Here is a 144,179-nt window from a genome sequence, read left to right as displayed (position 1 = left end):
CAATCCCAATCTCCCAGTTCATCTCACCACCACCCCCAGCCCCCCACCGCTTTGCCCCCTTGGTGTCCATATGTTTGTTCTCTACATCTGTGTCTCTAGTTCTGCCTTGCAAACTGGCTCATCTGTACCATTTTTCTAGGTTCCACATATATGCGTTAATATACGATATTTGTTTTTCTCTTTCTGACTTAACTTCACTCTGTATGACAGTCTCTAGGTCCATCCACATATCTACAAATGACCCAATTTCGTGCCTTTTTATGGCTGAGTAATATTCCATTGTATATATGTACCACATCTTCTTTATCCATTCATCTGTCGATGGGCATTTAGGTTGCTTCCATGACCTGGCTATTGTAAATAGTGCTGCAATGAACATTGGGGTGCATGTGTCTTTTTGAATTATGGTTTTCTCTGGGTATATGCCCAGTAGTGGGACACCAAGAGGGGAAAGTGGGGTGTAGGTGGCGGTGGTAGGATGAATTGGGAGATTGGGACTGACATATATACACTAATATGTATAAAATAGATAACTAATAAAAACTTGCTGTATAAAAAAATAAATAGATAAAATTAGCCTTATCTTGCCCTGCCCCCCCCCAAAAAAAACATAACATGGATGTAATAAACACTGCTGTTGTGGGCTTCCCTGGTGGCGCAGTGGTTGAGAGTCCGCCTACCGATGCAGGGTACACGGGTTCGTGCCCCGGTCAGGGAAGATCCCACATGCCGCGGAGTGGCTGGGCCCGTGGGCCATGGCCACTGAGCCTGCGCGTCCGGAGCCTGTGCTCTGCGGTGGGAGATGCCACAACAGTGAGAAACCCGCGTACCGCAAAAAAAAAAAAATCTGTGGAACTGAAAAGAAAATCAGCTGTTGGCTCAGCCCCAAGGTGGCTGCACAATGAATATAACAGACAGACGTCACCATGAGGCTGCTAGGGCACTGTGACACATGTTAACGTGACATGTTGAACTCTCTGACTCAGGTCAGTCAAGATGTGCATGTGTTTTCTGTGAATATTTTTACTCATTCACATCCATATTTTCTTCCCGCTCTCTTACGTGGTAGGAATTGCACCTTTAGATTGGGTCATATGGTAGACACCTCTTATCCAACTGCTGCCTCCAGATCACATTTCGTTCCTCATTTATTTTCCCCACTGGCTTCTGAGGCTGGAGAAAATTTTACTTGCTGCAATTGCAGTAAAATCTTTTGACATGAGGCCTCTTTTTCTGAACATTTGGATGAATTAGTTTCTGTGTACCTAAAGGAAAATATCTCGCTCAGTAAAATCCTATTACCTTTAATGTAGTTCTTCCCAGAGCTTATCATTGGGTTGGACTGGAGCTGTATTTTCAAATTTTAGCAACTATAACAAGCACTGCTGAGTACTTCAGCTCAGATTACCCAACTAATACTCTAGTGGCAAAAGCTTTATGTGGGGTTCTAACCGTCAGACACTGGTCCGTTCTATCTACGTCTCCAAGGTAGACCAAGGAACCTGACCCATTGTGTGTGTCGGGGAGTGAGAAGGGCAGTCAGTTGCCCTCAGCTGGAAAGACCTGGGCATTTAACATTTATATTCAACCCTGCATTCTGAGAGAAGAGTCAAAGAACAAAACAATATGAGTTGGGGTAAGAGGTTGATAAAATACTCACAATAAAGCAGAAATAAGGTCATTCCAACAATTTTAAGCACAACTACGATAAGCCCAGAGATTATCATGTGCCAGTTCATGATGCAGGAGATGAGGAGGTTGTGGGCATGAGAGCACCATATCAGCATTGGAATCTGGGACAAGCCTTCTTTCCACCAGGGCACATGCCAGACTCTTTCTTAGAGCACCCTTGAAGGGCTTGGAAGCCAGGCATGACACTGATAGGTTCAAGGAGGAGACTCAGCACATGCCCAGAAGACAGGTAGGATCTTGTGCTCATTGGTAGCCTCTGAACTTGGCATACTGCCTCTCTTTCACCATCCCTAGCTCTAGGCCTCAGCCCTGTTCCCACTTGTGGACTCCTAAACTCTGTCTGATGAAATAAATCCTCTCCTGGACTTTGAGAACCTTTAACCTTGAAATGACCCTTGCTCCCTGGAACTTTAATTTGTAGTCTTGGCCATACTGACTTCAGCTGTCAAAAGTCTTTGTCTTCAAAAGAGTATGCCGGGGGCAGAGTCAAGATGGCGGTGTGGGAAGACGCCAAGTTAGTGTCTCCCCACAACTAGGGCACCTGCTGGCCGCTGGTGGGGGACCCTGACACCCAAGGAGACGGGAGGAGCCCCCAAGTGAACTGGTAGGACATGGGGAGATCAAGGAGGGAAGATAAGTGGAAACCAGACAGGATCGGCACCCCTGAGGCCGGGGAGATCAGGAGAGGCAGGCGGGAGAGGCCCTCCGGGACCAGGTGAGCAGGAGAGGAGAGGAGGGTGATTGCCCTGCCCACTTGAGCCCAGGAAGCCTGCTGGGCTCCCAGGTGAGGTCCCCCGCCCTCTGAGCCCAAGGGTGGGAGGCATGCCTGGAACCCTTCTGTTCCTTGAGCCTAAGCCCCACTCCCCACAGCCTCCAGGGCCTTTTCCAGCCCTGTGGGTCCTGAGCATTGGCCCCGCCCACTGTCCAAACCTCACCCTTGCTTAGGCCCCACCCTCCACAGCTAAGGCCTCCCTCCCGGCATTTTTTTTCTTTTTCCTCCTCCTCTTTTTTACTATTGTGGTACTGATGTACTTTCTGCTTGTTGATTCATCTATATTTTTATTTTTAGATTCTTTCTAACATACCTGTTAGTTTTGTAGTCTAATTTTATTTTTTACTTTGTTATTGTTCTCTTTTTTTTTTTATGCCACCTATGCGGCTTGTGGGATCTTGGTTCATGAGCTGGGGGTTGGGCTGAAGCTCCTGCAGTGGGAGCTCCAAGTCCGAACCACTGGACCAACAGAAAACCTCAGACCCCAGGGAATATTCATCAGAGTGAGGTCGCATGGAGGTCCTCATCTCAGCACCAAGACCCAGCTCTACCCAACAACCTACAGACTCCACTGTTGGAAGCCTCAGACGAAACAACCATTAAGACAGGAACACAATCCCACTCATTAAAAAAAAAAAAGAGAGATGGCAAAAACATATGTCACAGATGAAGGAGCAAGGTGAAAACCTACAAGACCAAATAAATGTAGAGGAGATAGGCAATCTACCTGAAAAACTATGCAGAGTAATGATAGTAAAGATGATCCAGAATCTCAGAAATAGAATGGAGGCACAGATTGAGAAAATACAAGAAATGTTTAACAAAGATCTAGAAGAACTAAAGAACAAACAAACAGAGATAAACAATACAATAACTGAAATGAAAAATACACTAGAAGGAATCAATAATAGAATAACTGAGACAGAAGAACGAATAAGGGAGCTGGAACACAAAATGGTGGAAATAACAGCCAAGGAACAGAATAAAGAAAAAAGAATGAAAAGAATTGAAATCTCAGAGACCTCTGGGACAACACTAAACACACCAACATTCGAATTATAGAGGTCCCAGAAGAAGAAGAGAAAAAGAAATGGTTTGAGAAAATATTTGAAGAAATTATAGTCAAAAACTTCCCTAACATGGGAAAGGAAATAGTCACCCAAGTCCAGGAAGCAGAGAGAGTCCCATACAGGATAAACCCTAGGAAAAACACACCAAGACACATATTAATCAAACTAACAAAAATTAAATTCAAAGAAAAACTGTTAAAAGCAGCAAGGGAAAACCAAAAAAACATACAAAGGAATCCCCCCCATAAGGTTATAAACTGATTTTTCAGCACAAACTCTGCAGGCCAGAAGGGAGTGGCAGGATATACTTAAAGTGATGAAAGAAAAACCTACAACCAAGATTACTCTACCCAGCAAGGATCTCATTCAGAGTCGATGGAGAAAACAAAAGCTTTTCAGATAAGCAAAAGCTAAGAAAATTCAGCACCACCAAACCAGCTCTACAACAAATGCTGAAGAAATTTCTCTAGGCGGAAACACAAGTGAAGAAAAAGACCCACAAAAACAAACACAAAACAATTAAGAAAATGGTAGTAGGAACATACATATCACTAATAACCTTCAACATAAATGGATAAATGCCTTAACCAAAAGATACAGACTGGCTGAATGGATACAAAAACAAGACCCATATCTATGCTGTCTACAAGAGACCCACTTCAGACCTAGGGACACATACAGACTGAAAGTGAGGGGATGGAAAAAGATATTCCATGCAAATGGAAATCAAAAGAAAGTTGGAGTAGTAATACTCGTATCAGATAAAATAGACTTTAAAATAAAGACTGTTGCAAGAGATAAGGAGGGACACTACATAATGATCAAATGATCAATCCAAGAAGAAGACATAACAATTATAAATGTTTATGCATCCAACATAGGAGCACCTCAATATATAAGGCAAATGCTAACAACCATGAAAGGAGAAATCAACAGTAACACAATAATAGTAGGGGACTTTAACACCCCCCTTACACCAATGGACAGATCATCCAAACAGAACATAAATAAGGAAACAGAAGCTTTAAATGACACAATAGACCAGATATATTTAATTGATATTTATAGAACATTCCACCCCAAAGTGGCAGAATACACTTTCTTCTCAAGTGCACACGGAACATTCTCCAGGATAGATCACATCTTGGGTCATAAATCAAGCCTTGGAAAATTTAAGAAAATTGAAATCATATCAAGCATCTTTTCTGACCACAACACTATGAAATTGGAAATCAATTACAGGAAAAAAAACCTGTAAAAAACACAAATATATGGAGGCTAAACAGTGCGCTACTAAATAACCAAGAGGTCACTGAAGAAATCAAAGAAGAAATTAAAAAATACATAGAAACAAATGACAATGAAAACATGATGATCCAAAACCTATGGGATGCAGCAAAAGCAGTGCTAAGAGGGAAATTTATAGCAATTCAATCTCACCTCAAGAAACAAGAAAAATCTCAAACAATCTAACCCTACACTTAAAACAACTAGACAAAGAACAAAGAAAACCCAAAGTCAGTAGAAGGAAAGAAATCATAAAGATCAGGGCAGAAATAAATGAAATAGAAATGAAGAAAACAGTAACAAAGATCAATAAAACTAAGAGTTGGTTCTTTGAGAAGATAAACAGAATTGAGAACCCTTAGCCAGACTCATCAAGAAAAAAAGGGAGAGGACGCAAATCAATAAAATTAGAAATGAAAAAGGAGAAATCACAACTGACACTGCAGACATACAAAGGATTATAAGAGACTACTACGAATAACTATATGCCAATAAAAAGGACAACCACGAAGAAATGGACAAATTCTTAGAAAGGTACAATTTTCCAAGACCGAACCAGGAAGAATTAGAAAAGATAAACAGATCTATCACAAGTAATGAAATTTAAACCGTAATTAAACATCTTCTAACAAAGAAAAGTCCAGGACCAGATGGCTTCATAGGCGAATTCTAGCAAATATTTAGAGAAGAGCTAACACTGATCCTTCTCAAGTTCTTCCAAAAAATTGCAGAGGGAGAAACACTCCCAAATTCCTTCTACAAAGCCACCATTACCCTGATACCAAAACCAGAAAGAGATATCACAAAAAAAGAAAATTATTGACCAATATCACTGATGAACACAGATGAAAAAATCCTGAACAAAATACTAGCAAACAGAATTCAACAACACATTAAAAGGATCATACATCATGATCAGGTGGGATTTATCCCAGGGATGCAAGGATTCTTCAATATATGCAAATCAATCAATGTGATATACCATATTAACAAATTGAAGAATAAAAGCCATATGATCATCTCAATAGATGCAGAAAAAGCTTTTGACAAAATTCAGCACCCATTTATGATAAAAGTTTCGTAGGGAAACACAAAAGACCCCAAATAGCCAAAGCAATCTTGAGAAAGAAAAACGGAGCTGGAGGAATGAGGCTCCCCGACTTCAAACTATACCACAAAGCTACGGTAATCAAGACAGTATGGTACTGGCACAAAAACAGAAATATAGATCCATGGTACAGGATAGAAAGCCCAGAGATTAACCCACGCACATATGGGCACCTAATTTATGACAAAGGAGGCAAGAATATACAATGGAGAAAAAACAGCCTCTTCAATAAGTGGTGCTGGGAAAACTGGACAGCTACATGTGAAAGAATGGAATTAGAACACTCCCTAACACCATACACAAAAATAAACTCAAAATGGATTAAAGAGTTAAATGTAAGGCCAGACACTATAAAACTCTTAGAGGAAAACATAGGAAAAACACTCTTTGACATAAACCATAGCAAGATCTTTTTTGACCCACCTCCTAGAGTAATGGAAATAAAAACAAAAATAAACAATGGGACTTAATTAAACTTAAAAGCCTCTGCACAGCAAAGGAAACCATAAACAAGACAAAAAGACAACCCTCAGAATGGGAGAAAACATTTGCAAATGAAACAACAGACAAAGGATTAATCTCCAAAACATACAAACAGCTCGTGGAGTTCAATATCAAAAAATCAAACAATCCAGTTAAAAAATGGGCAGAAGACCTAAATAGACATTTCACCAAGGAAGACATACAGGTGGCCCAGAGGCACATGAAAAGATGCTCAATATCACTAATTATTAGAGAAATGCAAATCAAAACTACAATGAGGTATCACCTCACACCAGTCAGAATGACCATTATCAAAAAATCTAGAAACGATAAATGCTGGAAAGGGTGTGGTAAAAAGGGAACCCTCCTGCACTGTTGGTGGGAATGTAAATTGATATAGCCACTATGGAAAACAGTATGGAGGTTCCTTAAAAAACTGAAAATAGACCTACCATATGACCCAGCAATCCCATTACTGGGCATATACCCTGAGAAAACCATAATTCAAAAAGAGACATGTACCACAATGTTCACTGCATCATTATTTACAATATCCAGGACATGGAACCAACCCAAATGTCCATCGACAGATGAATGGATAAAGAAGATGTGGCACATATATACAGTGGAGTTTTACTGAGCCATAAAAAGAAACAAAATTATTTGTAGTGAGGTGGATGGACCTGTAGTTTGTCATACAGAGTGAAGTAAGTCAGAAAGAAAAACAAATACTATGTGTTAATGCATATATATGGAATCTAAAAAAAAAAATGGTACTGAGGAACCTAGTTGTAGGGCAGGAATAAAGATGTAGACATAGAGAATGGACTTGAGGACACAGGGTGGGAGGGGGAAGCTGGGGCGAAGTGAGAGTAGCATTGACATATATACACTAATGAACGTAAAATAGTTAGTGGGAATCAGCAGGATAGCACAGGGAGGTCAACTTGGTGCTTTGCGATGACCTAGAGGGATGGGTTAGGGAGGATGGGAGGGAGGCTCAAGAGGGAGGGGATATGGGAACATATGTATGCATATGGCTGATTCACTTTGTTGTACAACAGAAACTAATACACTAACACAGTATTGTGAAGCAATTATACTCCAGTAAAGATCTATTAAAAAATAAAATAAAATAAGCTACAAGGATATATTGTACAACATGGGGAATATAACCAATATTTTATAATAACTAAATGAAGTATGACCTTTAAAAATTGTGAATCACTGTATTGTACATGTGTAATTTATATATAAAATTATACATCAACTACATGGCAATAAGAAACTGGAAAAAATAAAATAAAAAATAGCAAAAAAAAAAGACTATGACAGGAGTCAGACAGACAGGACAAGTGTCCCTGAAGTCCTTGGCACGGGGGCAGAGCCAGCAATCTGTACAGAGGGGATGGACACAGACTCACCTGCTCTCTCCCTGGAAGACTCGGCTGGTCTGCAGGTGGCGATCTTCCCAGTGGCCTTAGCTTGCTGTGGTGGTGGAGGCTCTTCCAATGAGAATACGCTCCTTCTGTTCAGGCAGTATCCTTCCTTCCTTCCTCTAACAGTCTCTGTCTTGTCAGCGTCCCTGAGCAAACACTTCTTCCTGATAAGTGTTCTTGGCAAAGGGGGCGGGTTGGGCAAGGAGGGGAAAGGAGTCTGTAGCCTCTGAAAGAGGAAGGTTCCCCCTAGAGGGATTCTAATACAGGGGAACGATTTCAGAAGAATTTAGAAAACAGAATACCTTAACACAGACTTACCCTTTCTCTGTGTCTGAATCTTCTTGAAATAGAGTGGAAAGAAAATATAGTAAAATGTTAACAAATAAGAGTCTGAGTGAAGAGTATCTGTAAATTATTTATTTGTACTTTCCTTACAACATTTCTGCAAGTCTTAAATTGTCAAAATAAAAATTTTAAGGAAAGAAATTCATCTGAAGTCACTACTATTAGTGAGCAGGTCCTCGTGTGTCCCATTGGCCCCGTCACTGTCACACACTCTGCTCAGTCCCCTTTAGGAAAGACTCCTCCTCTCTGGCCCCAACCGCTCACCTTCCAGACCATATGCTATGTGAAGGTGGTGACTATTCAGTATTTCTTGAGCATGGCACTCCACTGGATACAGGGAGTGGGGTGAGGGTGAACAATACTGAAGTCTTACTATCAAGGAATCTTTATTGCATATTACATTTAAAGTTTTCCTTTTATTATACTTTCCTTACTGTGAAGGCTACATGTGCTCATTACAAAAAATGGTTAGAAAACACTGGCAAGGAAAACTGAGAAAATAAAAACATTCGTATTACTTTACACATTTAGCTATAGTTATTGTTAACTTTTCTGGATGTGTACGCTTTCTAGATGAGTAAGTATGTAAGAAGATAGGTAGGTAGGTAGATAGATAGATAGATACTGGGTCATTTAGAAAATTGGAATGATATTGTATATATTGTAATATAGATACTATAGGTTAAGCTAACACTATATTATAGATATCCCTTCAAGTCAAAATATAGATTTTGATGATATATTATTATTACATATACATATATATGATTTATTCAACATTTGGACAATTGTGATTCTTCTAGTAAAGAGTAGTGGGTAAGAACAAAGGTTTTAAGTTAGTCTTGGGTTTGATTCCTGGCTCTGCCATTTACTAGCTGGATGTCTTTGACTAAGTTACTTCATCTCTTTAAGCTTCCATTTCTTCGTCTCTAAATAGGAGTAATTATAGTAAAATTTCATAAAGGTTTGTTATGGAAATTAGCAAGAAAATGCTTACAAGTTTATTAGCATGCTACCTGGTACCTTGACTATAAATTCTTAGTATTCTAGCTCTTTTTCTGGCACAGCAAATGTACACTGAACACCCAAGCACAAGCATCTTTGTACACACCCTAAATAATTTTCTTAAGCTAAGTGCTCAGAAATGTAAGTGTTGGATCATGGACGTGCCTATTTTGAGGGCTTTGATATTAATGCTGCCTTTTATTTTACTTGGATAATCCTCCAAGTTTGTTTGTTTTTTTTAAATCGTATCAAACTTCATTTCCTCTGGTCACAGTTTAATTACTTGCAGACCCTGGGTTGCTGTCCAGAAGGACTCCACATATTTATTGGATACCAGTTACGCTCACTCCATCACTCTGTTGGACACAATAGGGTTCAGAGACTTGGTTGTTATTATTGAGGAGCTTTTCGAATAGTAGAGGAGAGACTTTCTGATTAAACCTTACCAATAAAATAAATACACTTGAATAGCAGGTGAATTTTCTACTTCAACAAAAAAGTAAAACAAATCCTTCAAATACGATCAAAAAGGGAGAAATGTAATAGTACAAAGGGATGATTATAGAGGATCTGGGGAGGTGTTGTGACTAATGCACTGTGGGAAACTTCTGCCTCTTATAAGCAAGTCTAAAGAAAGATTCAAACTCTTATTCAAGGCTTTTGGAGTCCAGTGATTTCTTTAAACTTGATAATATCAGAAAACTTGCTACAAAAAGTCAGCAGTGGCAATCAGAAATGCCACTGTGGGATTTCTGGAGCTGAAGTCAATGGCATTAAGAGTCCATCTCTGTTGCTTTGGAAAAATCATCAGAAAGGACATTCTAGTCACACAATTGTAAAGAAAATACCCCTAATTTTTTCTGGGAAAAGAGACAAGAGCACTGTGATTCTCAGCCAGGTGTTGTAGACTGAGATATAAGATTCTCTGCTTATAGAGTCAACTTAGACATCTTTTTCTCTAGACTAAGCCCTAAAAATAAAGGAGAACATCTTTCTCAAAGAGAAAAACTGAGTTCAATGGGTATAGAGTTTCGGTTTTACGAAGTGGATAGAGCCAAGGAGGTGGACGGTAGTGATGATTGTGCAACACGAATGTAGTTAATACTGCTGAATTGTACATTTAAAGATGGTTAAGATGGTAAATTTTATGTTATGTGTATTTACCACAATTCTAAAAAGTGAAAAACATAGCAAAACTGAGAATGACTTTGATAGTCTTCAAGTAATATTAAGATGAAAATGCTAAGTTTTTAGGAAGTGTATTATGTAATGTTATAATTGTCTTACTGAGACAGTGGAGTCTGCTGTAAACTGTAATTACCAGAGAGTTCAGGGAGATGAAGATCATGCCCACAGTTGTTCTTGGAAAAAATTTGTAGGGGACACCTAGTATATGGTTAAACAAGGCTTCTAGGTGTACTGCGGGTGTGTTGTGGGGAAAACAGCTTGTGTGTGTGTGTGTGTGTGTGTGTGTGTGTGAATTGAAATGGATAGTCAAGAACTCTTCTAAGGAAGAGCAAAAATAGGGACAATGTAGTTTTCCTTATGCCATCTTCCAGCATCCACTGTTGAAACTGACAGAGTCCGGCACCAAACAGATGGACTGCCTATTTTCAGAGTCACCTCCCTATGGTGACAATGGCAGCAACAACACCAGCTCGGTGGGCTGGTGAGACTTTGTGGTAGTAGGAACTGTGATTGACCTGTTTGGTTGATTAGCCGCCATGTGTATACTTGCAGGGAGATGTCTGAGAATGGAAACCTGGAAGAAGAACGGACATCCTGTGATTCATTGATCGGAGTTTTGGAGTGATGTGAATATGAATATTTACAAAAAAGTTGTTATTTTGTACCTCAAGCACAAGATGACTAATGCTGTCTCTTGAGCTTTATTATTAGGCATATATACATTTAAATGTATATATTACAGGAATTCTTTCAAGACATTTCATGAGAAAACTAGAAATTGAAAGAGACCTGATGTTTCCTTTTATCCCCAAAGTCAGAATTCCTGAAAGGATGGTCAGTTTTCACTGCCTCCTCTGTCTTCCACTTACTCCTTACTCCCTCCAGTCTGAATTCCACCACAACCACATCCCCAAGTAATGACTCCTACTCAGTAGATTAAATGAACGCCATTTGGTCTTTATATTGCCTGATCTTGCAACAGGGGCCCATATCATGCTATGTTATATACTCTTTTTCTTGGCCTCCATGATTCTGCATTCTCCTGGTTTTCCTTCTTTCTCTCTGCCCTCTCCTTTATTTACTTCTCCTCTGCCTCTTCCTCAAATTCTATACTTTTCCCTCTTCTCCTAGTCTCATGATTTCAATCACCAAGTTCATGAAGATGATTCCCAAGTCTTTACCTGAGCCCCAGTCTCTACTGAGCTTCAGATCGGTGTATCTTCTGACTAGTTTCACTTTTCACTGAGATGCTCCACAGACCCGTGCAGTGTCGACATGCCCCCGAGTGTATTAATTACCATCCTCTGCTAAAAACATGTTCATCCTCTTAAGTTCCACTATCTCTGAATGGGAAGACCATCTATTTAGTTGCCCAAATCATGAAATGAGGGTATTATCGTTGGCCTCTCTCTCTCTCCTCCTTCCCATTCAATCACACTCCAAGTCATGATGATTCTGTCTCCTCAGAGCTTATCAAACCTGTCTTCTCCTCCACTTTCTCACTGCTACCCTGTATCCAGTCACCATCTGCTCTCTCCTGGACCTCCTCAACAGTCTCTAAAGAAACCTCTCTGCCATAATCTGGCTTTAACAGTTTTCCACTCTTCAGTCAGAATGATCTTTCTAAAATGCAGACTTGATCATATCATTCCCTTGATGAAATATTTTAGTAGCTTTCCATTGCTCTTAGGATAAGTTTTGGGCTCCTTAACATGGTCTATGGGTCTTTGCACGTTCAGTTTTTCAGCAGATGTTGTTGAGTGCTTACCATGTGCCAGAGACTCTGCTAGGCACTTCGGATATAGGTTCTGGTTTTTCAGTACATCTTATGACACTACATCTGCTAGCCCCCTAGCACTGTCTGCTGGCAACATTAAACTTTTGGTTCTTCATACACTCTCTTTTGGATTCAAGTCTTCACTTATTCACCTGACACATATTTATTGAGCATGTAGTATGTACAAAGCACTAATAGAACCACCTCCCCTTTCCCAAGCACATATATATTCCTGTATACTCTCTCTTTTTTTTTTTTTTTGATGGGGACCATTTTTTTAAAGTCTTTATTGAATTTGTTACAATATTGCTTCTGTTTTATGTTTTGGTTTTTTGGCCGTGACGCATGTGGGATCCTATCTCCCTGACCAGGGATCGAACCTGCACCCCCTGCATTGGAAGGTGAAGTCTCCACCACCAGACTGCCAGGCAAATCCTATATTCCTGTATACTCTCTTTAACTAGATAATTCTGACTCATCCTTTGGGTCTCAGGTTAAATGTTAACTTTTTTCAGGAAAATTTTCCTGCCAGTTCTCCTTCCCTGCCCCAGTTGGCTCTAGGCGCCCCTTATCTACGGTCTCATGATATGGTCTCATATTTTATCCTTGAGGGGAAAGGGCACTTGTTTGCTTTCCCTCCTAGATTCTATGAAATCATGGAAGCAGGGCTGAGTCTTTCATCACTGCTGCAACTGCAGCTCATCCATAGTGCTTAGAACACTGCAGCATGACCTTAGGCTTCTAGGTTTGTTGGATTTTTGCAATTTATGTATTTGTAGGGTCCACAAAATATTGCTAATCAGTTAAAGATTTGTGTTGTATTCTTCATGTTAATGAACACATTTGCTATTGTAGTTTTCAGTGAGGAAACTTTAAGTGCTAGACCATTTCTGAAGATATTAATTCCCGATTAGAAAGCTTCATATCTTAAATAACCACCCTGGAATATGAATTATGACTCTAGTACTTCAGATGGTAGCTAACCGCCCCCTTTGTGATAGAGTTAATTTATATTCACATACATATCACCACTACTGTGTTATTTTAATGTACATTCCCACTCAGACAAGGTGACAATCCAGAATGCACAGAATAAGCCTGCTTTGGGAGTAACTAGAAGGACCCCCTAGGAGAGCTCTATGATATATACCCTAATCTGAAGAGTTAGGGCCTGGAGGTGAGGTGTGGCTGTGGAGCTTGGAGAGGGGATGCTTTAGAGCCTGTGGGAAGGCTGTCAGGTTCTAGCGCAGAGATCCTAAGGAGATGCTCACACTTGGCTTTCACGTTGTGCAGTGGCTCGTTGAATAAATTAGAAGTCCTCCTGCTGAGGACAGTCATTCAGTTGGGTAGGGAGGACATGACTTCATTTCTGTCAAGCTGCCACAGCACCAGGCAGAAGAAGCACTATGTTCAGTGATCAGACTTTCTGCTCAGCTTGTCTGTAGCCTGGCAAAACAGAACCAGAGAAAATAAAATACTTCCCCCATCTTCCTTCATCAAATCTTACAATATTTAATGCTTCCAACATCTATCAGGTCCCATCACAACTTCAAATGTGGGGTAAAAGACTCTCTAACCTCATACTTCAAAGTTTAATATATAGGAAAAAAATCAATGGATGTGTGAGAACATAATAACTTAAAATAAGATGAGCATTATGAAAAAAAAAGATCCAATGCCTGTCTCTGAAATAAAGTCATTATAAGTCATAGGAAATGTTAGAAAACATCTCACTTATGTTTTCATTCAGAGTTTAGAGAACGCTGATTTTATAAAAAGAATATTACCTAATATAATGAAATTAAAAAACAAATGCTTCAAGATTTAATTATTGATTAAAAAAAAATCAGTGGAGGGAAGAGGTCTGAATAGCAGATTAGATGCTCCAGAAAAAAATGAGAATATTTGAAGATATTACTAAAATATTAATTCAGAATTCATAGAAAAAAGGAAAAAAGAAATGTGATTAGAGGAGAGAGAAAGAGAGATGTGATGTCAGATCTAGCAGGTCATTTGCATATGCTGTGGTTTGCAGAAGAGAAAACACGAAAACTTAATAAGCAGCAGTAATAACCAAAGAAATTGTGGAAGAAAATGTAATTGAAAAGGCTGAAAGTCAGGCAAAATCAATGAAATTAGATTCAAACCTGCATAATTCTGGTGATTTGTTTTAATTTTAAAAAGTAGGTAAAATATATTCCAGAGGCTTCTAGGTGGAAAAACCTAAGAAGGAGGTAAAACACTATTCTTCAGATTTTTGTTTAAAAATTCTAAATCCCAGAAGACCATAAATTGATATCTAAAGTTCTGATGGCGAAACATTGTGATCTAGGAACTAATAAGTCAAGTGCAATACAGAGTTTGACTTGTAATTGCTCATGGGCTGTGGCTGTTCGACCTCCACCCAGCGCCCACTCTCTCCATACTGGGAGCTCTCAGAGCCTCTTTGTGGTCTCCAGACTATAGGCCTAACAGATAGGAAGCTTAGTAAGATGAAAGAGTCTACCCTTCTCTCTAGTTTGGAAACTCAGCAGCTTTCAGGAGGATTCTGCAGGGCTATGTGCACCAGTAGATAATAGTCCCACATTACGTTCTGAGTTATTCAGCCTAAATAGCACCTTCTTAGGAGTTTATCTCATGGTTCTTTGTCTCAGTTCCTCATTTCTTTTCTGCTCAAACAGAAAAATACTCTCTCATATCCCATTAGGGAGAGGCTACAAATTGGTAGCAGAGGTTACAAACCGGTGGCCCACAGATTGCAGCTATATTCTGTTTGATCTGTTAAACAGAAAGAAATTTGAATTAACATTTTGAAGCTTTGGAGATTTCAGTAGCCATCCAGGTATCTAGAAGATCTGACACTGCTGAAAACACATTCCTTCCGGGCAGTAGTTTGTTGGAGCAGGGGCCAGGGCTCGCTCGGTCTGCCTCCTATCTCACCATCTCACTGGAAGGAATCCAGCTACTGTACAAGCTATTATCATGTTTCCATAGCTATTTTTTTTTCCTGGAGTAGACCAAGAGTTGTTTAAAGTCTATTGAAAGAGGGAAAACAAAAAGTAGAATGAAGAGTCTATATGCTTTCAGAAAAATGGGAGAGAACATCTTTCTTTGCAAAAAGTAAACAGTATTTTATGTATTGAAAATGCAAAATGTGTCTTCACCAAAAAATAAAACTTAAATACAGTTATGAAACAAATTAAAGAACAGCTGCTCTATAGAAAAGACATATGATGAAAACTCAATTAACTGAAAGAAAGAACTAGATTTTCCACGATTAATTTCTGAATGAAAATAGAACGTTTCCCAAATGCTTTTGTGGAAAAGAGGCCATAAAATCCTTTACAGCCAATGAATTTCTCAAAGATTGTCTACGAAGTGAAGGAGAAATTATATGACTTCAACAGAATCAAACATTCATGAATATATTACAGCCAGAAGTACTGTCGCTTAGAATATTGCCTGAGCACTTGCTGGAGAGGAATTAATCTGTGGTGTTTTATAATTGCAGCAGATGAAAGCAAGGGTATAAATAATCATTACAAGTAGCTAGCTATATTTACTTGTGGTATTGATTGAAAAGGTTATGCAACCAATGCATTTATTAAAATGGTACCCATGATATCTACAACTTCAAGAGATGATCTATATCTGTGTACTAAGAAAAGCTTTGATATTTTACTATAGAAAGTTCAAATTAGTAAGTGTGACTAGGGGGAAATTCTGTGATGGTAGGTGTTAAAGTCAGACTTATTACTGAATTTAAACCACTGTGGCAACATTTCGTAATGGCAAAGAGCTGAAACCTGCTCATTGCATCATTTGTCAAGAAACCCACTGTGCTAAAATATTCATGGATGTGGTAATTAAAGCTGTGTACCAGACACGCTTGAAAGGTCTGGAACTACAGAAAAAACAGGGCTTTGTGTGAATAGGATTCACCACACGATACTCTGTTGTACTCCATGCATCTACTAAGCAACATTAGAAATTAACAAAGGAACATATACACTGAGATTTAAAATATACCATGTTTCACTGACTCTGAGAAACACATTTTTTTTCTCATTATGACATCTCTGGATTTAGGATACATCATAGTTACTGATAAGAAAGCGTTATTTAATTGACAGCTTTGAATTTTTCTTCTTTAGTAGTGTGTAAAATAAGGATGTATCTTACAATTGATGCTATTTTAGATTCTGTGAAATATGATGGTAAGAAAGTACTGTAAATTTAAGCCATTAAAGTTTTAAGCTTTGATAAACTAGATAAATCACTACACAAATATAACTTATCAAAATGGACTCATGAGAAGAAAACTTGAAGTGTCTTTGCTAACAGATGGCCTTAAGATTTTGGAAATTGTAAAGCAAAACTGAAAGAAAATGTTTTTTAAACGTGGCAATTTCTGTGTTAATGATTTCTGTGAAATCATTTTTGAGAAACACTATTCCTTGGCTTCTTGAATTGGCCAGGTACACAATTATAAAGGTAAGATCTACAGATTTTGTGGTGATGGCTGGTGTAAACAGCGAATTAACTGCAGTGGAGGCACATTAAGCCACAAATGTCATCGTTTTGTTTGGTGATGGATATTGTGTGTAATTCTGCCAAAGTTAAACCTCAGAGATCTTTCCCCCTCCTTCTGAGTGAAGAAATACACCTTTCCTTTATACGTTTTTATAGTAATGTGGCTTATAAACCAGTGGTTTACAAACTCAAATGCCTATAGGTACTTGACAATGAATATACTGAATGAAGTTAACCAAGCATAAGACAAACGCTTCCCAGAACTATATGAAACTTTTTATTTTTACTCAACTGAACACATAACACAAATGTATGATATTGGAGACAATATTTTAAATTCATTGAAAAAATACAAATTGAAAGTTAGAAACGTTTAATTGTTACATGTCTTTGATTTGGAACTGAAAACTTATTTTCTTTTGTGGGTTGCCATTTCAGGTTAATATTGTGCACTGAGATGTAAAGTACAGAATTTATCCTTGAATCCTGTTAACTAGGAGCCATATTTAACTGCATTCTGCTTCATAAATGGAAAATAGTTCTTTTTTAAGTATAGGTTCTTCTAAATATGAATAGAACATTTGCCCAATAATTTTGAAATTGGAGAACATATATTGAAAATTAATTTTTTATAGGCTCAGAAATTTATTTCATGTCATCTGTTTCATTTCTGAAAACTAATTTTGGCACAGAAAGTGAACTAGATTATTTAGTGCTAAGTAAATTTTCCCAGATCAGACTTTTTGTAGGACAGAGTGAATCTAATTATACAGTGGTGTGCCTCCATGTAAATGCCCCAGCAACAACATATTCAAAGTACTTAGATGACGTGTAATGTCAAGTCTCTGATGCAGTATTTTAAAAACTATATCATGTAATATTTCAGGTGTACAAAAAAGGATAAAGAATAATATAATAAACACCCATCTCCTAATCCAAGAAATGAAACATTACAGTATAACTGAAACTCTTTGTCCTACACATCCCCCTCTTCCATTCATGGGTTATGTATTATCATTGTATCATGAATCTTTTGGTTGCAAGTGAAAAATTCAGTTCAAACTAATTTAGGCAAAAGTGGTATGTGTTGGCTCATGGCATATAATAAAGGGTTGTACAATGAGACCAAAGCAGGCAAAGGATATAGCTGAACCTCTGGAACATCAAGAACCAAATAAAACTAGGTCTTGCCATATCTACCTCTTGTCTCTGCTCGTTTCCTCTTGTGATAGGAAATATGGCAGGAAGCATAGCCAGGAGAAGCTGCTGTATTTCATGTCTTACAAATTTTTCTTGGATAGAGTTAGAAAAATCCCAAAGGTAAACATTGGTGGGACTAGAAAAGACTCAGCAAATATAGTCAGGGGCAGGATCATGGTAAACATCCTAACTAGGGCATGAGGAGCAGTTACCCCTAGGTGGATGTGGTTGTTCTCAGAAGAAAAAAGGTGCTGGGAAGGCACACACACACACACACACACACACACACACACACACACACACACATCTGGCCTATTCCAACGATTCTCATTACTCCTTGCCCACTTACTGCTGCCAGAAATTTATGGCCTCCAACCTTGCCAACATTTTCCCTCTACCTTTATAACCCAATTAAAAATTTATATTTTCCAGACTAGCTGCTCTTCTGATGACCATATGTCTATTTCTAGTTCTGTCCTCGAATCTGAATTTTAGTCCTTCATTTCCAAGGCTCTACTGGTGTTTTCCAACTAGGTGACATGATGTCAGTCCAGTTGCAATAAGTTCCAAACCACATTTACCATTTTCCACAAACTCAATCCAACTTCCTTTTTCAACTTCTTTATTTCTGTTAGTCATTATATTATATTACAACACGCTCACACACTGAAAGCCTCCTTGATTCTTCCTTCTCTGTCAAACTCCATATCAAGACACTAGTTGATGATGTTTTTCGAAAGCTCTGTTATATCTATTTCAGTTTCTCCATTCCTACTACCCCCATCCTACTCTCAAATCTGTCACTGCAGTTGGAGTGCAAATAGCCCAAAGCCTTCACCTCCTCCCCTTCAAATCAATATTAGAAAACACTATCAGACAAAACTTTGTAAAATCACTGCTATGATCATGTCTCTTCCCTATTTAAGGTTTTGTTATGACTGTTAACATGAAGAAGACTCAGCTCTTGAGCTTGGCTTTACAATCTGACCTTGACCTACCTGTACAGAATATACTATGCTTATTCTCACTTCTACCCCTTTGTTTATGTCATTTCGCTTAAATTGTGATCTGAACTCTGGTCACACATTTTGTTTATGCCAAAAATTGTGACACTGAATTACATACAGCCTCTTGTCACCACTTAAATGTTCCCTATATGATGGTGTGTATTCCCCCAAGTAAATGGAAGATTCTACACTAAACAGAATATGTTTTATTATTCTTTGCATCACCCTTAGATCTTAACGCTGAAATTTCTAAGTTTATTCAACTGCAGCTCCCCTGCTATTCTGCATCTCTCCTTCTCTACCTTTTGCAAGGTATTTCTTGCAAAATGCGTGAGGATAATAAAGTTCAAGGGAGAAACACATTGATAAATTTTTTATTAAGAACACTTTAAGTATGGAGAGTATGCCCTGCTGGTCCTTTTTCCTAGGAGAAGAGAGTAGCTCATTTCTGGACATGGTGCTTAGTGGTGGTCTAGGATCATAGGGGTGTGTGAGACTACTTTTGGGAAAGGTCTGACACTCCACTTATTAAATTAGGAGTTTGAGATTAACATATACACACTACTATATATAAAATAGATAACCAGCAAGCATCTACTGTATAGCACAGGGAACCATACTTAATATTCTGTAATAACCTATAAGGGAAAATAATCTGAAAAAGAATATATATATATAATTGAATATAATATATATATTCAATTATATATATATCACTTTGAATCACTTTGCTGTACACTGAAACTAACACAACATTGTAAATCAGCTATATTTAATTAAAAAATTTTAAAAAGAGAAAAAAAATTTTGTTTGAGAGAGCAAAGAAAAAAAAGAGTTTCTTGAGGGCACTATCCAGAGGAGTCGTATGGAGAAATATGGCTCATAATTTCTCTAATGAAAAATATCAACTCATAGACTGAACAGAATCAGCAAACTCCAGACAGATTTTATAAAAAGAAACTCACACCTAGGCACGTAATGTCAGATTTCTGTAAACTAAATTAAGCATCTTAAAAACAGCTATAGGAAACTAGCACGTGTCTATTAATTCACTGCTCTGAGCCCTCAGCCATTCTCATAGTACCTGAATCAAAAAAAGAAAGCTACCAAGAGATCAAGTGGAATAAAAGCATCAGAAAAGACCTTCAGGGGGGCAAATTACAGCTTTACACTCAGCATCAACAGAGCAGTGTATCCTATATAAAAAAGGAATATTGAAAAGCTTCTACACAGCAAAGGAAACAATCAACACAATGAAAAGGCAACCTACCAACCGGGAGAAAATATTTGCAAACTGTATAGCTCATAAGGGGTTACTATCCTAAACGTTTAAGGAACACACACAACTCAATAGCAAAAAAACAGTTCAGTTAAAAAATGGGGAACGGACTTGAATAGACATTGTTCCAAAGAAGACACACAAGTGTCCAAAAAGTATATGAACAGGTGCTCAAGATCACTAATCATTAGGGAAATTCAAGTCAAAACCACAATGAGATATCACAGCACACCTGTTAGAATGGCTATTATCAAAACAAGAGATAACAAATGCTAATGAAGATGTGGGGAAAAAGATCCTTTGCACACTGTTGATGGGAATGCAAATTGGTGTAGCCACTATGGAAAACAGTATGGAGGTTCCTTGAAAAGTTAAAAATAGGACTACCATATGATCCAGCAATCCTGCTTCTGGGTATATATTCCGAAGGAAATGAAATCAGTATCTCAGAGAGAGGTGGTCGTTTCTATGGTCATTGCAGCATTATTCACAACAACCAAGATGTGGAAACAACCTAAGATGAATGCATAAGGAAGATGGATGTGTGTATACACACACACACACACACACACACACACACATATAATATGGAATATTATTCAGCTGTGAGAAGGAAGGCAAATCTTGCCATTTGCCATTTGCAGCAACATAGATGAACCTAAGGGACATTATATTACTAAATAAAATAAGCCAGACAGAGAAAAACAAGTACTGTATGATCTCACTTATTTTGAAATCTAAAATCATCAAATTCATAGAAACAGAGAGTAGAATGGAGGTTGCCAGGGGATGGGGCATGGGGGAAATGAGGATATGTTGGTCAAAAGGTACAGATTCTCAGTTATAAGCTGAATAAGCTCTTGGGATCTAATGTACAGCATGGTGACTCTATTTAGCAATACTATATTGTATACTTTAAAGTTGTTATGAGAATAAAGATTTAGTATTCTCACTGTAACTATAACAACAACAGCAGCAAAACGGGAATTATGTGAGTAAAGAATGTGTTAACTAATCTTATTGTAGTAAACATTTTGCAATATATATGTGAAATCAAATCATTACATTGTACACTGTAAACTTACAGACATTATACATTAATTATATCTCAATAAAGCTGGGGGGAAATGCAATGTATTGAAATATGTGGGGATGTGGCAAAATGTGTTTAGCAGGAAACTTAAAGCTTTAAATGTTTATATTAGAAAAAAAGACTTAAAATCAATGATCTAATTCTCTAACTTAAGAAGCTAAATCAGGAAGAGAAATTAAATCTAAAAAGTAGAGGAAGGAAATAATAAATAATAAAAAAAATAGGTAGAAGAAAATAAAAGAAATAGAGGAAATAAATGAAACCAAAAGGTGATTTCTTGGAATTATCAATAAATTGATAAATCTCTACCTAGAGTGATGAATTAAAAAGAGATAACAAAAGTTATCTAAATTGGGAATGAAAGAGGGAATAGCAAAGCAGATACTATAGACATTAAGATGATAATAAAGGGATATGATCAAATTTATGGCAATACATTTACAAACTTAGATGAAAGAGACAAATTCCTTTAAAAGCACAACTTACAAAAATAGGCACAAGAAGAAATAGACAATCTTAATAATACTGTATCTATTAAATAAATTGTAATTATTATAATTAAAAAACTTTCTGAATAGGAAATTTCAGGCCCAAATGACTTCTCTAGTGAATGCTATCAAATATTTAAGGAAGGAATAATAGCAATTTTACAAAATCTTAAAGAAAATAAAGACAGAGGAAACATTTCTCAATTTATGTTATGAGGCCAGAATAACCTTGATACCAAACTTAACAAAGATATTTAAAAGAAAAAAAGAAAACTAGAAGTTAGTATTTCTCATGAAAATAGATGCAAAGATTCTTTTTTTTTTTAATTTACAAAAGCAGAGAAAATTTTTATTTATGGTTGAGGTCTGTAGTGCTTTTGGTATTGAATATTAAGAGCAGTAGCAGTTAAAACAGTAACAATGAAGCAAAGCCAAGCAGGAAAATGGAGACTTCAATACCCTTCTCCATGCCTCTCTAAGAGATATGGAACTTTTGCCGAATAGAAACCAGAAAGCCATTTCTGGGTTAAAAAGAAATTACTGCAAAGCTTTATGAGGTGCAGGGTTAGGACAATATTCTAGGTCTCTAGTTAGTACTGTATTTTTCACATTTCAGACCTATACACAAAGAATATAGAATTTTCAGAGACAGAAGTGAATATAATTTGGACCGTTATACCCTCAGTGAAGTGTAGAACCTCTAGACCAACAGGTGCATTTCATTTCAAAAATAGTATTATGGTTTTTCTCTAGGAAAAAAAGAGACTATTACTCAGTTGAAATATAATAATCAATTTCAACTTTTCCAGGAATATACTTCCCCACACAAAGAGAAATGACCCAACAGAAAAGCAGGAAAATTTAGGAAAAATAATGTGATAAATGACAACTAAATACTAGAAATTTAACTAAATGTTTAACACAGCAACCAGCTCTTCAGACCAAAGTCTGAGTGAAATAGTAAGGTCAGAGAAATATTCTTCCAGTCATCATTTGAAGATAAAACTAGATCTAGGGAAATCCACTCATACAAATTCTAATACCAGACTTAAGTAGACCTCGCTTTTAAAAGAATGAGGAAGTGGAAAACAAAACAAAGGAATACAAAATAAATAAAAAGTACCCCATAGGAACTATTAAAATATTCTTTAACATAAAGCAAGCAAACAGCTACTGAGGCACTCATACTTCTCTTCAGAAGTCACTGATGTAATATATCATGTCAACACAACAGAGGGTACAGTAATATTTAACTCAGTCGTTGCTGAAAGGATGTTAAAAATAATTCTTATTCTTTACAAAATATTTTAGAAAACTAGAAATATCAGTGATTCTTTTTAAGTTCAAGGTGGCACATGAGAAATTTGATAAAATATCTCCCTTCTACACAAAACCCATTAAAATGATATATGCATATTTTTTAAATGAACAAATTCTTAGCCACACTCAAGTAAGAGAAAGTTTCATGAACCAGAATTGGAGAAGCATTTCTTTTTTTTTTTTTTTTTAAAGTTTTTATTTTGCCCTTACTCTTTTTTTTTTGTTTAATGTAAATTAATTTATTTACTTATTTTATTTTTGTCCGTGTTGGGTCCTCGTTGCTGTGCACGGGCTTTCTTTTAGTTGCGGTGAGCGGGGGCTACTCTTCGCTGCCGTGCGCGGGCTTCTCTTGGCAGTGGCTTCTCTTTATTGCGGAGCACAGGTTCTAGAGCACAGGGTCAGTAGTTGTGGTGCACGGGCTTAGTTGCTCCGCGGCATGTGGGATCTTCCCGGACCGGGGCACGAACCCGTGTCCCCCGCATCGGCAGGCGGACTCTCAACCACTGCGCCACCAGGGAAGCCCCGGAGAAGCATTTCTTAAAGAGTAAAACAAACTCAAAACCACCACAGAGTCTGCTGCTTTACTATCGTGAAGCGGGAACTAGGGCTGTGTTTCTTGGAAACAAATTCTGATATGTCTCTGCCCAGCAGACAAATCTAAAGCTAAGTCATCTTCAAGGTTAGTATCTGCACAATTGTGAAGCCACTACACTAGGAGAAATTCCTGCCACAGAGTGTGGAAAGAATTCCTGTACAAACAGCTAAGAATGACAAAACTGCTAAGTAACACCAATGTCTTTACGGAAACACAGATAAACTCAACCTCCAAAAGAACATATAACCTAGGAATTAAAGGTCATAATGCAGCCTAGAAAGGATTTTAAAGTAATATTTAATGTTCTCAAAGAGCCAAAGGAGGTAACTTCTTCCAAAAACTAGCTTCAAAGAGTTAGAACCAAACATGATAAAGAACAGGTGCTTATGAAGAAGAACAAAATAAAAATTCTATTAATTAAAAAGTATTTTAATTAAAAAAAAACAAAGGGATTAAAAAATGTGCTAGAAAACAGAGCTGAGAAACTTCCCTGAACATGTCCCAAAATACTGAAAATATTAAAGAAAAGTCAAAGACAAGAATAGGTCCAGAACCTAAATATTCAGCTAAAAGAAGTTTCAGAAGGAAAAAAGAGAGAGAATAGAGGTGAGATAATATTAAAGAAATATGACCAAGAATTTTCCAAAAGTGAAGAAAACATGACTCCTAAGATTAAAGGTTTTTCTGGCTACCAAGCAAGATTGAAAAACAAACAGAAGAACCCCATAACTAGAAACAATAAAATGAAACTTAAGAAAATAATGGAAAGAAATTCACTTCTGAGGAGAAACTTTACATAGAAAAAAATAAACTACAAAGGGATGAGAAATAGAATAACATTAGTAATACTGTTGTTGAGAAGACAAAGTAGCAATATCTTCATATAATTAAGATAAACTTGAATGTAGAATTCTATACTCAGCTAACCTATTTTAGCTAGGCAAACAATTTTAGACATAGAGGACTCATAAAGTTTATAACCGACAGATTCTCTTTGAAAGGGCAAGTAACAAATATAGTCTACCAAGAATAAAAGTTGTTAATAGTACATACTAAGATAGATGCAAAGATTCTTAACAATATGTTAGCAAGTCAAATAGAGCAACATATAAAAATAATACATTATGACTAATTGGGACTTATCCCAGGAATGCAAGACTGATTTAACATGCAAAAGTTTTTCAATATAAATCACTGTGTTAACAAAATAGAGGAGAGAAACCATTCCCTCGTTTCAATGAATTCAACCTCCATTGATAAAAATTCTTAGCATACTAGCAATAAAAATGGCCTTTCTTAATCTGATAAAGGAGATCTATAAGAGATCTACAGCTGATATTATACTCAATGATGAAATAATGTTTTCTTTGTAAGATCAGGAAAGAGACAGAATGTATACTCACATTACTTCTAATCAAGATTGTACTGATGGTTCTAGCCAGTGAAATAAGTTAAATAAAGGCCATAAAGATTGAGAAGGGAGATATAAGTTCTCTTATTTTCTGATGCCATGATTGTTTCAGTATGAAATTTCAAAGAACCTACAATAAACTATTGGCACTATTAAATTCATTTAGGAAAGTGACAGGATACATGGTTAATGTACAAAAATCTTATAAACTAGCAGCAAATAATTAAAATATGAAAATTTAAATACCCCATTTAACATTACTGTATGTAACATTATAAAATATTAAATATCTAGGGATAATTTTATCAAAAGACATGCAAGACCTCCACACTAAAAACTATAAAATATTGCTGAGAGAAATTATAGACAAATAAATGAAGAGCTATATCCTGTTCATAGATTGTTAGACTAAATATTTTTTTCCATTGTAGTTTATTACAAGATATTGAATATAGTTCCCTGTGCTATACTATAGTAGGGCCTTGTTGTTTATCTATTTTATACGTAGTAGTTTGTATTTGCTAATCCCAGACTCCTAATTTATCCCTCCCTGCCCCCTTTCCCCTTTGGTAACCATAAGTTTGTTTTCTATGTCTGTGAGTCTGTTCTGCTTTGTAAATAAGTCATTTGTATCATTTTTTAAGATTCTACATATAAGTGATATCATATGATATTTGTCTTTGTCTGACTTACTTCACTTAGTATGATAATCTCTAGGTCAGTCCATGTTGCTGGAAGTGGATTCTTTCTTATGGCTGAGTAATATTCCATTGTATTTATATATATAACACATCTTATTTGTCCATTCGTCTGTCAGTGGACATTTAGGTTGCTTCCATGTCTTGGCTATTGTAAATAGTGCTGCTATGAACATTGGGGTTCGTGTATCTTTTTGAATTAGAGTTTTCATCTTTTCTGGATATATGTCTGGGAGTGGGATTGCTGGATCATATGGTAACTCTATTTTTAGTTTTTTACAGGCTGAATATTTTATATATATATATATATATATATATTTTAAGAACATACAGACACACAAATGCTGCAGATCAATAAAATTCTACAAAGAAATAATAAAAAGACAACTGAATATTAAAAAAGGGGCAAACAAGTCAAATAGTAGCTTTATAATAGAAGATGTTCAGATGGCCATGGACCATATGAAAAGGTGCTCCATATTACTAGTTGTCAGGGAAATGCAAATTAAAACCACAACGAGATCGAGATACCATTCACCTCCACTAGAATGGCCCAAATTAAAAAAGACTGACAATACCAAATGTGGTGAAAATGTAGAACAACTCTCCTACATTGTTGATGGGAGCATGAAATGCTAGAATCGCTCTGGAAAACTCTAGCAGTTTCTTGTAAAGCTAAATGTACATCAACTTTATGACACAGTAATTCCACTCCTAATGGCCTGGGCATTGAGGTTTTAAAAGCTCCCCGGGCAATTTTAATGTGCAGCCAAGAGTGGGGAGACCACTGTCTTTGAGGAAAACCTAGGACAACTTTGGTGTCCACCAAGGAAAGGAAACCAGAGGAAGGCACAAATTTTGCAGCCATTGGAGGTGGCAAAAAGGGTAACTTGGGAGAACTGAGAGGAGGGAGTGGAGTTATCAAGAACAGGTCCTGGGAGGAGGAAGCAGCACTCAGCAGCACCCACAGCCGGCAGAACCAGGCTGGGCTGGTTTGAAGCCCATAAAGATCTATGTCTGGTATACCTTTCTCTCTGCTGAGCCATTTAGGATGTGATTTGAGGAAAGCCTTCCCGGCTAGATTCCTGTGCAGGCAGGCAGAGAATGCCGGTCTCCACAAATGGGCCTTTTAGCGAGGCTATTTTGGTAGGTTCCCCAACTAGACTGACCGGTGCTTGGTACCAGGCAAAGCACTGTCCTCGTGAGCAAGTGGAGTAGAGCCAGGAGACACACACAGGCTTTGACATCCAGGGCACCCACTGAGCAAGTATCTACCTGTCTTTTTCTCCCACTCTAAAGCAGGTGAATGTACATTTCTGAATCAGTGCATTTTCAGGCAAAATGACCCATCCTCCGGTTCCTGTAGGCGTTTTAATGTAGTACCTCTTGAAGCTGAAGTGATGACATCATTGTTCTTCCAAGTTTGTCTTTTCATATCTATGTTTCCATGAATATTGTGGAGCTTGAGGAGGATAATATAATTGCCATAGTAGTGAATATGTTTAAATATTATATGCTAGCACCTATTCTTTTAAAAAAATATTTATTTATTTGGCTGTGCCAGATCTTAGTTGCGGCTTGCGGGATCTAGTTCCCTGACCAGGGATCGAATCCAGGGCCCCTGCATTGGGAGCACGGAGTCTTAACCACTGGACCACCGGGGAAGTCCCACTAGCACTCATGTTAAGAAATAGCAGTCATGTGAAAAACCAACCCTGCTATCTTGGGATTTAGATACCATTTCATAAGAGGTGATTTCTCATGGTTTGGCTCATACCAAGCACTAGTAAGCTATCGTATACAAAGAATTTACACTGAGTACTTCACTTCTCTATTTTGTTCATTTTATCAAGACACACCTAGACAACCAGTGCCATTCTACTTGCCTAGGCCATGTGTAGAGCTTTAATTATTTTATTCTACTGTGGGTGGGATCATGGATGTAAAGTAGAGAGACTTGGAGTTATACTTTAGAAAAGAAATTGGAATCGGTTTCTGAAGGCTTTGTGAACAATCAGAGGCATAGTTATGAAGAGCCCGTTTCGTGTCCACTCTCAACATAGATCTGGCATCCTGGGATCTGCCTTGCGGTCCGCCCTTACCTTTAGGCTGCTCTGAGCCCGGAGCAGAATGGTCTCCACAGCTCTCTTCAGCTTGGCATTGCCTGAGATCAGGATGACTGTTTGCCCGAGGGGCAGGCTGCCAGTATCCCTGCACAGACCATGACCCCGCTCTTGTTGTGCCACAGCATCAGCAAAGGCACCGAGATGAAGCCAGCGCAGAAGGACACCACATACAGGCAGAAGAAAGAGACGAGACCCGAGTGCTTTGATGTGGGCCTCCAGGCTGGGGTCCCGAGGGTCTCTGGTTTTAGCCCTCCTTGTCCTCATGTGACTCCCCAGGGAGACAATCAGCACCACAGAAGAAACCAGAAAAAGCAAGAAAGAAGGGATGGACCCCAGGCTGCAGAAGAGGAAGGAATGAAAGAAATTGAGTTTTCTCAGTTTCTGAATTGAGTATTGTTATTCATGAGTAGCATGGTTGCAACTGAGAAGTGAGATCTATTGAAAAAGTCCCACAAATAGAGAACAATGCAGACACAGGAGGAAAAAATTGCACCCAGGAGCATCTGGGGGATCTTCCTGGAGATCCAGCTTGCCAAGCGGAGGAGGAAGGTGTGAAAGAAATGGACAGTCTTGGAGCAGTAGAGGAGACTAAGGCAAGTGGTGAGCCAGAGGCCAGCTTGATTTACGAGCATCCAGAGCATGAGGATGGTCTGGTAGCAGAGGCCCAGTGGGTCTTTTATCGACTGGAAGTGAGTAAGCTGGATGGCATCCAGAAAGAGCAGCCCGTGCAGGAAAAGCCAGGTGAGGCTGAGATTCAGTAGGACAAGATCACAGTTGCTCAGTGGCCACCTCCTCACCACGACCCAAAAATCCATCAAGAAAATGAAGGCATTGACCAGGATCCCTACTGCAAACTCCAGGACTGAAAAGAACAGAAATGCATTCCTGACTTTATAGGGCACAGCTACAGTGGCAGTCAGAGTCACCATGGTGTCTCTTCTTACTTGGCTAATCTAAGACTCAAATACCGCCCAGCAGAGAAGGGTAAGTGTACATTCTGAGCCACGACCTTTCCTTCGCAAGACATCCGGCTCTTGCTCTAGAGCTATCCCAGAGTGAGTGCATAAAAAGTTCTGACAGTAAACTTAGAGGGATATTGTTGCTTTAGAATATCTCTTGGATACACACAAAGGCTCATCATAAGAGTAGAAGAGTGATGGTTCTATCTCTTGGGTGATGCAGAAGCTTTGAATAAACCCAGGTGTTTCTGTAACAACAGCCTTCCCAGAGGACCATGGCCTGGCATGAGGGATGCAAATAAGACAAGGTCTTGATTTCCCAAACCCAGTTTCGCATGCCCATCTGGACCCACATGAGTGGAGAGGAGAGCAGGATTTGCTCATGGGTTTTAAGGAGACTGGCAGCAGACAAAGCATATATTCTCTGTGAACTAGGGTTTGAGATGGTGCCTCTTTCCATTTGCATGCCTTCTATCACCCCTGAGGGTGACTGATCATAGACTATGTTTTTAATATGGACAAGTGCATGGTTCCTCCCCTGTATGACTAGTGTGACCGCCATTGCCAAAGATTTCATTCAACCATCATTATTATGCCAGGTACTGTGCTTGGCAAGAGGAGTATTAACATGAACAAGGCCAGCATCTTGCTATGAAGGGGTAGGGGGTGGGTATCTGGCCTGGATCATTGCCGAAGCCTTACAACTGCTCTGTCTGCTTCCCATCCCACCACCCACACCCCACTTACTACAAAGCGGCAATAGTGATCCTGTTAACATATAACTAAGATCATGTCATTGCTCTGTTCAAACCTTTCAGGGCCCCCCATCTCCTTCACCGTATCAGCCAAGTTTTCACAGTGGCCTAGAGGGTCCTGCGTACATAATCAGGGCCTCTGTTCTTTCTCAGATGTCCTCCTCTGAAGGGCGCTCTGGGTTCAGAGTGTGGGCTCTAGAGCCAGGCTCTTTCAGGTCAAGGCCTGGCTCTGCTGCTTCCTCTCTGTGAGAACTTGGCAAGTGATTGAACCCTCTTCGCTCATCTCATATGAGGTAGAGATGACGAACAAAATAATACCTACCTCAGAGGGTTGGGAGGATGACCTGAATTGACACATGTAACATGACTGGGATTGTGCTTGGCACATGATGTCCAACCAATAAATGCTAGTTATAGAACTATCATATGAGCCAGCAGTTCCTCTTCTGGGTATATATCCAAAGGGAATGCAAAAGGATCTCAAAGATGTGTCCTCATTCCCATGTTCATTGCAGCATTATTCACAATAGCCAAGATATGGCAACAACCCAAGGGTCCATTAATGGATGAATGGATACGGTGGAATATTATTCAGGCATGAGAAAAAGGGAGCCCTGTGATTTGCGACAACATGGATGGACCATGAGGACATTGTGCGAAGTGAAATAAGCCGGACAGAGAAAGACAAATAGTGTGTGGTATCACTTCTACTGTACGTGGAATACGAGAAAAAGAGTCGAACATAGAAACAAAGAGTAAAACAGTGATTGCCAGTGGTTGGGAGGTGGGAGAAATAAGGAAAGGTTGGTAAAAGGGTACAAATAAAGTCTGAGGATCCAGTGTATAACATACAATGTATAACACTGAATTGTATAAATAACATTTGCTTAGAGAGTAAAACTTAAATGTTCTCACCAAATATATATAGGTTTCACATGTAAGTGAAAACATACAATATTGGTTGCTCTCTGACTTATTTCGCTAAGCAGAATACTCTCCAGGTCCATCTATGTTGTTGCAAATGGCAAAATTTCACTCTTTTTTATGGCTGAGTAGTATTTCACACACTCTCTCTCCCTCTCTCTCTCTCTCTCTCTCTCTCTCTCTATATATATATATATATATGTATATATATACACACACACACACACACACATCACATCTTCTTTATCCATTCATGTGTTGATGGGCACTTAGGTTGCTTTCATATCTTGGCTATTGTAAGAAAGTATGTACATTTCTGAGAACAAAGTGAGCTTCCTGTTTGAACATCACTGAGCTGAGATTCCTCAGTCCCTGCAACCTCACTCTCCCTCACCTACTTAATTATCTAGATGCAAAGCAAAGGCGTGGAGGGGGAGAGACAGCAGGGAAGTCCCATGAGGCCTTGAGAAAGGAATTGTGAAGAAATGGCAGTTTATATGTGAAAGAGTGTATTCCTCAGGGAGAGAGATCATTTTAATTTAGATGGGAAAGTACGGCTAAACGACTTGAGATAAGAGAGGTAACTGAAAGAAACAATTTAATGTTAACGGGACAGACAGCTGACAGGAAACGGATGACTGGGATGGTGTTGTTCTGAAGTAGGGCCATGGTGACGATGGAGGATATTGCCCCCAGGAAGGTGCCAGGGTAGGAAGGAGCCCTGTGCTCTGACGGGTGAGACGAGGCCAGTGCTGCCTTGTAGCAGGTGAGACTGGAGGGGCTGGGCTCCTGACCAAGACTGTTTCTTTCACTTCTGTGAGAATTATAATATAAAGTGATCCATGATTGGCTTCTTCTCGTCTGGCACCTGCCCCCATTCCTACCTAGGGACTGGCTTCAGTTCTTACCCTGTGGTTAGACAGTTATGGAGGTGATCTTGGGTGGCCTCGGCCTGCAGTGGCTTGAAGCAAGGTCTCAGTTCCCTGACCAGAGATTGAAGTCAGGCCACAGCAGTGAGAGCGCTGAATCCTAGCCACTAGACCATGAGGGCCAGTGGCCAGTGAGAAGTCCCTGGCTTGTCTGCTTTGTAGAAATAAATTTCAGCAAAGAAATGGAAAGTAGTGAAACAAGTAAAGTGTTTATTAGGAGGAAAAAAGTACCTGTGAATAGGCGCACACGGGCTGGCTCAGAGAGAGAGTCGCACCTCCGTGGTGGTTTGAATCACTTATGTGGGCATTTCTTCTGGGTTTCCTCTGGCCAATCATCTCGCTTTGCCTGGCTCTGAGTCCGTATTTGGTTTAACTCCGGGTCCTCCCCTGTGTGCCTGTGCATCTCTTAGCCAAGATGGATTCCAGCACAGAGGCCTATGGGAAGGTTGACACCACCTATTATGGGGTGGCGCCCCCTCCCTTTTTGGCCCCCGAGGAGCCTTTCTGCTCCTGTGTAGTTGGGTAAGTCTCCTTGACCTCAAGAATGGAAATATGTAGTCTCTTTATCTTTTATCTGGGCGGCACTCAGGTCCTCCCTGCCCCTGCCATAATCTTTATCTTGGAGTATCTGTCCACAGGGGACAGACTCCAGCTGCTCAGCCTGGGGCCTGTCTATCTCCTGCCTCAGAGGGTTGTCTGAGACCAGTGGGAAAGAACAGCAACAGAAAGTTGCTCTTAGGAAGCATGGCACCTGCGGATGAGTCTTGTGTCTCCGAACTCCCCAGATAATCGAACTGAAGAGTCATGTAATCCCTCCCATTTTCCCAAGTCAAAGCCAGCTTGGGATCCAGAATCTTCCTGTCATTACTCAACAGCTGCCACGAGGTGGCGCCAGACCACTGTGAGACCTGGAATTCCTGGCCTGCTCTCCGTGCAGGCTCACCCCAGTCATTGATTTACTCTTGCAATAATGTGACGCGTATGTCACAGAAGTGAAATTTTAGACACCATTTATCATGCTATGGCAGGCTGAATGTCCTTTAATCTCAGAGTTGCTGTGTGAAGAGTGTAGTGATACTTCCATTTTACTGATGACAAAGTGGAGTTTCAGGAGGGTTAGTTAGATATCTTGGCCAAGGTTACTAAGTGAGGAGTTAGAATGTTGATGCTTTTAGATGGCATGTAGCCAAGAGTCCCGGGAATTCACAAATCCAGCTCTGCCAATCACTCCGATTACATGAGAGGAGCAGCAGGGAAATGGGGTGTAGGGCGTGTGTTACTTTATTGAAAGCTAGACCAGCGTCTGAAAGCTCCCAAGGTGGAACTCTGGTACAACTTGGTTTGGAGCATGCAGCAGACCTAGGCAGAATCCACGCATCCAACTTGCCATTCTGTTCATGGTAGTTATTGCTAATTGCCTGCAGACTATTAGTTCTCTCCTTTTCATTGCCAACAGAACCCCTGTGTTATTGGGTATGTCAATATTAACTAAAAATAAACTGCATTTCCCATCTTTCTTTCAGATAAGAGTAGCCAGTGAGACACAAGAAGAAGACATTGGATGGGATTTTTTAGAAAGCCCTTGCCTCCTTTTCTTCTTTCTGTGCCTGAACTAAGATGTTATGGTTGGAGCTCCAACCATGAGCGAAAAGCCAAGAGAATCTCAATCCTAAGTTTTTGAGTTTGTGAAACCACACCAGTGACTACTGTGCTCCAGAGAGAGCAGAGAAAGTGAGAAAGGTAATATCTTTCTGTCTTTAAGTCACAATGCTTGGGCCACTGTGACTGGAAGCTGAACGCAATGACTAACTGATAACTTGCCTGTGAGAAGGGCTCTGAGTCCATTTGCCCATCTGGGGATGTGAAGCGAGGAAGTGGACCATTGAGGGAAAGGCAGCCTGCCCTGTGTCTAGGTTCGTTTGTCACGAAGAGGCAGAAAACAGGAAGCGCAAGAGAGGAAACAAAAGGAAGGACGTCTCTGCTTCCTGCATTTAAAGCATATCCTGTCCATTTTGAACTGTCAGAGGGAGGAGGGCAGAGAGGTCACGCCAGGGGAGATGAGGGTAAAGATGGTCTCACACAGCTTATTTCTGTTGCTCTACCTTTCAGTTTTGCTCTTGCTACTAACCGATCCTGCTGCAGATTCTCTGCGTTCCATTCAGAAGGAGAATCTGGGTTGTCTGGTGCTCACACGGCGGGCGGTGTCTGGAGATGCCAGTCAGTTGAAGGACTGGCTGTCTTGGGTTAGTGCCCGGCCCAGGTCCAGTCAGCACAGGTGCCAGCATGGAGTCTTGTGATTAGGGACATACTTGGGTCACTTTCCCCAGCAGGGACCTGTGGGTAGGGATTGCTTTAGAAGGTGCTCAGGCCCCTTTCTGAGCTTTATTTTGTCCACTAATATGAATTATGGAAGAGGAGGTTTTAAGTAAAAGCTGATAGAGCTGTGAGACGCTGGATGACATCAGCCCTGTTCTGTTTCTCTGTAATGGCGAAAGGAAGAGAGCACGGAGCAGCAGTGACACTTCGAGGGTCACTGTCTAGCAGAGACAAGGGAGATGGTGTGACACGGAGATTCCCAGAGAGCAGATGGTGAGGGAGTGTGTGGGGGAGAGAGGGCAAGCCAGAGAAGAGGGCAACAACAACAGCCAGAGCCTGTGTGTGGCTGTGAGACATTATTGGCGCCCTTAAGACATTCCCTATGGCTTTCTTTTCACAGTTTCCCCTGGGGTGGGGACCTGCGGGAAGCAGGCTCACAGGAAAATTTCTGTAAATTCAGTGTTTTATGTTGAAAAAAATTATGCATGCCATTACTTTATACTGCCATATTTTTCATAATTCCAAATATTGATTCAAATTGCCTATTCCTCTCCAAGGACTTTGACTAAAGTTGATTTTCCAAGAAGATGTGTTATGTACCTCTCAGTGTGTCACCACATACCCCTAGATTACATGTATTCCTGAACTAAAAGGCACAATTCTATAGGGAGGCCATATAATTCAGAGGGACTTGGTGGGGATTTGAAGGTCCTACAATTGCAAGTGGTTGTAGAAGTCAGCAAAGTGTTGACAATATGTTGCTTGTAGGTTGGACTGGAGTAGTTAGAAATTTCTGTTGAAAGCATTTACACTGGACAGAGGGAGACAATGAGAGCCTGCCATAGCAGGGCCATCAGAGACTATTTGGTTGCCAGGTATAGAAACTCACAGTACATGGCTGCAGGAAGGGATGCTGGTGATGGTGATGCTGGTGATGGTGATGCTGGTGGTGGTGGTGGTGGTGATGGTGATGGTGGTGATGGTGATGGTGGTGGTGATGATGGTGGTAGTGATGGTGGCGGTGGTAATGGTGGTGATGGTGGTGATGGTGGCGGTGGTGATGGTGATGGTGGTGGTGATAATGGTGGTGGTGGTGGTGATAATGGTGGTGGTGGTGGTGGTGATGGTGGTGATGGTGGTATTGATGGTGATAATGGTGATGGTGATGGTGGTGATGATGGTGGTGGTGGTGGTGGTAATGGTGGTGATGGTGGTGGTGGTGGTTATGGTGGTGGTGGTGGTGATGGTGATGGTGGTGGTGATGATGGTGGTAGTGATGGTGGCGGTGGTAATGGTGGTGATGATGGTGGTGATGGTGATGGTGGTGGTGGTGGTGGTGGTGGTGGTGATGGTGGTGGTGGTGGTGATGGTGGTGGTGGTGGTGATGGTGGTGATGGTGGTGGTGATGATGGTGGTAGTGATGGTGGCGGTGGTAATGGTGGTGATGATGGTGGTGATGGTGATGGTGGTGGTGGTGGTGGTGGTGGTGGTGGTGATGGTGGTGATGGTGGTGGTGGTGATGGTGATAATGGTGGTATTGATGGTGATAATGGTGATGGTGATGGTGGTGATGATGGTGGTGGTGGTGGTGGTAATGGTGGTGGTGGTGATGGTGGTGATGGTGATAATGGTGGTATTGATGGTGATAATGGTGATGGTGATGGTGGTGATGGTGGTGATGATGGTGGTGGTGGTGGTAATGGTGGTGATGGTGGTGGTGATGGTGATAATGGTGATGGTGGTGGTGGTGATGATGGTGGTGGTGGTGGTAATGGTGGTGATGGTGGTGGTGGTGGTGATGGTGGTGATGGTGGTGGTGGTGGTGATGGTGGTGATGATGGTGGTAGTGATGGTGGCGGTGGTAATGGTGGTGATGATGGTGGTGATGGTGGCGGTGGTGATGGTGATAATGGTGGTGGTGGTGGTGATAATGGTGGTGGTGGTGGTGATGGTGGTGGTGATGGTGGTGATGGTGGTGGTGGTGATGGTGATAATGGTGGTGGTGGTGATAATGGTGGTGGTGGTGGTGGTGATGGTGGTGATGGTGGTGGTGATGGTGGTGGTGGTGGTGATGGTGATAATGGTGGTATTGATGGTGATAATGGTGATGGTGATGGCGGTGATGGTGGTGGTGGTGATGATGGTGGTGATGATGGTGGTTAGTAGTAGAAGCAGTGGTGGTAGTAATTGTAGAAGTAGTATTTTGGTGAAGAAGCAGGAGAATCACCTGAAATTCTGTTGTGTATTGGTCTTAACAGAAATAGGAAAAATACTGGTAGCTAGTTTCTTTACTTTTTCTTCTTTGGGTTTGAATAATCTCTTACTCCTGCTTCTTTCCATATGTCTATCCTGTTCTCCTTTGGGGAAACAGGTATTTTCAGTAAAACCTTAATTTCTGCCTCTCAGTAACATGACATGATCCCACAGCCTGAATATGATTCAGACTCTGTGTCTCAAATCCTAATTTCCGGGAGAGAGAATCCAATTGGACCAGGTTGGATCAGCTGTACAGTGCTGGTCCAGTCAGCTGTAACTGGTGAGTTAGGACTGTATTGGGGTCCCTTACAGGATTGGGCCGGTTCCCTGGACGTGGGGTAGGGGAGCCATGGAGGAAATGGTAGAAATCTCTAGGACAAGCTTTGGACTTAAGAGAAGTATCCATCTGTGAGGGGAGGATGGTAGAATTTGATAACGGATGGGATCTGAGCTTTCCTCTTTGGGATACGTGGTGGAGAGTGAACTTTGAATCTGTTGAATGAATGAACAAGTACTTAGTCTGAAAAAGCAATTTCTGGATTTACCGACTTCAGACTCTGTGAACGCTGGGTTACTAGATTGAAACTAAGTTAGCACTAGTTCGACTTGGCCAGTATTTGAGTGACCTTTAGCAAATCATTTTTCTTAGTTTGTTTCCTCATTATACATGGGGATTAAAAATTCCTGCTCTATTTCTTTGTGTGATCAGAGAGATAATACAGATTAAAGTGCTCTGAAAACTGCAATGTATTATACAGATATAAAGTTTTATTACTAACAGGTGAATACTAAGTAATATATTATTCCTAATAACTCTCTCCTTGGACTCACACCGGTGTCTGCACGTATTCCTGTCTGTGGGGGTGAGGTAGGAAAGGGTGAAAGGTCGTGTAAAACTGCTGAATAATAGGTATTTCATAAGAGAAGGAAATGTTGTAATGCCCAGTATAAGTCTCTTTTATTTTCACCTTTCTTTGAACATTTCTGGGCAGGGAAATTACTCTCTAAGCAACTTCTCCGTTGCCAGATAGCGTCTGATGTGAAGAGCTTATTTTGGGAATGAAAGAAGGAACTCGGTTGCGATAAAAAGAAAGAGGTACAATTTATACAATTTTGTAGGCTGTGGAGGCTGTGAAAGATGCTTTGTGACAAGAAGGTGTGGAGATGGCATGTGCTTGGGAGTGGTGGGGTGGGGAGAGATGGGGGAAGAAGGAATGTTAAGGAGCCATGGAGAACAAAGTCATGGGCTGGGCTGCTTTTCCCCCTCAGCCTGTGGTTCCCCGTGGGAGGCACTGATGCTCAGCACTTGTCTGTCGGTGGTCCATGGATGCAAGAGAACACCTCCTCCGGCCCAGGCTAGTGAGGCTCTTCCTGGGGGTGGATGAACTGAAGGAGGAGTTGTTAACAGAATTTAAGCTAATGCGACCGCTTGCTGGGTTTTATTTGACTTTATTTTCAGAAAAGACAAGTTAGGGAGGGACTGGGAAAACGACACTGGATATCAGGGACTTATTATCTCAGCTTAGGCACAAACTAATATATGTCACACATATTCTCACCCCTAATGTACAGAGAGGGCAATTGAGCTTCAGAGCATTGAAATGACTGCCCAAGGTCTGTGGAAAGTAAGCAGAGAATCCAATATTCAGACCCCAGCTAGTTTGTTTCCAAACCCCATGCTCTTTCTATGACACCATGCAGGGGACTACTAAATCACCAGCTGAAGACTTAACATGGAAACAGTGTCCAAGAGATGATTTAACTTGACTTCAGTGTTACATCTACCTGTTTCAGATTTTAATAAGCTTATTTAGGAATACTTTCAGGATTATCTAACCCACCCACAGTCCATTGCTGGTAAAATCCAGACCGATGAATATCTTTTCATAAGGATTTTATTCCAAGAAGGGAGAATCCATTGCCATGTTCAATGCTAGGAGGATGGAGAACACACACTGGGGCCCAGCTGTCCCTTCTCCACTCAGGAGGTCAGAATAGGCTCCTCACGTGGGTCTGACTTTGGGGAGACTCTGAGGGAACTCAGCCAGCAGGGACTTGATGAGAGGCTAGCTTTCCCCTGAGCACTTTGGGGTATGTTCACCCATAAGACAGAACACTATTCTTGAATGTACTATTAACTTCAGTAGTTCAGAAAAGAGGAAACGTCAATGTGAATTGAGTGTTTGGAGAAAATTTCATGACCAAGTGGATTTTAAACTTGGCTTTGCAATAGGAGAGGGGTTTTCACAGAAAACAGAGGACAAGAGGATGTAGACACAGCCCTGGTGGAGGGCTGCCCTCAGGCAAAAATGCAGAAACAGCCATGAGCCAAGTTGACTGGTGCATAGTGAAAAACACTGGAGTAGTGGAGTCAAAATGACAGTGAGGGCCTTAAAGAGAGAAAAGTGCGATTTATCGTGAGAACTAGACCATGGCTATTTTAGGTTTTAGAAGAGAAGCCTGAATAAAGTTTTGTTTTGGGAAAGTTGCACAGGGAGAGACGGGTGTTCTTGCCCAGGATTGACTGTGATCCACTGACTCTTTGGTCTTCAGGGAATGCCCATGGAGGATCTCAGGGTGGCAGAGTTCCATACTTTTGGGCCACTCCAGTGGACATGCAGCTTGTACAGCTCTCAGTGTTCCCTATGGATATGTCTTGTTCTGTTTGGAGGTGTGGGAAGAAGTAATATTCTGAGTAAAGACTCACAGAGACAGATAATCCTGCACGTTGAGTCCTAGGCAGAGAAATCCTAGGCTCAGAAATCTATTTCATGTTTATGACAGCCTGTGATGGGTCCCTGTTGCTGGTGGAAGTCTTCTTGTTAACAGAATCTCGGTGATGCGGCGACTCTAGGGTACTTTTCCAATAATGTTCCTGACTTTCCCACAACTGTCTTCCCTCGTCTTTCTGCTGCAGTTTCTGAAGCAGGTCCCATTCTTTCTTACTTCTGTGCCTTGCTTATGCTGATCCCTTAGCCCCCAAAATCTTAACGTCTCTCCTCCTTTCCCACTCCCATCTATCTTGGCCTTTAATTTCTTTCTTTCCTGTCCCTCCCCAATGGGAGTGTTCTTTTTCCAATGACATTTGTCAGTGCTGCCTTGTCTTTTGTAGCGTAGCCGTTTGACTTCTTACATGCTCTTGGCTGTGAGGTTATGGAGGCAGCACTCACGTTTGTGTTCCAGCGTAGGCTCGACCAGACTGCCTGCGCTTGCGTTCTGGTTTCACCTCTTGTTAGTTACACAGCCTTTGGGAAGTCGCTCTTTGTGCCTCAGGGTTCTCAGCTGTAAAACTGGGGTGATAACAGTCACTGCCTCGTAGTGTAATTATGAGGAGAAATTGAAATCATGCCTGTGACTTATTTAACATAATGCATGGGCCATATCAGTGTTCCATAAATATTGCTGTCATTGCTATTCTGATAGCTGCTTGTTTATAGCACACGTATAATAACTAAACATTGAATTGACTTGTGTTTAGGAAGTGGTTATCGTATTTTCAGGGGTTGGAAGGAGGGAGGAGGCCCCCGAACTCCTGCATGATCCAGACATGGGGCCACGGGGTCTGGGGAAGGGGCTTGGCTGGAGAGTTCTGAGGAGGAGGGTTTGTCCTCACATTACTGGCTCTCATAGTTGCATGGCCCCCATGGCTCCCGGACAGACATGTTTTCCTGACCTCCTCAGGCTCAAGTAAGGCTGTGTCACCAGGGTCACAAACCACTCTCAGCATCACAGTTCTGTACATTGGTCTGTCCTGAATCATCTCTTTTTTAAATCCAGTGGCTACACTTTTCAAAAGCTCTAGTCAGGCAACATCATAGAGTCAGTGAGTAGTACAGGGCCTTGGGCAAAGTATATAGCTGCCAAAAATTTTTCCCTTTTAAATGTTAACACGCACGTACTACATTCCATTATTAGACTAATGCAAACCTCACAAAATTGCTAGGTCCGAGGCTCCCCCTCTGTAAAATGAGGGGGCTGTATGTGGTGGTCTTTGAAATTTGTTCGGGCTTATACTAAACGGTCTGCGTGGGCTCTGATGCAGAGTGGACAAGTATCCGCATGGCAGTTCAGACCCTTGCAGCTGTCAGGCCGTTGTGAATACTGATGAGATAATGTGGGCAAAAGGCGTCAGTACCCAACAGGCCTCCGTACACCTTAGTTTTCCTTTGCTTCCTCTTTTAGTTCAAAATTCTTTGTCATTGTGATGCCAAACAAACGCAGTAGATCAGACCTGGTCTGCAGGTCTTACTGGTTCCCAACATTTCTTTTTTTTCTTTTTCGTTTTATATTGGAGTACAGTTGGTTAACAATGTTGTGTTAGTTTCAGGTGTACAGCAAAGTGATTCAGTTATGTATATACATGTACCTATTCTTTTTCAAATTCTTTCCCCAATTAGGTTGTTACAGAATATTGAGTAGGGTTCCCTGTGCTATACAGTAGGTCCTTGTTGGTTATCCATTTTAAATATAGCAGTGTGTCCATGTCAATCGCGAACTCCCTTTTTATTTATTTGTTTAATTTTTTTATTGGAGTATAATTGCTTTGCAATGTTGTGTTAGTTTCTGCTGTACAATGAAGTGAATCAGCTCTATGTATACCTATGTCTCCTCCCTCTTGGACCTCCCTCCCACTGCACCCCCCCCAGTCCCACCCATTTAGGTCATCACAGAGCACTGAGATGAGCTTCCTTCTCTGTTGGTCGATGAAATGAGAAAAATAAGGACAAGAAAGTGAACTTTTCAAAAAGATAAATTCATTCCATTTTAATAGTCTGTGTCCACAATGAAATAATGATAATAGATCATTATTTATTTAGTTATTTGTTTAGTTTTTCTCAGTGATACACAGGTTATAAATTTAGGTCCCTTGGCCTAAGTTTTTCTTGAATTTTCACTGATCCATAAAAGCAAATGACCAGGAATAACAGTAGTTGAGCAGAGCTTTTAAAATGATCCGTGGTAAAAAATCAGGTTTTTGTAAAAACAAAAATTTCCATTATGTCACAGACTGAGACTTTTGTAAATTTAACATAAAAATAAATTACTAGAAAGAGAAAATTTTAAAACATATATATACACAAACACAAACTCCAGTTTTTAATTATTAGGGTCAGTGGACATAAGTTACCATGACAAGTGGCAATAGAAGCTTCTAAATATTTATCCTCAATTTTGGTACTTATTTCCTTGGGACTGGCAATAATGGGTTCATGGATTACTGGCATCACTTGGAGTGGCACCCAGGCAAGGACACTGCCCTACTTTGAGGGAGGGTCTGCCTAGCAATAGACTGGAGTTCTTAACCTGGGGTTTGTGCATTTAATTCAGAGAGCAGGTGAACTTGGAAGGGGAAAGTGTTTATGTTCTTTTCTTTGCTGAAATACTGACATTTAATATGTCTTTCAAAATATAAGTTAGGCCACAAATCACAGTAGTGTGAGCAGTACCTAAGACTGATTCCAAGAGAGGTCACGGGTACTTTTATATGTTGAAGATAATCTCTAAGTACTGTTTACACTATTTTGAAACTGCAGTAGCTATTAGACCAGCTGCTAGATTTGCTAGTTAATACAACATACATTACTACAATTTAAAAAGTATTCTAGTAACTGTAATTCAACGAAATTGGTTTCTCTTGTATGCTTATTTTGTATTTTGTCTCATGCATTTAAAAATGTAATTCTAAGGGCTTCCCTGGTGGCGCAGTGGTTGAGAGTCCGCCTGCCGATGCAGGGGACCCGGGTTCGTGCCCCGGTCCGGGAAGATCCCACATTCCGTGGAGCGGCTGCGCCCGTGAGCCATGGCCGCTGAGCCTGCGCGTCCGGAGCCTGTGCTCCGCAACGGGAGAGGCCACAACAGTGAGAGGCCTGCGTACGGCAAAAAAATAACAAAAACAAAAACATATATATATATATATATATATATATAATTCTAAAAAAATGTAATTCCAAGAGAGGTACCCTAGGAGGTACCGGATGGCCAAAGGGTCTCTTTAACACAAAAAAGCTTAAGGGTACCCCTCCTAGAGGCAGGAAAAGAAGAAACTATTTTGAAAACATTTTCAGAATTATTTCCTTCAAACACAGATCAATGGATGAGATTAGAGGTCATTGGGAGAGATGGGACTCTTCTGGGGTACCAGGATCATTTTTTTTTTGCTCTTTATCATCTACACTTTGTGTCAGTCTTGTTCTGCTACCAGGCACAGGGAGCGTCCTCACTGCGGCAGAGACATTCAGTGCCCCAGGGGTCAGGGTGGTTACTTCTTGCCCTAAGGTCTTAGGGATGACTGCCTCAGGGAGACCTTGATTACTAATTAACTAGCAAATCTGATCCTGAAAAAGAGCTGGGCCGTCATTTGCTTTTGAACTCTATTAACACCAGTACAGTAACCAGTTACCAGGGCTGTGGCTGCTTTCTGTGGACTGTGCTCTGCCTTGATTGCCAGCCCATCCTTCAGAGAAAGGGAGCAGCAGCGGGGGTGATGAGGTATGTACCTAAACTGTGTGCTCTCTTACGGCTACAGATGTATATGTGCAAGTGTGCCTGGACTTGTGCTCATCTCTTTCAGTCAAATGCCCTTGTGAATTGCTTAAACGCAGACAAAAAAAACCATCAATAACAAACCACAAAATTACACAAACACATAGTAAATAAAATTCAGCTCTTTTTTTCTTGGGATGTATGTGTGTGTGCATGTCTGTGTGGTGATGAATGATTTAATATTCAGGGTGAGGTAACTGGTAGAAATTCTTTCTGATTCTTGAGATGAGGTGGGGGAAGCGAGGGGAAGGAATTGGGAAGTTAGAGTAGGGCATTTGGGGATGTTCCTCTAAAAGGATGTGGAGCTGTGACTGAGAAGTGGTATTTAGAGAACCCATCACGGTCAGGAAATTGAGAAATCTATATATTTCTATCCCTGTGAGTTTGGTGCCTTTATTTATTTATTTTTTTTTATTTACTTATTTTTGCGGTACGCGGGCCTCTCACTCTTGTGGCCTCTCCCGTTGCGGAGCACAGGCTCCAGACGTGCAGGCTCAGCGGCCATGGCTCACGGGCCTAGCCGCTCCGTGGCCCGTGGGATCTTCCCGGACCGGGGCACGAACCCATGTCCCCTGCATCGGCAGGCGGACTCTCAACCACTGCGCCATCAGGGAAGCCCTTGGTGCCTTTATTGATCAAGTAAAGAATTATTATGGGGAAGAGTCTAAAAGTGTGTGTGTGTGTGTGTGTGTGTTTGAAGCATTGGGGTGTGTGCACGCTTTGGTGTGTAGTGATTTCCTGTGGGGTCTGGAAGGAGGTTCTGAAGGGAAAGACTCGGCTCTGAATTGTCTCCTGTCAAAATGGAATGAAAGTGCCTAGGGGAAGGGGGAAGGTGATGATTGTTGCAGGCTCCTCTCTGGTAAAACAAAGTAAGAGAGGCTGGTATCCTCACTAGTTGTTGAGAGTCTAGCTAAACACACGTGGGCATTCCTTTTCTGATGGTCCGTGGAGGTGAGAAGGGAGAGTTACAATTGGAGAAACAGGAGACCATGATCAGTCCCACAGGTCTCACTACAAAAAGCTTCCATGGGTTCCTGATGGAGGGTCTGAATGGCAGCTTTCAGGTGCTAAAGAGACCTCCAGATCTCCAAACTGTCTATTGCTCTTTGTCACGGTGTGGAGCAGTGTGTATGTGTGGTGGGCAGGTAGGAGGAAGAGGGAGGGGTCTTTGGTTTGCTGTGCTGAGAAGGATCAAATGATATGGAGGACCTTCTGTCCTGTACCCCCAACTGAAGATAGCTCATCGCTGTTTCACTCACGCTTCCGCAGATGCCAACGATTTTCATTATCCGGCATCCCTCACAAATGAGAGTTTTGATGGGCTATTAATGTTACTCTATGAACTGCTCCCTGAGCATGGAATACTAAGGACTAGATGGCCCTAGAAGAAGAAATTTTCCATCTAAAAATTTCCAAAACTGCAGAATGTGCTGGAGCAGATAAGCCTTTGCACTCCCTGCTGCTAGGGTCACCGTAGGTCATAGCTGTCTTCTAGACACAACCCCTTTGGGTTCAGATGGGGAAAATGAGGCCCAAGTTTTTCCAAGGCCACGCAGCTAAGTCGGGTCAAGCTGGCTTTTAGATCTTTGCACTTTGGATGTGCCCAGACTAGGGAGAAAAAGATCGTTAGCTCCTTTCTTCCTTCCCATTCTCTAAATATCCAGATGACAATGTACAAAGCCAGTAAATTTTGCCCAGGAGTTTTGAGGAATAGCCGTGACTTGCTGGGGTCCTCTTTGCAAGTTATTCTCAGCCTCTGTAAAACTAACCCTCTCTTTTCCACGAGAGCTCTTGCCTGGTGTTATCAAAGGATTTTTGAAAGAAAGGCTTAGAATGCCATATGTAAATCAGCTAATGGCTATAATTCAGAAAAAAATGAAAATTGATTATCCAGTTTTTCCTAATGAATTCAGATAGCCATCTCAGTAGTTTGGGCCCCACCTGCTTTACCCATCTACTTTGCCTAAATGATTATAACAGTACGAGGAAAATGAACTTTGGCAATTATTCGTATAACCATTTTAATTCAAGGAAAAAATTACCGTTGGAGTCTGCACGACTTATGTACAGTAATAATTTGCAGCTTTTCTGTGAGATTTTCTCTAAGCAGCCTAATTAAAATTGCAACCCTCATTCACGTTCCTCGTCCTCCCCCCACCCAAGCTTTATTTTTCTCCACAGCATATTCATTTATTTTTTTGTCGCTTTTTTTCTACCCATAGGAATATAAGTCCCATGAGGGCAAGAATTTTTACGTTTTTGTTTGTTGTTGCATAACCAGCTCCTGGAAGAGTGCTTGGCACATTGTAGGAGCTTAATAAATAATTGATGAGTGAATAAATAAACTGCCAAAAGACAAAGGATTGATAAACATGGGGAACTCAGTTCTCCTGGCTCTCACAGAAAATTTAAAACAGTCCTGTGGGTTGTAAACTTCAAGTGAATTGACTACTACAACAGATGCTTAGAAAACCGCTTTGAAACCCCCCAGGGGCTGTGGAGACTGAAATGTTGCAGAATTCTTTCCTTTTTTTTCTGTAAGCTTCCTAACAGGAGGTTGTCTTTGGAAGGACACAGGCATCTCCCATGCATCCTCCATCCTCTTAAATTAAAAACTTTTATCATCACAAATGTGTAAGTTTTCTGTACTTGCATCATATGTGGAAGTGGGCTTTGGATTCAGACTGCCTGGACCTCAGGCAATCTGGAGTCTCTGAGGCTCAGTTAGCTCATTTGTCAAATGGGGATAATACAGTCTCAGCTTAGAGGGTGGTTGTGGGGACGAAATGAAATAATGCACCTCAGTGCTTCGCCCAGTGCCACACACGTTCTACGTACTTGGTTAATGACCCAGGTACTATTTGACGAAAGCACAATCTCACCAAAAGCCTAAGCTGGAGTACACTGTGGGCATTATTACATGGAATACAGAGTAGTGCTTACAAGTTCTGGCTGTGAGGTCCAAAGGGCGGGTATTCAAATTGTGGCTTTACTCATTATCAGCTGTGTGACATTTGGCCTTGCTAAAGCTTAACTTCCTCATCTGAAACCGAAGATGGTAGCAATAACTCACTGGGGGTTATAACAAAGATTACATGCAATGGATTATGTAAACCTCTTAGAACGTTACTCAATTACGGGTAGCGATTATTATTAAAATTGCACAGTTTATGTTTGTCATATGAAATAGAATACCAAAGATTGATGACAGACTGCCGAGTAACAGTTTTTTTAAATATTTTTTCTTTGATCTTTTTCTAAATTGCATTTCAAATTGAGATTATAGGTTTCACCACTGAGATCCATATAACTTGGGAAGTAAGGTGAATGAGATGATGCTGATGAGGGTTTTTTTTTTTCTTTAAGGTTTAACGAAATGTCTCTCTTCTATAGCTAGAAAGTAATTATCGTTGTTCCATAGAGCCAGTAGCCATATTTGAATATGATGCAAAAGGACTTTTGATAGGAGGCAAACAGATTTTTTAAAATGCAAGTGATATTTTTTCAAAAGTTATATTTACCCATGTATATTAATCATTTATTGCTGCATAACAAATTACCCCAAAATTTCACAGCTTGAAGCAATGAACATTTATTATCTTACAATTGCTGTAGGTTAGGAATACTTAGGTAGGTGGTTCTGGTTCAAGGTCTCTCATGAGGTTGCAGGCAGGATGCTGCCCAGGGCTGCTGTCATGTGAAGGCTTCACTGGGGCTGGAGAATCTGCTTCTGAGATGCCTCACTCACATGGCTGTTGACAGGAGGTCTCAGTTCCTTGCTGGCTGTTGGCCCTTTCTGTAGGTCTGCTTGAGCGTCATTATGGCATGGCAGCTGGCTTCTCCAAGAAGTGATCCAAGAGAAGGAGGAAGGAGGAAGATGTAATGCCTTTTGTATCCCAGGCTTGGGAATCACACACCATCCGCTCTGCTGTATTCTATTTGTTAGAAGTGAGTCACTAAGTCCAGCCCACTCTCATGGGGTGAGGGATGGGGGGCTTGGCTCCACCTCTTGAAGGGAAGAGTATAGAAGAATTTGTGTATCTTTATTTAAAAAACCACCATATCATGATTTTGAATAATATTAAGTTTTATTTTATTTCATAATTTACTCCATCCTCTCTCTATAGATATCTACACTATTCGCAATCTTTTGCTGTTATATATCATGTTACAGTGAAGATCATATATCTGTACATACATTGCTTTCCACACATGCAAGTGTATTTTTTTAACATTTTTATTGGCGTATAGTTGCTTTACAGTGGTGCGTTAGTTTCTGCTGTATAACAAAGTGAATCAGCTATAAGTATATATATATCCCCATATATGTATAGGGATATATGTATCCCCATACATATATCCCTCTTGCGTCTCCCTCCCACCCCTCTAGGTGGACACAAAGCACCGAGCTGATCTCCCTGTGCTATGCAGCTGCTTCTCACTAGCTATCTATTTTACATCTTGTAGTGTATATATATCCATGCCACTCTCTCACTTCATCACAGCTTACCCTTCACCCTCCCCGTGTGCTCAAGTCCATTCTCTACATCTGCGTCTTTATTCCTGTCCTGCCCCCAGGTTCTTCAGAAGCTTTTTCTTTCTTTTTTTAGATTCTATATATATGTGTTAGCACATGGTATTTGTTTTTCTCTTTCTGACTTACTTCACTCTGTATGGCAGACTCTAGGTCCATCCACCTCACTACAATAACTCAATTTCGTTTCTTTTTATGGATGAGTAATATTCCATTGTTTATATGTGCCACATCTTTATCCATTCATCTGTCGATGGACACTTAGGTGGCTTCCATGTCCTGGCTATTGTAAATAGAACTGCAATGAACATTGTGGTACATGACTCTTTTTGAATTATGGTTTTCTCAGGGTATATGCCCAGTAGTGGGATTGCTGGGTCGTATGGTAGTTCTAGTTTTAGTTTTTTAAAGAACCTCCATACTGTTCTCTATAGTGGCTGTATCAATTTACATTCCCACCAACAGTACAAGAGGGTTCCCTTTTCTCCACACCCTCTCCAGCATTTATTGTTTGTAGATTTTTTCATGATGGCCATTCTGACCGGTGTGAGGTGATATCTCATTGTAGCTTTGATTTGCATTTCTCTAATGATAAGTGATGTTGCGCATCCTTTCATGTGTTTGTTGGCAATCTGTATATCTTCTTTGGAGAAATGTCAATTTAGGTCTTCTGCCCGTTTCTGGATTGGGTTGTTTGTTTTCTTGATATTGAGCTGCATGAGCTGCTTGTAAATTGTGGAGATTAATCCTTTGTCAGTTGCTTCATGTGCAAATATTTCTCCCATTCTGAGGGTTGTCTTTTCATCTTGTTTATGGTTTCCTTTGCTCTGCAAAAGCTTTTAAGTTTCATTAGGTCCCATTTGTTTATTTTTGTTTTTATTTCCATTTCTCTAGGAGGTGGGTCAAAAAGGATCTTGCTGTGATTTATGTCATAGAGTGTTCTGCCTATGTTTTCCTCTAAGAGTTTGATAGTGTCTGGCCTTACATTTAGGTCTTTAATCCATTGTGAGTTTATTTTTGTGTATGGTGTTAGGGAGTGCTCTAATTTCATTCTTTTACATGTAGCTGTCCAGTTTTCCCAGCACCACTTATTGAAGAGGCTGTCTTTTCTCCATTGTATATTCTTGCCTCCTTTATCAAAAATAAGGTGACCAGGGGCTTTCCTGGTGGTGCAGTGGTTGAGAGTCTGCCTGCCGATGCAGGGGACGCGGGTTCGTGCCCCGGCCCAGGAAGATCCCACATGCCGCTGAGTGGCTGGGCCCGTGAGCCATGGCCGCTGAGCCTGCGCGTCCGGAGCCTGTGCTCCGCAACGGGAGAGGCCACAGCAGTGAGAGGCCCGCGTACTGCAAAAAAAAAAAAGTGACCATATGTGCATGGGTTTATCTCTGGGCTTTCTGTCCTGTTCCATTGATCTCTATTTCTGTTTTTGTGCCAGTACCATAATGTCTTGCTTACTGTAGCTTTGTAGTATAGTCTGAAGTCCGGGAGCCTGATTCCTCCAGCTCTGTTTTTCTCTCTCAAGCTTGCTTTGGCTATACGGGGTCTTTTGTGTTTCCATACAAATTGTAAAATTTTTTGTTCTAGTTCTGTGAAAAACGCCATTGGTAGTTTGATAGGGATTGCATTGAATCTGTAGATTGCTTTGGGTAGTATAGTCATTTTCACAATGTTGATTCTTCCAATCCAAGAACATGGTATATCTCTCCATCTGTTTGTATCATATTTAATTTCTTTCATCAGTGTCTTATAGTTTTCTACATACAGGTCTTTTGTCTCCATAGGTAGGTTTATTCCTAGGTATTTTATTCTTTTTGCTGCAGTGGTAAATGGGAATGATCTTTTATTGATCTTTGCTATTGTTTCCTTAATTTCTCTTTCAGATTTTTTGTTGTTAGTATATAGGAATGCAAGAGATTTTTGTGCAGTAATTTTGTATCCTGCTACTTTACCAAATTCATTGATTAGTCCTAGTAGTTTTCTGGTAGCATCTTTAGGATTCTGTATATATAGTATCATGTCATCTGCAAACAGTGACAGTTTTACTTCTGCTTTTCCAATTTGGATTCCTTTTATTTCTTTTTCTTCTCTGATTGCTCTGGCTAAAACTTCCAAAACTATGTTGAATAATAGTGGTGAGAGTGGGCAACCTTGTCTTGTTCCTGATCTTAGTGGAAATGGTTTCAGTTTTTCAGCATTGAGGATGATGTTTTTATCATAAATGGGTGTGGAATTTTGTTGAAAGCTTTTTGTGCATCTACTGAGATGATTATATGGTCTTTTTGCATTCCTGGGATAAACCCCACTTGATCATAGTATATGATCCTTTTAATGTGCTGTTGGATTCTGTTTGCTAGTTGTTGAGGGTTTTTGCATTTATCTTCCTCAGTGATATTGGCTTGTAGTTTTCTTATTTGTGACATCTTTTTCGTGACATCTTTTTCAGGTTTTGGTATCAGGGTGATTGTGGCCTTGTAGATTGAGTTTGGGAGTGTTCCTCCCTCTGCTATATTTTGGAAGAGTTTGAGAAGGGTAAGCATTAACTCTTTTCTAAATGTTTGATAGAATTTACCTGTGAAGCCATCTGGTCCTGAGCTTTTGTATGTTGGAAGATTTTTAATCACAGTTTCAATTTCATTACTTGTGATTGGTTTGTTTATATTTTCTATTTCTTCCTGGTTCAGTCTCGGAAGGTTGTGCTTTTTTAAGAATTTGTCCATTTCTTCCAGGTTGTCATTTTATTGGCATATAGTTGCTTGTACTAATCTCTCATGATCCTTTGTATTTCTGTACTGTCAGTTGTTACTTCTCCTTTTTCATTTCTAATTCTATTTATTTGAGTCTTCTCCCTTTTTTTCTTGATGAGTCTGGCTAATGGTTTATTCATTTTGTTTATCTTCTCAAAGAACCAGCTTTTAGTTTCATTGATCTTTGCTATTGTTTCCTTCATTTCTTTTTCATTTACTTCTGATCTGATCTTTATGATTTCTTTCCTTCTGCTAACTTTGGGGTTTTTTTGGTTCTTCTTTCTCTAATTGCTTTAGGTGTAAGGTTTGGTTGTTTATTTGAGATGTTTCTTGTTTCTTGAGGTAGGATTGTATGGCTATAAACTTCCCTCTTAGAACTGCTTTTGCTGCATCCCATAGGTTTTGGGTCATCGTGTTTTCATTGTCATTTGTTTCTAGGTATTTCTTGATTTCCTCTTTGATTTCTTCAATGATCTCTTGGTTATTTAGTACTGTATTGTTTAGCCTCCATGTGTTTGTATTTTTTACGGATTTTTTCCTGTAATTGGTATCTAGTCTTATAGTGATGTGGTCAGAGAAGATACTTGACACGATTTCGATTTTCCTAAATTTTCTAAGGCTTGATTTGTGACCCAGATATGATCTATCCTAGAGAATGTTCCATGAGCACTTGAGAAGAAAGTGTATTCTGTTGTTTTTGGATGGAGTGTCCTATAAATATCAATTAAGTTCATCTTGTTTAATGTATCATTTAAAGCTTGTGTTTCCTTATTTATTCTCATTTTGGATGATCTGTGCATTGGTGAAAGTGGGGTGTTTAAGTCCCGTACTATTATTGTGTTACTGTCGATTTTCCCTCTTAGGGCTGTTAGCATTTACCTTATGTATTGAGGTGCTCCTATGTTGGGTGCATAAATATTTACAATTGTTATATCTTCTTCTTGGATTGATCTCTTGATCATTATGTAGTGTCCTACTTTGTCTCTTGTAATAGTCTTTATTTTAAAGTCTATTTTGTCTGATACGCGAATTGCTACTCCAGCTTTCTTTTGATTTCCATTTGCATGGAATATTTTTTTCCATCCCCTCACTTTCAGTCTGCATGTGTCCCTCGGTCTGAAGTGGGTCTCTTGTAGACAGTATATATAGGGTCTTGTTTTTGTATCCTTTCAGCCAGTCTATGTCTTTTGGTTGGAGCATTTAATCCATTTACATTTAAGGTAGTTATTGATATGTATGTTCCTATTACCATTTTCTTAATTGCTTTGGGTTTGTTATTGTAGGTCTTTTCCTTCTCTTGTGTTTCCTGCCTAGAGAAGTTCGTTTAGCGTTTGTTGTAAAGCTGGTTTGGTGGTGCTGAATTCTCTTAGCTTTTGCTTGTCTGTAAAGTTTTTAATTTGTGCATCAAATCTGAATGAGATTCTTGCTGGATAGAATAATCTTGGTTGCAGTTTTTTCCCTTTCATCGCTTTAAATATGTCCTGCCCCACCCTTCTGGCTTGTGGAGTTTCTGCTGAAAGATCAGCTGTTAACCTTATGGGAATTCCCTTATATGTTATTTGTTGCTTTTTCCTTGCTGCTTTTAATATTTTTTCTTTGTATTTAATTTTTGGTAGTTTGATTAATATTTGTCTTCACGTGTTTCTTCTTGGATTTATCCTGTATGGGACTTTTTGCACTTCCTGGACTTAATTGACTATTTCCTTTCCCATATTAGGGAAGTTTTCAACTATAATCTCTTAAAAAATTTTCTCAGTCCCTTTCTTTTTCTCTTCTTCTTCTGGGACCCCTATAATTCAAATGTTAGTGCGTTTAATGTTGTCCCAGAGGTCTCTGAGACTGTTCTCAATTCTTTTCATTCTGTTTTCTTTATTCTGCTCTGTGGTATTTCCACTATTTTATCTTCCAGGTGATTTATCCGTTCTTCTGCCTCAGTTATTCTGCTATTGATTCCTTCTAGAGTATTTTTCATTTCATTTATTGTGTTGTTCATCATTGTTTGCTTGCTCTTTAGTTCTTCTAGGTCCTTGTTAAACTTTTCTTTTATTTTCTCCATTCTGTTCTCAAGATTTTGGATCATGTTTACTCTCATTACTCTGAATTCTTTTTCAGGTAGACTGCCTATTTCCTCTTCATTTGTTTGGTCTAATGGGTTTTTACCTTGCTCCTTCATCTGCTGTGTGTATCTCTGTCTTCTCATTTTGCTTAACATACTGTGTTTGGGGTCTCCTTTTTGCAGGCTGCAGGTTTGTAGTTCCCGTGGTTTTTGGTGTCTGCCCCCAGTGGGTAAGGTTGGTTCCGTGAGTTGTGTAGGCTTCCTGGTGGAGGGGACTGGTCCCTGTGTTCTGGTGGATGAGGCTGGATGTTGTCTTTCTGGTGGGCAGAACCATGTCCAGTGGTGTGTTTTGGGGTGTTTGTGAACTTATTATGATTTAGGCAGCCTCTCTGCTAATGGGTGGTGTTTTGTTCCTCTGTTGCTAGGTTTTTGGCATGGGGTGTCCAGCACTGGAGCTTACTAGTTGTTGAGTGGATCTGGGTCATAGTGTTGAGACGGAGATCTCTGGGAGAGCTCTCGCTGATTGATATTACATGGGTCCGGGAGGTCTGTGGTGGAACAATGTCTTGAACTTGGTTCTCTCACCTAAGAGGCTCAGGCCTGACACCCGACCGGAGCACCAAGACCTTGTCAGCCACATGGCTCAGAAGAAAAGGGAGAAAAAAAAACCAGAAAGAAAGAAAAATTAAATAAATAAAATAAAGTTATTAAAATAAAAAGGTATATTATAAAAATATAAAAAAGTAATTAAAAAAAAAGAAAGAAGAGAGCAACCAAACCAATAAACAAATCCACCGATGATAAGAAGTGCTAAATCCTATTTAAAAAAAAAGCAAAAACGGACAGACAGAACCCTAGGACAAGCGGTAAAAGCAAAGCTATTCAGACAAAATCACACAAAGAAGCATACACATACACAGTCACAGAAAGAGAAAAAGGAAAAATATATTAAAAAAAAAGGAAGAGAGCAACCAAATTAATAGACAAATCTACCAATGATAATAAGCTCTAAATACTAAACTAAGATAGACGTAAAACCAGAAACAAATTGCATGCAGAAAGCAAACCCCAAGTCTACAGTTGCTCCCAAAGTCCATCACCTCGATTTTGGGATGTTTCATTGTCTATTCAGGTATTCCACAGATGCAGGTACATCAAGTTGACTGTGGAGATTTAATCCGCTGCTGCTGAGGCTGCTGGGAGAGATTTCCCTTTCTCTTCTTTGTTCGCACAGCTCCCGGGGTTCAGCTTTGGATTTGGCCCCGCCTCTGCGTGTAGGTTGCCTGAGGGCGACTGTTCTTCGCCCAGACAGGACGGGGATAAAGGAGCAGCTGATTCGGGGGCTCTGGCTCACTCAGGCCGGGGGGAGGGAGGGGTACGGAACGCCAAACGAGCTTGCGGCGGCGGAGGCCGGTGTGACGTTGCACCAGCCTGAGGCACACCGTGTGTTCTCCCGGGGACATTGTCCCTGGATCACAGGACTCTGGCAGTGGTGGGCTGCACAGGCTCTTGGGAGGGGAGGTGTGGATAGTGACCTGTGCTTGCACACAGGCTTCTTGGTGGCTGCAGCAGTAGCGTTAGCGTCTCATGCCCATCTCTGGTGCCCCCGCTGATAGCCACGGCTCGTGCCCGCCTCTGGAGCTCGTTAAGGTGGTGCTCTGAATCCCCTCTCCTCGCGCACCCCGAAACAATGGTCTCTTGCCTCTTCGGCAGGTCCAGACTTTTTCCTGGACTCCCTCCCGGCTAACTGTGGTGCACTAGCCCCCTTCAGGCTGTGTTCATGCAGCCAACCGCAGTCCTCTCCCTGGGATCTGACCTCCGAAGCTGCAAGTGTATTTATGGGCTAAATTTCTATAAATGGACATCCAGATTACGGGTGTAAATAACTTGAGTAGCTTTTGCCAAATCTTTATTGAGCATATAGCGTTTACAGTTTGACTAGTAAATGGTGGGTGACTTTTTCTTCATAGCGTGTAACCAAGTATGTTAATAACCATTTGGGAAAAATTTAAATATTAGTATGAAGAACAGTCTCCTATTTCACAGCTGTCAGCAACCACCAAAGAGAAGGAGACATGGTCACTTCCATAGGCATTCTGATAACTCTGCTCCTTGCCAGTGAACATGAGATCGCTCTTGATCTCATTAGTTAATTTAATTATATCAGGCATGGAAGGCTATTAATATTTATGGAGTTTTACATGCAAGATTAGTATTATGGAATCTCTTATAAAGCCTTTGGGAATGTGATGTACTGGGGACAGGACAGGTATGAAAGATTAGAGCTGGGTCATTTACTTTGGAAAAACCAAGGCAATCCTTGTTGTAGAGAAGGGTACAGCCCGATTTCCTTTTGCATGTTAAGAGGGTATTACGGTGACAAATAGAAATTTCTCATCAGTGTATGAAAAAGGTTTCTTCTGCCTGAGGACCATCTGGAGGTTGTGTGAGGACACATTGATTGGGGGGACAGTGAGGCGGCAAGAAAATATCAAACAACTAAATTGAGCTGAGGATTTAAGATTCGCAAGCTGGGGATCTTTGAATGAAGACTTCAGGGAAGAAGAGAAGGGATGTGCTTTCTGAGTAAAAATAGTGTGATTTACAAGGCAGCCTGGGAGAGGAGCCGTGAGTGGGCTGGTGGAGAATCGGACTTTGAATGGGCAAGATTGCTGCTCATAGCTCCTGCTACTGCTTCCTAGATTTCTGCACCTGTGTCTCAGGTACCACGTGAGTCACCTGACACATGGGGCCGTAAAGCACTTAGCAGATAGGAGTTCATATCAGAACAAGTTCATAAGGACAGCTGCCAGGAACGTGCATCTTCCACTTTACAAAGCACTGAGTAAGGTGGGGTGCCACCCTCACGGAGAGAGGGATTGACACGGTTCTTAGGAACATGCTGTTTCGTACCCAAGAGTATTTTCTCTATGGTAAGTAATAAATAAGGATATGTAATGCTTTATTATTTAAGATGTTTTTATTTGATTCTCACAATAAGAAGATGATGATGGATAGTAGTAGATATTCTTAGTTCCATTTTTACACATCAGAAAACTGAGATTCAAGAGTGTTAAATAAATTCCTTGGCGACCACAGCAAGAAATAGTAGGGCTAAAAAGCAAGCTCAGGTCTTCTCAAGCTGTGCTTAGCATGCTTTCACACTGAGAAAGAGAACTTGGGCATATAATGAAGAAGGAAAATGCCAATGATGTGTTTAGCACAGGGATCTTCTGTGGAAGAGAAGAGTGAAGTAGCAAGCAATTTGGGTGACTCACTCAAACATGACATATAAAAGCTGTGGTGAATTTTGTAGATCTTCTCGTTCAACCTCTTTAATTTGTAAGTGAGAAAACAGAGAACCAGAAAGCTTAAGTAAATTTCTTAAGGTCATCTGCTTAGTTATTTTCAGAATGAGGAATAAAATTAAGGTCTTCTGATTTTCAAGAAAGAGCACATCCCTTCTCTTCTTCTTTCTACCGTACATTGCCTTTACTGGGTGGAAGGAAATAGTGGTATTGGAATTTAAGTCCACTTAAGGCAGGTGCCATCATTATATCCTCTAAAGTGCCTTCATGGTGTACTATAATTAGGAAGTATTCAGGTTATTTTGTAAATATTCAGTCAAGGAATAAAATGTTATTGGTCAGTAAGTATTGATTATGTAGATTCTGCTTGTAGGTATTTAGGAAGAAGCAGGCATAATTCTCACACCCTAAGAGCTTACAATTTGAAAAAGAAAAGGGGTGTTGTAAACCTAAGAAAGTAGACATACCTTTGGGGGAAAAGCCTTAGGAAAACTTATCCTTGGTCACAAATGAGCTGAGGTTAGAGAGGGCGCATTGATATACTGGAGAGACTGGAAGAGTTGGGAGGGGTGCTTTAATGGGGTTGAAAACTTTCAAGGAGCCACCCATCCCCCACTACTCCCTCCAAATGCATTTCATTTTTCTTTATTACTGTCTCCTACTTCATTTTTGTCCCTTATTGCACTGTCCTTAATTTACATCTGCTGTTCCCCCTCCCCCTCATAGGATAATGTCATTCAATGTTATTAAATCCACTGAACTCAAGGTTTCCCAAGTGATTCTCAAACAGGAGTGGAGGGGAAGTGAATATCAAAGTGATCTAGGGAACTTTTAAAACCTACATAGAAGGGTTCCAGATGGTAGACTGATCACAGGATTTTACCTTTTTTCCTTTCCAGACTTCCCTTGACATTCTAATAAAGATGTACTGAATGAAGTGCGTCTTCATGTACTAAATGAAGTGAGTCTTCATATAGATGAAGAAAAGCAGACAGAACCATTGTGCTGGGGATTCAGAGCAGAGAACAGCTCAGCTCATAATCAGCCTGGGAAAGGGGGTCTGCAGTGGAGTTGGGGGCAGTTCTGAGCTGGGAGTAGGGGGGTACAGAGAGCAGGACAGGGATGTGGGGCTGTGTTCAGCTGTGGCTGGGCTTAAGAAGGGGCTGTGAAGAGTGTTGTTTTCCAGAAAGTGCATTTACTAGGATATATTCTGGTGAAGAATATAAACTATTCATTTATAAAGAGATGGTTTTCAGCTATTTCTTTGTATGTTACAACTCACATGAAGGCCATTACTGGTTATGAGCAATCGTTACACAGGTCAGATGGAGAGGGAAGTAGCTGTATATTCTTAAAAAAAATCTCCCTGGAGATATTGATGTACCACTCCTTCACACTTCAGAGATTGATTTAAAGAAAGCTTGACTTGGATCCTTTTGTAAAATGAATAACTGCCCTCTAGCTTATATTATTTTTAAATCCAGATTTTATTTTTTCTTTCCTTTTCCCTAGTGCCCCTATGATTACTGGTGAGGTTCCTGGGATGAAGGCACACTGTTCCCCATTCCTTCCCCACCTTTCCTCTTGGGAAACAGGAACGAGGACCCTGCAGTACACGCATGGCCAAAGGATCCTCTGGTGGTGTTTCCACTCAGTCTTGCTCCCCAGTCAGCAAATACTCACTTAGAGCACCTGCCAGGTAGCGTGCACTGAGGCATGGTGGAGTTCTTGCCAGCACTGTCCACATCACAGAACACAAGGAAAAGGAAAAAAAAACAACTATTAAGAAAAAGATACAGTGATAACAGACTTAGAGAATGAACTTATGGTTACTGGGGCGGGGGTGGTGGTGGGATAGATTGGGAGATTGGGATGGACATAAACACACTGCTCTGTTTAAAATAGATAAGCCATAAGGACATACTCTATAGCACAGGTTTGTAATAACCTAAATGGGAAAAGAACTTGAAAAAAGAAAAGATATGTGTCTATGTATAACTGAATCACTATGCTGTACCCCTGAAACTAACACAACATTGGCAATCAGCTATACTCCAATATAAAATAAAAATTTAAAAAATGATACAGTGATTTTAAAAAAAGGAAGGTGGCATCACTAGGCTAATTGAAAGGGATCTGGATTTCCCGGGGCGGCAACTGCCGGCAGAAGAATGTCCCTGGACTCCGCCCTGGCTCCACTCAGCTGCCCCAGAGCCAAGGGGATCGGCATCTGAGGCTCTCAGGCCGAGAGATGACTTGGGGAGGGGTAAGAAACTCGTACTCACTTTCCTTTCGTAGCTTCAAAGTTAGTAGGGAAGACAGATTCTCCTCAGGGTTATAAATCTAGATAGAGTGCTTGGGAGCGAGAGAGGGAGGGTTATTAATCTGAAGTCCTGGAGGAGATGTTGTTTGATGTTTACTTCTTCTTTTGACAAGATATTTCTCCCTCCCTCTGGTTTGTGTATTGATTGTGACTAGCTGTAGGTTTCACTCCCTATTGAGCAATGCATTTCTGCATTAAAGTATGGCTCTACGTAGTTTCTCATGCTTTTGGAGAAGTGCTATATCTGTGTCCACATTCTTGTACAAAACATGAAAGACGGTGTGCCCTCCCCTAAGAGACAGTGAAGTCCTTCTAAAGAAGGACAGTAGTGGGGTCAGAGGAAGGAGGTACATGCAGTCATATCTGGGCCATCCAGGGGAAGGATGTGAAGGGAGTGATGGGGGGTTTATTTACTTGCTGCCCATGGAGGGTAGAGCCACAGCTCAGTCCAGAATCAGAAAGGACCAAGTCCAAGGATGGAAGCACTGGGGAAGATTTCTAGAAAGGACTTCATGTGAGGCATAACCCCCATTTGAGTTTGTGCATGGTGGTCTTTGCCTTCCTGGTCGAAGACTAAGGGAGTCTGCACAGAGGCCCGGGTGACACTGATGGTCCCAGTGGTCCCGGCTTTAATAGCTGTCCGGTTTTTCTGTCCTCAAGTCCTGTTTCTGTGTCGATCACAATACTCACCCTTAGGAACGTGGTATTTTATTTCTTCGTTCAGACACGTGCTATGTTGCTATGCTCCGTATCTGGACAAATGATATCAATATTCATCCCTCTGAGCAGTTGAGTTGATCTCTGGGCTCTCTGGGTTTCCCTGTAACCTCCCATAGCCTGGAAAGAGTAAATGTGGATGACTTTGCCAAATCCTTCCTCATGAATAAGAAGATACTTCAAAGCCCAATTTATGGTGGATCTTTGAATATAAAGGATAATGTTTTTAGGTTTTGAACTTCATGAATCTTTACTTCAAAGCCAAATTTTGGCTTAAAGTACTCTAAATTTAGTATCCCAACAAGAGGAGCTTCATGTGTTCGATCTCAGTGTTCTATATACTTGAAGAGCACGCAGGATTCCTAGTGCATTACAGGGATACTACAGTTTGTTCAGCAGGGAGTCAACAGCGAACCTATAATAGATGGGGTTCACTGCTTTTGAAACATGATTGCATATCAGAATCATCTGTGGAGGTTTTTAAAAAAATCAGATACCCAGGCCTTAACTCCAGAGATTCTGATTCAGTAGGAGTGGGGCAGGGGCAAGTGCCGAGTGTTTGATTTAAACTTCTTGACAAAATATTCTAATCCCTAGCTAGTGTTCATAATGAGTCTAACATAGATAAATGTGTAATTTCTGTATTTTTTTTGAAATTAAAAATCCTCAAGGACCCCTTGGGGCTCCAAAGGCAGCACTGGTCAAGATGATCCATAAGGTCCCTTCAATTCTGGAATTCTAGGTTAAATTTCACAGACTCTATCCAGATTATAGTTTCTAAATACTGTTGCCACTAAAAGGAGCCAGAACTCCTTAGAAATGTTTGATTTGAGACGAGGGGCAGGAAATGTACAAAAGGAGCCTAGGTTATCATGTTAAACCAGCAAGCAGGGAAAGTACCAAAGTGTACCAAGAACCACCTTGAAGAGACTGTCAATGGGTAGAGATGGGACAATATGAGCGTTAATAATAATAACATCAATGGATTAATACAGATGAAATGTATTTAAATCTATGAGTTCATAAAGATATTGGACCAAAAAATCTCATTGATCCCCTTTGGAAGATGCTAGGGAAACTACTCCTTATTACTCCTTATTTTAAAAACCAGTAAATAAAGAGTCAAACATTTATCCTGCCTTTCCTATACAAACTGCACCTTTATGAAACAAATGATAGATGAGGGGAAATTTCTTTCTATAGGAATATTTCATTTAATAAGTGAACAAAGAATGATAAAATTACAGTGTCACTGCATCACAACTCCTAATGAAATAATGGATTGAAGAAATGCTCGCCAATGGCTGTGAACATTTTTTTAAAAAAAGGAGACTGCTAGATTTTATGTGTCTCTTGCTGGAAGATGTTGTACCATCTATGCACCATTCTTGCTAAAAAGAAACCAACCTGTATCTGTCAAAACTGTAGATCTAATAATTTATAGGAAATACAAGGATAGAGAAACGTTGACATGCATGGAGATGCAATCAACAAAATCCAGATTGTGGGAAGATCTACAGAACAAACCTTACTGGTTAAAAAAGACTTAACAGACACAAATCAATTAGTCATATATAGATCTTACTTGTATCCTTATGAGAGTAGAACAAACAAACTATAAAATGCTTATCAGACAGGGAAATTTTTTTAAAATAATTCTTTAATTTGATGATTAAAGAATTATTTTAAAAATATTTTAAGTGTGATAACAGTATTTTGCTTGGCTTTTGTGAAATTTCTTATTTTTTAAAAAACATGCTTAAATATTTTCAGAATAAAAGATATGAAATCTGAGATTTGCTTCAAAATAACCCAAGGTTAAGGAGAGACATGAATAAGAATAGACATAAGAAAAATAAAAGTTTTTATATTACCTTTAAAAAAAAAAGACAAAATGAGATTGGCCACTTGATAATTTTTTAATCTAGTTGATGGGTACCTGCGTGTTTATTATGTTATTCATTTCTCTTATGTATACATTTGAGCTTTTCTCAAGTTAAAAAAGTTTGCTACCACATGTTAAATAAAACTCAAATCTAAAATTGTTTTCTCTTTCTTTGTAGATGGCAAGAAAGAAGTTGAAAAAGTTCACTACTTTGGAGCTTATGCTCAGTGTTCTTCTGCTTGTGGTGTTTATCATCACTATTCCTCTCTTTGTGCTTTCAGCCAGAGACTCTTTGGAATCAGAAGGTAACAAGGAACTCTGGTGTTGCCCCCTCCATATATTGCTCTTATCAGAGCAAACACCTCAGAAATGGCAGGGAAGTGATGCTTTCGTATTCACTGGTGTGAACGTGTGTTTGTGTGTGTGTGTGTATTATAAGTGTGTGTTGGGGACCACCTGACTCAAACTGTGACAGCACAATAGGTATTCACTGTAGGCCTAACTGACACTTTCGTTTCCCAATTTGGCACAGCGCAGGATTCCGCAACTGGCACTTGAAATATATTTGCTGAATTTCATTGAATAATTGTAATTTTGTTAACAATAGTAATCAACAATACCCTTATATGAAATGTAGTCAAATAAGTATATAATCAATTAACGTACCTTCAGCCCAGGTTTGGTTCTTTAAAAAAATAACAGCTACCAGAGTTTTTTTATTAAAAGTTTATTGAACTGTTTTATTTTAACAGAAGGGCTGGATTGTGCTGAGTTATCCATAATTTCTTATCTGGGCTTCAGCTAGGAACAGCTTCCTAGGTGGGGCACGTGATGAGGGGCTAGTGTGTTGCCAGAGGAAAACCTTTGCCCCCTCCCCCTACCTCATTTTCAGTCACACCACTTCTACTTCTGTGGGAAGTTAGATTAAATAATCTCAAAGGTTGTTCAGTTCTTAAAATTCTATGATCCTGAAGATGAAACTAAAACCCTTATGCGGAAACTGGCACAAATATAAAGTTCTAGTACTCCACCACATTTGAATTGGAAACCTTAGTGAAAAGAAAACTTATTAGAAGCCTCATTGTTTTGTCTTAATATTGTTATTAGCTTATTGTAGAGTGCCCTAAAGAAATCTAACATCCTTATGTTAGAATGCAATAAATGTGCCTTCTTTATTTTACTGACTTTAAAAAAAAATAATTTATTTATTATTTTTGGCTGTGTTGGGTCTTCGTTGCTGTGCGTGGGCTTTCTCTAGTTGTGGCAAGTGGGGGCTACTCTTCGTTGTGGTGCGTGGCCTTCTCATTGCGATGGCTTCTCTTGTTGTGGAGCATGGGCTCTAGGTGTGTGGGCTTCAGTAGTTGTGGCACACGAGCTCATTAGTTGTGGCTCGTGGGCTCTAGAGCACAGGCTCAATAGTTGTGGTGCACGGGCTTAGTTGTTCCACGGCATATGGGATCTTCCCAGACCAGGGCTCGAACCTGTGTCCCTGCATTGGCAGGCAGATTCTTAATCACTGCACCACCAGGGAAGCCCTATCTAACTGATTTTTAAGTCTGAATCCATCAATCAACTGGCATAGATTCTAGCTGCCAGTTTCTAGTTTGGTGGCCTCCCTTTACATTTTTTGTCCTATGAGATTTTACATTTGTATCAGAATACCATCACTCAGAAGTGTTCCTTGTCAAGGGATTGCCTATTGACTGAGCAAGGAGAATTGAGGTTACTATGATTAGGGTAACATTCAAGAGAACAACATATACTGCACGTGATCTGTGTGCAAACATTTCGTGAACCAGCTGCCTGGGTGGAAGTACAGGACCAAAGCAGAATGTACGGACATCTCTGTAAAGGGCCATATACTTAGTACTTCAGATTTCGTGGCCCATACGGTCTCTGTCCTAACTACCTAATTCTGCCTATAGTAACAAAAGCAGCTATAGACAATACATAAAAAATCTGGGTGTGGCTGTGTGACAGCAATATTTTATTTACAAATCAGGCTGTGACCTGATTTGGTCCACAGGACATAGTTTACCAACCCCTGGAGTAGAGAAGGTAGATTTGGTTCCCACTTTGGTGAGCTTCCAATCTAATGTTGGAGTCCAACTCCTTGCTCTTGTATGCACTGTCTCATAGGGGAGGGCCTTGCTGGTAGAAGGAGATGGTGCAGGTATATGTAGAGTTAAATACAGTCAACAAGAACAAAATGAGGCTTTATAAAGTGAATGTGCACATTTCAGGGTCATAGAGCGAAGCCCAATCAGTAGTGGAGTCCATATAATTGGAGGTGTTGAGAACTATGGGGGTATCGAATGCCTGTGATATTAATTCTGTCATCTTATGTTTGCTTTTGGGATTATCCCAGGTCCTGGGACAACAGTTACCTCAGGTCCTGGGATGACAGTTACTCCAGATCCTGGGAAAAGTACCACTCCTGGTTCTGCCGAGTGCCCAGTGGTAAATGAATTGGAACGGATAAACTGCATCCCTGACCAGTCACCAACAAAGGTTTGACTTACAGACCTTGTTTTCATTTAAGAGTTTATGCCATTGGATAAGGGTTTGTTTTCTTTTTTCTGTTTTCTGTTTGTAGCCCCCAGAGTTGTTTATTGTTTGCATTGCAATTATTGGTGGCTCAGGAAAAGAAATCCTGTATTCATGCTTATATGACAGCTCAGCCTTGGGAGAGGAAGAACTAGAAAATTTCCTTGTGTTGACAGATTCAGCAAATAAAAGTACATGCTGTCCATTTAGGTTTGAATTTCAGATAAACAATGAATAAATTTTTAGTATAATTATGTCCCGTGTAAGACTTGGGACTTACTTATACTAAAAGTATATTTGTCTTTTATCTGGTAACACTACTTGGTTACTAGTTCTCTCTGACTCTGTTTCTTGGCCTCTCTCTGTCTCTCTTTTTTCCTTACACAATTCTAAAAGGTTATCTAGGATCTACAATAAAAAGTCATCCATAGGCATAAAACAGTATTTCAAATAAGGATAAAGCTTCAAGAGCCAAGTTTTGAAGGAAGAGGTAATAAATACCAGATTAAAGATAGTGCAGGGGCTTCCCTGGTGGCGCAGTGGTTGAGAGTCCGCCTGCCGATGCAGGGGACATGGGTTCGCGCCCCGGTCCGGGAGGATCCCACACGCGGTGGAGCGGCTGGGCCTGTGAGCCATGGCCGCTGAGCCTGCGCATCCGGAGCCTGTGCTCCGCAACGGGAGAGGCCACAACAGTGAGAGGCCTGTGTACAGCAAAAAAAAAAAAAAAAAAAATAGTGCAGGCATCTGGGCGTTTACTTTTGGGCAGTGTTTCCTGACCATCACCTGAAGTCCAGCTGAATATATGATTACAAAATGCATTGCACACACCATATCAGTCATGTTTCGTGTTGAGAGTGAATAAAAACAAAATGCAGCCTTCTGAGTGAAGTCCACTGACCTGAAATGGCAGATTTGTATCAGACACAGAAAGGATGCTTGCTGCATGCGATTCTTGGGCATGTGGCACTCTCACATTTATCTCTGTAGCCATCCTATTGTTCACGGGCTGGAATAATCTGTGATGTTCTTGAGAGTTACTATTTTGGTTTGTCTAAAGGTCCTAATACCAAAAGACATTTTATTTCTGCATTTTGTTTTCTTTCATACTTCTGGAGGCTAGAAGTCCAAAATCAAGGTGTCATTAGGGTTGGTTCCTTTTGAGGGCTCTGAGGAAGAATCTGTTCCATGCCTTTGTCCTAGCTTCTGGTGACGGCCACAATCCTTGGCGTTTCTCGGCTTGTAGCTACATTACTCCATTCTCTGCTTACATCTTCACAAAGCATTCTCTGTGTGTGTCTGTGTTCAAATTTCCCATTTTTATAAAGACACAGATCACGTTGGATTAAGGGCCCACCCAACTCCAGTATGATCACACCTTAACTAATCACATCTGCAACAATCCTATTTCCAAATAAGATCAAGTTCTGAGGTACTGAGTATTAGGACTTCAACATATCTTTTCTGGGGACACAATTCAGCCCATAACTTGGACAGAGTCACAGAATGTGAACTGTGGAAAGTGAGAATGGTTACACAATTTGAGCCTTTGGTATTGATTGAAATAGCATAGATGCTGAGTCAGAGAGAACCAAGACGGCAAAGAAATAACAGATGAGAAATCAACCGTAGTGATAGACTGGGGCTTTGGGGAAGCTGGAAGTTAAGGCAGAAAAAAAGAACCAGAGCCAGATAAATAGCTTGGAGTAGAGAAAATGCCTGGGAACTGTAGTTAGGAGCAGAGTGATTGGACAAAACTAGTCAGGAAGCTCAGAGGCTATGTTGAAGGCAAGAGAGAGCACCAATATGGTAAATAGTCAAGGATCAGGAAATCCCCAGGACAGGACAAAGCAGTGAGAGCACAGAAGGGCATCAGCCTGGACAGCAAGGCTGCCAACGTGGGAAGGACTCCCAGTTAGAGCAGTTCATCTAACCAAGACTATTGCAGCATTCAGTCCCCTTCATCTGGCATCTTACCCTGACTGGATGAATGTAACTTTCTCTTGGATTAATGAAGAGACATGCCTGCTTGGAGTAGGAAGAAATGTGTCTGAACAGAAAAGGTGGATTCAGATTTTGGAAGACCTTGGATTTCAGATAGAGGAGGTTGGCTTTTTATGTGATACATAGCAGCTAGGAGCAGCCACTTAGGGCTGAACGAAATCACGAAATGGGAAACCAAGAAGAGAGAGAATAAAAGATAGAAATAAAGGAAAAAAAAGATAGAAGAGAAAAAGAAAAAAAAGAGCTTCAGTATGGGGCCAAATGTCATAAAGTTTGGTATTTTAGATGATAGGTTCAATAGGTAGAGGAGATAAGCTAAGTAAATACATAACTAGAATATAAAACAAAAATGTATAAGATATAAACGAAATACTATGTGGATCACAAAGCAGAAGAGATTATTATCAAGGACAAGGTGACAGTCTGGAATTAATGATAAGCAGGATTTTGACAGAGGTGAGAGGAATGGAAAGTGAATTCAGGATAGAGGAGACAATGCACACAAAGTGACAGAAGAGGAAGTTGTGGGGCACATACATGACATATTGAATGGTCCCATATGGCCAAGATACAGGATGGGTGCCAGAGAGCATATAATGTTTAAGACTATAAGGTAGTTTGGAGCTTGATGATAGAGGACCATTCATCAATGTGCTGCTTTGCCAATAGGAATGGGATGTCGTGGTCTAGATATTGCTGTACCTAAACAGGACGTTTCCAGAAAGTTGATCCGCACCCATTTACTTGCCCCTGTCATAGTGTGCTAGGAAACTACTTGCTCAGAAGCCCACCTGGAAGACTAATGCATCCTCAGTCTGTCCACTTTCCTGCAACAGCCCATCTTGTTATTGGCTACGTGAACTTCAGATGTCATTATTGCCTCAGTAATGCTTCTTTGGTTTTATAATAAGGCCGTTTAATACTGTGGTATCAAGATTGTAGTTCAGTAAACAACCTTTGCCTTTTTTCTAAATGTTATACCCAAGTGAATTAATCTATGACCTTCGCATGCATTCACTGGCCTGCTCCCCTTTAGTTCAGCCGGAGAGAAATACTCTGGGAGCACCTTCAGTGACCTGGTTTTTCATAGAAGGTATTTCTTAGGTATTTTGTTGTGTGTTCTAAGTATCCTGGGTGCCATATGCTAATCTAAAGTGTTGTTGAGAGGCTGATTCAATGGATAATGTTGTGTATATGTATATAATGTGTTTGTTGAAGGAAAGTATATGGCTGTGTGGAGGAGGGGAGTGGGAAGAAATTATGAATATGACACTAGGCTAGGCAGAATGTTTTACTGCTGAGGCCATTGCTATATCATTTTATCATTCCTCTCCTCTGGGATTAAAGAACTAAGAGTATAAATTTCCCTTCAGATGATTCTTTGTTGTAAATTCCATTGTTTCTTATCCCAGTAAAAGGAGGGAATTCTGTGTCTAAAACAGGACACATAAAGGCTGTGGAGAGACACTGGACAGTACAGAAAGAACAGGATGGAGGGATACAGGGTTAGAGGAGCCAGCACCTAGGACAGGATGGTTGGCAGGGCTGAATGAGCAAGGTCCACTGTGGTCCCATTCCCTCCAGTGGCAGGAGATGGCTAATTCTGATTTACTCAGGCCGGCTCTCACTGCACCTGGGACACTTCCTTTTCATGTGTTTGCATTTGTCCTTGCAACTTTGCTTTCTGTCTTTTAAAAATGCTGCAGTTGCTGAGGTCCTGAATTTTTTTTAAATCTTAGATATGCTGCTTCCTAATGACCTAATGATGCACATATTCCAAGGCATATGTAGTCTTATCAGTAAATTATTTTCAACTCACTGATTTGTACACATTTCTTGTTTGTGTTATTCTAGATTCTACTTCTTATTTTTATTATACATGCTGCAAGTATCTTCTGCTGTTATGAGGCTGTGTTCACCTATTTTATGCTGTCTTGATGAACAGATATTTTATATTTTAATGGAGTCAAGCTTATATATTCTTATATTACATCATATCTCAAGGAACAATACCAGGAAGATTAAAGGCAAAAAAGAAAAAGTTACGACTTTAAGAAGAAAATAGAAGATCTAATATAATAATAATAATTAACTTATTTAGTTTAAATTTATTTCTATAAATTTTCTTGGATTTCTACTTACATAATATTATGTCAGAAAATAATGATAACTTGGTTTCATCCTTTTTAGTTTTACAAATTTTCTTTATTTTCTTGTCTTATTAGTCTTGTAGTGTTAGGATCTCCAATATATATTTAATTATAAAACAACATAGACATGGTCACCTACTCTTTTTTTCTGATTTTAAAAGGAATGTTTCTAACATTTCAGAGTTAGTGAGATGGATATTATAGGCTTTAGGTATCTACCCATTATCCAACTAAGGAACTTACTTTATATTCCCAGTTTGCTAAGAATTTTATCATGAATAGGTGATTAATTTAAATGATTGTATTGTGTACTTCCTTTAATAAGTTATGAAAAATTATACAGTGGATTTTTTAATAGTAAAGAATCCCTGTGTTTCTGGAAGAAACACCACTCACTTATTATTTATTTAATATGCTGCTGATTTCCATTGTTAAAATTGTGTGCTCTTTTCTTTTAGGTTTTTGCATTTGTATTCGTGAATAAAACTGGATTCTAGTTTTCTTTTTTCTCTCATGTCTGATTTTGATATAAAATACTTCCTTTTTTGTTTCTTCTCCTCTCTCTCTAAATGTTAAGAAGCATTAGGGGTTGGAGGAGAAAAGGACTCCAGTGGAGCAGAGCTTGACTAGGTCATAAGCAGTGTCTTCAGTATCTGATTCCTCACAATCTCTGAGTTCAATCCAGTCCTTCTCTTTGTGTTGGTGCAGGAGCCTGTATGTATCTATTATGTAAAAAGCAAAATATCTTTACTTTTTTGTCTACTTTATCTATCAATTACTGAGGGAGTTCTTTAAAAATATTGCATTATGTACTTACTATCTTTTTCAATTTTATCTTGTGATTCTTTAAGGTTTTTCCTGTAAATATTTTGAGTCTTTATTATCAGGTGTGTATCAGTTTTGAGATGTCATATCTTCCTGGTGAACTGAAGCTTTTGTCATCATGTAGTGACTCTATGTCTCTCTAATAATTAATATTTACTTAAAGTCTATTTGTCAGCTATCACTATAGCTGTACTAACCCTTGGTAAGAATTCTTCTCACATAGCTGTTTTCCCCTGTTTTAGTGCTTTTGTGAGCTTAAATTTTGGGTGTGCTGTCTGTAAACAGCTTCAGTTGAATTTATTTATGTAAATGTAACTGATTAGCCTTGTTTTTTAAATTAAGTATTTAAGCCATATGATAATTGACATGAAAAACTTTTTTCTGTGGTCTCATTTTGTGTTTTCCATTTGGTCTGTTTTTTATGTACTGCTCCCCATTCATGCCTACCCTCGTATACATGTTTTCTTTCCTTATTTTTTGCATTGAGAATTTTTCCCCTTAGTTTTCCCCTCAATACTGTATTGGAAGTTATACACTCTATATTATTTTGGCAGTTTCTCTTAAATTTTATTTCTCATGTTCAACTTAAAAGGACATTTTGTGTCTCAAGTTTGGGTTGAATTATTTTTGGGTGCCTTCAGTCCTATTCATGTTGTCATTTTTTTATAGCTTCTTTCTACAACTCTTTTCTGAGGTTTCACCTACTTTTTACTCCCTTGTCTATTTGCCCCGCTCTCTGCTTCTCCCCACATTGCTCCCCATAACTGCTTAGCTCTGCTGCAGGGCCTGGGATTTCCAGGTGGCCAAGAGGCTGTTCACTTTTCATGCTGCTTTGGCCACTCTTTGATCTTTGCCCTTTCCAGTTCAGTGAAGAAGTTATTAAGCTCTGGGGAGCATGCAGAAACCGTTCTGCTTAACACTCTTTTCAACACCTTTCCCTTTTCAGGTTATACTGAAGTTTCATCTGAGTGGGTTTTGAAAAGAAAAAACAAAAACTGCTGACTAGTTGAGTTCACAGTGAAGCTTGATTCCATAGCAATGGAAACCACAGATGGACACTGTTTTTCGATCCTTAATATTGGTTATTAACAAAAAAATTAGCATTTGATTAAATCTAATTGTTCATATATCTAAGCAATTTTTTTTATCTTACATTTGTAAAGCATTGCCATATCCTTCTGAAAATATGCTCAGCAGATACTCAACCCAGACTATAGAAAAAAAAGAAATAGATAACAGGAGAACTAAGTTTTGGTCCTTGTCTTCTCAATAGCTAAGTGACCTTTGGCAGATCACTTCACCACTGTGAACTTTTACCTCTGTGGCCTGAGGTTCTTCATCTGTAAAATAATATAGCAGGGTATGTTAGTTATCTATTGCTGTGTAACAAATTATCCCAAAACTTAATGGCTTAACACAACAAACATTATTTTCTCACAGTTTCTATGGTCAGAAATCTGGCCTTGGTGTATCTGGGTGCTTTTGGCTCATAGGCTTCCAGAAGACTGCAATCAAGGTGTCTTCTGAGACTCAGGGATGATCCTTCTTTTCAAGCTTGTGTATTGTGATTATTAGCAGAATTCAGCTGCTCAAGGATTGTTGGGCTGAGGACCTCAGTTCCTTGCTGGAGACCTCCCTCAGTTCCTCACCATGTGGGTCATTCTGCAGTGCAGCACCTCACTTCTTGCAGAGTGAGAGCTCCAACAGAGCAAGTGAAAGGGAGGGAGCAAGCTAGACAGGAGACACTCTGTAATCTAATCCTGGAAGCCACAACCCATAATTTTTGCTATAGTATTTTATTAGTTACACTAAAGAGGAATGGTTTCCTTGTACTTTTTAAATATTTAACCTGATTGCTTCTTCCAAATTAGTTATATGAGAAAGAGATTGTATCCATTTTAGTCTCCATGTGATTCAGTCATTAATTGTAAAAGGCAGGTACCTTTCTTAAATAAGAATCAGAATCTATTTGGGTTTCAAGGAACAATTACTTAGTGCCTTGGGAGGAGTTAAGAGACTATATATACACACATATATATACACACACACACATACATGTATATACTGTGTATATATGTATAATATATATGTATATATGTCACATATACTAAATATACCCATTTGTAATATACACATTTAAAATTCAAAGCAAAATTGCCTTGATTTCAAAGCTTCTGAATAAAGTTAATTGCAAAGTTTTTTTTAGAGCCCAAAGCCAATATCAGTGAAGCTCCATTTGTCATTTTGGGTTACTGGTGATATAACTATTATAGTAGTTTAGAATATTTAAATAAATTTACCAGGTTTATTGTGGTGACAGGTAGAGAATGCATTGTGATCATATATTGTTATATGATAACAACAACGAGGAAGGATATTGGCCAGAAAAGTGAGTTTTGAGTGCAAGCACCGCATTGACTGGGATACAGCACAATTTCTTTAAGTATCAGGTCCCTTATTTGTAAAACAAGGCTCATGAGACTGCAAGCTCAAAGTATATTTATCAATGATAGTGTTCTACACATAGTGGAGTTACTCTAACTAATCTCTTATTTCAGGCCATGTGTGACCAGCGTGGGTGCTGCTGGAAACCTCAGGGACCCATAAGTGTGCCCTGGTGCTACTATTCTAAGAGTCATGGCTATCAAGTGGAGGGCAACCTTGTGAACACAAATGCAGGTAAGCCAGACTCAGCCTTGAGGAAGGAGCTCCAGATCCTCTGGGGAGGGAGGTTTGCAAGCATTTATTGTAGGCCAGGCACTGGGCTGTGTCCTCTGCAGGTTGGCTCTGTACGCTGCAGAAGGGAGCTGTAGCAGCAGGTGGGGTGTTACTCTGTGCAGCTACCACAGCGTGTGACAGGAGGTGGGCACTGCCCTTGAGCAAGGACTAGAGTCTATTTTGGCATCAAGGAAAAATATCACTCTCTGTCTTGGGAGTTAGGAGACATGTTCTGTTCCTGACTCTGTCTTTATGTACCTTTGTAACCTTGTCCAAACATTGTAACTTCTTCGTTCCGCAAGTTTCTAACTTTTAAAGAGAGGGATTTGAACTCAGTAACCTCTGAGACTACTAACAACTCTAATATAATGTAATTTTAATGATATGGAAACAATTCCAATTTTATCAATGTTTTATGAAAGTTAGCTAGCCAGTGTCAGTGTTCATGGACTAAACATCCCCCCTTCTTTCTCCCACCTCAAAATGCAGACATAATAATGAACATGCTGGGGATTCTTGGGGAGGCTCTTAGCATAAAGGAAGAGGCATGCTCCTCTTCCAGGGCCTCTTGGCCTGATGGGCTTTTCTAATAAGGCCTCGACTCTCACCTGGCTTGTCACATAACTGGGGAGATGGCATCAATGCATACGATCACCTGTGGCATAACATGAAGATAACTGAGAAGGAATAATGGATGTGAACACCTCGAGGGCTCAGAATATAAAGGCTATATGAGTGATGGATGGGCTGGTGTAACGACAGTTTGGCCTTTGAGGGATGTTTCCAGTCAGATTTTGGAGAAGAGAGGCATGGTTTTTGAATAAGGTAATGACAATACCTAGCTTCAGAATCTGGCCCAAGACAGTATGTGTGTATGATGAGGTACACATCCGTGTCTCCTCTTCTTATGGGAAGTAAAGGCTTTTCGCCACCCCCTTTGACATAAAGCTTAATTGTATGTGGCTCTTTGTGAATTTACACAGCCAGCTATGAAAACTCTTTACCCCCTTCACATTAGGGTTCACAGCCCAGTTGAAAAGGTTGCCTTCTCCATCTCTTTTTGGAAATGATGTCAACAACGTCCTTCTCACAGCGGAATACCAGACGTCTAACCGTTTCCACTTTAAGGTTGTAGTTTGTTTCTTTTTTTCATATTCTTTTCCATTATAGTTTATTACAAGATACTGAATATAATTTCCTATGCTCTACAGTAGGCCCTTGTTGTTTATCTATTTTATATATGGTAGTTTTTATCTGCTAATCCCAAACTCCCAATTCATCCCTCCCTACCCCCCTTTCCCCTTTGGTAACCCTAAGTTTGTTTTCTGTGTCTGTGTGTCTTTCAGTTTTGTGAATAAGTTCATTTGTATCATATTTTAGATTCCACATGTAAGTGATAGCATATGATATTTGTTTATTTAAAATTCTTTTGGAGAAGTTCTTGTTCCCTACCTGATGACTGCAGTTACTACAAAAGAGAAAAATTTGCTAATGGAGGTATTTTTCTCTACTGTCATTATTCTTACTTAGCATGTGTATGTTGAAAGCATTTATAGCCTTCCTTCAGTGTGATAACTTCCTAAATGTATATTATAGAGTTCACAGGTGAGCTTTGGCTTTCATTTATTTTCCCTTTATACCATGTGAAATGATATAGGGAAGGAAAAAAAGAATGATCACAACTTTGAAAATTCTAGAGATAGTTTATGTCTGCAGACTTGTAGTATATATTTCTACCTAAAGACTAACTTATGTCCAAGTGTTAAACATCTGAATTTGGTGACATAATTTCAGACATAACGTCATTTGCACAGGTTCCTGTACCAGGAGCACAGGTGTTGGGAAGCACTGGTGTTGGTAGGCATGCTTCTATTTTAGAAAAACAGAGACATTTTCATTTTGACTGTCTTTCCCTAATCTCTCTGGACAGTTCACTGACCAAAACCAGGACAGGTACGAAGTGCCCCATGAACATGTGCAACCCTTCAAAGGAAATGCTGCTGCTTCCTTGACCTATAAACTTGAGGTCTCCAAACAGCCATTTAGCATCAAAGTGATCAGAACGAGCAACAATCACGTTCTGTAAGTTTTGCAAACCTATCTGGAGATTTAGTATGAAGGTTATGGGGGAGGGAGGTTTGAAGCCTGAAAAAGGATGCATTTCTACAATATTCCTGAAGGTTGTGAGCCCACTGTTGGTGACCAGACTCTCTACCTCCAAATGTATACTTTTTCTGCCTTCCTTCCTCTTCCTTCCTTCCTCCTCTTCCTCATCCTCCCCCTCTTCTATTACTAAGCATTTATTGTAGGCCAGGCACTGGGCTGTGTCCTTTTTCTCTTTCTTCCTTCCATTTGGTCATTTTTCCTCCTTATTTTCCCTTTTTTTCCCTCCGTCCATCTAACACCTATTCAGCAGTAACTCTCTATGGAGCATCTACTATAATGTACGACTAATATTCTGGTCATGTGATAGAGAGTCAAGGGGACAAATCTAAGAAATGTGCCAAATGGTACCTGCCCTCAGGAAATCCTGATCTCTTGATGTCCATGGAAAAATGTCACAGGGGGGCAAACGGGGCCGATGAAACAGGGAGTATTGAGTCTCTGAGATACAAGAACAATTTTCTAAGCAGTTGCATTCCCTCCACTCCACTTGCCCACCCGTCCCTGTGTTTTCCACCCATGTCTAGGTTTGACTCCAGCATCGGGCCCCTGCTGTTTGCTGATCAGTTCCTGCAGCTCTCCATCCGACTGCCTAGTGCTAACGTGTATGGTCTGGGAGAACACGTGCACCAGCAGTACCGGCATGATATGAATTGGAAGACCTGGCCCATATTTGCCAGGGACACAATCCCCAAAGGGGTAACCTTTCAGTATGGGACCCTTTCCACTGAATATCATAGCTTCTTTCATGAAGGTCACTCCTAGCAGTGCAGTATAACAGTTAAGAGTCAGGTGCTCGGGTGAGGCTATCTGGGTCTGAATTCTGACACTGCTACTCACCAGTTTTGTGGTTCTGGGCAGGTCTCCTCTCTGTGTCTTTAGTTCCCATCTATGAAATGGGGGTAATATACTTACTTCATAGGGTTGTGATGGGAATTAAATGACTTGATACATGTAGAGTCTCTAGAAGAGTGTCTGCCACATAGAAAATTCTCAATAAATGCCAAGTATTTTTCATCACATTTTCATTTTGAACTAACTAGTTGTGGAGAAAACTAATATTGATTTGGCACAATATGCTGGTTATGGTTACCCTATTTTAGGTTGACCTTTACAAATCACCAACTTACCAGGTTTGTCAGCAAAATAGGATAAAATAACAACTAAAATTCTGTGTTAATCATTCTTTGTGTGAAGAATGTTTGGGGCAGTGAAAGAATAGAAGGAGTAGAGTTTCGTTGTTATTATTTTATTTTGTTTTTTCTCTCTTGGTTTTGTTTTGACTGCTAAAACTCAAAGCAGAGGTATTTTCTAGACTCAGCAATACTACATTCAGGTCTTGTTCAGCAACTGTCCCAATTAAGCAGAACTAGTGGCTGGATGAAAGGAAATTAGAGGAATAATTTATTAAGTGAATTTTTAAATACATTATCTCTATTTACCAAAAGGACTCTGAGAAAAATAAGTCTAATTTACTCCATTTAACAGACAAGGAAACTGAGGTTTATGAAAGCCAAATGAATAGACCAAAGTAAAAAAAAAAAATAGTTCGTAAGGAGCAGAGATAGGATCTAACCCCTGGCCATGCTCCTCGCCATACCATAGGCCTATCAGAAAAACAGGAAAGGTGTTGGGTCTGAGCAGCTCATCTGGGATATGGCTGGTGATGCTTGTTTAATAAGGAGCCTTAGATCCTCGCTGCTTGAAGCGTGCAGTATGGGCACCACTGCGTGACAAATTTGGGCTCTCAGCTCCCTCTTCCATCTACTAAATTAGACCCCACACTGAAATGAGGTTCCTTTGTAATTTGTATGCACACCAAATTTTGAGATATGCTGTCCCAGAGCAGTGATTCTCAAACATGATTACACATTGGAATCACCCGGGGAAATTGAACAAACTATCAATGTCTGCTTCTATTCCCAGAGATTCTGTTTTAATTGGGGTGGGATGCGGCCCAGGTTGAGAACTACCGTTCTAAAGTCCAGAAGACCAGCTCAAATTCTAATGTATGCTGTTGTAAAGACTAGAAGACCAGATATCTTAAGTAGAGCTCCATCTAGTTGCAAATTAGAAAGGTGCCTGATTTATATTAGGGCTCGATGGAGTTTTTGCAGATGAGGTTAGGTCAAGACTCTGAGTCAAGGTCAAGCCTCTTTGAGAGAAGAGCTCTTTTTTTTAAAAAAAAAATTTTATTGGAGTATAGTTGCTTTACACTGTTGCATTAGTTTCAGATGTACGGCAAAGTGATTCAGTTATACATATACATATATTCATTCTTTTCTCATGTAGATTATCACAGAATATTGAGTAGAGTTCTCTGTGCTATACAGTAGGTCCTTTTTAGTTATCTATCTTATATAGTTCACCCCAAGCTCCTGATTTATCCCTACCCCCAACGTGTCCCCTTTGGTAACCGTAAGTTTGTTTTTGATATCTGTAGAGAAGAGCTTTTTTGAACTACAGTTTCAAACCTCCTGTTCTCCCACATCCTAACATATCACAAGTTCTCACATTTCTATTAGATAAATGGTCATAGCTGGCTCATTCTATATGAAAATGCTAATTCACTTGATTAACATCAACCAAGTATAGACCTTATATTAAAAATTTGTGTCTTCTTTGACATGAATTCCTTGTCAATTACTCACATGATTAACATCGATTTCCTAAGCTCTTTCTGGCCATGTGGGGTTTATTTGCAAATTTTTGGTTTTAAATTATCTTTCTGCAGGATGGAACTAACTTGTATGGTGCACAGACATTCTTCCTATGCCTTGAAGATGCTAGTGGATTGTCCTTTGGAGTGTTTCTGATGAACAGCAATGCCATGGGTAAAAGACTAAAGGAATATTCACACACAAGGATGATTTTCAGTCCCTTTCTTACAGCATTATGATAAAGGAATGGCGCCCTTTAGGAATGGCTGAGCCGTAGCTTGGGACCTTGTATGTTCTCTGCTTGTGCCATTCATACTTCATTACCTGTTGACCCATGGAAGCCATGAGTAGAGTCTTCTCTCTTAGCTTACGATTTTCTTGAATCTGGTTGCCTCTGTTGGAGTATTTACTATTATAGTGTTAAAACAGCTAACCCTTTCCTATAATCTGTTCTAAGGCAGTTTCTACCAATTTGTTCTTCTCCTTCCTCAGACTTTCATCCAGTACAGGGGTTAATAAAAGCTCTGGTAAGAAACGGGTAATGGCTCTAATAGCAGGGTGTAACCAAGGAACCACAACTGAGCTGTGAATGTTACATCGAGACATACAGGGGTAGCAAGGCAAAGTGGAGTGTGAGGGTCAGGCAGAGTACAATCAGATTGTTTAAGACCAAATGGTATAATATCATAGGATTCCAGGAAGTAGCTTGCTTCCTTATCTTTGAAGGTTTTAGATCAGATCAATGATTCTCAACTGTTTTTCTGCTTCCACCAGTAACAACCAATCCCAGGGCAATGAATCAATCCCTACAGGGAAAGAGGAGTTCTGTCAGAATCTCCCAGGGTTGATGGTCAGCACAGGATATTGATCCCCACCCTCTTCTCAACTGGGACTTGATGGACTAGATCAGTACTCCTTAAAGCGTGACCCATGGAGTGTTCAAAGACTGTTTCAGGTCTACAGTAAGATGAGTATAAAATTAAGAGTAAACATTGCTGTAGCGTCCAAGTGCATGTATGAAACTTTTTCTAATAATTCATTTTCATGTTATTTTGCAAAAGTATCAGTTTGCAAAGAACTGGAAATTTAAAAAATAAAGATCTGATCCTTTACCACAGATTGTTTGAGAATCACTCTAAGTGATCTAAGATGATTCTAAGATACCTGATAGTCAAAGAATAGACTGAGATAATACAAGGATTGTACAGTTTCAGGTGGCTGAAAGGAACCAGAAAATAATCTGTGTCAGGCTTAGAGGGAAAAGTCACAGAATCCTAGATACTCCGTGCGAGTTGTTCTTATGCCTGAAGAGTACATTTTAGTCGATCTTGAGACCTTTTGTCCCTAATGCAAATCAAAGCTATGGGGAGACTTCATCTCTGAAAATTGCATGTGGGGCTTAGAGGGATTTTGAATGTGTAGTAACATCTCTGACATCTTTTTAGTTCGGCTCTTGCTTGATGTGAGATCTGCTGAGGCTAGTACCTCCATGTGTCTAGCCAGGTTATGTTCCTGCAATAATGATGGGATGTGGGGTGGGAACAGCATATTCTGTAGTTGTGAATGTCAGAGAAGAAAATTTTTTTCTCTGTCCTCTTAGGTTTGGTATTTGGGGGCCTGTGAATCAGTCTAACTAAAGACAGGTTAGCAAGAGAAAAAACTAGGTTTATTTACGTGTGCAACCTGCATATACACAAGAGTGCTCAGTGAGTAACTCAAAGGGGCGGTTAGAATTTGGGACTTAGAAACCATCCTAATAGGGGAAGAAATGTACTTAGGATGAAACAAATGGCTTCTTAGAAGAGGTGAGAGGGATAAAGGGCATTTAATGGAACAACAAATGACGTTTTGGAAAGATCAGCGAGCCCTTAGGAGAATAGTGGGGGCTGGGTGTTCTTGTGTGCTGCCAAGTTATTGTCTCAGAGGAGATTAGTTTTGCTCCAGGGCAGGGGGTTTATGACAGCTGAGTTTTTGGGAGGCTCTGCTTTCAGGTGGATAAGGGACTTCAGAAACTCAAACTCATTCAGCTTACAATCATTTTTATGCCCCAGTGGCTTATTCTGGACCCCTTCCTGAAACTGGTTGCTTTTTCATGAAATCCTGACACAGCAGTTAAGACACTGCAGTCACCAGTTATGGAAATCTGTCACAGAACAAATGCTTTGGCCTCTCTTGTGCTGTGAGGGTGGACTTTGATTGTCAGAGTTTGTCCCTTTTTATACAAAAACTGAGGCATTAGGATCACTTAATTAGTGTTCAGATGACTGGTGATCCTCTGGTCTAAAGCTTTGTAATTACTACTCTAGAATAAATTCTAATGTTTATTTGCTTCATTTTTAATCTTTCAAGAGGTTTCCCTCCAGCCCACCCCAGCCGTCACTTACCGCACCACTGGGGGCATTCTCGACTTCTACGTGTTCTTGGGAAACACTCCAGAGCAAGTGGTTCAAGAGTATCAAGAGGTAAACTTATAATGTTATGGTTATGACTGAGGAAATTGTAAATAAGAGCAAAGAAATGTAAATTTAATATGCAAGTGTGACTCACAAACATATGCTATTATAAGTAGCTATTATAAATGTGCTATTACAAATTGATCCGAGCCTCAATGATTTATTAAAGGGCCTAGCATTCTAATATTAAGGAAATAGTGTGTTGGAAAGTGGGGTATGTTTTGTGCCCCCAAACTAATGCGTAGAAAAAGTTTTGTTAAAAATAGAGTATTTGCTAACTTCCATTTCACATCATTCTTTCAGCTCATTGGACGGCCAGCCCTACCCTCATACTGGGCACTTGGGTTTCATCTCAGTCGTTATGACTATGGAACCCTGGGTAACATGAAAGAAGTCATGGAGAGAAACCGTGCCGCACAGCTGCCTTACGTAAGTAAGGCAGCAAAAAATCCTCCAAAAATAAAAGAATTTCCTTGGGGAATAAGAACAACTCTTTATACTGTCTCCTCCTGAGTTTTTTTAAAAAATATACGACAAAAATATTTTTATATATTCACAATGCTGGACTTTATTGTTGGGCCAACCATTCCTTGAAGGAACTGGTTTTCTTATACTTACTGTATTAATGACATTCTACACAATGCCTTCTTATTTGTATTCTCAAGGCATTTCTTTCCCTAGTTTAAGGGAACAAAAGAATACAGTTTATACATGTAATAAAATATTTTTATGATTTAAGTGGCTAAATTTGAATGTGTCTAGTATATAATGAGTAGCGAGGTCTTACAAGAGATGCAAAGAGAAACACCCAGTAGTCTCTGGAAGAATCCTCTTCTCTCCCTTACCGCATTCCCTTGGAGGCAGACGCTTAGGTCTTGGAGCAAGAGTCAGTTTCATTCTGGGCTCCACTATTTTCATACAAGTAAAATTAGGAAAGAGCAAATGCCAAAGAAGGCTTGAAGTGGAAGAGAAGCAACAATACAAAATGTGGTGTAGTCAAATGCGGGAGAAGTGGGAGAGACAGTCCCTTCTCTCCTTTATCTTGTGGATGACATAGCATTTAGGTAATGGATGTGTTTTGATAGCCTTAGTGATATTTTTTGTAACTGTTGTGGTTTGTTTGTTAGATTGGTTTTCAATGCCGGAGCGCCAGGCAACAAGGTAGGGTGATGCAGCTCATCTGATTCCAGGGGTGGGCTCATAAATTGTGGACGTTGTGTATTCTTTCAGGACGTTCAGCATGCTGATATCGATTATATGCATGAGAGGAAGGACTTCACTTATGATCCAGTAAATTTTAAGGGCTTCCCTGAGTTTGTTAAAGAGTTACACAATAACGGACAAAAATTGGTCATCATTGTGGTATGTGCTGTCCTCTTATTCCCCCACATCAGGTCCTTGCTCTTCCTTGTCATTATGCCTCCTCCCCCTCCCTCATCCCTCAATCCCCAGTTCCCTTTCAGTGCTTCTAGCTCAAAGCTAGGTCCCTCATTGTATTTTTCCCCTTCTTAGGATCCAGCCATCTCCAACAACTCTTCCCCCAGTAATCCCTATGGCCCGTATGACAGGGGTTCAGATATGAAGATATGGGTGAATGCTTCAGATGGAGTGACTCCACTCATTGGGGAGGTATCTTAATGGGGAAGTGGGGGCTGGTGGAGGGGCTGTGGCAGTGTGTGTGTGTGTGTGTGTGTGTGTGTGTGTGTGTGTGTCTGTAATTGTTTTGTTTTACATTTTCAGTTGCTTATATATGCTGGGGATCAACTTGCCCTTGTCCTTTCGTCCTCAAATACCTACCAGTCATCCCAGTTCTTACATTCCCTTCACAGAAAAGTCCCTTTAAACAATAGACTTAGATACTGAATGTCCACCTCCTCACCTCACCCCCCATTCACTTTTTTTTTTAATTTATTCATTTTATTTATTTATGTTTGGCTGCGTTGGGTCTTCGTTGCTATGTGCGGGCTTTCTCTAGTTGCGGCGAGCAGGGGCTACTCTTTGTTGCGGTGCGTGGGCTTCTCGTTGCGGTGGCTTCTCTTGTCGCAGAGCATGGGCTCTAGGCGCACGGGCTTCAGTAGTTGTGGCACGCAGGCTCAGTAGTTGTGGTGCACAGGCTTAGTTGCTCCGCGGCATGTGGGATCTTCCCAGACCAGGGCTCGAACCCATGTCCCCTGCATTGGCAGGAGGATTCTTAACCACTGCACCACAAGGGAAGTACCCCCCATTCACTCTTCAGCTGACTACGGTCTACTTTCCTCCCCCGTCACTCCACTGATGCTGCTTTGGCACCAGTTACCTCCTAACTGGCAAATCCAATGAAACTATTTCATTCCTCTTCTTACTCAGTTTTTCTGTTATTTGGCAAGTTTGACTAGTTCTTTCTCAAACTTATTTGTCCTTGTTTTCCATGAAGGTGTTATCTGCTGGTTCACTTCTAACACCTCTGCTGACCCGAGTGCCTAGTGTCTGAGAAGAAGTGGATAGGAAGAGAATAGAGAAGAGTAATTGATGGTTAGAACCCATAACTTGTCATGGGTCAGTTGAAATTATACAGTACTCTCCCTCATTTACCATTCCTAGGATTAGGAGTAGAGAAAGTGTGAGGAAAGGGTGAGGCATAGTTGAAGATTAGCAAAGACTTAACCATTTTTTTGAAATAAGTTTTTTCTCAAGTGACTATTTGACTCCTCCTATTTAGTCTAAATATTTAAAGCACTTTACATTCCTAGTTGAAAAGGACCTGTGCCTGGGCACCTCTGTTGCCATGATCGTATTAGGAATTTCTTTGTACTCTCTTTTACTCTGCATTCATTTAACTTCCTTTGATCAATGTTTTTCTTTTCCTCCTGCAGGTCTGGCCGGGAAAAACTGTGTTTCCTGATTACACCAACCCCAAGTGTACTGCTTGGTGGGCAAATGAATGTGAGCTTTTCCACAATCAAGTAGAATTTGATGGAATCTGGATTGTGAGTTCTTAACATTTTGATTACTAGGCAGCTAACATTCAGACTTTGTATCTCTATATCATCGAGTCATGGAGCACAGGGGGAAGAAGAGGAGAGGAAAGCAAGTATGGCAATAATTCTAGGTATTCTCTCTCTTACTATTCAAATAATCTTACCAAAACATGTAGCTTAGACTTCAAAATCAGATTGTTAGAAGTGGAAGAAAGTAAACCGAGATATCTGTTTTTTCCGAGTCTAGCTCTCCTTTTACAAATGAATGAGCTGAAGTAAAAATAGGTCATGCACTCCTTACATTGTCACAAAGTACACAAATTGTTCAATTGCCCCTTCAGGGCTCTTTCACTCAGACGTGTTGGATAAACTGATCAAAGCCAAAGTACTCAAGTGAGCGACAGAACTGTGGCTGCAGAAAGGACAAATGTCTCACATGATGTCAAATGAAAACAAATGCAAAGCAGCAGGTGTCTGGCACAATTTACAGAGCTCTAGAGTTGAACTTTTTTCTATTTATAAGAGAAAGGTAGAAAATGCAAATACAAAGAGCTAAACAGATGAGGAGAGCTAAAGTGATATCAACCAAAGACATCTACCATCAATATTTCAGTATGCATGTTTCCAGAGCCCTCACTTGCACAGCTGTGGGTACATGCTTGTTCTCTCACTCTCTCTGCATATGTTTGTATTATATATGTATATGCATTTATATGTGTGTGTATTCATCGCTATATTTGAATATTTAGAGAATGTATGAGTTGATATACATGGGACCATATAAATTGAAATATTTTTCACCTAATATTTTTGGAAATTTTTCATTTTCAATGATTATATACATATATCATTTTGAAGGGATTTTAAGAACCTTCTCCACAAAGCCTTCAATGGGTAGAGAAGGCAGGACAGGAACATCTATTTCTCTCCTTAACATAAGAACCTCGTTAAAAAAAGAAATATCTAGAATCATTTCTCTGAGTCCTAAAAAAAAAGAAAGACACCATCAGTACAACATACGAGGATATGTTACTTTTTCTTAATAGTCTTTGTTCTTTGTCTTCTAGGATATGAATGAAGTCTCCAACTTCGTGGATGGTTCAGTTTCAGGATGTTCCACAAACAATCTAAATTATCCCCCATTCACTCCCAGTAAGTGCTGATTAGTTTGATTAAAATGGCAATGAATATCTGGTATTTTAAATTCATAAGGATATATATGAATAACCTGGCAAGGGATTTTTTACATAAATTGCATAGGAGAAGGAAAATGTGGGTACTATATAAAGAAAACTAGGAAAGAAAATCAAAACACTCTATGCTTTCCTAAATGAGGCGTAAATTCAAAAGGGGCAATCAATCTAGTCCTTCTACCTACATCTGAGCTGTTTCTGTTCCAGAGAAGATATGGTGCAGAAGCCAGAGGTTAGTGGTTAGTTCATTTTCCTCTCAAGTGTGTACCCAAATAGGTTAGGGCTAACCAGAGAGAGACTAGGTAACCAGGTTAGGTCTTCATATGAAGGTCAAGACTGGTAATGTCAAGAAGAACAGATGTCAGTGAAGAACAGATTTGGACCATAAAATGAAAGGAAGCCAGAACCCATTGGTGGGGTGGGAGGGAAGAGGGGGGCAGGTCAACATCAGAGTCAGTGAGTATGATGCTAGTGAGTTCTGAGTGAACTTTGAACAACAGTGTATCCCAGGGTGTGGCCCTGGAATCACAGCATTTATTGTAGTTTGAAGAAATCTAGAGGCTCACAGATAAATTGTATCTTGATTAAGAAAGGAATGAGCTGCTAGAATTATAGCATCTTATGAAAACTTCCAGCCTGATGGAAAAATAGGAAATTAGGGCAGTTGGGTCAGGATCAAATGCTGAGAGACTCAGATGGGAGGCTTCATTCTTTTGGTGATAGAAACTATTTAAGTTTTAGAGGGAAACATAACAGTCAAATGGTTTTAGAAATATTGGTCTGGCATTAATGTGTGCTTCTAATATGAATTAGAAGATCAGTAGATCAGAGTTAAATAAGCCATTAAGAAAACAATTGCAATGGTCAAGACAAAGGTAATTTGGATCTGAACCATAGTGGTGCAAGGGGAGCAGAAAAGATTGGATGAATGAAAGAGAGATTGGTCAATCATCCCTTATGACAGCTTAGAGAAAGGGTGAGAAATTAATTTACACTTTCATCTAATATTTTTATTCTTGGACCACTTAATTTAGCTCAGTTTGAAGACTTCAGATCTAACTTCAAGTCTAACTAGATCCACTTACTTCCAAATACTTGCCTCTGGTCACCTGTGCACCTAGGTGGGAGAATGTGTATGGGTCAGCACAATTTTTTTATATATCAGAGAAACTACTGAAAGTATATATCCTTCTGATAGTGAGGAAGCTGTATGATCATTTCCAGGATGGCCACAAAAAATGCCTGCCTAGGGAGCCACAATTTCAGGAGATAGTCGAGAAACAGGGAATATGCATCTCAGGTTCTCATTGACTGATCCCTCTTTTGTCGTAGGAATCCTGGATGGGTACCTGTTCTGCAAGAGTCTCTGCATGGATGCAGTACAGCACTGGGGCAAGCAATATGATGTCCACAATCTGTATGGCTACTCCATGGCAATTGCCACAGCAGAGTAAGGCCATTATTGCTATGGACTTAATATATGATCAGATTTACTTAATACATGATCAAATTCTTAGTCTCACTAGATGCCAGTTGCCAGTGTGTTATTTTTAAGAACTCAGCAAGGGAGATTGGTTCAAGATGGCAGAGTAGAAGGACGTGTGCTCACTTCCTCTTGCAAGGGCATCAGAATCACAACTAACTGCTGAACAATCATTGACAGGAAGACACTGGAACTCACCAAAAAAGATACCCCACATCCAAAGACAAAGAAGAAGCCTCAATGAGACAGTAGGAGGGACGCAATCACAATAAAATCAAATCCCATAACCACTGGGTGGGTGACTCACAAACTGGAGAGCATTTATACCACAGAAGTACACCCACTGGAGTGAAGGTTCTGAGCCCCACATCAAGCTTCCGAAGCTGGGGGTCTGGCAATGGGAGGACGAATTCCCAGAGAATCAGACTTTGCAGGCTAGTGGGATTTGATTGCAGGACTTTGACAGGACTGGGGGGAACAGAGACTCCAGTCTTGCAGGGCACACGCAAAGTAGTGTGCGTATCAGGACCCAGGGGCAAGGAGCAGTGACCCCATAGGAGACTGAACCAGACTTACCTGCTAGTGTTGGAGGGTTTCCTGCAGAGGTGGGTGGCAGCTGTGGCTCACCACAGGGACTAGGACACTGACAGCAGAAGTTCTGGGAAGTACTCATTGGCTTGAGCCCTCCCGGAGTCCACCATTAGCCCCACCAAAAAGCCTGTAGCCTCCAGTGCAGGGTCACCTCAGGTCAAACAACCAAAAAGGAGGGAACTCAGCCCCACCCATCAGCAGACAAGCAGATTAAAGTTTTACTGAGCTCTGTCCACCAGAGCAAAACCCAGCTCAGCCCACCACCAGTCCCTCCCATCAGGAAGCTTGCACAAGCCTCTTAAGATAGCCTCATCCACCAGAGGGCATACAGCAGAAGCAAGAAGAACTACAATCCTGCAGCCTGTGGAATGAAAACCACATTCACAGAAAGACAGACAAAATGAAAAGGCAGAGGACCATGTACCAGATGAAGGAACAAGATAAAAACCCAGAAAAACAACTAAATGAAGTGGAGATAGGGAACCTTCCAGAAAAAGAATTCAGAATAATGATAACAAAGATGATCCAGGACCTTGGAAAAAGAATGGAGGCAAAGATCGAGAAGATGCAAGAAATGTTAAAAAAAGACCTAGAAGAATTAAAGAACAAATAAACAGAGATGAACAATACAATAACTGAAATGAAAAATACACTAGAAGGAATGAATAGCAGAATAACTGAGGCAGAAGAACGGATAAGTGACCTGGAAGGCAGAATGGTGGAAATCACTGCTGCAGAACAGATTAAAGAAAAAAGAATGAAAAGAAATGAAGACAGCCTAAGAGACCTCTGGGACAACATTAAACGCACCAACATTCGCATTATAGGGGTCCCAGAAGGAGAAGAGCAAGAGAAAGGACCCAAGAAAATATTTGAAGAGATTGTAGTCGAAAACTTCCCTAACATGGGAAAGGAAATAGCCACCCAAGTCCAGGAAGTGCAGAGAGTCCCAGGCAGGATAAACCCAAGGAGAAACACACTGAGACACATAGTAATCAAACTGACAAAAATTAAAGACAGAGAAAAATTATTAAAAGCAACAGGGGAAAAACAACATACAAGGGAACTCCCATTAAGGTTAACAGCTGATTTCTCAGCAGAAACTCTACAAGGCAGAAGGGAGTGGCACCGTATATTTAATGTGATGAAAGAGAAGAAACTACAACCAGGATTACTCTACCTGGCAAGGATCTCATTCAGATTCGATGGAGAAATCAAAAGCTTTACAGACAAGCAAAAGCTAAGATAATTCAGCACCACCAAACCAGGTCTACAACAAATGCAAAACGAACTTCTCTAAGTGGGAAACAGAAGAGAAGGAAAGGACCTACAAAAACAAACTCAAAACAATTAAGAAAATGGTAATAGGAAAATACATATCGATAATTACCTTAAATGTAAGTGGATTAAGTGCTCCAACCAAAAGACACAGGCTCCCTGAATGGATACAAAAACAAGACCCATATATATGCTGTCTACAAGAGACCCACTTCAGACCTAGGGACACATACAGACTGAAAGTGAAGGGATAGAAAAAGATATTCCATGCAAATGGAAATCAAAAGAAAACTGGAGTAGTAATACTCATATCAGATAAAATAGACTTTAAAATAAGAATGTTACAAGAGACAAGGAAGGACACTACATAATGATCAAGGGATCAGTCCAAGAAGAAGATATAACAATTGTAAAAATATATACACCCAACATAGGAGCACCTCAATACAAAAGGCAAATGCTAACAGCTATAAAAGAGGAAATTGACAGTAACACAATAATAGTGGGGGACTTTGACACCTCACTTATAACAATGGACAGATCATCCAGATAGAAAATTAATAAGGAAACACAAGCTTTAAATGATACAACAGACCAGATAGGTTTAATTCATATTTATAGGACAGTCCATCCCAAAACAGCAGATTACCCTTTCTTCTCAAGTGCACATGGAACATTCTCCAGGACAGATCATGTCTGGGGTCATAAATCAAGCCTCAGTAAATTTAAGAAAAATTGAAATCATATCAAGCATCTTTTCCGACCACAATGCTATAAGATTAGAATTAAATTACAGGGGGAAAATGTAAAAAACACAAACACAGGGAGGCTAAACAATACGTTGCTAAATAACCAAGAGATCACTGAAGAAGTCAAAGAGGAAACCAAAAAATGCCTAGAGACAAATGACAATGAAAACACGACAAACCAAAACCTATGGGATGCAGCAAAAGCAGTTCTAAGAGGGAAGTTTATAACAATACAGTCCTACCTCAAGAAACAAGAAAAATCTCAAATAAACAATCTAACCCTACACATAAAGGAACTAGAAAAAGAAGAGCAAACAAAACCCAAAGTTAGTAGAAGGAAAGAAATCATACATATCAGAGCAGAAACAAATGAAATAGAAACAAAGAAAACAATAGCAAAGATCAATAAAACTAAAAGCTGGTTCTTTGAGAAGATAAACAAAATTGATAAACCATTAGCCAGACTCAACAAGAAAAAGAGGGAGGACTCAAATCAATAAAATTAGAAATGAAAAAGGAGAAGTTACAACAGACACTGCAGAAATACAAAGCATCCTAAGAGACTACTACAAGCAACTCTATGCCAATAAAATGGACAACCTGGAAGAAATGGACAAATTCTTAGAAAGGTATAACCTTCCAAGACTGAACCAGGAAGAAATAGAAAATATGAACAGACAAATCACAAGTAATGAAATTGAAACTGTGATTAAAAATTTTCCAACAAACAAAAGTCCAGGACCAGGTGGCTTCACAGGTGAATTCTATCAAACATTTAGAGAAGAGCTAACACCCATCCTTCTCAGATTCTTGCAAAAAATTGCAGAGGAATGAACACTCCCAAACTCATTCTATGAGGCCACCATAATCCTGATACCAAAACCAGACAAAGATACTACAAAAAAAGAAAATTACAGACCAATATCACTGATGAATATAGATGCAAAAATCCTCAACAAAATACTAGCAAACAGAATCCAACAACACATTAAAAAGATCATACACCATGATCAAGTAGGATTTATCCCAGGAATGCAAGGATTCTTCCGTATATGCAAATCAATCAATGTGATACACCATATTAACAGATTGAAGGATGAAAACCATATGATCATCTCAATAGATGCAGAAAAAGGTTTTGACAAAATTCAGCACCCATTTATGATAAAAGCTCTCCAGAAAATGGGCCTAGAGGGAACCTACTTCAACATAATAAAGGCCATATATGACAAACCCACAGCCAACATCATTCTCAGTGGTGAAAAACTGAAACCATTTTCTCTACGATTATGAACAAGACAAGGTTGCCCACTCTCACCACTATTATTCAACAGTTTTGGAAGTTTTAGCCACAGCAATCAGAGAAGAAAAAGAAATAAAAGGAATACAAATTGGAGAAGAAGAAGTAAAATTGTCATTGTTTGCAGATGACAAGATACTATACATACAGTATCCTAAAGATGCTTCCAGAAAACTACTAGAGCTAATCAATGAATTTGATAAAGTAGCAGGATACAAAATTAATGCACAGAAATCTCTTGCATTCCTATACACTAACAACAAAAAATCTGAAAGAGAAATTAAGGAAATGTTTACCATTTACCACTGCAACAAAAAGAATAAAATATCTAGGAATAAACCTACCTATGGAGACAAAAGACCTGTATGCAGAAAGCTATAAGACACTGATGAAAGAAATTAAAGACAATACAAACAGATGGAAAGATATACCATGTATTTGGATCGGAAGACTCAACATTGTGAAAATGACTATACTATCCAAAGCAATCTGCAGATTCAGTGCAATCCCTATCAAACTACCAATGGCATTCTTCACAAAACTAGAACAAAAAATTGCATAATTTGTATGGAAACACAAAAGACCTTGAGTAGTCAAAGCAGTATTGAGAAAGAAAAACGGAGCTGGAGGAATTAGGCTCCCTGCCTTCAGACTATACTACAAAGCTACAGTGATGAAGACAGTATGGTACTGGCACAAAAACAGAAATAGAGATCAATGGAACAGGATAGAAAGCCCAGAGATAAATCCACACACCTATGGTCAACTAATTTATGACAAAGGAGGCAAGGATATACAATGGAGAAAAGACAGCCTCTTCAATAAGTGGTGCTGGGAAAACTGGACAGGTACATGTGAAAGAATGAAATTAGAACACTCCCTAACACCATACACAAAAATAAACTCACAATGGATTAAAGACCTAAATGTAAGACAAGACACTGTAAAAATCTTAGAGGGAAACATAGGAAGAACACTCTTTGACATAAATCACCGCAAATTATTTTTCACCCATCTCCCAGAGTAATGGAAATAAAAACAAAAATAAACAAATAGGACCTAATGAAACGTAAAAGCTTTTGCACATCAAAGGAAACTATAAACAAGACGATAAGACAGCCCTCAGAATGGGAGAAAATATTTGCAAACGAATCAACAGACAAAGGATTAATCTCCAAAATACATAAACAGCTCATGCAGCTCAATATTAAAAAAAGAAACAACCCAATCCAAAATGGGCAGAAGACCTAAATAGACATTTCTCCAAAGAAGACATACAGATGGCCAAGAGGCACATGAAAAGCTGCTCAAAATCTCTAATTATTAGAGAAATGCAAATCAAAACTACAATGAGGTATCACCTCACACCATTTAGAATGGGCATCATCAGAAAATTTACAAACAAATGCTGGAGAGGGTGTGGAGAAAAGGGAACCCTCTTGCACTGTTGGTGGGAATGTAAATTGATACAGCCACTATGGAGAACAGCATGGAGGTTCCTTAAAAAACTAAAAATAGAATTACCATATGACCCAGCAATCCCACTAGTGAGCCTTTACCCAGAGAAAACCATAATTCAGAAAGACACATGCACCCCAATGTTCTTTGCAGCACTATTTATGATAGCCAGGTCATGGAAGCAACCTAAATGCCCATCAACAGACGAATGGATAGAGAAGATGTGGTGCATATATACAATGGAATATTACTCAGCCATAAAAAAGAACGAAATTGGGTCATTTGTTGAGACGTGGATGGACCTAGAGACTATCATACAGAGTGAAGTAAGTCAGAAAGAGAAAAATATCATATATTAACGCATATATGTTGAATCTAGAAAAATGGTACAGATGAAGACACATATAGAGAACAAATGTATGGACACCAAGGGGGGAAGGCAGGGTGGTGGTGGTGGGATGAATTGGGAAGTTGGGATGGACATGTATACACTGATGTGTATAAAATAGATAACTAATAAGAACTTGCTATATTAAAAAAAAATAAACCAGCAATACAGAAAAAAGAATGTAAAAACAAAATTCGGCAAGATAAGTATGGTTGTTATTATTGAATGAATGAAGAAAATCCTGGTCACATTGGGAGGAAGGAATCTAATAAGTATTTGTGTACTGTGTATAATGAAAGAAAGAATGAATAAATGAATGAATGAAAGGTTGGAAGAAAGGGAAGTAATTTGACCAAGGTGAAACAGCTAATAAAATGTAAGAGCAAAATTTGGATTCATTTCTGCATGAGTCCAAGGCCCATGTATTTTCCTCTCTGCCATACTGTTATAGACTGGTGTATGGAGGGTTAAGTAACTTATAGACTTCATGTGCTTTGGGGTTTTAGGTACTGGCTCAGTATCCTTCTACTGAACTTTGAAATTATGGAGTTAATAATGTACATAATTGTACATAATGCCTAAAACAAAACAAAATATAAACATACTCAATGGTACAGTCTGCTCCCAACAGCAACTGTAACTCTACAGGAGAGAACTAGAAGAGAAGAGTGCGGTATTAACTTGAGATCCTCGATATTATCACTCTATCCTCTGGGCTAAGGCACGCTAAGGTCACACATTGACTCCCTAAGTCTCTCTCCCTCTCTAGAGCTGTCAAGACTGTGTTCCCTAACAAGAGAAGCTTCATTTTAACCCGTTCTACCTTTGCGGGGTCTGGCAAGTTTGCAGCCCACTGGTTAGGAGACAACGCAGCCACCTGGAATGACCTTCGATGGTCCATCCCTGGCATGCTCGAGTTCAGCCTTTTTGGTATCCCAATGGTGAGTCCACATCCCAGTCCCCAGAATGCCTCATGCTAGAAGTTTTTCAAATGATAAAGCTCCCCTCTACTGCCCTCCATGGCCCAGGGATTTAAAGTCTGGAGGGTTATGTGCTTCATCCACATCAGTATGACACTGATACCACGACATTCTTTCCTGTACTGCCTTATAAGGATAGAAGGTGCAAGCTTGAAGTGATAGTGTTGGAATATTTTTTTTTTAAGTGCAACATACACACAAAAAAGTGCACATGTCCTTAAGGTTACAGTTGGCATCTTTTAGTTAAATTCAGCATATCTGTTTATTGAGCTCTTACTTCGAGCAAGGCATTGAGCTAGGTATGCATGGTGAGGGTGGAGAGAAACATAAATACAGTAACAGAAACACCTTCCGCACATCCCCAAAGTCTCTCTCTCTCTCTCTCTCTCTCTCTCTCTCTCTCTCTCTCCACACACACACACACACACACACACACACACACACACACATAATTATGACAAGCTAGGGTAAAAGTGCAAACAGGAACATATCATTTAAATGTTAAAAGAAATCCTGAGAAAAGTACTTAACAACTGTAACAAGATTACAAGGAAAAATGGGAGTCCTGGGAGGGAGTAAATAGTAACTTCATGCAAAAGATGGCACTTGAGTTTAACCTTGAAAGTGGGTATGTTTTATCAGACTGATGGGGGGGAGGTCATTTTAAGACTGAGAAATTTTAAGACTGAGACCAGCAAGGGGCAGAATTTGAGTGTCCCTAAGGATTGGAGTGTAGGACTGAAATGAGAAATGATGCTGGAAAGGTGGGTTGGAACCAGGTTTTGAGGTGCTAGTAGGGCAGGCAACAGGAGACCCTGGGGATTTTTGAATAGATGAATGACCTGATCAGAATTAGGCTTTGGAAAATTAATTCTCCTAGTGCTGTGGTCAAAGTAATAATATCAATGGTATTTCTAGTTGCTATTCACCAAAAAACTATTGTGCATCAAGTGTTTTACTTCCATTATCTCATTTACTAAAACCCTAGAGTGCCCACTTTAACAAAATGAGGAAACTGAGGCACAGAAGGGTTAAGTAATTCATTTGCATTCACCTGGCAGTACAGAGTGGACATAGGATTTAGCCCAGTTCCATCACACAGAAGTAGCCTTCTCAGGAAGAGGTTAGTACAGCCAAGTACAGCTGGTAGGTCCCTGGTAGAAAGCAAAGCCCAGGAGCAGGGGGTGGTAATGGAAGTGAGGTACACATGCCGTCGCTGTCTGTGTGTCCTTCCAGGTGGGTTCTGACATATGTGGCTTTACATTGGATGCTCCCGAAGAGCTCTGCAGGAGGTGGATGCAGCTGGGAGCATTCTATCCATTTTCCAGGAATCACAATGGCCAAGGCTACAAGGTAAGTCTCCCAGGAAATATGATCAAAATAGACTTGGCATACATTAGGACTGGATCTACCTGCATCCTGTCCGAGAAATCTGTTGAGCCAACTTCCTACCTGGTGCTTCACTTAGGCTAATTGGGACCACCGTTTGCAATTAACCAGGACTCATGATGCACCATTAAAATGCCCTCTGCTGACACAACCCCTGCTATCTCTACCGCGGCAGTCAAGGAAATGGCGAGTGTGTGAAGGTTTTTAATCAAACCTTTATACACTTTATTTGCATTGCTCATTTTGTAGTGAAAATCAAATGAGGAAATACTTCAAAGTTATTTAAATGGCAGTCTACTGAGAGCACCCATAGAATGAATGAGGGGGGATGCAGTGCAGGGTGAAGAATGGCCACTTAACTTGGTGGAATGATCTCCCTTTGCCCAACCCTACTGCTCAGAGGCAAAGTTTGCAAGGTAGGCCCCAGGTCTTGCAGGAACAAAACTCTTGGTTGTGATGAATGGGGTCTGATATCTCCAGAGGCTTTTCTTATTTGTAACCAGGTGTCAATTGCAACCTCTTGTTTCTTCCCAGGCCCAGGATCCTGCCTCCTTTGGAGCTGACTCTCTGCTGTTGAATTCCTCCAGGCACTACCTTACCATCCGCTATGCTCTATTGCCCTATCTCTACACCCTCTTCTACCGTGCTCACAGCCAGGGGGACACGGTGGCCAGGCCCCTTCTGCATGAGTAAGTTCACCTAGCCCAAAGGAATTTTGTTAATGTAACTGGGTGACATTGACTGTATCATCAAATATAAGAGTGAAGGGACTTCCCTGGTGGTCCAGCGGGTAAGACTCTGCACTCCCAATGAAGGGGGCCTGGGTTCAATCCCTGGTCGGGAAACTAGATCCTGCATGCAAGTCAAAACCAAGAATTCTCACTCAACTAAGAGTCTACATGCCGCAACGAAGATCCCGTGAGCTGCAACTAAGACCGGCAGCATCCTAAATGAATAAACAAATATTAAAAAAATAATGATTGGGGCTTCCCTGGTGGCGCAGTGGTTGAGAGTCCGCCTGCCGATGCAGAGGACACGGGTTCGTGCCCCAGTCCGGGAAGATCCCACATGCTGCAGAGCAGCTGGGCCTGTGAGCTATGGCTGCTGGGCCTGCGCGTCCGGAGCCTGTGCTCCGCAACGGGAGAGGCCGCAACAGTGAGAGGCCCGCGTACTGCAAAGAAAATGAGTGAAATTAAAACAATCCAAACAGTTACTCAGATATATTTTTTTAACTTGAATAACGAGTTGGTATTTGCAAGGCTATTGCTGCCTATGTACTATTTTAGGTATATTTAAGTATTATAGCCTGTTCCCTTTTGGGGAGACAACTAGACTAAAAGTTGTGGAATTTGGGGTCTTTGTTCCACCAACTAACTCTATACCTTAGACAAATCGTTTAAGTTCTTTCATCCTTAGTTTCTTTAACCTTAATTTAAAGGATTTGATAGCTTGAACCTGATGGTCGCTTTTGTAATGCACCATGTTCCAGCTCTAGGTCATTTACGTACTAATAAGAATAGTATGGAGGATTTTCCTGAATTCAGAATTTTTATTGTCAGCCAATGAGTATCTCTAATTTGACTCTAAAAAAAGAACACTTAAGAGACTTTCCTTAAAGTTGGCCACTTAGTATGAACTGATGCCTCTATAATATTAGCCGGCAAATAGTTCTGGGGTTTCCAGGCAATCCTGTTTCGGGGCTGGGAATCTCGGGGAAGCTGCTGTGAGGCACCGGGGAAATTTAAGCTTGGTGGAGATTTGTAGTAGGAGAGGGTGTGTCCTCGCTTCCTAGCTAATGCTGTGGGACCCTCTGGTGGCTGCAGAGTGAGTAGCTCTGCAGTGGGGTTTGCTTTCTTATGACCGGCCCTGGCAGAATAAGGAGCCGGAAGCCTTGTTTAGAAACCCGAGGATTGAAGATGGTGCTGGGAAGTATACGGAACTGGCTTGAGACGGAGGCTGTGATTTAGGCGAGGACCCTGCCGCAGTCGCTCATGCCTTTGGTAGCATTTCTCAGGGCTTGAACAGTGGGAACAGTAATGCTCTGTGTACATGATGCAAAAAAAAAAAAAAGCATGAAAATAGAGATATTAGGTTGAACTATGTTTGATGCTATGTAGATAAAAGCCTCAACCAGTTTTATTAGTTGGCTTTTAAGTGAATTCATTCTAACAGTTTTGAGCACAGATATTCTGAAAGTCAAAGTGCTTGGATATTGGAGGATATACTTGCTGGACATCAATGGGGGCATCTTTGAGGTCTATGTTGGTCATATCATAGAAAAAGAAAAAAGTAACCCAGGTCTCGCTTATTAAAAATTAACAAAATAATTTTATAGTCTACGAAAAAGAGACTTTTTCTTGTCAAAATCAAAATACAGTTAATTCCCTTCTGTGTCTGACATTTTAGGCCCTCAGGCATATATTATTATAATATATATTATATATTCATTATTGTGGGTAAGTTCTTGCTGTCTCCCAGAATTCTCTATTAAAGGTAGGTATCCTAAAAGAGAAAAGAGTAAAGTTTTTGTCTGCTTTTTTTGGGTGATCAGATCTAGTTCCTTTTGGATAGTCAGCTGAAGTTTTAAAATGTCTTGCTTGTTTTACTTATTTTTTTAAGGGAGATATGACAAATAGAATTATAGCCTGGAACCTGCCTAGCATAGAGATACTGAAATAGGGACTTCTGTCCAAATTGGGGAAAGAATAGGAGGGTGCAGGGGCTAGGGAAAGTGGATCTGCCTGCAGGAGTGGGGAGACAGGGATTGAATAGGTGTCACGGAATAATTTTGGGAATTTGCCCCAGGCAGGGAGCCTGCAAGTTTTAGACAGGCTTGGGGGAGAGCTGCCAGAAAGCACCGGCCCAAATGTCATTGAACATTTCTCTGGTGTCTAGGTTCTACGAGGACAGCAACACTTGGGATGTGCAGCAACAGTTTTTATGGGGGCCCGGCCTCCTCATCACTCCGGTTCTGGCTGAGGCAAGTGTTCCCGCCGAGACACGCTGGTGGTCTCTGGTCTTGCTCCTGGTAACTCCAGACTCCTCTCTTCTTGGAACCATTTGTCCTCTTTCTATTCCAAACCCATTTCCAACATCTGTGGCTGGGGCAGCCTTGAAGACGGTGTGTTGGAGTTCGGGGAAGATGGGTATTTGATGGGTACACATTTTTGTCGCTAGAAGTCTTTTGTCCTTGACCAAGTTTCCAATCAGTATAGAAGCATCTACGGGTGACTCTGGGTTTAAGAATTGTCCTATGTGTTGTCAGATTCTCATAGCAGATCATGACTTGTTCCAGGATGCAGAGGCAGGAGGGAGCAGTGACCCAGCACTCACTCTAAGGTCAGGGTGATCTGGGTGTGTTTGTTGTCTCTGCCACTTGGTACCAGTGCCATCTGGGGGAAATTATGTGCTGCTTCCTCAGCTGTAAGATGAGATAATAATAGTATGTATCACTGGAGAGTATTGGGAAGATTAAATGAGGTACGCAGTGTAAAGCTGGAAATTTTTTTTAATTATTCAAAATCCCACCCTCCAGCCCTGCCTTCTCAAGCCCAGCTTCACAGCACTGATGGCTCACGGCACTTCACTTCCTTTCCTCCAAGCAGAACTTGCCTCTCAACCAGTGAAGGGAGTCCCAGATTTTCCTGGTTCTTGTTTCATCACTTCTATGCACCGTCGTGTCCTTCTTCCTGTTTTCCACCTGGCTGCAGTTGACTCTGCTAACTGGTCTGGTTTGTGTCTAGAGAGGCTGTATTAGTTTCCTGTCGCTGCTGTAACAAACTACCACAAATGCAGTGGCTCATAACAACAAAAATCTATTATCTTACATTTCTGGAGGTCGGAAGCCCAACATGGGGCTCACTGGGCTAAAATCACCATGTTGATGGGGCCGGTTGCTTCTAGAGGCACTAAGGGAGAAATCCATTTCCGTGCCTCTTCCACCTTCTAGAGGCTGCCCGCATTCCTTGTTCTGTCTCCCTGCCTCGCTGTCATCACATCTGCTTCTGTGCCTCTAAAGCTGGAATTTTTACCACAACACCTATTTCAATACTATGATTATTATTCCTAATATGGTTCCATCTGGGATTTTTCTTTGAGTGGCAAGGTTATTGCCTCTGTTAGAAGAAAAGCACAAGTTGGTAGAGAAAAGAAAGGCCATTTATGCATTCTGAGTATGTGATTAAGAAGTTTTATCCCCTTCAGAGGCTGGGCCATAAAGGACAGTAGTTTGTTTTAATTTCAGGGTGCAGAGAAAGTGACAGCATATGTGCCTGATGCCGTCTGGTATGACTATGAGACTGTAAGTAGCTTTGACTTTTCTTAAACTCTTCAAGCTGCATAAACAAGATACGTCTGGGTAGACAGAAACATCTATCCATGCACTGAGGAATGTTTCTGTCGTGTTTGCAGTGATTTCATAGCAGAGTCAATAAAGTGAGACGAAGTCACTCGACATCAGTCATGATGAAATCTGAAAAAGATACTTTCATATACTTTATTCAGCAGCAAGATAAAGATGGAAGTAGAGTGTCTCATGGGCAAATGTTGGGGCCGATGGACAATTTGAGCCTGGTTATAAGTGAGATTCTTGTTCAGAAAACTATCAGTTTGTATAATGTATGTCAAATAGCCTCAGCGTGATATATGTTCCCCAAGCGCCCAGCTGATCACAAAACCCATTGTTCCTAAATTCTTTTCCTTTTCTTGCTTGATGCCTGACTAGCTAGCAATTCAACTAGGTGGGAGAAGGAAAGAGCTGGAGATAACTCCGCGTGTGGTTAAGAGGTAGCGGTGATGTGCTCATGCCACTGTGTTTGATTTGTCTACGTGTGTCAGGGGGGCCGAGTGAAATGGAGGAAGCAAAAAGTGGAGATGGAACTTCCTGGAGACAAAATTGGACTTCACCTTCGAGGAGGCTACATCTTCCCCACACAGCAGCCAGCCACAACCACTGTGGCCAGGTATAGCATGGCTGGGAGGTTTCCTTTAAGGGGGAAGCTGACAAACCTAGTTGTTTCTGTTCCCATCTGTTGCCCATGTAGAAGATGCTGAAGCATTACGTGGAATGTGGGGAGGAAGGGCATGTGCGTGTGTGTGTGTGTGCGTGTGTGTGTGTGTGTGTGTGGTCATCAAACTCTGTTCCCTCGATTTCTGTGGGCCTCTTCTGGGGAAGCTGTGATTTAGAGCTGCATCCAAATGGATTTTGAAAGACCTTAATCCTGTCCTTCCTTAACCCCCCGACTTAACCACCCCCCCCCGAGGGTGGTGAACCTTCCTAGTTTTCCTAGGAATATGTCAGTTTTAGCCCTGAAAGTCTCATGTTTTGGGAAACATCTCAATTCCGGGCAAACGGGGTCTGTTGATCACTCCATCTGCCTTTATCAGACCATCATTCTACCATGCTATGCACTCGACTCCTCATTCTCATTTCTAGGGAGTGGGGTCCACTTTCCACTCCCCTATAATCTCAATTTCCTGTTTCTTTCTTCCCACTGAGCCATTTCTTTCTTGTGATGCAAAACGGGGTTCAAAAATTACTTCCTGTGCACTTCAAATCTCCTTCATGTCACTCATTCTCCTTGATGATTCTTTGATGCTCAAAATATAGACTCCATCTGTACTAAAGAGGCACACATTCACATCTGTGTCTCTAAATGTATTAGCTAATTTGCTTTTAATAGATGTGGTTTTTTGGAGGTTAGAAGTCTTTTTCTTTTGAACCTTCCTTACTGCCATAATTTTTCAAGTTTAAACTTTTGTGATACTGATGGAAAATACTTATATATCCAAATACCACCTGGGTTCCTTTTCTCTAACTATTCAGCTTCATGCTCTTCTGCACACTGATACCAAAATTGTCTTTCCAAAGTGAAGATCTCAATTTGTTGCTTCCCAGGTTAAAGTCTAAATTCTATCATTAGTAGGTTGTTCAAGGCCAATCATAATCTGGTTTCAAGTTAACCTGTGTCTCCTGACACACCTTACCACACACCTATAGAACAGCCATGCCAAAAATCTTGTTATTCTCCAAACATACTCATCTCTTTCCCTGCATCTGGGCTTCAGCACTTCTTACCCTTTTCAGCATTCTTTGCCTGATACATTCTTAATCATCTTCCAAATTACACTCTGATTTCATCTGCGAGAAATCTTCCCCAACAATTCCAGCAGAGGGTGTGCTGCCACTTCCAACTCTCTGGTCATTTTTTAATACATTTTTTCCCTTAATATTGTTAAGTATTTCAGTCATAGTTATTCTATACTCTGTAACTGAAAATTCTATTATCTGAAATCCTTAGTGGAATCTAAATCTATTGTTAGTTGTTTTTGCCAACTTTCTTTCATGTTGGCTTGTTACCTCGTGTATTTAGTAATTTTTTGGTTTTTCAAATGTGGCGATCTCAAGGATCCAAATAGGTCTCATTCCCCCAGAGAGGATTAGCCTGCTCTTTGGTCGCAAGCCAGGACTGCTGTCAACTTGGGTTTCACGTTAGCACCCTTCAGGGACCATGTGTTTAATTTATCTAGGGCCAAGTAGTATTGTAGTGGGTGAGCCCTTAAGAGTATGCAGTGTCCTCAAGAATATCTAGGCCACCTACTGCTCCAAGTGTCACTGTGGACTCCTGTAAGGATTTTAACTTTTGTGCCACTCTTTACTTTCTGTTTGGACTATTTGGTGAATATGTTTAATCTTTCTTACCATATTTAAGGTCATCAATGTCGTTCTGGTCTATTTGTTTTTGTATCTCTTAGACTTCCTAGCAATGAAAGCTACTCAGTACATGCATGTTAAGTGAAAGCAGGTGATTTTGTTGACCCTGGAACCTGGCTTGCACAGGGCACAGTGGAAGGCTGACCTATGAAAGAATATAATAGGGAGTGTGAGGGATGCAACAGGAGTAGGAAATCGGGAGGTGGTCTAGAGGAGGGGTGGAATAAGGAGAGATTTAAATGCAGTTGCTCCTTCTTTCTCCCTCTTTCTCTATGTGCATCTATTTCAGCATCTTTTGAGTAGTGTTTTGTGTTTTATATTCTGAGTTATAAAGCAGATAATTAGAATGTTCTCTTTTTCTCTCTCGAAATGAACTGATAATAAATAATCAAATTAGGAAAATTGCCATTATATAGATGGACCTTATTGTATTTTCTTGCTTTCTGAGTCAACATGGTTCTTAGGCAGGGAACAAATATATCCCCCTGACTGCAGTTAATACTTCTCCTGCATGTATCAGCTGTAAAATGATTAGGCTGAACCAATTATTGTCTCGGATTTCTTTCTCTTCTAATAGTCTGTATTCAAAATAATAATAGCATCAGCAGGTTTTATTGTAGCTATTGCAGTGATCCTGGTGATTAAATTCTTGCCTCCTTCATAGATGTTTATTGCTAATGTTTGGAGTGTTGCTCTCGCCTGTGACATTACCCATTCTAGAAAGTGATGCCCCTGTTGCTTTTGCCTTTGTGCCTGAAGAAAAGCAGAGCCATCTGCTGCTAGTGACCTGTCCCATTTGAAATCTGATAGACTCCTTCACAGCTCATTTAGCAAAATTCTTTGAGTCCCAAGTCTTTGCCTCTCACATAAATCTTGTTTCTCACAGTCGAAGGAACCCTCTTGGTCTTATCATTGCCCTGGATGACAACAAAGAAGCAAAAGGCGAACTTTTCTGGGATGATGGGGAAACGAAAGGTGAGCACAATGTTGCCGTTTCCAAACCTGCATCCTCGAGTTACTCCTGCTGGTCATTCAGCGGTGGGAGAAATCTCACCAGGCCCAGTAACATTAATCACTCGAGAGGAGAATTTTGATTTCAGTTGTGCTGTTCAGGAATAGGGTAGTTGGACCACAGGTGGAAGGAAAACACATCTCTACCTCTTAGAATTCTCCCACTGGCCAGCTGCATATATAGGCTCTCATTTTATTATCAAAGGGCACCTGAAAGAAATGTTTTCTAGACTGTTTCTGCCATTCAGTGCACACATCTTCCCTCCAAATACTTATGAACAAACGTGGATGATGTGTAAAACCTACCTGTGCTAGTCAGGCAGTGAGAAGACACCTTTCTAGTGCACCCGAATCTAGCCATGCTTCTTAATCTGTCTCCAATACATTAAAGATTCTTGTGGCTCAAGCTTAGGAAATAGCTTCGCTTGAGGCATATGCCTTGGAAGCACTTGGAAGGGAACCTTTTCAAGGTTAAGGTAGGAAGGAAAAGTGAAAACAGTGTCTTGGCCTTGGACACTCTCTCTCTAATCTTGTCATTCTCAACGTGTAGCTTCAAGGAGTGCCAGGATGAAATCTGTCCTTCTGTAGTGGGCAGGCCAGAGTCTGACTTGTTTTAATCTCACTTTCAGATACTGTGGCCAATAAAGTTTACCTCTTATGTGAGTTCTTCGTCACCCAAGTGAGTAGTATATTTTTATGAATCTTAAGTGTGGGCTTTTGTCTGACCGTTAGCTCATATGTGTTTGTGTATGTGTGTAATTTTATTTGTAGCTTCATTTATGACAATAGGTGACCACATTTCACTTTATGACTTAACACCTAATAATTGAATCATTAATGTTAGTAAAAAGAGGCAAAGATATGGATAAATCAAAGCAGTCTTTTTAAACGAAGTTTTAAAAAATTTCTGTCTCTGTATGTGTGTTTCTCTCTCTCCTTTTTCTGCCCCCCTCAGGGGAAAAATAAGTTTGTACTTGAGCACACATTAGTAGAGACAGCTAAGAGCCATTTGGAGCAGTTTTGAATATCCGGTCTAGGATGAAGTATTGGAGTGATTTGAGAATCTGTGTATTTAAGGAAGATCTTTGTACTTAACTGTTTTGCAGAACCGCTTGGATGTGAAGATTTTGCAATCAACCTACACAGACCCCAATAATTTAGCATTTAAAGAGATTAAAATCCTTGGGACCCAGGAACCTACCAATGTTATAGTGAAACACAACGGTGTCGAAATTCAAGTTTCTCCTAATGTCACTTATGATTCTAACCTCCAGGTAAAACCCCATTTTGTTGAGATAGTTTGTAAAGAATTCTTCATCGCTTATGAACCTTCTTGCCAAGGTTGCATGGGTTTCTTTTTTCTTTTTTTTTTTTTTGCGGTACGCGGGCCTCTCACTGTTGCGGCCTCTCCGGTTGCGGAGCGCAGGCTCAGCGGCCATGGCTCACGGGCCCAGCCGCTCCGCGGCATGTGGGATCTTCCCGGACCGGGGCACGAACCCGTGTCCCCTGCATTAGCAGGCGGTCTCTCAACCACTGCGCCACCAGGGAAGCCCTGCATGGGTTTCTGAAGCACCAGAGCACACTCTGAAGACTGGGGTGGGGAGTCAGAGAGTTAGGACAGAAAAAAATAAAGAGTGGGCCAGAGCTGGGATTAACAAAGGAGCTGCTGAGACATGGGAGGAGGTAAACTGGTCCGTTCATCTTTATTCCCTTATCTGTCCCTCAGTCTTCTGTCCTCTCTGACTCGAACAGAAGAAGAGCGAAGTCAGGAGTGTTGGGAACAGGATTGGAGGAAAACCGGGTCTGAAAGCTGCTGATTGATTGATGCTAGAAGGGTTGAGGTGGGAGGTGGGATTCCCATTCACTAAAATTTCGAGGTGCTTTTTTTTTTTTTCTTTTACTATATTGAGCTATATAGATTCTCACTCCAACACATACATTTTTAGGAAATATTTTAAGTCAAAGAATTGGATAAGCTTAGCTAATGGCTACTCACTTGGTTAGGTGATAATAATAAAATAATTTTCCTCACTTTTAATGAGGCCTGAAGTTCCTGGTTAGGCTGTAACCAGCTCCTCTGAAATCTTAGTGTTATGAGGAATCCTTTCCCCCCAACACCCCCTGCTACAGGTGCTCCAAATGATCTGGGATTGGGAGCTGCTGGGTCAGCGTGGTTTGTGAGGGACCATCCAGATTTGGAGAAAATAAGTAAATTTAATCTTCTACTATAATGATATATTGGTTGCATTTGACATTTTGTCTTGACAACATACATTGAGGGTGCATACATTATAAAGTTAGAAATAAAGTATTATATGGCTAGTTGTGTGTACAGAAAAGTGCAAGCCATTTGAAAGATGCACATATAAAAATAAACTAATTAAATGTTTGATAAATATATTAATAAATATACAACCAAAGGAACTCTTTTATTGTTTGAATTTAGGTGGTGGAGAAACACGTGAAACTATCGGGAAGGGGACAGGCAACCCAACCCTCTAGGAAATGTTAGTGTATATTCTGCCCAATTTCATGTTCAAAGCTTAACGGAGTAATTGAGCAAACCTTTGGAGACATCAGGGCTAGAGCTGGACCTTGAAAGGTGGTACACCTGGTAGAGATTTGTTCAGCTGCAAGTGACAGGAGACTCAGCAAATTGGTATTTTAAACAAATTGGGATTTTTTCCCTTATGGGACTGGAAGTTTAGGAAGTAGTCAGTTGCTGGCATTGGTTCAGTGGCTCAAGGTTGTCAGGGTTGAGGTCTTTTCTTCTCTTGTGATTAGAAATGGTGGCTTAATTCCAGTCACTCTAGCCTTGTTAGAGAACAAATAAAAATAAACAAAGAAGAAGAAGCTGGAAGGAAAAGGGAAAGGTGAAGGTGAAGGGAAGGGAGGGGCAGGCCCTTAAATCAAGAAAGAAATACTTGGCCAATGGACTTGCACTTACCTATTAATGGCCACAGCTGTGTTACATGGCTTCAAAAAATTAGTTCTTAATCGAGAACTTTAGTGCTCTAAACTGAAATAGTAAGAAGGGAGTTTTACAGAGGGCAGGCAGCTAGCAGTAAGTTCCCCAGATAAGCACCATTTTCCTAGAAAGGGCGTTTGCTTAGATAAAGCAGTCAAGGTGGAAGTATCAGAATAAGCCAGTCTCGGGACTAAGAATAGCCTTCTGTTAGTCTGTGAGTACCGAATAACTAGAATGGGTAGGATCCACTTTTGGAAGGGGATCAGTTTGGACAGATTAACTTGTCAGATTTTGGAGGGTTTTAGGTGCCAAAATAAGAAGGATCTGATCTGATTCTCAAAGGGTCTCATATTGATCCTTGAGTCAATATGTGCCATTGTGAGAGCGTTGTTCTGGGGTGGGGTTTGAGGTACAGGGAAGAGCAAGATGAATGTAGACTGGGGAGAGGCTGGAAGAAGGATGATATGCCTCTAGACAAATGAGAACTTTCACTATGGAAATTACTAATTAAAGAGGAGATGACCATAAGAAAAACACATAGAAAAATATTAAATGTTTGAATTAGGGAATGGGACTCAAAGAAAATTTCAAGTCTTGAGGCTCTGGGCTTGGGGAAATTAAGAGGCTGGGATGTTAGAAATGGAAGGAAATGTAATGATTTTGCCAACTCACCAATTTTGCAGTTGGTGAAACTGAGACCCGAGGAATTGAAATAGTTTGTCTAAGTTTCCACAGTGGAATGGAGGGGAGAACCCAGGCCACACATGATTCTTATTTTTGTGTTCTTGCCCCTACTCCAGACCAATGGGGAATGCTGTTTGGGGAATGGAGGACAAAATGATGAGCTCAGTATGGGGTGACACCACGTGCTTGTGTGTGCTGTGCTACAAGGGGGCTGCAGAAGAGAGCCTTCCTGACAAAATAAGGAACAGAAGAGGAGTCAGGGGAGGAAAGAAAGGGGTGATTACAGAAGGTTGTAGTTGACCTGATTCTTTTCAAAATGTTATGTACAAATTCTGATAGAATTGTGCCATTTCCCCTGTGGTTACTGGTTAGATCTCTGCCCTCTCTCTCTTTGTGTAAACTCCAGTGCTGTGTTGCTTAGATTGTTGAGAGTCTGGTCTGATTCTATTTTCTTTCCTAAAAGAAGTTTCAGACCTTACAAGGTCTTTGTCCTGAGGGTACATTTGCTTGATACTTTCCCATTCTTACAGGTGGCCCTTATCACAGAAATTGATCTTGTCCTGGGAGGAATATACACGGTGGAGTGGGATGTGAAGATTAGGGATGCAGAAAAAATAGACTGTTATCCTGATGAGAATGGTGCTTCTGCAGAAAACTGTACTGCCCGCGGCTGTGTCTGGGAGGTAACCATAGTGACGGTGTTAATGTACATTAAAATCCCAGGATATTGAATATAGTTCCCTGTGCTATAGAGTAGGACCTTGTTGTTTATCCATCTTCTATATAACAGCTTGCATCTGCTAGCCCCAAACTCACAATCCATCCCTCCCCCACCCCCCTCCCCCTTGGCAACCTCAAGTCTGTTCTTTATGTCTGTGAGTCTGTTTCTGTTTTGTAGATAGGTTTGTTTGTGTCATGGTTTAGATTCCACATATAAGTGATACTATATGGTATTTGTCTTTCTCTGTCTGATTACTTTACTCAGTACGATAATCCCTGGGCCCATCCATGTTGCTGCAAATGGCATTATTTCAGTCTTTTTTATGGCTGTGTAGTATTCCATTGTGTATACGTACCACATCTTCTTTATCCATTCTTCTGTTGATGGCCATTTAGGCTGTTTCTGTGTCCTGGCTATTGTGAATATGCAGCTATGAACATAGGGGTGCATGTGTCTTTTTGAATTGTAGTTTTGTCTGGGTATATGCCCAGGAGTGGGATTGCTGGATCATATATCAACTCTATTTTTAGTTTTTTGAGAAAGCTCTATACTGTTTTCCACAGTGGCCACACCAATTTACATTCCCACCAACAGTGTAGGAGGGTTCCCTTTTCTTCATACCCTCTCCAGCATTTGTTATTTGTAGACTTTTTAATGATGGCCATTCCTAACATTGTGAGGTAGTACCTCATTGTAATTTTGTAAAATCCTCTACACTTAATCTACAATTTCACAAGCATAGCACCAGTGCCTATATATCACTACTTAAAATCCATAGAAAGGACAGACTTCCAAAGTAACCTGAGTTTTTATCTGGATGTGAAGAATAGGTAAGGATGGGAGTGGGACTTTTTTTTACAAATATTTTACATGGAGACCAGGAATGAAAACTGATGTCACTACCAAAGAGCATATAAGAAAATGACTGGGTTTATCTTTATCTCCCTGCAAATTGCCTTTTCTAGCCCCTTTATATCTGATAATCTTAGAACTCATGCTGAGCTGGATTTGGCTTTACTTTTCAGGTATCCGGTTCTCCTGGAGTCCCTTTTTGCTATTTTGTCAATGATCTATACTCTGTCAGTGATGTTCAGTATGACTTACATGGGGCCACAGCTGTCCTCTCCTTAAAGTCTTCGTATGCCTCCTCTTTGCCCTCCGTACCCGTGAACTCCCTCCGTCTGAATGTGACCTACCATAAGGATAACATGCTGCAGTTTAAGGTATGTGTTTACAGTATATGTGTCAAGTACCTACTTGGCACTTTTCATTTCCATTATTCTTTGCTAGTCAAGGTTACAGAACCCTGAAATCAGTCTGCTCTTCTAAGTTAGCCATGCTACAATATACTAGATCATTACCCTAAGTGTAATTGGAGACCATTGATGGAACAGTGACACCTGTTCTAAATTGCACTTTGAAACGATTTCTGTGTCTACTGTAAGGAAAGTGGTTGGGAGGTCAGGAGTGAAAAAGGAGAGACAAGTTAGGAGGCTACCAGTTAGGAAATCCAGATGAGGGACTGAGCTTAAACCAGGTACAGAAAGGAGATGGAGAAGTGGACATCTTTGAGAGAGTGAGAAGTAGCATTATGGGATCTGGTGATTAATTACATGTAGTCTGTGAGGGAGAGAGAAGCATCAAGACGATTACCATGTTTCTAGCTTATGTCTTTATATGGATGGTGGTGGCATTAACTGGGATGGGAAAACTGAAAAGCTTTGAGCTTAGGCAAAATAAAATGATGAGTTCAATTCTGAACACTGAATTTGGGATATATGAAATACCTACAAGAGTGTACTGATCCCTTTCTCTCCCATGATTTAATTACATCTCAGGACAAGCGATGGGCTGCTTTTGATATCTTTTTCACTATTGAATTGTAAGTTTCTCAAGGACAGGAATTTGTCCCTTCATCTCTGTGCTCCTGAAATGTAACACAAAGCTTAGGAGATAGTAAGTTCTCAAAAGTTTATTGAGAGAATAAACGAAAGACTCAGGCCAGTGTGGCATTGCTTGAAATGTTCTTGACAATCTGATATCAACCTGGACAGTGAGCTCTTTCACATCTTCTAATGTAGGGATGATACTCTTTCATCTTTCTATCCTCACTGTAACACTGGCAAGTGGTAAGCGCCTAATGGGTTTGAAATAAAGGAACTTGATCAAGTTTCCAGGTTTAATTCTTTCCTATTCTACCTCCTGATTATATAGCAGCCTCTCCAAAATATTTGCCTCTTTCTTTTAATTCTCTGTGCCTTTGCATTTATATCTCTGCCAGGAAGCACTTGATTTTCATTCTGTGCTTGTTTAATGACTGAAAATCTTTTTAAGACTCAGCCTTTTCCCTCATGAAACTGTCTTAGTCTTCCAGAAACATTGTTAGACATTTCCTTTCCTATAACCTCACAATACTTCTGTATAGCTCTACATTAACATGTATCACTCAGGTAGTGTGGGCACCTCTCTTTCACTTTCCATTAGTATGTGGACTTCTTAAAAGCAATAACTGTGTCTTACTCAGTTTAGTGATCCTTCTGTCTAGTACAGTATCAGGTAAGAATATAGTAGGTACTCAGTGAATCAATTTAGACCCCATTTTTAACAAGGATATCTATGATTATTTTAATCAAGTAGAGTTCATGGGTTTTTTTTTACATCTTTATTGGAGTGTAATTGCTTTACAATGGTGTGTTAGTTTCTGTTTTATAACAAAGTGAATCAGTTATACATATACATATGTTCCCATATCTCTTCCCTCTTGCGTCTCCCTCCCTCCCACCCTCCCTATCCCACCCCTCCAGGTGGTCACAAAGCACCGAGCTGATCTCCCTGTGCTCTGCAGCTACTTCCCACTAGCTATCTATTTTACGTTTGGTAGTGTATATATGTCCATGCCACTCTCTCGCTTTGTCCCAGCTTACCCTTCCCCCTCCCCATATCCTCAAGTCCATTCTCTAGTAGGTCTGTGTCTTTATTCCTGTCTTACCCCTAGGTTCTTCATGACATTTTTTTTTCTTAAATTCCATATATATGTGTTAGCATACGGTATTTGTCTTTCTCTTTCTGGCTTACTTCACTCTGTATGACAGACTCTAGGTCCATCCACCTCATTACAAATAGCTCAATTTCGTTTCTTTTTATGGCTGAGCAATATTCCATCATGTTTTTTGGGGGGGATTTTTTTTCAGTTCAGAAATGTTTTCAGGTATTCACATACAGTCACACACCACACACAAAGTAATAAAGAATATATTCATAAATTCCAGACTGATTTCCCAAGGTAGAACCAATATCAAAGGAATGTGTTTATGTAATACAGGCTTTAAAAATGAGATATGACAGGGGCTTCCCTAGTGGCACAGTGGTTGAGAGTCTGCCTGCTAATGCAGGGGACACGGGTGCGAGCCCTGGTCTGGGAGGCTCCCACATGCCGCGGGGCAACTGGGCCCGTGAGCCACAACTACTGAGCCTGCACGTCTGGAGCCTGTGCTCCACAACAAGAGAGGCCGCGACAGTGAGAGGCCCGCGCACCGCGATGAAGAGTGGCCCCTGCTTGCCACAACTAGAGAAAGCCCTCGCACAGAAATGAAGGCCCAACACAGCAAAAATAAATAAATAAATTACTAAACTCCTACCCCCAACATCTTCTTTAAAAAAAAAAAAAAAAGATATGACAGACTCAGATCAAAATAGTAAATGTGATGTTGTTCTTTGATTTGTTAATTAAATTTCCAGTATCATGAGCTTAAAGAAGACAAATGTAGCGTTCAGACTCTTTCTCAAAGACATCAAGTTTCTACTAAGAGTATAGGTTTCAAGACAACTATACTTGCCTAAAATCTGTTTCCTCTGGTCCTAGATTTATGATCCCAACAACAACCGGTATGAAGTTCCAGTCCCTCTCAACATACCCAGGGTTCCATCCAGCACCTCTGAGAGTCGACTCTATGATGTCCTCATTAAGAAGAACCCTTTTGGGATTGAAATTCACCGGAAGAGTACAGGCACTGTAATGTAAATGGCTCTTAGTCTGACTTGGAATTGATGATTACCTGTATCATTGCCAGGTCCATTGTCCTTGGGGATATCTTGCTCAAAGCAATACACTGTCCATTTCCAGATTCATGAACAAGTTATTTCCTTCTGTTCTTATGAGATCTTTAGTGCCCTGGGAATAATTCCTGAGGCAGCTGCATGTACCTAGGAATTCCTTCAACAAATGTTTATGGGGTGCCTTCTCCATAGTACGTGGTTATAGAAGATGAGGTCTTTCTTTTTATAACAAAAAATACTAAGGAAATAACAAAAATGATTTAAGTTAAAATATGTAGCAGTTGAGATAGTGACAACTGCTATGCAGGCAAAAGAACAGGGTAATTGATAATTATGGGGAGGTTACTGCTTTTGATACTGTGGTCAGAGGTGGTCTCTCCAAGGAGGTGACATTTGAAATAGGACCTGGATGAGCAGAAGCAGCCTCCCCCATGGAGATGGGGGAGGAGTGAGAACATTTCAAGCAAATTGAGTAGTCAGTGCACAGACCAAGAAACAGGAGCAAACTTGCCTTATTAAGGGGAAAAAAGTCCAATGTGGTGGCAGTAGTATCGTAAGTAAGGAGGTGAGTGGGGGGAGATGAGGCTGGGGTCCAGGTGGCTTCAGATCAGGAATGGCCTTGAAGACGTCACAAGATGTTTCAATGAGAATCACTGAAGAATTGCAAACGGGTTGACATGATGTGAGATGCTTAAAAAGTAATCATTCTGGATGCTGTGTAGAAAATGGACAGTAGTGGGGCAAGGGTGGAAACTAGGCCTGCTGTGAAGTGGTGGCAGCTGAAATGGTGAGACTGATAGGATTTGGCATTCTGGAGGGACCACTAGAAGGAGGTAGTGATAGAGGAAAATAGAAGAAAGAACTGGCTCCTGGGCTTGTATAGCAAGGGAGTCTCTGATTATTTTAATCGTATAGACTTTATGTTTTGTGTGGGAGATCAACAGGGGGGTTCTGGGTGGGAGGAGGAAATCAAGAGTTCAATTTCCCTGAGAAGTCAGTTGCTTGAAGCTATTAGAACAGCCCATTTCTTTTGCAAACGTACCCTTTTGTGTTGCAGTTGGGACTCTCAGCTCCTTGGCTTCACCTTCAACGACATGTTCATCCGCATCTCCACGCGCCTCCCCTCCCAGTACCTCTACGGCTTTGGGGAAACTGAGCACACAGCCTTTCGAAGAGACTTGAACTGGAACACGTGGGGAATGTTTTCCCGAGACCAACCCCCGGGGGTAAGGGCAGAGCATTTGGGATCTATGTCTTTGCCTCTGTCCACCCACGCTGTGTATGCTTCATGTTTCATCTTTCCAACACTCAACTTGGATGGTCACATTCTGCTTTTAGTCAAGTGGGCCAATTCTCGGCTTTCTTTGTTTCTTATGTGTTTATCTCACAGAGAAGACTAGACACACCTTACCAATCAATCTGTTGAGTTTCTTTCTCAATCTCTGTCTGTTTTCCCCCTTTGTCTTCTAACCTCCTGCCACTTCTCCCCATGACTCTCCCAGTACAAGAAGAATTCCTATGGTGTCCACCCCTACTACATGGCACTGGAGGAGGATGGCAATGCCCATGGGGTCCTGCTGCTGAACAGCAACGCCATGGGTAAGATGATGCTGGCATCTCCCCTTATTTTTGTGAATCAGTCATCCTTGGGGAACTTTAGAATGTGTTTGATCATGTGGCCCCTGAAGTCAAAATTACTATCTTGTTGAGAGTGCTTTTTATTTTTTTTCTTCATTCTCTTTAGCAGTTCTGTTTATTTCAATTCAGTAACATGTAGTAATAAGGATTAACTCTTATTTGGCATAAACAACGTAAGAAGGGGTAGCAAAACCAAGCAAGTCCCAAGTATCCTGGAGGTCAGCCAGTGGGAGCCACTAATATAATTTGAATTAGTGATGAAGCTGGGGGTCAGAGCACTCACTCTGGGGGTACGAGGGTGTAAAGAAAATTTGCGTGGTATATTGGAAAGGGGATGGAAAATCAGGAACTGGGGTTAAAAAGCATGCTTGTGAAAACTGGTGAAATCTGAATATGGCCTCTACCTGAGTTAATAGTATTATATCAACATCAGTTTCCTGGTTTTGACAATGTACAATGGTTATGTAAGAAGTTATCATTGGGGGAAGCTGGGTGAATTGTCCAAGAGAACTCTTAGTACTATTTTTGCAACTTCTTGTAAGTTTTAAACTATTCTGAAATAAAAATGATAATAACAATTTTAAAAGAGCAGAAGGACAAAACATATAATAAGGTAATAATTGCATGAAAGGGAAGAAAGTCCAGGCACAGATTACCCTGCAGACCTTCACTTAACTTTTTAAATTCTGTGTAGGTATAGTACAAAATACCTTCTGTCAGTACTCTACAATAAGGAGGCATAGGAAGAGGGAGAATGTATGAATTTCAGGGGTAATTTCTCACTTGAAGGTTTCCATATTGATTGGTATTTTCCTACATTTCCAGATGTGACATTCCAGCCCTTGCCTGCCTTGACGTACCGTACCACAGGAGGAATTCTGGACTTCTATGTCTTCTTGGGGCCGACTCCAGAGCTTGTCACTCAGCAGTACACTGAGGTAGGAGGGAATTCAGCTAGTTACCAAGTATTTACACAGCACGTTCTGTAGTTCTTAGATGATAACTAGAATTGTTGGTCTTTCTGGGAGACAGGTAGGCTATAGAATAAGGAACAATAAATACATCCTGATAACCATTATATTCGTAGCCTCTCAGAGCATTGCAGACTAGCAGAGGTATCAAAAGTAGTGGTGCCACTGGCGGTGGTTGGTAGTGACAGTGGTAATAGTGGTGATGGTGGTGGTGGTGGTGGTGGTGGTGGTGATGGTGGTGGTGGTGATGGTGATGGTGGTGGTGGTGGTGATGGTGGTGGTGGTGATGGTGATGATGGTGGTGGCAGTGAGGGTGGTGATTGTGGTGATGAGGGTTGTGGTCATAGTGGTCCCAACAGTTGCTTTGGCAGCAGCAACAAACACAGACATAAAACTTACTATATGTCACTGATATATTACTTGTTGCATGTCAGAGCACTTTACATACGTTAACTCATTCAGTCTTCACAAAAACACTATGAAACAAATATATTATTATCCTCAATTTACAAGCGAAGAAACAGATATAGAAGAGGCTATTCCACTTTTGCCCAGAGTCACATAGCCAGCAGAGACTGGATCCCATATGGTCACCCAGACATTTTGGTATGTTGCTTCTGAATTTCGTGTTCTTAACCAGTAAGCCGGTCTGCCACTAGGAATCAGAGCAAAATCAGGTTTTCCAAAACTCCTGGGGAGAGAGGTCAAGTCTGGCAGGAAGCTTCCTCCAAGTTATCTCAGTGGCTCTGCATCCTCTTAGTTTCTCTCTGGATTTGAATTTGTTGATTATCTAACTGGGGACACTGGAAAAATATTCTTATTACTTTGTGTACAACTTTAACCCAGATTCTTCTTAAGGACTAAATTTTCTGTTTATTTTCTAGTTGATTGGTCGGCCAGTGATGGTTCCTTATTGGTCCTTGGGGTTTCAGCTGTGTCGCTATGGATACAAGAACGACGCTGAGATTGGTAGCTTGTATGATGAGATGGTGGCTGCCCAGATCCCATATGTACGTTGTCAGTCTGTGGGGTACTGGCTCTGGGACCGCATGGCCAACCCTGGTCTCTGTATCTGGATTAGTTTGTCTGATTTTTATCAGGTTCTATAAAATTACAAAGTACTTTCTCATACAGTGTCACACTCAGCCTCACCCCTACCCAGTAGTAATATGGGGGGGGGGTCATTGTCCCCAACTTGAAGACTCACAGTGATTTGCCAAAGGAGGAGGGCATTGGGTCAGCCCGAGGGCTCTTTCTGCTAGATCATGCTTCCGTTTCTTTCACATGACTTCACAACATCTAGTCAAAAACATTCTTGCTACTGTAAAAATGTTGCCCAGAGAGTAGTTTTGCTTAATTAAAAGAAATTGACCGGGTTTCCCTGGTGGCGCAGTGGTTGAGAGCCCGCCTGCCGATGCAGGGGACGCGGGTTCGTGCCCCGGTCCGGGAAGATCCCACGTGCCACGGAGCGGCTGGGCCCGTGAGCCATGGCTGCTGAGCCTGTGCGTCTGGAGCCTGTGCTCCGCAACGGGAGAGGCCACAACAGTGAGAGGCCTGCGTACTGAAAAAAGAAAAAAAAGAAATTGACCCAAATTCGGTCAGACCACTGTGTGTGTAGCTACAACCTCAGTTCCAACGCTTTGCTGGCACTGCAGCCCAGTGTTCCCACAGCTTTGAGCTAATGCCTGGTTGAATGTAGGGATCTTGGGACTGGTTTCCAGAGGAAATAATTATGGAAACAAACTCCACCTTCACTTGAAGATGAGAGGGGTCCACTAATCAGAGAATTGGTCCCATAAACCATTTACATACTTAATTTTATTCTATTGATTTTTCTATTGTTTATGATTGTTCCTACTAACGGAAAGTATAGCGTGCGATATTTTATTCTTAATAAGAAAGCTGTGTCTGATAACCCCCAGGATTAGTGATTCCAAAGCAATTACAGTTGCTTTTGTTTGTTTTGTTTTAATGGGCGTACTATCCATGTTGTATTAGTACCGGGTAGTTTACATTATGTTATTTTTTCTGAGTATGAGCCACTGATACCAGGGGCAGCCTCTGGGGATGGGGTGGTGGCCACAATCGCTCCTTGTATTGGCCCTTCACAAGGCACTTCCATCTGCTGCTTTCATTTATCTCACAGCCTTGCCAGTTCGGCATTATCATCCTATTTTTTGCAAATTTAGTTTTTTTCTATTTTACGACTCAAAATTTGAAAATTAGGTGAATTTTCCAGAACCTAATACCTAACAAATAACAGAGGTGGGATTTGAAAGAATCAAAAAGATGCCGACTGAAATTCACCATTGGTTAGTGGAGCGTTGTTCTCACGTGGAACCTGGGCTTTTGCAAGTTTCCTTTGTCCTCCTCCAGGACGTGCAGTATGCGGACATCGACTACATGGAGCGGCAGCTGGACTTCACCCTCAGCCCCGAGTTTGAGGGGCTTCCAGCTCTGATTACTCGAATGAAGGCCGATGGGATGCGGGTCATCCTCATTCTGGTGAGTCCCTGTGTGAATGGGCGGAGTCTGTTTGGAAGAGTGAATGGGATTTGGTGCAGAAAGCTTTATACTTGTGTTTTCTTCCATGCTACGAGTAGAGAAGTTGAGGTTCAGTAAGAAAAGTGTATTTCCCTGGATTCACAGAAGCTCTACAGCTCAGGTGGAAGCTGATGCCTCCGCTTTTGAAGAGTTCTCCATTTTTCTACCCTGGCTTTGGTTTTCTCACCTGACCTGTGCTTTGATTTCAGGACCCAGCCATTTCTGGCAACGAGACAAAGCCCTATCCCCCTTTCACACGGGGTGTGGAGGACGATGTCTTCATCAAAGATCCGAATGATGGAAACATTGTTTGGGGAAAGGTATGTTCTGAGTAGTGATCCACTAATCCCCACACTGTTAGTGTGTTTGTACTTTTTTTTTTTTTCTTTTCTGTTTGGACTCTGAGGTCAGAAATTGTCAGTTTCTCCATCAGTATTTGTCACCACTGTTAAGGAATTTTAAAGGAATGTTTGTGCATTGTGAGATCCACTTTTCTTTAGATCAACCCTACAAGAAAATCAAATTATCACCTGTAGGACATGGTTTATAGTTTCTTAGGAAATGCTATATAAGAGAGATTATCTAGTGCATTGCTTTTAAACATTTTTCTCTTCACAGGTCTGGCCTGATTTTCCCGATATTGTTATCAACAGTTCTCTAGACTGGGAAAGTCAAGTGGAGGTAAAGGGCCTGTATGGATGTTGGATGAAATCAGCGTTGCCAGGAAGGTGCAGCCATACTTAGGATACTGGACATCCCCATGGCATGGGCATGGGCGCGAGATGAGGAAACTTACGTAGGGAACATGTCCTGTGTGTCTGTCTGTGTGCCAGTCACTTTACATGCCAATATTTTACCCCAATTGGGAGGTAGATATTATTATACTTTGCATAACTAAGACTCAGAGAGTTTAAATTACTTCTGTCCATGCTTTTAGGTGACAGAGTGGTGATTTCCAATCCAAGGCTGTCAGATTGCAAACATCCATGAAATTTCTGCTGAATGATACCTCGAAGAAACAATGCCTTTTGCCTGAATTAGTGTATTTATTGTTGTTTTCATTATTGTTGTATTTGCAGTTGTTTTTGCCTTGCGTATCCCTTTTAAACAGTCTCCCACCCCTGTCTTTAGTGATTGGGTAATCTTCTCTATACCTCTTTTTTTTCATGGACAGGCTTTTCCATCTTCTCTCTTACAAATCCCCCCATCTTTCCTTGGGCTTCCCAACTTTGATCTTATCTCCCAGTTTCCAGCCATCTGTTAAAACTTGCAGTCTCCTGGAAACAGGTTCTTACTTGTAATGGATCTCAGATGAGGATCCAAGGAAGAGAACCTAGCTTGCTGTAATCTCTGTTGCTTCTCACAGAAGATCACTTGAAGCTTCATGGTCCAGGCAGCCCACATGGACATAGGAATCCACCAGAGAAGTTCAGGGTCATGGGCTCCTTGACTTTATTTATTTAGTTTTTAGTATTTTCCGCCAGCTTAATGGCGTTTAATTAACAAATAAAATTGTATATATGTAAAGTGTACAATGTGATAATTTGATATACATATATATCATGAAATGATTATGAGAATCAGGTTAAGTAATGCATCCATCATTTCACGTAGTTGCCATTTGTGTACTGTGTGGTGAGAATGTTTAAGATCTACTCTCTTAGCAACTTTTAAGTATAGGATACAGTATTATTAACGACAATCACCATGTTGTACATTAGGCTCAGAAATGTATTCATCTTATAAATGAAGGCTTGCCACCTTTGACCAGCATCTCCTCATTTCCCCCACCCCCTGACACCTGGTAATCACCACTCTACTCTCTGTTTCTATGAGTTCAACTTTTTTTTTTTTTTCAGATTCCACATATAAGTGAGATCATACAGAATTTGTCTTTCTCTGTCTGGCTTATTTCACTCAGAATAATGCCTTCTAGGTTTATCCATTTTGTTGCAAATGGCAGGTTTTCCTTCTTTCTCATAGCTGAATAATATTCCATTGTATGTATAGACACCACACATTCTTTATCCATTCATCTGTGGACAGACACTTAGGTTACTTCAACATCTTGGCTATTGTGAATAAATACTGCAGTGAACATGGGAGTACAGATATCTCTTCAAGATGCTGATTTTGCTTCCTTCAGGATATATACCCAGAAGTAGAATTGCTGGATCATACAGTAGTTCTATTTTTAATTTTTTGAGGGAATGCCATACTATTGAGTTGGCCAAAAAGTTTGTTCTGGTTTTTCCGTAACATCTTACGGAAAAACCCTAACGAAGTTTTTGCTAACCCAGTATTTTCTGTAGTGGCTGTACCAATTTATATTCCCCCCAGCAGTGCGCAGGGTTCCCTTTTCTTCACATCCCTGCCAACACTTGTTATCTCTCATCTTTTTCATAAAAGCTGTCCTAACAGATTATGATTGCGGTTTTGATTTGCATTTCCTTGATGATTAGTGTTGCTGAGAACCTTTTCATGTACCTGTTGGCCATTTGTACGCCTTCTTTGGAAATATGTCTGTTCAGGTCCTTTGTCCATTTTTAAATCAATATATTTGTGGGTTGTTTTTCTGTTTTTTGGGTTTTTTTTGCTATTGAGTTGTATAAGCTCCTTATATACTTCCGATATTAACTCATCAGGTATTTGATTTACAAATATTTTTTCCCATTCTGTAAGTTGCCTTTTCATTTTGTTGATTGTTTCCTTAACTGTGGATAAGCTTTTTAGTTTGATGTAATCCCACTGGTTTATTTTTGCTTTTGTTGCTTGTGCTTTTGGTGTCAAATCCAAAAAAATCATTGCCAAGACCAATGTCAAGGAGCTTTTTCCTTTGTTTTCTTCTAGGAGTTTTATGGTTTCAGGTTTTCCATTTAAGTCTTTAATTCATTTTGAATTAATTTTTGTGAGCAGTGTAAGATAGGAGTCCAGTTTCATTCTTTTGCATGTGGATATCCATGTTTTCCTTTTTTCTTAGATTCATCCCCCACCCTCCCCCCCCCCGCCACTTTCCCCCCTTGGTGTCCATACGTTTGTTTTCTACATATCCACGTTTTTCTAACACTGTTAACAGAAAACTGTCCTTTCCCTATTTGTGTTCTTGACACCCTTGTCAAAGATTAATTGACTGCAGATGTGTGGGTTTATTTCTGGGCTTTCTGTTCTGTTCCACTGGTCTATGTGTCTGTTTTTATGGCAGTACCATGACTTTTAAATTAGTATGCTGGGGAGAGGGCCACTTCAGCAATCAAGAAGTTGGCTACCACTGTGTGAGCCCTACAGTGCATCGGCGATTAGTGGCAATACTGCCACCTTGAGGGCATTTGGAAATCTGTGGGACAGCTTTGATTATTGCAAGGGGAGCACCAAGTGACATTTTGTAGGCAGTGACCAGGGATGCCCAATTACAGGGGATTTTCCACCAAGAATTCTCCTGCCCTAAATGCCAATTGTGCCCCTGATGAGAAATACTTCATTAGGGGGTCGCAATGTTTGTTAGGTAGCACATAAGATATTCTCAATAGATAGAATGATTTTAACTATTTATATTAATAAGACCCACTTGATGAGATTAGTGGGCCTGAGGCCACTGGATCTGAAGCTTAGACGTTTAATACAGTAAGCCTGGCATGGAGCCTAGGAATTGCATCTTGGTAGCACACAATGGATTGTGGTAAGTAATCCTGGGACCAGACATGCAAGTGGGTACATCATGTATTGAGGACTAGGGAAAGTGAGGACAGAAGCAATGAGGCAAAGGTGGAATACAGACAGGAGTGAGGCAGAGCCAGTACCTTGGAGAACAGCAGAACATTTTTAATTTCATGGGTAAGGGTCAGAGCACCTTTAGTGGGGTTAATAAATCATAGTCAAGTTTCTCACTTGTATCTCATTTGGGATTCAGTTATCACTTGGACACGGCTGGTATTGACTCTGTTTATTCCAATTCTCCACTTCCCTCCTCTACCCCATGTTTCTAACCCTGCCTGAGCTGGAGCTCTCTGTTTCTGGTGAAAGGTTCTATTTTGTTGGGTCCATGTTTCTACCTCCATTTTCTAACAAAAAGGCAACCTTGGCATGCCTCCCTTTCACGAGATGCTCAGTGGTGTGGCTCACTACCTCAAAAGTTCTCTGTGAGCTGGATCCCTGTACACTAATCCATTTCTGGTTTTTTCTTTGTGTTCTTTTTGGCCTTTTTTCTAGACATTTGGATTCCACTTGCCTTTTGCCTATCATGTTTAGGTACTGGAGGTTCCCTAGACCAAGTCCTTTTTCTGTTGTTTCCTCCCCACCCACTCTTTTGCCACCAGCATTATTTAACTTTTTAACTCTTGAAATGCACTGATGAACACAGAGGAACCAATTTACTGAGACATACAAACGACCATAAATCTCCATAACAAGCATCATAGCTATATAGAAAGTTAAGAATATTTGCTATTGCTAAGTGGTGTGAATCTACAATTATGCTCTAAACATTTATCTTATGTCAGCTACTAAGCTAAGCATGGTTGGGGAATACAAAGGTCAACAAGGGCCTTGCTCTCAAAGGGGCTATAGTTCAGGAGTTATACCTTGGGTCCATTTTCCAGGTTAAAATAAAGACAGTTTTTTATTATTTGAAGAAGATAAGAGAAAGGGGAGTTGAAACTTCCTCTTTAAGTCCCCCCAATTTAGTTGACACACAACTGCACTTTTCAAGTGATTCTGAAACCATAGAAAACCCAGATACATATTAGTTAGATAGTCTTATGTAATAAAATGCAGTCTTACCTCTCACCCTTTTTTCCTACTGGGAATGAGATAGGAGAGGATCAGCTGGATGTTTCTTTACAACCTGTTGACAATGCATCTGCTGTCTGCCCCTTTCAAGCTGCAGTCTCCCTGGCTCATGCTTTGTCTTTGAGGAGTGCTTAGGAAATCGCAGGACAGAAGTTGAGGGGTGGGTATCTAACGATAGAAAAAGTGAGTTCAGGGTGTTGATGGCTACCATTCATGTTGATACAAAGAGGAAAACAGTCTGTGGATGCTTTCCAAATGATAAGAAGGTGTCTCATTTGTGCTCATTTCTGTTCTTTGAGCTCATTGTATTTCAAATAAGCTAAGAACATTACTTAAGCTCATAACTTTGGATTAACTATCACCACACAGTATAGGCTTTGCATGAGTTAAGCTTTTAGGAAATGCCTGTTTTCTGTCTAATATATTTGTTTGGGACAAATAAATTGTATTTACTTTTTACAGCAATACCGAGCTTATGTGGCCTTCCCAGACTTTTTCCGTAATTCAACCATCACATGGTGGAAAAGGGAGTTGAGAGAAATGTACACCAATCCACGGGATCCAGAGAAGAGCTTGAAGTTTGATGGCATTTGGATTGTAAGTGTGTGTGTTTGTGTCTGTGTACATGGGGATAGGTGTGTTTCTATCTCTGTGTGCCTAAGCATATGTATTACTGACCTTTAATCAAAAGGGGTAATAATCATCCAAGAAAGACTTTGGACATATCAGACTGCAGTTCCTCCAATCTGGAGTGGACCGTTCTGATACTCCTCATACCTTGTACCTTGTCTGAAGTTCTTGCTGTAGAATTCCAAGCTGATTACCAGGAATTCCTTGGAACTGAGCCTTCCTCACACCCTGAGTGAGAATTTTTTTTCAAATCCACCAGCCAGTCATTCTGTAGGGCTTAATTGATCTTTTTCAAGCTGGATTTGATGAATCTCCCTGGGCTGGTATCTGTGGAATTACTGGATGGTGAACAATTATTCTCTGCTTCCTTGTCTCTGAGTTAACATTATATAATTCTTTTTAAAAGTAAAGTATTCCTGTGTTGGACATTTCTAGGATATGAATGAACCGGCAAGCTTCGTGAGTGGGGCAGTCCCTCCAGGCTGCAAGGATGCCTGTCTGAACCACCCTCCCTACATGCCATGTAAGGACCCTTGGCCTCCTCTACTGGCAGCGCCATGGCTGCAGGGAATGAGCTGCAGGAGTCCAGCAGCCAGACATTTATCCTGATGTTCAGGGACATCCTGACTGACACTCTGGTTTTGGGGGGACCAAAGACAAACACACTCCAAGAACTTTACCCAGTTGGGTGTGGGCAAGTTATTGGCCCCTTTGGGTAAGTTTCTCAAATTTTTTTCAAAAAACAGTTAACTGTGGTGATGTCTCCAAAGGATCCCACAGCTAGGTGTCTTACTTCTTCAGGCTCATGTTAATCCCTCCACAGGAATTTATTGTGTCACCAGTGGGTGGAAAGTAATGGCCTCACCTTATCATGGAGTCAATGACTTTGGCGTTGTACTTGTGTTCATATCTTGGTTCCGGAAACTATACTCTCTATGAGTTGTGTGACCTTTAGCAGATTACTTGCTATTTTCTAATCTCAGTTTTTTAAACTGTTAAAGGAAGATAATGATATCTTCTCCATAGAACTATGATAAGAATTACATAAAATAACATACATGTTAAAAGCCTAGGTTGGAGCCTGTCACTCAGTAAGTGTTTGACAACTGCGTTCTTCCCCATGCCCCTGCTTTCTCCCGGGGAACCCTCCGGGGCCCTGGATGTTGAAAACACCCGCGAGTGCCACTGTAGCTCAGAGCCGTGCATGTTTCCATGCCCCTGGGGAGGAGAGGGACCCATGCAGGGGTCAAGTTAGTCTTATGATCCAGAGTCCAATCCCATGAGGAGAGGTCAAGGATAAACAGGATCAGGCAGGGGTGGATTTCACATCACTAGATCTTTCTCCTCAGATTTGGAGTCCAGGGACAGGGGCCTGAGCAGCAAGACCCTGTGCATGGAGAGCCAGCAGCTCCTGCCTGATGGCTCCCCGGTGCGGCACTACGACGTGCACAGCCTGTACGGGTGGGCCCAGACCAGACCCACATACGAGTGAGTCATCAACTGCCTTCTGCAGTCGGGACAGCCTGCAGGGACGGCCAGGGACTGATGAAGCTACACTGCTCGTCCTTTCATTCCTTCTTCCAAGAGTTAAGAAGACTTTAATTATAGCTCTGTCGCAATTCTCATTTATTAAATACTCATGAGCATGGAGCCAGACCCTGTGATCCTAGTTAGCAGGACAGATTTAAATAAGGCGTGGTCCTTATTTAAGTAAGAGACTAATAGTCCTAGTGGAGGAAATACACGTGGAGACATAAGACATAAGACACCACTCAGCGTGGATGATGCTATAATAACTTTACTTATTGTAAGGGAACACAGAGGACTGGATACCTCTTTCCTTTTTTTCAAAAGTGACTCATCTCTATTAGAATTTATTTTTGTCACTCTTGTTGGGTAGCCAACTGGTGTTCTACTTAATTATCACTGTCCCATTTTGTGTGCTCATTCCATGCTTAATAACAAATATCCTAAGGAAAGCCTTAAAAGGAATTCATCTTCTTCTTTCCCAAATATATAAAACTAAGTATTGAGTAAATAAATAGCAAAATTTAGTGATTACCTATTATTTTTAGGTGATCTGGTGAGTTTATTACATTGTGAAGTTTTTTTTTATATGAAACACTATAAAACACAATGTAAAGACACAACTTTTAATATTATCACCATCATATGGAGTCAGTCAGTGAGGAACCTCATGGCTTAGATTTCCATATTCCCTTCTGTGACACAGGAGATATTTTGTCACCATGCCCTGGGCTCAGGAGCTCTGGGAGGAGAAGGTTTGTGGCCTTTCCTCACCTGCTGTGCCCTAAATCACCCCCTTGTTCCCCTCCGAGCAGAGCTGTGCAGGAGGTGACGGGACAGCGAGGGATCGTCATCACTCGCTCCACTTTTCCTTCTTCTGGCCGCTGGGGAGGACACTGGCTGGGTGACAACACGGCCGCGTGGGACCAGCTGAGGAAATCTATCATTGGTGTGTGGGCTGCTGGGAGAGGAGAGGAGTTGGGGTCTTCGATCAAGGCTTCTCCAAGGAGGGAAGAGGAGGCAGGTCATGAGTGCCTTGTCTGACACAGCTGTGGTTCTCGTTGCAGGCATGATGGAGTTTAGCCTCTTCGGCGTATCCTTTGTAAGCGTCCTTTGGAGTACTCCCAATCACCAAGCAGATGGTGATATCTTTCAGAAATCATTAACGGGCCCATTTTATTCTACCCTGTTTCAGACAGGAGCGGATATTTGTGGATTCTTTCAAGATGCTGAATATGAAATGTGTGCTCGCTGGATGCAGCTGGGGGCCTTTTACCCCTTCTCGAGGAACCACAACAGCATTGGGGCCAGGGTAGGACATTGAGCTCAGAGCTCAAAAGTTCTGTGTCACCAGGAACACAGACTCCCTTTTTGAACGACAAGTAATGTAGTCTATATTCCCCAAGGACATCTTCAAAACCGTTAAACCCTCGTGTTTCTTTTTTTTAATTTGATATACTTATATATTGTGAAATGATTATCACAGTAGGGTCAGTTAACACCTCCATCATGTCACATAATTACCATTTCTTTTTTGTTGTGAGAACATTTAATATCTATGCTCTTAGCAACTTTCAAGTGTATAATACAGTATTGTTAACTATGGACACCATGCTGTACATTATATCGCCAGAAATATTTAATTTATAACAAGAAGTTTTTACTCTTTGACCAACATCTCCCCATTTCTCTCACCTCCCAGCCCCTGATAACTACCATTCCAAGTCCTAAGAGGGAAGTTTATAGAAAAAGGAAAGATATCAAATAAGCAACCTAACTTTACACCTCAAGGAGCTAGCAAAAGAAGAACAAACTAAGCCCAAAGTTAGCAGAAGAATGGAAATAACAAAGATCAGAGCAGAAATAAATAAAATAGAGACCAGAAAATAGATCAGTGAAACTAAGAGCTGATTCTTTGAAAAGATAAACAAAATTGACAACCCTTTAGCTAGATTTCTTAAGACAAAAACAGAGGAAGATCAAATATAAATAAAATTGTAAATGAAAAAGGAGACATTATAACTGATACCACAGAAATATAAAAGATCATAAGAGACTACTATGAACAATTATATACTGACAAATTGGACAACCTGGTTGAAATGGATAAATTTCTAGAAACATGAACCTACCAAGACTGAATTATGAAGAGCTAGAAAATCTGAACAGACCAGTAATGAGTAAGGAGATCAGTAATCAAAAATCTCCCAACAAAGAAGAGCCCAGGACCAGATGGTTTCCCTGGTGAAGTCTGTAAAACATTTTAAAAAGAATTAATGCCAATACTTCTCACCTCCAAAAAATTAAAGGTTTGGGAACACTGCCAAACTAATTTTACAAGAACAGCATTACCCTGATACATAAGCAGATAAGGACACTACAAGAAAAGAAAAAGAGGCCAATATACTACAAGAAAAGAAAAACAGGCCAATATCCCTGATGAATATAGTTCTAAAACGTTTTAACAGAATATTAGTACAATGAATTTGACAGCACACTGAAAGAATGATGCATCATGATCAAGTGGGGTTTAACCGTGGGATGCAAGGATGGTTCAATATATGCAAATCATGTGATATACCACATTAATAGAATAAAAGATAAAAGTCATATGATCATCTTAATAGGTGCAGGAAAAAAAAAGACTTGACAAATACAACATCCTTTCATGATTAAAAACTCTCAACAAATTGAGTATAGAAGGAATGTACCTCAACATAATAAAGGCCATATATGACAAGCTCACAGCTAATATTATACTCAACAGTGAAAAGTTGAAAGCTTTTTCTCTTAAGATCAGGACAAAGAGAAGGGTTCCCACTCTCACTACTCCTATTCAACATAGTACTGGAAGTCCTAGTCAGAGCCATCAGATGAGAAAAAAAAAAGCATTCAAATCATAAGGGAAGAAGTAAAATGGTCTCTGTTTACAGTTTATATGAACTTATATACAGAAAATCCTAAAGATGTCACCAAAAAACTATTAGAAACCAATCAATGAATTCAGTGAAGTTGCACAATATAAAATCAACATACAGAAATCAATTGCCTTTCTATACACTAACAGTGAAATATCTGAAAAAGGAATAAAGAAAACAATCCCATTCACAATAGCATCAGAACACAATAAAGTACTTAGCAATAAACTTAACCAAGAAGGTGAAAGATCTGTACACTGAAAACTGTAAGACATTGTTGAAAGAGACAAGTGGAAAAATATTTTGTGTTCTTGGAACAGAAGAATTAACATTGTTAAACTGTCCATACTAAAACCATCTATGAAGTCAATGTAATTCCAATCAAAATTCTAATGTGATTTTTCACGGAAATAGAAAAAAAATCCTAAAAGTTGTATGGCATTACAAAAGACCACAGACAACTAAAGCAGTCCTGAGAAAGAACAAAGCTAGAGGCATCAGGCCTCCTGATTTCAAACTATATTACAAAGCTATAATAATCAAAACTACATGGTCTAGGGCTTCCCTGGTGGCGCAGTGGTTGAGAGTCCGCCTGCCGATGCAGGGGACACGGGTTCGTGCCCCAGTCCAGGAAGATCCCACATGCCGCGGAGCGGCCGGGCCCGTGAGCCATGGCCGCTGAGCCTGCGCTTCGCAAGGGGAGAGGCCCCAACAGTGAGAGGCCCGCGTACCGCAAAAAAAAAAAAAAAAAAAAAAAACCTACATGGTCTAGTAATCAAAACAGTATGATATTGGCATAAAAAATAGACTAATAGACCAATGGAACAGAATCAGAGCCCAGAAATAAACCTTTGCATGTATTGTCAACTAATATTTGACAAGAGAGCCAAAAATACTCTGTGGAGAAAACATAGTCTCTTTAATGCATGATGTTGGTAAAACTAGATAATCACAGGCACACTCACAAAAATAACTCAAATCTTACCACACTCACAAAAAAATTAACTCAAAATGGATTAAGACCTGAAACCATAAAACTCCTAGAAGAAAACATAGGGAAAAATCTACATTACATTGTTCTTGGCAATTTTTTTTTTTGATATGACACCAAAAGCACAAAGAACAGAAGCAAAATTTAAAAAGTGGGACTACATCACACTAAAAAGCTTCTGCATGGAATCAACAAAATGAAAAGACAACCCACAGATTGGGAGAAAATACTTGCAAACTATGTATCTGATAAAGGGTTAATATCTAAAATATATAAGGCACTCATACAACTCAATAGCAAAAAAAAAAAAAAATCTGATTTAAAAATGGGCAGAGGAACTGAATAGACATTTTTCCAAAGAAGATATACAAATAGCCAACAAGTACATGAAAAAATCCTCATGTTTCAATGAATCAGTATTCTTTCAGTTTGGGCATTGTACCAAATATATACCCTACCCCCCATTTCTTATGGGGAATTTTTTCAGCTGTCCTGGGAAAGCTTCAGTGACCTCTTTTGGTCTATTAAAAATATTCTTTGAGTCTCATCTATAGTCATCGTTGGTTTAGCTTTGTTTGATCTTCATTTGGAATAAATGTTCAGTTATCTCCTTACGTCCCCCAGGTCCCCTAAGTTGAGCCCTGAACACTTTTTTTTCTCCTTAGAGGCAAGACCCTGTGTCCTGGGATTCTACCTTTGTGACTATCTCCAGAAGTGTCCTGCAGACCAGATACACCCTGTTGCCATATCTGTACACCCTGATGCACAGGGCCAACACGGAGGGCAGCACTGTCGTGCGGCCTCTTCTCCATGAGTGAGTGTATAGCAAGGATACCAAAGACTAAGTGATAATTTTATTCTATATGGTGGCAGTTGAAGAAAACAATTCTTCCAAATTAAAGGCATGACTGCCTTTGCCAAAAGCTCTCTAGGCACAGACCGTACATTATGACTCCTTTTAGCATGGTGTCAGTCACACCTTAGATCTTTGGTAAAAGACTACTGATTTTTTTTGAAAAATTTCAAAATGATGTACAGTACAACACAGAATAATTTCTTTCTAATTTGGGCCTGTAAAGACCTACGTATCCTTTATAGTAGCTCAGGTCACGAATCCAGGGGGATATCTGAGGAATGGACCATTCTTGTGTTAAAATGTGCTGTGGTTAAGAAACATGTGGAGACATTGATAGGTGAGAACGTGTCTAAATCCAACCATTTCTGGGGTTTGAAGAACATGACATGTAGAAAGTGAGCATGTATCTAATTAAGGTTGACCTAGGGAAAGAATAAAGGATGGCATAGGATGCGGCTGGATTTCCAACTTGGGTCTGAACTTGAGGAGTTTCTTCAAGGCCTCCATCTGGAGTCCTGTAGGGGTCCTAACTGTGGCACCTTGGTTTCCCTCTCCAGGTTTGTGTCAGACCAGGTGACCTGGGATGTAGACAGTCAGTTCCTTCTGGGCCCAGCCTTCCTGGTCAGCCCTGTCCTGGAGCCTGTGAGTATGGAGGCCTCTGATGAATAGAGGATCCCAGCTATGAGGCCGGTGACTAGTCGAAGAGAAGAGGCCTCATCTGATGGGGTCCTGAGATGTGGTTTCTTATTCTACCTCTGTCTCCTCCTCTCCCTCTGAGCTGAAGTTCATTACTTAGGTGCTCTGGTCCTCAGCTCCCTCATCTTTAAAATCAGCATAACGAATTCTGATTCATTGGATAATCAAGAAGGAAAAAACCCTTTGATATATTTGAAGATATAATCATTTCTTCTTTAACTGCAAGAAGGAGTCTGAGTCAGGTGGGGACAGTACTATAAGGAAATCCTTGCTATCCTCTATCACCATTAAAACAAAACTTTTCAGAAGGATTGTTTGTGTATACTTTTGTATACAAAGCAATGTGTATACTTTTGTTGCTGGCTAGCTCTTCCCTTCCTCCAAAAGGGGTCCTCAGGCAGCCATTTCTTTACTTCATCAATGATTAGGCTTTTGATTAAAATAACAGTTAACCGGATCTTCTCCAAAACTTACTGCACTAGTCATAATTTCTGAAGTACTGGTGCCGTAAACCTACAATTTTTTTTTCTGCTCTAGACCCAGCCTCAGTTTGTCTCTTTAGAGAGGGTATGGGATAAGTCTATAAGTAAATGATGATTTTTTTTCCCCCCTTAAGTCCCGGATCCCAAAGGGTGTTACAGAAGCCACCATTTTTGGTTAGGCAGATCTCCCCAGTTTGAGAAGGGATCCGAGAAGGGAGCCTTTCCCAACACTGGTGACCTCTAGAGAGAAGAGGCCTGTGGGTCCAAGGCCATTACATTGTTTTGACCCCTTTACTCTGCAAATGGTTACTCTGCCCTAGAGAGCTGAGCCTACTGCTCATGCCTTGTTTTTTTTGTTGTTGTTTAATTTTAGAATGCCAGAAATGTCACTGCATATTTCCCTAGAGCCCGCTGGTATGATTACTACACGGTAAGTTTTTCTGATTGTTTCTATACAACCTGGGGAAATGATAGCATGCACAGGCTTTAGAATCTGACAGACCTCAGGTCAAATTCTGGCTCCGTAACCCACTTGTTGTGTGTCTTGGACATGTCACTTTTAACCTTGTAGCCTCATTTTTCTCACCTTCACATGGGGAAAGACCGCTTCCTCACAGAATTGTTCTGAAATGTGTGAAAGCATCTCCTGTAGTGCCTGGCTTTTTGTGGGTGTTCTTTATGTGTTAGTTTTTATCTTTCCTCATACCACCACTATTCACAGTGGTGTAAAATGGTGGACACTGGTAAATGCTTGAAGTTGTGCTGGAAGCTATGTTTTTTGTTTATATTCTCCCTGCTAGACTGGAAGTTCATAAGTATTAGGAGCCTTTTCCCCTCTGTCTTTTTACATAATACCTTCTTTTATAGCATAGATGCCCAAAGAGGAGTTGTTAAATGTACTTTCCTAAGGTAAGCAAGGCCCTAGGCAGTATGTAAAATGTACACAGAGGTATAAGGCCTGACTTTTGTGAGCTGGTGTAATGCAAATGCATTTAGAAATGGGGAAGGAACACAGCCTTCTCTGTCATATGACTTTTCTGGGCTAGTCTGAACCCCAGAGACTAAGTTGGGAAACAGTCTTTTACAGAAGCTTCAAGCAGTGTTCTTTCTTTTTTTTTTTTTAATTTTTATTGGAGTACAGTTGATTTATAATGTTGTGTTAGTTTCAGGTGTACGGCAAAGTGAGTCAGTTATACATATACATATATCCACTCTTTTTTAGATTCTTTTCCCATATAGGCCATTACAGAGTATTGAGTAGAGTTCCCTGTGCTATACAGTAGGTCCTTATTAGTTTTCTATTGTATATATAGTAGTGTAATTATGTCAATTCCAATCTTCCAATTTATCGCTCCCCTCCCTTACCCCCTGATAACCAAAAGTTTATTTTCTACATCTGTAACTCTATTTCTATTTTGTAGATCAGTTAATTTGTAGCCTTTTTCTAGACTCCACATATAAGCGATATCATATATTTGTCTTTCTCTGTCTGACTTACTTCACTCAGTACGACAATCTCTAGGTCCATCCATGTTGCTGCAAATGGCATTATTTTGCTCTTTTTTATGATGGAGTAACATTCCACTGTATATATGTACCACATCTTCTTTATCCATTCCTCCGTTGATGGACATTTAGGTTGCTTCTGTGCCCTGGCTATTGTGAATAGTGCTGCAGTGAACATTGGGGTTCATGTATCCTTCCGAATTATGGTTTTCTTTTGTGTATGCCTAGGAGTGGGATTCCTGGTCATATGGTAGTTCTATTTTTAGTTTTTTAAGAAACCCCCATACTGTTTTCCATAGTGGCTCTACCAATTACTAGAGAAATGCAAATCAAAACTACAATGAGGTATCACCTCACACCAGTCAGAATGGCCATCATCAAAAAATCTACAAACAATAAATGCTGGAGAGGATGTGGAGAAAAGGGAACCCTCCTACACTGTTGGTGGGAATGTAAATTGGTACAAGCAGTGTTCTTTTGCAGGGACACAGACAAGTCAGAGTTTGATTTGTTTTTAATAAGTTTATTAATTTAATTCATTTTTGACTGTATTGGGTCTTCATTGCTGCGCACAGGCTTTCTCTAGTTGTGGCGAGCGGGGGCTACTCTTCGTTGCGGTGTGTGGGCTTCGTATTGCGGTGGCTTCTCTTGTTGTGGAGCACGGGCTCTAGGCACATGGGCTTCAGTAGTTGTGGCACACAGGCTCAGTAGTTGTGGCTCGAGGGCTCTAGAGCACAGGCTCAGTAGTTGTGGCTCACAGGTTTAGTTGGCATGTGGGATTGAACCTGTGTCCTCTGCATTGGCAGGTGGATTTTTTTTTTTTTTTTTTTTTGGTACGCGGGCCTCCCACTGTTGTGGCCTCTCCCGTTGTGGAGCACAGGCTCCGGATGCGCAGGCTCAGCGGCCATAGCTCACGGGCCCAGCCGCTCCGCGGCATGTGGGATCTTCCCGGACCAGGGCACAAACCCACGTCCCCTGCACCGGCAGGTGGACTCTCAACCACTGCGCCACCTGGGAAGCCCGGCAGGTGGATTCTTAACCACTGGAGCACCAGGGAAGTCCAGAGTTTGATTCTTGAGGAAGAATCGTAGGTAGTGTCCTCCTCTCCTGACTTTTCTGAGCAGAGCAAAGCAGCAAACTAGAAATACAGCAAAAGGATAACAGCAGGAGGACAAGAGGCAGAGCGTGCTCTGGGCCCTTTCAGCCAAGCCATTTGTAGTGGGACTGGGTGAAAACCCTGCAAGGACAATGGAAATTTTGTTCCTTCTCTTCTCTGTCTTATGGAGCCCTGAGTCCTCCCTGACATGCCCTTTTTTCCTGAGCTGGATCTGTCGTCTGGTTGGCAGTAGGTTAAGACTGCTCTGTGCTTCCCAGTGAGGGCTTTCTGGGAGGGAGCAGCCAACTTCCTTTAAGTGAGTGAAGCCTTTGTCCTGAGTTTGCATGTTGACTGGCTTAGTCACTAACAGGCAGTCACTCTGAGTACACTGAGGCTCCTGGGTGCGGGGCCAGGGCCAGGGTGAAGCAAGTAACGTGCCTAGGGCACACGGTTTAAGGAGGCACTCCTTTTTAAGGCGGCCCCTGTGTTTGCAGGACGCTGACAGTAAGTGCCTTCTTAAATGGTGCATCCTAGGCACCTGACACATCTCACTCTAGTCCCAACCTTGCCCAGGTGCAAACCACCTTACTGAGCTCTGGGTGCGGTATATACTGGAAAAGTTTCCCTATGGAGTTCACCATCTAATCTGGAGCTAATATTTGCATGTTATAAACACTAATACATAGGTACATAATTATATATACCATATAAAAGAAAGTGAAGTGTGAGGGCTATCAAAGAAGAGAAAAGTTTCCTGGAATTGCTGGTTTTATACATGGCTTTTAAATAGAAAATAGCTTTTTTTTTTTAACATCTTTATTGGAGTATAATTGCTTTACAATGGTATGTTAGTTTCTGTTTTATAACAAAGTGAATCAGTTATACATATACATATATCCCCATATCACTTGTGTCTCCCTCCATCCCACCCTCCCTATCCCGCCCCTCTAGGTGGTCACAAAGCACTGAGCTGATCTCCCTGTGCTATGTGGCTGCTTCCCACTAGCTATCTTATTTTACATTTGGTAGTGTATATATGTCCATGCCACTCTCTCACTTTGTCCCAGCTTACCCTTCCCCCTCCGCATATCCTCAAGTCCATTCCCTAGTAGGTCTGCGTCTTTATTCCCGTCTTGCCCCTAGGTTCTTCATGACCATTTTTGTTTGTTTGTTTTTTAGATTCCATATATATGTGTTAGCATACAGTATTTGTTTTTCTCTTTCTGACTTACTTCACTCTGTATGACAGACTCTGGGTCCATCCACCTAACTACAAATAACTCAATTTCATTTCCTTTTATGGCTGAGTAATATTCCATTGTATATATGTGCCACATCTTCTTTATCCATTCATCTGTTGATGGACACTTAGGTTGGTTCTATGTCCTGGCTATTGTAAATAGAGCTGCAATGAGCATTGTGGTACATGACTCTTTTTGAATTATGGTTTCCGCAGGGCACATGCCCAGTAGTGGGATTGCTGGGTCGTATGGTAGTTCTATTTTTAGTTTTTGTTTGTTTGTTTGTTTGTTTTAGGTACGCGGGCCTCTCACTGTTGTGGCCTCTCCCGTTGCGGAGCACAGGCTCCGGACGCGCAGGCTCAGCGGCCATGGCTCATGGGCCCAGCCGCTTCGCGGCACGTGGGATCTTCCCAGACCGGGTCACGAACCCGTGTCCCCTGCATCGGCAGGCGGACTCTCAACCACTGCGCCACCAGAGAAGCCCCTATTTTTAGTCTTTTAAAGAACTTCCATACTGTTCTCCATAGTGGCTGTGTCAATTTAAATTCCCACCAACAGTGCAAGAGTGTTCCCTTTAAATAGAAAATAGCTTTGATTGAGTCTTTCAACTTTTTTTGTTTCTTTTTGAGACAAAACAAAACATAGGAAGCCAAATGTTGATGGAACAAGCCATTTAGAAAAATATAAAATTTTGATGTTTAATTAGAATCAAGTAGTTTTGAGTAGTTTCATCAGAGGCTATCTGGCCCACAAAGTGTAAAATATATCCTATCTGACCCTTTAAAGGTGAAATTTGTTAATCCCTATTCTAGAGGATACACAAAGTGTATGAGACCTATTTCACCATCTGGTCATGTGAAAAGGAACAAGTTAAGGAACCTACTGTATAACACAGGGAACTCTGCTTAATACTCTGTAATAACCTAAATGGGAAAAGAATTTGGAAAAGGAATAGATACATGTATTTGTATAACTGAATCTCTTTGCTGTATACCTGAAACTTACAAAACATTGTTAATGAACTATACTCCAATATAAAATAAAAATTAAAAAATCATTCGAGGGCTTCCCTGGTGGCGCAGTGGTTGAGAGTCCTCCTGCCGATGCAAGGGACACGGGTTTGTGCCCCGGTCTGGGAAGATCCCACATGCTGCAGAGCGGCTGGGCCCGTGAGCCATGGCCGCTGAGCCTGCGCGTCCGGAGCCTGTGCTCCGCAACGGGAGAGGTCACAACAGTGAGAGGCCCGTGAACCAGCAAAAAAAAAAAAAAAAAAATCCTTCGATATAAGGAACACTGTGGAATATTAAAATATAGTGTAGAAATTTAGAGGAAGAAGAAATGCAAGTATACTGGTTAAAGGATGGAAGATATCAGAGGAATATGGACTGGAAAGGTACCCTGAAAGACAGATAGGGTGCCAAAAAATTAGCAAAGTAAAAATCCCTCCACTGGTAAAAATTCAAATATTGGAAAAGGGAAAACGGAAAGTAAAATTCACCATTCTCCCTGTCTCCCAATCCTTGGTCCCCCTTCTAAAGCTAACCCCCATTAACAACCTGTTATATATCTTTGCTGATAAAAATTTGTGCATAGATTAGCATATGTGTATTCTTTTTTTATTTACACAAATAATATCTTACTGTGCATACTATTAGACCCCTTGATTAATTCACCTAATAACATATCTTGAAGATCTTTGTATGTCAGCACTTGAAGCTCTTCCCCATTCTTTTTAGGAGCTGTGTTATGTTCCATTGTATGGAATCATTTAGCAAAGCACCTCAGTGGATGGACAGTTAGGATTTTAATTTGTTTTCTTGTTTTCTTTTTATAAGTAATGGTGCAGTTCTGTAGGAAATGTCACGGAACATATATCTTGGTGTAAGTTTTGGTCAGTGAATTTGCTGGGGTAAAGTATTTGACATTTTGACAGATGTTGGCAGATTGCTTTCCAAAAGGTTTTATCAGCACCCAGTCCCACTGACAGTTTACAGAAGTGTCAGTAAAATATACTCAATACTTTAAAAGATGAAGAGGAAGGACGTATTTCAGATGTTAGCAAAAGCATGGAAAAACTTGCACCTGGTAAATAGGATGGAAACTTCGGCTCTCCACTGGGAGCAGATGATTCAGTCAGATCCTGTTTCTGAGCTGGGTTTTTTTGGTGTCACACAGGTTATTATATGCTTAAGTGAGGTAGGAATTTATGTATAGTTCATATAATTCCTGTTTCTACAGTACCTAAATTTTCACCTCTTCCATTCAACAGAACATTGTTAAACCTAAATTTCCACCTTGTCTGTTCAAGAGAGCATGTCTTGCATGTGCTCCACTCCCACCCATCACCCAGTGGTTTTCTGAATTTCTAGCCAGAGAAGATGCTTAACACAAGAATCCTCAATAAAAGTTGGCAAAATTTCAGAAACAACTTACATTCCCATCAGCACTTGATAAGAGTGTTCATTTCCCTAAGTCATTGTCAGCTTTGAATATTCATTTTTTAAAATGTTTATTTTATTTATTTATTTATTTTTTTTCTGGTACGCGGGCCCCTCACTGTTGTGGCCTCTCCCGTCGCGGAAAACGGGCTCCGGACGCGCAGGCCCAGCGGCCACGGCTCACGGGCCCAGCCGCTCCGCGGCATGTGGGATCCTCCCGGACCGGGGCACGAACCCGTGTCCCCTGCATCGGCAGGCGGACTCTCAACCACTGCGCCACCAGGGAAGCCCCTAAAAAGAAATTGTAAGGTGCAATCTAGGAAACCACCCAGAAAGCAGAGCAGAAAGGGAAAGAGATAGAAAGCAGGAGAGGGAAAAATGAGAAAGTCCTACTTGTCTTGAGAGCTACCACTATAGCTTGTAGACTGTCTGGGAGCGGGAGAGGCATGGAATTACTCTGACTTGTCTTACTGATTACCTATTTTAGTGAAGATTAAGAGCAGACAGTGTGTGTTAATTAAAGTTTTGATCTACTTCACTCGTGGCCATTTTGTTTATTTGTTTACAGGGTAGAATATATATTGGATTTTTAAAACCGTGCTTCTCAATCATATTCAGTGACTATGCAGTTAATGAAAATTCCCCTTTACAAAGTCACATTAGGTTGTCATTTCTTATTTTAATAATGCTGCTTTTAGATTTGATCTTATAGTCATGTCTTTATCGATATTTTAACAGGAATTTTTTAGGCTAGCCTGGTCAGAAACTATTTAAAGGAAACAAGCCTGTGACTCATTAGGTCCTGGAAGGGAAATCATGAGAAGGTAGCATATCATATTTAGCCACAATGTATAGTAGAATGAAAAAAAAACACTGAGAGAAATCAAGAATTTGGTAGAAATATAACTGACGGTTTCACATGTATCAAGTTTCACTTGAAGGTAGGACAATCAATGGAGGAAAAGTCCAGCATTCGTAAGATACTAGAATAAAGTGTCATTAGAAAGCATATAACTCAGTTTTCTCATGATATCAGTAAGAAAACTGAAAAAGCCCAGAGATGTGGGCTGGAATTTGTATTAAGTCCTATAGACTTATAGACTCCTGAGGCCCCCTGAGGCAGGCCCACGAAACAGAGTCCACCCCGGCGAATGTGATATAGATTGAATCTGCATAAAATGAACACCGGGGACCAAAAGTGAAGAAGTGTGATGGCAGCTGTGCTCCTTACCTCTAAAGTGGTGATTCTCAAAAGGAGGGACCTACCTATCAGGGGACATTGGCCATGTCTGGAGACATTTTTGGTTGTCACAGTGTGGTGGGAAGTGGGGGAGATGCATCTAGTGGATGGACACCGGTCAACATCTAGAAATCACAGAACAGTGCCCACAGCACAGGGTTATCTGGCCCAGAACGTCCACAGTGCTGAATTCGAGAAGCCTTGCGCTAGGCTGAGAACGTGTGGGAGGACGGTTTCTTAGGAATCGAGGCTTATGGCCTGGGGTGAGAGATGCTTCTCCCTGTCACAGGCAAGATCAAGATGTGAAACATAAAGGAAGATGTAATGAGTTAAAGATAAGGATTTGTGAAGTAAGGCAGTTCACTTTAATTATTTCTATCAAGTAGGAGTCAAAGGTGTTAGTGAGGGTGGGGTGGGGGGCAGTGGAGGGAGACGGAGGCGGAGAGGGGACAAAACAAAGGGAACGTGTCTTTGGGGGAGTGAATTGGGAGCCGAACAGAAAGAAAGAAGGCTCGCTCAGCCTCCTCTAGCGGTGCTTCCTACGCAGAAACAGGATGTGGGGTAAGGGTAGGGTGAGAGGCAGCTGTGATCTCATGGGGTGTGTACAGCAGAAGCCCCCAAAGACAAGAGACCCTGACGTGATGCCCTGGCAGCAGCTCTCGATCCCGTAGAGCAGCTGGGCGAGCGTGGAAAAGTGTGATAACAGGTCCTGAACAGGCAGCAGGTTCTGAGCGTGGACAAGATGTCTGGTAAATGCATCATTCGGGCAGATGTGTTCTCTCCATCACCTTCTTCTGGCCCACAGGGTGTGGACATTCAAGCCCGGGGAGAGTGGAAGTCCTTGCCAGCGCCTCTTGACCACATTAATCTTCATGTCCGTGGGGGCTACATCCTGCCCTGGCAAGAGCCTGCACAGAACACCTACTTAAGGTGAGGGAGGGCGGGCGCCACATTTCTCCCTTCCACGCCTGGCAGCCCAGATCCTGGTGAAGCCCACCGATCTGTAAACCGCACCCTCAGGCCCCAGAGCACTTTTACTAAACAGTTTTGTTTGCTTGCTTGCTTACTTGTTTGTATTTTAGCCTTTTTTGGATTCTGTACTCTGAACAATTCTTAATTACCAGCTATTTTAGATCTAAGTGGGTGTGCTATTAGGTCTCATTAGTGACATTTGAGGTGGAAGTCAAACAGGAGAGCAACCATGGTTCATGCTAGTTTTAAAAGACTGGATCATAATTGACTCTTTGCTAAGAAAATTACTGCTGAAAAATTGTGTAAGCCATATGGCAACTGAGGCTGAGATCCCTTACATGCGAGATTTTAAAATTCTAGACCTAACATATAGCCTATGTATTCTAGACCTATATAATAATTGATAATAGCCGACAGCAGGTGAATGCTTGCTCTGTGCCTAGAACTGTACTAATATGGAGATTTCTATTTGGAGATTATCTATTTTTCCTAACAAAAGGAAAGATAAGCCCTATGGTGTAAGTACTGTTATCATCCCCATTTTTCAGATTAGCAAAGAGAGGCTTCAGGAGGCTAAGTGATTAACTCAGAGTCACACAGTTAGTAAGGAGTTAAGCAGGGACTAAAATCCATGTATGTCTGATGTCAGACTAAAATTCTTGGAGCCCTACTCATTTTATCGCAAAAATTCTGTTGAAAACTGAAGAACTTAGGACATCTGTAAACAGAACTCACTGTACATGTGGACATTAGGTCATGAAAAAAGAAAGATTGAAGCACTAGGCTTTTCCTCACAGTGGAGAAAGGAAGGAAGCCATTGAGTTTGCTTGTAGCTTTTTGTAGAGATTGTAGATCTCCTATGAGCTTATACAGCCTTAAAGGAAAATTCCCTTTGATTCATTCATTCATTCCTGACATGAAGTTGTAGAGCTTATGGAGACAGAACTAGAACTAGATCCCAAGTCTCCAGAATCCCAGTACCCAGTCTTTATATCATGAATCAACTTCCTTTATGTTTTTATGAAGAAGCTTGGTTTGTGGCTGTGGCTTTGTTTTTACCCAAAGTCTCTTTCCTCTGTCACTGCAGCCGTCAGAAATTCACAGGCTTCAAGGTTGCCTTGGGTGATGAGGGGACTGCTGAAGGTTGGCTCTTCTGGGATGATGGGCAAAGCATTGGTGAGTAAGGGCCACCTCGGATTCATTCATGTCAATACCATTGGCTAGGTTCCTGGATACCTTATAGGGCTGCTATTTCCTTTTCTGTGTTAAGACAATCGTGCACTTTTAAATATGGCCATTTGTTACTTTTAAGTGTATAATACATGATCCTTGTGCCTCATGCATATGAAGCTTAACTCTGAATCTCTCACCGTTATCCAGCTGTCCTAATCCACTGTGGAAAACAGCAGTGTAGGAGCCGTAGGGGGAGTTGCTTTGTAGCCAACTGAGCTATACTTCCATATCTGGTTTATGTTCAAGGGCACATTCCCTAATTACATGTCCCAGTGAGAGAGGCAGTGCCTCTATCAGCTGTGCTATTTATTGGGGGGAATCTTCCATTAGGAGTTTACAGGAATTAGTAACCTCTCAGGAGGATGTCTCAAGCACCATTAGTAATTTCTAGGCCCAGTGATACCCAATAGAACTTTCTGCAGTGATGGAAATGTTCTATATCTGTGTTGTCCAATATGCTAGCAAGTAGGCATATGTGGTTACTGAGCACTTGAAACATGACAAGTGCATCTGAGCAACTGGAGTTTAAATTTTATTTAATTGTAATTAAGTTAAATTTAAATAGCTACGTTTGGCTAGTGGCTCCTATCTCAGACAGCACAGCTCTAGAGGATAGCCAATGCCTTCTGACCGAGTGACCAGCAACTTAGAAAGAGGCAAGTGTATGGGGAAGAGTGAGAAAGCCACCGAGGTAGGGTGTGGGGCGGGAGTACCTGTAACAAAGCTCTGGCTAGTCCACCTTTAAGGATATTCTCCCTGGACCTGTGGCATAAATTAAGGATAAAGGACAAAGAAGTCTATTCTCTGGAGATGGCATTTAAAAAATTGCCTAAAACCTCTCAAGATAAACTGACCAATTACACACCAGTCTTGGTGTTTGTGATGTGGTGTGCATGCACGTACGTGCAGATATGTGCGTCTCTAGCAGAAGGAGTCTGGAGATTCCGAGGCGACTACCAAGATGTTGGGAATCACAGACCACAAGAAAGAGAAGTGGACTAAGTGTGGTGTTAGAAAACTATACTATATGAGGCGACTCTCTTAGACAGAGGCATCTGTATACACTCACTTCAAACATTTTGTGTAAACTGAGGTTGGAGCCAGAGTCTGACTAAATCTCCCAAAACGGAACTCTGTAAAGAAGAAAAACAGGATAAAAACCCAAACAAAAATCATCCCTACTTTCTCAACCAAGGTAACCAGGTAAGCAATTAGAATTCTAGAGCATGTTCCAGATCATGCTTACTTTGTTCTTTGTTTGCAGATACCTATGGGAAAGGACTCTACTACCTGGCCCACTTTTCTGTCAGCCAGGTGAGTGTGACTGGGACTGTGAAGGGAGAATATAGAGTTCTACTAGCTTACGAAGATGCTGGGAATCATGACATGAATCCACCTAGAATTCCTTCACTGTTCATCTTACTAATTTGCAACTTCCCCATCCTCTAGACTTCAGATAGAGATATAATATGCTCCCCGGAAGTCTTCTGTGATCAAGCCCATTCATATTTCATCAGTAGCTTATTCCAGTTCACCAAGCACGGATGGACAGGCTGTTTCGATGTTTCCTAGCCCTTGTTCCTATGTCACCTTGGAACGGTCAGCGTATTTTGTGACTTCCCCACATGTGGAATATAAGGTTCCTGATAGCTGAGATTCTTTGTCTTCCTAGAATTGGGATGATTCTAGAGACCCTGCCAGTGCTTAAGCAATGCAGGTTTGGATGGTAGTTGACAATAGGAGATAGAATGCTAAAATCATGGTCTCACCATCCAAGGTCACAAGAAGGGGGGGCTCTTAAGTTATCTCACTTCATGGTCTACATTTGTGCCTAAAAAGAGGTTGTGAAAAATTTGAACAAATTTTGCTGTTTTTCCCCCCTCTGGTTTCTTTTATCTCCAATTGACAGAATACAATGCACAGTCATGTAATTTTCAACAAATACATCAGCGATACAAACCCTGTGAAACTGGGCTACATTGAGATCTGGGGAGTGGGCAGTGTCTCCGTTTCCGGTGTCAGCATCTCTGTGAGCGGCGTGGTTATAACACCCACCTTCTCCTACAACTCTACAACACAGGTTTGTGACCAGTGAAAAGTCCAAATGGTATTTCCCAACCCTGAGCTACCTAGGGCAGCTCCTTCCTGCTTCCCTTCCAGATGATACCCTCTCCTGCAAAGCCCTTCCCGAATCCCTCTGTGTTCCGTGTGTCAGAGAGGACAGCACGGAGATGAAGGGAAAATTCAGGGTTTATCATCATTTGGAATTGATGGTCTGGATCCTTACTTGTCATGTACGTCTTCTTGTCTGCAAACCTATGTAAAACTTTGTCTTTGCCTCAGAGATCTACTTCTCAAACAGCTTGAACTACCATATTTCATCAATTATAAGACACCATCAGTTAAAATTTGCTCCTTTATTTCCCGTGCCACAAAGAAAGAAAAAGTCTTACAAAAGTATGATTCTGTGTTTTCCTATCACTTAAAACTTCTATTTTAAAAATATAGAAAGCTTTACAAAATTTCTTTAAGCAAAGATTTTTATCATTTTACTATGATACTACAGAGGAAAATGTTGGGTGGAGATACATGGACATTGATAAATCTGCATCAAGGTAATTTAGGAGAGGGAAAATCTAAATGTGAAGAAATATTAGAAATATCTTAACTGTTTTATATCATTTAAGTTTTTCTTTTATTATGTAAATTTCTAGGTAAATATTTTAAATTATTTTATTTGATTTATTATTATTTAGAAGAAAAATATGTGGCCCGAATTGGTTAAGATATTTCCTCTGAACTATCAAAGGTGTTGGTGATACATCATTTCATAAAAATTCTTTCACTGCTGTCTATGTAATTTTCTCCAAAGCCACTAAGATCCTTTATACAAGTTTTCATCGTAGCATATTTTTTTGATTTTACTGTCAGCCAAGATACATATTCCTTTCTAAAATGATTCTTAAGTGGTTTACAGTCCATCCATTCATAACACCAGTAGAAGCAATGAAGTTCACACGTGTACAAACCGTTGTCAGGAGGGCTACTTGTTCACAGTAATTCCAAGCCTGTTGATTGTAAGACACATTCTGATTTCATGAATGTTAAATATGTGAAAAATCTGCACCTTGGGTTTAATGCAGTGTTGTGGTTCCAATACCTAGCCTCATGGTAAATGGGCTCTTTCCTTGTGTGCTTACTTCTTGCTTTTTTCAGAACTTTCTTTTTTCATAATCCTTCCTGATTACAAAGCCTGAAATGAAAGTTTTCCTTCATTTTGTATTTTTTATTTGTTTCCTCATTTTTGTGGTTTTCTTGTCAACCAACTTCCCCAACTCGACCAAGAGCTTATAAAGGACTTTGCCCAATTGTGTTGCTGACAAACAAGCTAACTACTGCACATGCGGTGAAACTTTATGGAAAGTATTTGCCTAGAAAAAAACACTGAAATATCAGACTCTTACTGGGTAATCATCAAGGCACCATAAGGGAAGAGGAGAAGCAGGCAATAAAAGGAGGGCTCCGAGGAGATTTTCTCCAATTTGTGCAGTTGTTTCTCTGCAGTGGTTGTGTATTTCATTATTTAGAGTCTTGTCGTCTTTTCCCTACATACTGAATGATTTTTGTACTCCAAGGGATTAAGAAATACCCTTCTCACCTGAAAATCTGAGGGCAGTCTGGAAGCTAGGCAACGACTTGTGAAAGTGTGTATGGACCACTGGCTTGTATCTGATTTGCTTGACTGCAGGAAACTTCAATCACCAGATGCCCAATGCTTTTTCTTTGGTTCCCAACAGGTGTTAAACATTGATGTGACCAGCAGAAACCTCAGCTTACACAATTTCACTTCATTGACATGGAGAGCACTCTGAATTTTTAGAGCAAGATCCTAACTACGAATGGCTTTGATACTACTTATACTTCATGCTCATAAAATTATTGTGTGTTGCCAGATCGTGCCCAGTACAGCTAAAATATTTTCTTGGTTTTGTTTTATGTTCTGTCTGTGTTTTAGCCCTGTGCTATAGGCAGTAGGGAGGTGTGGAAAACTGCGGGTTACCTTGATGTCTCTCTGTGATTAGTATGGTACTGATGGCTAAGCATACATATACTGAAGACGCACTGGGTCCATGATGAAGCATGTGTGCGTGTATATGTGTGTGTGATTAGGGGATGGGCCCACTCTTGCTAAATATACAAGCTACAGCTTTCCAGGATAGTTTGGATCCTAGAGCTAACTAACTCATCAAAAAAGTATCCAGAAAGAACATCTGCCAGGTAGTTATAGGGAGATGGGATAATTTGCTGAGAGCATGATATAAGGGGAAGAAAAGGCAAACGTAGGGAAGGTAAGCAGGAAAGATGAGAGAGAACAGAGCATGAGGATAAAAGTGACCATGACAAGTAAGAAGATAACATACAAGTATTAGGAATAGCAGCCTCATGGGAAGGAGAAGGGAAGAGCTAGCTCATTTGAAAACAAGAGGAGGGGCTGGGGAAATCCTTAGCCTATGGGAATAGGGCTGGGGTGAGATTTAAGCAGGCAAAGTTGAAGGAAGGAATCTGAATGTAAAAAATAACTTACTTTTGCTGTGGTGTGCTTTGAAATATGTAAACCTTATTTCTCTACTCTGTGCCTGATGTATATAACCACAGTTCACACAAATGCATGCAACTCATGTGCCAACTAAAAATAGGCAAGCACATTTACAAAAGATTTTGAATTTTGTGGTAATTTGACCGTGGGTAATCTCACTTCGGCAATAAAACTTCTTTCTATTCAGCAAAATCCCTTTTGAATTTGTCTTGTTCTCTTCGGCATCAGAGTTCCTGCAGGCTAATCCACCAAAGAAATGATCAGGTTTATGGTTATTTACCCTTTTCCTTATGCCTCTGGCATGGGTTTTTCTTAGAGTTAGGTTTGTGGGAGGGTGTGCTTGGATGTTTGTTGTTTTTTTAATCATCATAGAAGTTACTATACTTGGTAACATAACTCTGGCAAAAACAGAATTTGCAACACTGTTGGTTAAAACACTAGGTGGTTAGATTTTGGGAGAAAGAAATTATATACTAATGTTCAACAGGGATATTTACTTTTAGTATTACTTGAAAATGAGTGTATTAGAGATGAATGTGTTTACTTTCCTACGTCTTTTTCTATCTTTCCCTTTTTTTATTGAAGTATAGTTGATTTACAATTTTGTGTTAGTTTCAGGTGTACAGCAAAGTGATTCAGTTTTATATATATATGTGTATATATATAACTTTTTCAGATTACTTTCCATTATAGGTTATTATAAGATATTGAATATTGTTTCCTGTGTTATACAGGAAATCCTTGTTGATTATCTATTTTATATATAGTAGTGTGTATCTGTTAATCCCATACTCCTAATTTATCCCCCCTCCCTTTCTCCTTCCTTCCTTCCTTCCTTCCTTCCTTTCTCTCTTTCTTATACCAGGAAGCCAGATTCTACTTGTTTACTCATGTGTCAGTGCCTCCATAAAAATAATATAGGTAAATTAGCTTAGTATTCTAATTATCAAAATAAGAGGCTTTTGGATGAGAGCTTGCACTAACTAGGCAACTAGTGAAACATGGAAAAACAACCACAGGAATCCTTTGATCAAAAAGATGGGAAACTTGTCAGCTATCCTTTGATTAACCCAGGAAGGCTACCAGTAGGAAAGGATTATTTACTTGATATATGAGAAATATTTTATGTTATCATCAAGGACATATTGCTAGAAGTTGGCTCTGGTTGCTACAAAATGCTCAAGGAGAAGATTTCTTACTAGAGAATCCTGATTGCCAAGTCTCTGAGTGAAGCATGAAAGGCTTAACATTTGTAGCATCAAGGGCCCTATTGACAGTCTAGTGGCATCTGTGGAACCCCTCCTAAGAATGATGTTCTTAAATGCATAAAGTAAAATGCATACTATTGTAAAGGAATCCTATTATATTAAAATGCAGTTATGCAAATATTTAAAAAATTAATATAGTAATACATGAGGTGTTTTTAAAAATTATCACATTAAATAACAAGATCTAGCAAGTGGATCTAATGTCATAACGTCAGTGTGATGAGCAGCATAAACAATATTTTGAGATATCTACAATTTTTTTTACACTTTATTTTTAATCGACGTATAGTTGATTTACAATGTTCTGCCAATAGCTAACTTCACTGTTCCTTCTTACTAATGAAAAATGGTAAGATACTGGCTCACAAGCTTGTCTCTTCCCTTCAAAATGTCTCTGTTACTTTTTCATTGGTCAACACAAGCATGTGACCTAATATCTTCCAGCTGCTGGTTAGCAAGAAGGGATGGTGAAGGTAGCTGTTTTCTGCACTATAGGAAACACATTATAGCTGGGATTGTCAGTTAGCATTTAAAGTGAATGATGTCACAAGTGCACATAGGGTGTGGGGAGTTAAGAGTAAACTGTCACACAAAGAATAGAAAGATTTGTGTAACAATAAATCTCCTTTCTTGATCTTTTGCCAACATACTGTCCCAATTCGAAATGAGATCCAGGTGCATTTTCCCTTTTTACAAAGGCTCTCTTGTACTAAAGCAAAAGATACGGTGTCTATGTCATTCTAGGAGTTTATAGAGGCAGAAACCAAGTTTCTGTGCATGCTTGTGTGTGTGTGTGTGTGTGTGTGTGTGTGTGTGTGTGTGTGTAAGTTCACGCACATTATTTTATACGGGAAACATCATATTTTCTGCCAGTGAAATTAATCCAAGGGTACACTATAGCTTGCAGGCTGGAGGCTCTCTGCTGAGAGTGGTCAAAAACTCTTGCTTGGAAAAGCTGACATTTTTCTAAATTGACTTTTTTTTCTAGGTAACTGTGTGCCTTTAAAAAAAAAGTTGCTCCATTTTCATACTCTTTTTGTATAGATCTTATGCTTGTTTCCTTTTTTTAAATTAACATTTTTATTTTGAAATAAGTGTGGAGAAAAGTTGCAAAAATAGTATAAAAACTTCATTATATTCTTCACCCAGATTTCCCAAATATTATCCATAAACTATAAATTATTTACCATATTTCCTCTCTCTCACACACGTGCACACGTGCGTATAATTTGAGAGTTTGTAGACACAATGTCTCAACATCACAAAATGCTTTCGTGTGTATTTCCTAAAACACAAGGACATATTCTTACATAACCACAATATAATCAGCCAAGTCAGGAAGTTAACGTTCATACAATGCCACCATCTAATGCACACACGTTAGTCAAATTTCACCAATCATCCCAATAATGTTCTTTACAAAAAACATTAAACACCAACAATGACAACAGCAACAGGTAGTAATTTGGATGAGGAGCACATGGTGCATTCATTTTAACTGGATTTTTGTTTTTGTTTTTGTTTTCGTTTTTTTGCGGTATGTGGGCCTCTCACTGTTGTGGCCTCTCCCGTTGCGGAGCACGGGCTCCGGATGCGCAGGCTCAGCGGCCATGGCTCACGGACCCAGCAGCTCCGCGGCATGTGGGATCTTCCCGGACCGGGGCACGAACCCGCATCCCCTGCATCGGCAGGCTGACTCTCAACCACTGCGCCACCAGGGAAGCCCTGGATTTTTTTTAGGTTTACTCTGGACCTATACCTCAGCCCCTCTTTTTCCTTCTTGGTTTTGACATTTTCACAATTACAAGTCAGATCTTTGTAGAATATTCCTCATTTTGGGTTTGTCTAATATTTCCTCATGGTTATAGCGAGGTTGTGCATTTCTTGGACAGATATTACGTAGAATTGATGTTATGTGTTTCCTGGTATGCCTGTCAGGAGGCACATGATGTCTGTCCATGACTGGTGATGCTAATTGGCTTACTTCCTTGAGGTGGTGTCTGCCAGGTCTATCGTAAAATTACTATTTCCTCTCATCATAATTAATAAATATATAATGAGATACTTTGAGGCTATGTAGCTATTGGGTTACTCTCCTATTTTGTCACCCATTGATGATTCTTGTCTGATTCAATTTATTACTATACATGTATTAAATGGTGATTTTCTAACTTCACATTTTTTCCTCTATATTCATTACTTGACCTTAAAAGGGCTCTTCTTTCTTTGCTATTTATTTTTTGAGTGATGCTTGGTAAATAGCTTCTTCCCTGAGCCCCCCCCAGATGCACCCCTTCTCTGAGATCCCCACACATCCTCACAATCCAGCAACTAAAAGTCTAACTCTTGGAAATCAGGGGGCTTCCAGGGCTCCTCTTCACTGGCGTTCACTTGGACTGGTCAGTGCCTGTGCTGTGGCTTCAATATGTGAAGCCAGAATGGGATTCCTGCCCATCCAGGAAATAGACTAGTTAAGGGCAATTGAACTTCTGGTTCAGTGGTCCTCAATCTCGGATGCAAATTGGAAACACCTGGAGAGTTTAATCATTCACTAATGCCTGGTCGCTGCTCCCATCACCCAGGTGACTCTGATATGCTGTCAAGGTTGGGTGTCACTGCCGTGGTGGAGCAGAGGAGTCGGGGAGCCTGCTTGTTCATCTCAGCTAAGTATAGCAGGAATTTAAACGTGATGAGAATTCTAGCAAACAGGAGTAAGAAACTAACTTATCAGCTTTATGAAGGAGAGGGAGACAGAGACAGGGGAAGGAGGAAGAAGCAGAAGGAGGAGGAGAAGAAAAATAGAAGAGATGGGAAGAGAGGAGAGAGGGAGGGAGAGAAATGGGGCAAAGTATAAACAATGGATAAAGCTCATTTTAGGGCATATGGGAATTCTTGCGACTTTCCTATAAATTTGAAATTGTAACAAAATATTCTTATTCCTCAGGAAAGA

General features: G+C 40.6%; 2 protein-coding genes across 6 annotated transcripts; one reads left to right on the top strand and one right to left on the bottom strand.

Annotated features, from left to right (window-relative positions):
* Positions 1 to 27,273: 27,273 nt before the first annotated feature.
* Positions 27,274 to 28,982, bottom strand: TAS2R38 (taste 2 receptor member 38). The gene is given in 4 exon segments (XM_022579338.3): positions 27,274 to 27,975; positions 27,978 to 28,111; positions 28,113 to 28,299; positions 28,302 to 28,982. Coding segments are annotated over 4 exon segments (996 nt in total). The 5' UTR covers positions 28,846 to 28,982; the 3' UTR covers positions 27,274 to 27,844.
* Positions 28,983 to 37,037: 8,055 nt separating this feature from the next.
* On the top strand, positions 37,038 to 140,153 carry MGAM (maltase-glucoamylase). 5 transcript variants are annotated; one of them, XM_022579303.2, is made up of 48 exons: positions 37,038 to 37,151; positions 60,344 to 60,470; positions 62,534 to 62,676; positions 70,247 to 70,367; positions 71,425 to 71,534; positions 72,337 to 72,488; positions 73,097 to 73,268; positions 75,304 to 75,403; positions 77,579 to 77,691; positions 77,986 to 78,111; positions 78,913 to 79,044; positions 79,195 to 79,311; positions 80,535 to 80,648; positions 81,707 to 81,791; positions 83,165 to 83,282; positions 89,849 to 90,020; positions 91,296 to 91,412; positions 91,983 to 92,137; positions 94,344 to 94,428; positions 95,692 to 95,748; positions 96,285 to 96,409; positions 99,047 to 99,135; positions 99,801 to 99,850; positions 100,278 to 100,445; positions 103,354 to 103,506; positions 104,570 to 104,767; positions 107,407 to 107,561; positions 108,658 to 108,826; positions 109,103 to 109,199; positions 110,064 to 110,176; positions 111,094 to 111,219; positions 112,586 to 112,714; positions 112,963 to 113,073; positions 113,372 to 113,434; positions 118,001 to 118,135; positions 118,604 to 118,691; positions 119,518 to 119,656; positions 120,511 to 120,644; positions 120,763 to 120,797; positions 120,891 to 121,007; positions 124,270 to 124,418; positions 125,018 to 125,102; positions 126,012 to 126,068; positions 133,965 to 134,089; positions 135,219 to 135,307; positions 136,629 to 136,678; positions 137,274 to 137,444; positions 139,162 to 140,153. In XM_022579303.2, the coding sequence occupies exons 2-48, from the start codon at positions 60,344 to 60,346 to the stop codon at positions 139,234 to 139,236; spliced, it is 5,511 nt and encodes a 1,836-aa protein (XP_022435011.2). In that variant the 5' UTR covers positions 37,038 to 37,151; the 3' UTR covers positions 139,237 to 140,153. The 5 variants fall into 5 exon arrangements, 4 of the variants coding, with proteins under 4 accessions (XP_022435011.2, XP_022435002.2, XP_022435028.2 ...); XM_022579294.2 differs by having other exon boundaries at positions 94,344 to 94,476; XM_089917294.1 differs by lacking the exon at positions 37,038 to 37,151 and adding an exon at positions 43,217 to 43,237 and having other exon boundaries at positions 94,344 to 94,476.
* Positions 140,154 to 144,179: the final 4,026 nt, after the last annotated feature.

Source organism: Delphinapterus leucas, chromosome 9 (genome assembly GCF_059928025.1).
Source record: "Delphinapterus leucas isolate spDelLeu-1000000601 "Yukka" chromosome 9, BTC_Dleu_Yukka2, whole genome shotgun sequence".
NCBI lineage: Eukaryota > Metazoa > Chordata > Mammalia > Artiodactyla > Monodontidae > Delphinapterus > Delphinapterus leucas.
The sequence above is the reverse complement of the archived record's forward strand: the minus strand, read 5'-3'. Positions and strand labels throughout refer to the sequence as shown.

Bases quoted from the DNA above. Each gene is read 5' to 3' on its own strand.
- MGAM (XM_022579294.2), top strand. From the start codon at position 60,344: ATGGCAAGAAAGAAGTTGAAAAAGTTCACTACTTTGGAGCTTATGCTC. The intron at 112,715-112,962 runs GTGAGTCCCTGT...CTTTGATTTCAG, and splicing joins TGCGGGTCATCCTCATTCTG to GACCCAGCCATTTCTGGCAA. The intron at 113,435-118,000 runs GTAAAGGGCCTG...TACTTTTTACAG, and splicing joins ACTGGGAAAGTCAAGTGGAG to CAATACCGAGCTTATGTGGC.